The 144,179-nt window shown below is 41.2% G+C and overlaps 2 protein-coding genes across 7 annotated transcripts; one reads left to right on the top strand and one right to left on the bottom strand.

Annotated features, from left to right (window-relative positions):
* Positions 1-47,556: 47,556 nt before the first annotated feature.
* On the bottom strand, positions 47,557-60,047 carry ASB13 (ankyrin repeat and SOCS box containing 13). 3 transcript variants are annotated; one of them, XM_072147461.1, is made up of 6 exons: positions 59,834-60,047; positions 52,342-52,529; positions 51,293-51,443; positions 49,588-49,635; positions 48,723-48,914; positions 47,557-47,860 (listed from the first exon to the last, which is right to left on the bottom strand). In XM_072147461.1, exons 1-6 carry the CDS (start codon positions 59,898-59,900, stop codon positions 47,733-47,735), a joined length of 774 nt encoding a protein of 257 aa, XP_072003562.1. In that variant the 5' UTR covers positions 59,901-60,047; the 3' UTR covers positions 47,557-47,732. The 3 variants fall into 3 exon arrangements, with proteins under 3 accessions (XP_072003562.1, XP_072003560.1, XP_072003563.1); XM_072147459.1 differs by having other exon boundaries at positions 49,588-49,722; positions 59,834-60,033; XM_072147462.1 differs by lacking the exon at positions 49,588-49,635.
* A 15,420-nt stretch (positions 60,048-75,467) lies between these two features.
* TASOR2 (transcription activation suppressor family member 2) lies at positions 75,468-143,124 on the top strand. 4 transcript variants are annotated; one of them, XM_072147457.1, is made up of 23 exons: positions 75,468-75,619; positions 83,722-83,832; positions 89,013-89,103; positions 90,121-90,140; positions 90,231-90,330; positions 91,283-91,383; positions 94,456-94,559; positions 97,473-97,545; positions 97,615-97,689; positions 100,513-101,259; positions 102,575-102,772; positions 103,925-104,840; positions 110,160-110,511; positions 113,179-113,445; positions 115,117-115,800; positions 116,476-116,859; positions 124,501-124,770; positions 128,370-130,676; positions 134,092-134,217; positions 137,680-137,833; positions 137,948-138,053; positions 140,462-140,642; positions 141,250-143,124. In XM_072147457.1, the coding sequence occupies exons 3-22, from the start codon at positions 89,078-89,080 to the stop codon at positions 140,592-140,594; spliced, it is 7,143 nt and encodes a 2,380-aa protein (XP_072003558.1). In that variant the 5' UTR covers positions 75,468-75,619; positions 83,722-83,832; positions 89,013-89,077; the 3' UTR covers positions 140,595-140,642; positions 141,250-143,124. The 4 variants fall into 4 exon arrangements, with proteins under 4 accessions (XP_072003558.1, XP_072003556.1, XP_072003559.1 ...); XM_072147455.1 differs by having other exon boundaries at positions 124,501-124,779; XM_072147456.1 differs by having other exon boundaries at positions 75,496-75,623; positions 124,501-124,779.
* The last annotated feature ends 1,055 nt before the right edge of the window (positions 143,125-144,179 follow it).

Here is a 144,179-nt window from a genome sequence, read left to right as displayed (position 1 = left end):
GCGCTACCCTGGCCTCCCATCCTGGGGCGCCATCCCGGCCCCCTGTAGCGATAAGTGATATGTGTATCTTTAAGATACACATATCGCTGGTTGCTGGATGCAGCCATCGCCCTCTATGGCCCAGGCGCACATCTGCAGGGGGGGCTGGATATATACTACAGTGGGGCTGCCTATATACTAAAGGGGTGGCAGGCTGACTATATACTACAGGGGGGATGGCTATATACTACAGGGCAGCTGGCTTTATACTACAGGAGGGGCTGGCTGGCTGTATACGACAGGGGGCAGACTGGCTATATATAACACAGGGGGGCAGGTTAGCTAAATACTACAGGGGAGGCTGGCTATATAGTACAGGAGGGGCTGGCTATATACTACAGGGTAGGGCAGGCCGGCTATATACTGCTGGGGGCTGGCTACACACTATTGGGGGGCTGGCTGGATATATATTCGTTGGCTATATACTGAGGTTACCTACAGTGGAAGTGTGCTGTGGCTCCCGGATTAATGTGGGGGATATTTTATGGATGTATGTATTATAGTTTATTGATGGATCGCAGTATATTATCTGTATACACAGGGTATGGAGATGTTCTGCAGAGGCCACAGTCAAAGTGGCAAATTCTGCAGAGATAAGTCACGGCCTGGAGAAGTTGCCATGATGTTCTTTACCTGATGAGGAAGGATTGGCAACTATAAGGAGGAAACAAGGTAGAAGAGTGGGATGGACCTGGCCAACACAGATATAGATGGAGACAGCAGCAACAGTAAGTGATATCTGTGTCCGAGTGCAGAGCAGATGTGCAGTACACGTAATGCTGGTATATACAGGCGGTCCCCTACTTAAGAACACTCGACTTACATACGACCCCTAGTTACAAACGGACCTCTGGATATTGGTAATTTATTGTACTTTAGTCCTAGGCTACAATAAACAGCTGTAACAGTTATCAAATGTGTCTGTAATGAAGCTTTAGTGTTAATATTCATTCTTATGACAATCCAACATTTTTAAAATAAAATTGTCACAGAGACCAAAAAAGTTCTGGCTGGGATTACAATGATAAAATATACAGTTCCGACTTACATACAAATTCAACTTAAGAACAAACCTACAGACCCTATCTTGTATGTAACCCGGGGACTGCCTGTATTGACATGTACAGTAAATTAAATTTTTGGTATATTTTTATAAGTGCAGGATGTTTTTATCTGTGTTGTTTATTCATTGCTGGTAAAATGGAGAGGTGTGCGCTACCTGTGTACATGCTTAGCTCTTTTAGTGGCCTACATAGGCTACCAAAAAGAAATCTTTACACATTTAACCTCTTAACGACTAGGCCCTTTCTGGTTTTTGCATTTTCAATTTTCACCCACCTTCACTTCTTTTCTTGTGGGCTTGGACTTTATGGCATGTCTACTTTATTCTTTGGATCAGTATGATGAGTGGGATACCAAATTTATATAGATTTTTTAAGGTTTTCAAACATTTACAAAAATTAAAACCTCCTGTACAAAAAAAAATGTCGTGCATTGTTCTGGCGTTAATAACTTTTTCATACTTCAGTGTAAAGAGCTGTGGGTGGTGTCATTTTTTTGTAACTTTCGATGACTTTCAATGCTATTTTGTGGACTGTTTGGCCTTTTAATCACTTTTTATAGAATTTTTTATATTTTGTAAAATGGCAAAAAAAGTGTCATTTTCGACTTTGGCCACTTTTTTCCATTACAAGGTTAAATGCCAGGAATAACCGCTATTATATTTTGATTGATCGGACATTTATGGAAGCAGCGATATCTAACATGTTTATGATTTATACTGTTTGTTTAGATTTTTATCAGTTCTAGAGAAAGGGGGTGATTTGAATTTTTATGCTTTTTTTATTTAATTTTTTTTTTTACCCTGTGTGATTGATCCTATCATATACATCCATACTACAGTATGGCAGCATGTGGGGAATTTCCACATCAACTATTACAATTTGTAAATCGCACATTTTAATACATTTAGTGTAAAACGAGACAGCCTTGGATCTTTGTTTGACCCGAGGATGTTATAGCAACAGATCATTGCTCCCCTTTACATCTTGGGGAGTGACAATCAAAGTCAAACTGGTGGTGCACACGCACCGCTAGCCTCTTAATGCCCCCGGTGGCTTTGCTAGCACTGATTGTGGGTCTTACCGGTGGGTGTTTGCTGCAATATGCAGCAAACACTCACTGAATATGGAAAGGGCTTTGCCCATGAGCCCTCTTCAAACAGTATTACAGTACAGTATACAGTAGTAATGCATCACACGTCATTAAGGGGTTACATTTTAAGGAGAGAAACTGTTTTGTGGACTTCTTTTATGCTGATACATGAGGATGTAAGACTGATGTTTTCACCTGTAAATGGCATTATGCCATAAGCCATAATTGCAAAAGAACACAACCATGTAACCTAAACATATCTCTTAACCTCATAAAGGGGCCAAGTAATAATCTGCCTTTAAAGGAAGGTTAATTGTTAGGTTGACCTAAAGACCTCTTCAGATGATATGGCACACTAACAACTAATTACTAGGATGACTTTAGTGATAAGGACAAATCAATATGCACAGCGAATGCAAATGCTTATTATTTGTACAAAATAAGCAAAGTAGAACAAGAATAATATATTTTAATAATGTTTGGGGAATGACAGAATTGGCAAACTTGTTTTATAACTCCTAGAAATAATTAATACATATTTAGTAGATAGGCCATTGGCACTTCAAAATAATACCATCAACAAATACAATTGCTCCATTCAAAAGAGGTCTATCAACACCTTAAAGCATAAGTAAACCTTCAAAGTATATTTTGGTATTTTTCAGAAAAGAATAGTGAAGCTGATAACAGTAAGGCCCGTTCCACACTTGCGAATGTGATGCGATGAACTCGCATTACACTCGCAACGCATGCTAACCGGATCGCGCATCCCGAACGCTGCGAACCGGGACTGAACTGACATGCTGAGTTCAATCCTGGTTCGCAGCGTTCGGGCCGCGCGATCCGGGCAGCATGCGTTGCGAGTTCATTGCATCACACTCGCAAGTGTGGAACGGGCCTAAGCTTTGTAATATACTTTATTAAAGGAAACCTGTCAACACATTTACACCTATACAGCCAGAGCCCTATTAACTAACTGACACCCTTCTTTTAGCTAAAAATATGGCTTAGCTTAAATCCACATTAATCACTTTTTATCTTTCTTCTGTTTGTAGATAAATATATGTATGTCTAGTATTTTTTGTGTGATTATGGCCTGGGGCTGATTAAAATGAGATCTATATTCAGACCTTCATTGTTCTACCAAATGTATTCTTTACCTAGTTTCGTTGCTGATTTGTTACGTAAATTGATTAAAAAAAAAGACATTTCTAAATGTCAGTGTCTGCCTCCTGTGTTGTTACTTTAGCCTGCTAATCTCAACCCTATGTAAGTAATCCAAGGCCAAATTTAGCCTCTGTTGGTAAGTAAAAAAACAAGAACAATGGAGCAGTGCAAAATGTTTGTGGTACTCAGGATACTTGATATTGTCTGTATAGGATTCCAGTGGAGAATAAAATAGAAAAATATTTACTTTTGCCTCATGATTCATGCAGTAAAGGTTCACATTGCAGTTCTGCCATGGTTTTATTGCAAAATCATGGCAAAAATCCCCCTGTTTTGCTCCAATTTTGGGTAGATTAACACACCACCTTTCTATCTGCAACAAAAAAAAACAATACTCAGCTTTCTGTCATGTTTCTGCTGCAGTTTCTGTTGCACACATTTCATACAATAGTGAAGAAAACAGAGTAAAGAGGCCACCCATTTGGGACTTTTTACGCACAGATATTTTATACCACACCCCAAAGTTTTGCATAGCATCAGAAGGATGCAAATTGAAGCCATCCATACATTTTTACATTATTCTGATAACACACAGTGCCAACTCAGGGATCCTGGTTATATAATAATAATCTTTATTTATACAGTGTCATCATATTGTGTAGTGCTTTATAAATCATAGGGGACATAATACAGATAAAATACTGTATCATAATACTAGATCATAACCTTCTTGGACTATGTCAGTGCTTAGTTTGTGTAGGCATATACACCCAATTACCTTCTGAGTAAAAGAGCAATATATGGCGTGTAGATGTTTAAGCTCAGAATTATAGGACAAGAAAAGTTATTTGCAACCAGAAAACCATAGAAAACAGAAAATGGTAAAAACCAAATCATCTAGTTAACTTAATTTGACCTTGCAGTGAAATGTGTCTAATGCTGGTTTTGTCTGTAAAATGTTATGACTTCAAGTCACTACATTGTATCGAAGTGATGGAATAGAGAGATTTACACAATTAGCTGATAAGAACAGTGCATGCTAAGAATGAAGACTTGTCTAAAAATGCTGTACTGTCACCTAGGTGCTGATAGGATCTCAGTCTCATTTTGTACAAGTTTCAGTGAAATAATAACAGAAACAAGAGTGACAGAAAAGTCTTTTGTCTTGTCGAATGTAGTGAACTATGAGGAGGAAACATATAATATGGGTAGAAGACTAACCAGTAATAGACAGTGAAACTTTCTCAAGGTGAATTCAAAGTTTGAAAAATCCAAGTGAAAGGGTAAAAGACTCTCCAATGGAAATGTTCTCAGCAGGGATCTCCATTTTATCACATAAATGTGAGGTTTTACAATTATGGGGCTATATCGAGCCCACTTAACCTTAAAGGGAACCTATCAACGGGGACCTCATTTTCACTAAAGACAGATTGTAAAAGCCCATGACACCTGCAGTGCAAAAATGGTTCTCTGCCTTTTCTAAGCATTTGCATTACAGTTTAATTGTATGTTATAACTTACTCTTGCATCCTGGCTGGGCTTTGGTTTGGATGCATTTCAAAAAACAACATGTCACTTGTCTGAGCTGCAGGCTGTCTCCATTTTTGTGCTCCTGTACAGCTTGTTCCTCCCTCCACTGATGTCAGGCTGACCAGGCTGTGACCTCTGAGAAGGAGCAGGAGGTGGAGCTGCACAGAAGCATAACGGTGGGGGCTAAGATCTGAGGAGTGAGTAACACAGACAGGGCACATAATGGGGCACATTTACTTACCCGGTCCCTGTGCTATCCCCGATCCGGAATGTCCGACGACAATCAAGTGTGCGTGATTTGCGACACAATCCGATTGCGTGCGACACAATCCCCGGCGTGATCCTCGAAAAGTCGGGAAACCAGACGAAAATGTGGCCAGGTGACCATTAGTAAATAAACCCCATTGTTTTTTGAAATGCCAGCCCCTGTGACAACCCCAGGATTTTGTCCGGATGCAAGAGTAAGTTATAACACACAATTATATTGTAATGCAAATGCTTAGAAAAGGCAGAAAGGCAGATTTGCACTGCAGGTGTAATAAGCTTCTGAAACCTGTCTTTAGTGAAAATGAGGTCCCTGGTGACAGGTTCTCTTTAAAGTTACTTATAAATATTTCATTTCAATGGCTACAATGTTTAAAGTACAACAGCACAGTACAAAAACTTTTACCTAACTCTGCACTTAGCAAAAATAAGCATTTCTCTAATTTACTATAATTAGCTATCTGTGGCTGTTAAGCAGCTAGCAGACATTTTACCTTGCCCCCCAGGGTAATCTGCATTTGCCATGCTTTCTGGTCAGAGGCATCATTGGAATTGTTATCAAAGGCTCCTCCCAGCTGTGCTAAAACTATTCTTCATCAGCAACTTTACAGGTACGCTTTCAGCAGAGTTAGATACTCCATTTTGGCACCATTTGATCATCATTTTATATCTTGTGAATAGTTTTTTAAAGATCTTTTTGCTTTTTCTTACATTCACATGGTTTTTCATTTTCAACATCAATTTTTTCTATTCATCATATATATTCATTTTTAACATGTTACGTACTCTGCACTCATTCTTATATATTCATGTGAGAGTCAAGTTTTTTATATTAATTAACTAATTTTCACATACAGTTGGTAGAGAAAGTACTCAGACCCCTTTACATTTTTCACTCTTTGTTTCATTGCAACAAGTTTCTTTATTTTTTGCTCATTAAGGTACACTCTGCACCCCATCTTGACAAAAATAAAACAGAAATGTAAATATTTTTGCTAATTTATTAAACAAGAAAAACTAAAATATCATATGGTCATAAGTATTTAGACCCTTTGCTGTGATACTCATATTTAATTCTCATGCTGTTCATTTACTTCTGATCCTCCTTGAGATGGTTCTACTCCTTCATTGAGTCCAGCTGTATTTAATTAAACTGATGGACTAAGGCACACATATATCTTTATAGGACTACTCACAGTGTATCTCAGAGCACATGAAAATCATGAGGTTTAGGGAACTGCCCTTAAATGGAAGAAGTTTGCGACGACTACAACTCTTCCAGGATGAAAACCCTTGGTGCATTAATTTATAACCAGCCCTAGTATCTATTTCTATTTGCTCTGCACATTATAGTGATAATCAGGGCCGGATTAAGGTTGGTGGGGGCCCCTGGGCGCAAAATCTGGTGGAGGCCCCCACTGAATGTTCCATAGGTACACATACTCCTTCTCACAATCCCCCCAGTAACAGCCGCCAACCCACAGTAATACATCTATATTTACCTCAACCCCTACCAGCCATGCAGTTTCATGTAACATACCCCCCATTCCCCACCAGCCATGCTGTCCCTAATAAAACACATGTTTAGCTCCCCTGACATGACTTCAATCATCCTTTTTCCTTGTCAGGACCCTCACCTCCATACACCTGTATACAGACACCGCCAGCCCCGTCACCTCCATACACCTGTATACAGACACCGCCAGCCCCGTCACCTCCATACACCTGTATACAGACACCGCCAGCCCCGTCACCTCCATACACCTGTATACAGACACCGCCAGCCCCGTCACCTCCATACACCTGTATACAGACACCGCCAGCCCCCTCACCTCCATACACCTGTATACAGACACCGCCAGCCCCGTCACCTCCATACACCTGTATACAGACACCGCCAGCCCCGTCACCTCCATACACCTGTATACAGACACCGCCAGCCCCGTCACCTCCATACACCTGTATACAGACACCGCCAGCCCCGTCACCTCCATACACCTGTATACAGACACCGCCAGCCCCGTCACCTCCATACACCTGTATACAGGCACCGCCAGCCCCGTCACCTCCATACACCTGTATACAGACACCGCCAGCCCCCTCACCTCCATACACCTGTATACAGACACCGCCAGCACCTCACCTCCATACACCTGTATACAGACACCGCCAGCCCCGTCACCTCCATACACCAGTATACAGACACCGCCAGCCCCGTCACCTCCATACACCTGTATACAGACACCGCCAGCCCCGTCACCTCCATACACCTGTATACAGACACCGCCAGCCCCCTCACCTCCATACACCTGTATACAGACACCGCCAGCCCCGTCACCTCCATACACCTGTATACAGACACCGCCAGCCCCCTCACCTCCATACACCTGTATACAGACACCGCCAGCCCCCTCACCTCCATACACCTGTATACAGACACCGCCAGCCCCCTCACCTCCATACACCTGTATACAGACACCGCCAGCCCCGTCACCTCCATACACCTGTATACAGACACCGCCAGCCCCGTCACCTCCATACACCTGTATACAGACACCGCCAGCCCCGTCACCTCCATACACCTGTATACAGACACCGCCAGCCCCGTCACCTCCATACACCTGTATACAGACACCGCCAGCCCCGTCACCTCCATACACCTGTATACAGACACCGCCAGCCCCGTCACCTCCATACACCTGTATACAGACACCGCCAGCCCCGTCACCTCCATACACCTGTATACAGACACCGCCAGCCCCGTCACCTCCATACACCTGTATACAGACACCGCCAGCCCCGTCACCTCCATACATCTGTATACAGACACCGCCAGCCCCCTCACCTCCATACACCTGTATACAGACACCGCCAGCCCCCTCACCTCTATACACCTGTATACAGACACCGCCAGCCCCCTCACCTCCATACACCTGTATACAGACACCGCCAGCACCTCACCTCCATACACCTGTATACAGACACTGCCAGCCCCCTCACCTCCATACACCTGTATACAGACACCGCCAGCCCCGTCACCTCCATACACCTGTATACAGACACCGCCAGCCCCGTCACCTCCATACACCTGTATACAGACACCGCCAGCCGCGTCACCTCCATACACCTGTATACAGACACCGCCAGCCCCGTCACCTCCATACACCTGTATACAGACACCGCCAGCCCCCTCACCTCCATACACCTGTATACAGACACCGCCAGCCCCGTCACCTCCATACACCTGTATACAGACACCGCCAGCCCCGTCACCTCCATACACCTGTATACAGACACCGCCAGCCCCGTCACCTCCATACACCTGTATACAGACACCGCCAGCCCCCTCACCTCCATACACCTGTATACAGACACCGCCAGCCCCCTCACCTCCATACACCTGTATACAGACACCGCCAGCCCCGTCACCTCCATACACCTGTATACAGACACCGCCAGCCCCGTCACCTCCATACACCTGTATACAGACACCGCCAGCCCCCTCACCTCTATACACCTGTATACAGACACCGCCAGCCCCCTCACCTCTATACACCTGTATACAGACACCGCCAGCCCCCTCACCTCCATACACCTGTATACAGACACCGCCAGTACCTCACCTCCATACACCTGTATACAGACACCGCCAGCCCCCTCACCTCCAAACACCTGTATACAGACACCGCCAGCCCCGTCACCTCCATACACCTGTATACAGACACCGCCAGCCCCCTCACCTCTATACACCTGTATACAGACACCGCCAGCCCCCTCACCTCCATACACATGTATACAGACGCCGCCAGCCCCTCACCTCAATACACATGTATACAGACACTGCCAGCACCTCACCTCCATACACATGTATACAGACACTGCCAGCACCTCACCTCCATACACATGTATACAGTGTCTGTCACTTCTCTCCCATCCACGTGTAGTCAGAAGTTACAGCATCTTTGCTTCCTCCATTGAGAAGAGACTGTCCCGGGAAGCTCCGCCCCTTCCCGTGATATCACACCTTCCAGAAGACAGTGCGATGTAGAAGTATCTGCCTGCATTCTGGAGGTCTGTGCGCTGCCCTGTCCCTTTGAGCTGACTGTCGGTAGCTGGGAGCGATGTGCTGCAGCAGCTGCAGCACATCGCTCCAGCCAGAGACAGACAGCTCACAGCTGTCTTTCACTCGGGACTGGCTATCTGGGATGGGGGGGCACGGTGCACTGTGCAGCTTGCTGTGTTTGCTAGCTGCCTGTCTCTGCGTGACTGGGAGTGATGCTCTGCAGAACCACCGCTGCGCACCGCTCCCAGGGTCAGAGGGAGACCGCTCTCTGTGCAGGAGCATCAGCGGAGACTGCGGAGCACATACGGGCAGCGGGGGGAAATAAAATATGTCAGAGACCGTCACCCGGTGGGGGCCCCCTGGGGGGGCAAGATGGTGGGGGCCCCGGGGCTCGAGCCCCGGGAGCCCCGCCTATAATCCGGCCCTGGTGATAATAATCTATTGTATTTTAAGTGTTTTTTTTTTTTTTTACTATGCATGGACTTTATTTATTATGGTTCTTTGCATATAATAACATTATTGCTGATCTGTTTGCATACTGGGGCTTATTTACTAAGGGTCCCATGGGCGCTTTTTCGTTGGGTTTTCCAAGTTTTCGGGGATCGCGCCGCCTGGACAGGCATTTAGAAGGGGATCAAGACGCAAGCGATTGGATTTTGGTGCATCGGCGCCGGCTTTTAAGTCACAGAAATCAGGTGCCGGACCATCAGACGATTCAACTGATTCGGACAAACCTCGGGATTTAACTTTCAATTTGTGTTGCAAGATCAAGAACTTACATGCACCAGGAAGAAGAAGGTGAACTACGGCGGACCTGATCGGGGAAGCGACACATGCAGGAAATTGGGTGCACAATCTTTTTGAATAGCGGCAGGACAGGTAATTGTGAAGGACAGGTAAGTAAATGTGCTCCATTGTGTGGATTCCTCCCTTCATAAACTTTTATTTTGGATATTGTCTACTTGTAAATTTTTAATGTAATTAATAAAGAAATAAACATTTTTTATTAAATGGTATATGTTGTTTCTCACTATTCTATGTTTAGAGTGTCCCTGTGTGTCCCTTTTATACTACCATCATGACATAACCCTAAAGTGACACTATGAGGCTCATTTACTAAGGGTAGTGTGGTGCACTTTTGTCGGACCGCGCACTTTCCTCATGGCTCAAACGGCTTGCACAGGTATTTAACCCCTTAAGGACGCAGGGTTTTTCGGCTCATTTCTCGCTCTCCAACTTCAAAAATCCATAACTTTTTCATTTTTACGTGTATAGAGCTGTGTGAGGGCTTATTTTGTGAGTAACAAATTTTACTTTCCCGTAATGTTATTTATTTTAACATGCCGTGTACTGCGAAGCTGAAAAAAAATTCCAAATGTGGAAAAATTGAAAAAAAAACGCACGTGCATCACGTTCTTGTGGGCTCAGTTTTTACGACTTTCACTCTTCGCTCCAAATAACACACATACTTTATTCTTTGGTTCGGTGCGATCGCAGTGATACCAAATTTATACAGGTTTTATTGTGTTTTAATACATTTTCAAAAATTAAACGAATGTGTACAAAAAAGAAAAAAAATTTTTGCCATCTTCTGACGCTAATAACTTTTTCATACTTTGGCGCACGGAGATGAGTGAGGGGTCATTTTTTGCGAAATGAGCCGACGTTTTCATTGCTACCATTTTGAGGTCTGTGCAACATTTTGATCATTTTTTATTTCATTTTTTATGTTATGTAAAAAGGTGTAAAAGTCGCATTTCGGACATTTGGGCGCCATTTCCCGCCTCGGAGGTCACCGCTGCCCGTAAACGTTTTTATATTTTGATAGATCGGGCATTTTGGGACGCGGCGATACCTAATATGTTTGTGATTTTTACTGTTTATTATGTTTTATATCCGTTCTAGGGAAAGGGGGGTGATTTGAACTTTTAATATTTTATTAATTTTTTTTATTTTTTAAACTTTTTTTTTTATTTTTTTTTTCACTATTTTTTAGACCATCTAGGGTACATTAACCCTAGATAGTCAGATCTCTCCTACCATATACTGCAATACTTCTGTATTGCAATATATGGCATTTTTGCAGCACATTCATTACAATGAGCCACTGGCTCATTGTAGCGAATCTGCAGATGCCAGATAGTCTCGGGTCAAGCGAAGACCCGAGGCTACCATGACAACCGATCGCCGCCCCCCGATGACGTTCGGGGGCGCGGCGATCGTAATAAAGATGGCGGCGCCCACGCGCCGCCGTCTTTTAAACGCCGCCGGCGACTTTGCCGGCGGCGTTGAAAGGGTTAATAGCCGTGATCGGTGCAAGCACCGACCGCGGTTATTAGCAGTGGGGGTTTGCTGCAATATGCAACAACCCCCACCTCTGTATGAAGAGGACTCAGCCCGTGAGCCCTCTTCATAAATCCCTTATACCTCTGCGCCGTAGAGCTACGGCACAGAGCGTTAATGGGTTAAGAAGTGTCTATGCTGTGTGAGATAGTGACTGGTAAGGTGGAGGGAAATCGCTATATTTCCCCTAGATTTCTCTCATATGTCTTCTAGGGGACAGGGGGTGTACATCTCACCCAGGGAAAGCTGAGTGAGATGTAGAAGATCCAGGGAGACTTGATGTCCTTAGCAAGACATAGCTTGCTAAAGGATCTGGTAAATCCTATTTTCGGGCCTGGATTTTTGGAATGACTGGCAGGCTGGTAGTGGGGCTGGTCATTCCCTTCCTGTCCAGCACTGGTTTTCCTGGTTGTTTCAGGAAACCCAGGTGTTGAAGCTCAGCTCCAACTAGAGCTTTAAAAGGATTGCACTCTGTGCTTCACAGGGGGGGAACATGTGGAGAGGCAGAACCTGACTCTATTCTCCTGCACTGAGGCCTGCGAGCCTAATACGGACTGTGCGTGTCACGTGAGGCAAAACCCACGTTTTGTTTTGTTTCGGGTGGCTGGTAGTACGCCCCCTGAGTAGTCAGGGAAGACTCTGTGTTAGTTAGAGTTCAGCCGAGCAGGTGTTTATTTTAGCCTGAAGTTAAGGCTTTATGTTTTATTTTGTATTTGTTTTCTGCTATTAAAGCCAGGCAAAGCCCTGTTTGTAGCCAAAGCTCTTGTGTCACTGTCTCTGACTGCGATTCTGGACTAATTTTACCGCTTCTACCAAGCTAGTTCCCACATATGGTGGAGGATGCGGGCATAGTAACGCAGTCTTAAAGAGACATACACGTATTTTTTTTTTTTCTCCCTCCTGGATTAAAGCTGCGAGAGGGTCCGGTATGATGGAGGACTTTGTTAAGCAGTTTGGACAAGCCATCCTACAGCAGCAGCAAATGATTATGCAGCAACAGCGAGCTTTTGCCCAGGCTGAGGAAAGGCAGCAACAAGCCCAGGCCAAGCAATACGAGATGAATCGCCTCCTGGTGGAGAAAATGGCCTTGCTTGGTGAGACACTGTCGTCCAGCAGAACGAGCTCTGGTGTGCACGGGACCCAAGGAGTGTCTACTTCTCTAAGGGCCACAGTACATGCCTCTCTAAAAAAGATGACTGCCACAGACGACGTGGAAGCGTACCTTATGGTCTTTGAGAGAGTGGCAGAGCGTGAAAAGCTGCCAGCCGACCAGTGGGCAGATGTGGTAGCACCTTTGCTGACAGGTGAGCCACAAAAAGCTTACTATGACTTGAGTGAGCAGGACGCTAAGAACTACATAAAGCTTAAAGGTGAGATCCTTGCACGACTTGGAGTGAACATGCATGTGCGGGCAGGGCGTGTGCACAGTTGGTCTTTCTCTGAGACACTGCCACCACGGTCACAGATGCATGATCTCATACACCTTGTAAAGAAGTGGCTGCAGCCGGAGGAAGCCACACCAGGCCAGATAATAGAGAAGGTGGTCCTGGACAAATTCATCAGATCCCTTCCTTCTAGGATGCAGCGCTGGGTCGGACAAGGAGGACCTACGACGGCTGATGATCTCGTGAGTCTCGTGGAAAGATACAGTGCAACAGAGGAACTACTCCAAACATCTCCCGGACGTGCCAACCCCAGGGACAGCAAGTTATCCAGGTCAACTGGTAAGACAGTACCTACTGTTAAAGGGGTGAGAAGTGTCTACAGGGGAGGTGGCTCAGAGGGGGAACAAGCAGCTGGGTCAAGTAGGTCTAGTGAGCCCTTAAGAACCAGACAAGGGTCTCAAAGTGGTGACGGGGGCAGCATACGTTGTTGGCGCTGCCGAGAACCCGGACATGTGATGGCTACTTGTCCCCTCACGACCGAGCCCATGGACTGCAACACCGCAGGACCCGTGTCTCTGTTTGCAAGACCTGTTTACTCTGCAGAGACTGAGGCAGAGCCTCAAATGTGTGCTGTGAAAATAGGAGGCTGCTCTGTGAATGCACTGTTGGACTCTGGGAGCTTAGTGACCCTGGTACATGGCTCTCTGATAGACCCTGGATGGTGCAGCGGACAAACTGTTGGGGTACTCTGCATTCATGGAGAGACCAGATATTACCCTACAGCCGTGGTCATGTTTGAAACTCCCTGTGGTGCAGCTTCCCACAGTGTGGCTGTGGTCAAGTCACTAATGCACAGTGTGATATTGGGAAGAGACGTTCCCCTTTTCTGGGACTTGTGGCGACATAAAAATGTATCAGTTGACAATGTAAGTTCCGTGGTTAGCCCTGAACCCTTTGACCCTGACAGTGAGGTTCCAGCGGTAGGGGTGACCAATAATGAAACCGAGAATTTTCCCCTAGCGGTACTAGCTGGTGATACTGAGGAACAGGAGGAAGCTTCTGATATGCCTGAGTTGGAGGTGTCCCGGGATAATTTTGGGACCGCTCAGCTAAGAGATCCCACATTGATAAAAGCCAGGGAAAATGTGAAGGTAATAAATGGTGTACCACAATACCCAGGGGCTGAGAAGGTATTTCCCCACATGGCGATTGATCGGGAACTGCTATATCGGGTAGACAATGTACGTGGGGAAATTGTTGAACAGCTGGTAGTACCCCAACCGTTCCGCAGGGTGGTGCTGGATCTGGCTCACAAGCACGTGCTAGGCGGACATTTGGGATGTGAAAAAACCCGTGAACGTATTTTGCAGCGCTTCTTCTGGCCAGGGGTTGTTGTTGAAGTACAAAGGTATTGTGAGACCTGTCCAGAGTGTCAACTAACCACCCCGGTGTCACATTTCAGGAGTCCTTTGGTACCCTTACCCATTATAGAGGTACCATTTGAGAGAGTGGCAATGGATCTGGTTGGTCCCCTGGTAAAATCAGCTAGAGGACATCAGTATATCCTTGTTGTTGTAGACTATGCCACACGTTATCCCGAGGCTGTGCCACTAAGAAATACTTCCTCTAAGCTAATAGCCAAGGAACTATTTCACATGTTCTCCCGTACGGGTATCCCTAAAGAGATCCTTACAGACCAGGGAACCCCCTTCATGTCTAAGGTAACTAAAGAGTTGTGTAGGCTCTTGAAAATTAAACACTTGCGTACATCTGTATATCATCCGCAGACGGATGGCCTGGTTGAGAGATTCAACAAGACCCTGAAGGGCATGTTAAAAAGGGTGGTTTGTAAGGACGGTAAGGATTGGGATTGCCTGTTACCCTATCTAATGTTTGCAGTTCGTGAAGTACCGCAATCCTCCACTGGGTTTTCCCCATTTGAGCTGGTGTATGGTAGGCACCCCCGCGGTCTCCTTGACATTGCCAAGGAAACCTGGGAACAGGAACATACACCCTACAGAAGTGTAATAGAGCACATTAGACTTATGCAAGACAGGATCGGTGCAATAATGCCTATAGTTAAAGCTCACCTAGAGCAGGCTCAAGAGGCCCAAAGGCGGGTATATAACAGGTCGGCTAAGGTCAGAACTTTTAACCCTGGTGATCGCGTTTTAGTTTTGGTACCAACCATAGATAGTAAGTTCCTGGCTAAGTGGCAAGGGCCATATGAAGTTTTGGAGAAAGTAGGAGAGGTGAACTACAAAGTATATCAGCCAGGGAAGAGGAAGCCAGAACAGTTGTACCATGTAAATTTACTAAAACCCTGGAAGGACAGAGAAAATTTGTCAGCTGTAAGTTGGCCTTGTGAAGTTACTCCGCAGGTCCTTGCAGTAGAGGTAAACTCTCATGGTAACGGCATACCCGAGGTTCGTATATCCGAGTCCCTGTCCAAGGCTCAGACGCAGGAAACTAGAGAGTTCATCTTGCGAAACGCTGATGTGTTCTCAGAGACGCCAGGCCGTACCTCGCTGATAAAACATGACATTGTCACCGACCCACAGGTACGAGTTCACCTAAAACCGTACAGAGTACCTGAAGCTCGTAGACAGGCCATTTCGGAAGAAGTCAAAAAGATGTTGGACCTAGGGGTTGTTGAAGAATCAAATAGTGAGTGGTCAAGCCCCATTGTCCTGATTCCTAAACCAGATGGTACACTGCGTTTCTGTAATGACTTCAGAAAATTAAATGAGGTATCAAAGTTTGATGCCTATCCAATGCCAAGGGTGGACGAACTAATTGAGAGACTTGGTCATGCTAGATATTTTTCCACCCTTGACCTAACCAAAGGGTACTGGCAGGTACCGCTTACTGACAGGGCAAAGGAGAAGACTGCATTTGTCACCCCAGAGGGTCTTTTCCAGTATGTTTGTTTGCCTTTTGGGTTGCATGGGGCCCCAGCAACTTTTCAAAGGTTAATGGACGTTGTCCTTAAGCCACATCGTAGATATGCCTCGGCTTATCTTGACGATATTATCATTTTTAGTGAGGACTGGGAAAGTCACTTGGCAAAAGTCCAGGCGATACTGGATTCTCTTAGGGCTGCAGGGTTAACGGCAAACCCTAAAAAGTGTGCTCTGGGTCTTGAGGAGGCACGTTACTTGGGCTATGTCATTGGTAGAGGTGTGATAAAACCCCAAGTAAATAAAGTAGAGGCTATCCAAAACTGGCCCCGACCCTTAAACAAAAAACAGGTAAGAGCTTTTCTGGGAATTCTGGGTTATTACCGCAGATTCATACTAAACTTTGCAAGTATTGCAGCACCCTTAACCGACCTTACCAAGGGGAGTAGTTCGGTCATGGTCAAGTGGAACCCAGAGGCTGAAAGTTCATTTCAGGAATTAAAATCTGCCCTTTGTAGACAGCCAGTCCTAATAACTCCTGACTTTAAAAAAATGTTTGTCGTGCAAACGGACGCCTCTGATGTTGGGTTAGGTGCAGTCCTTTCACAGGAGGTTAGGGGAGAAGAGCACCCGGTAACGTATCTAAGCAGGAAGCTTACACCGGCAGAGAGAAGTTATAGCATTGTTGAACGTGAGTGTTTGGCAATTAAATGGGCCTTGGAATCCCTGCGGTATTACTTATTGGGTCGACACTTCAGGTTGGTGACAGATCATTCCCCTCTTACGTGGATGAGCCAGGCTAAAGAGAGGAATGCAAGGGTCACAAGATGGTTTCTCACTTTACAAAACTTTAAGTTTTCAGTTGAGCACAGGTCAGGCAAACTGCAGGGAAATGCAGATGCTCTGTCCAGAACACATTGCTTGGTGGCTAAGTGTGTCCGCCCCGACAGGTTCGAACAAAGGGGGAGGGTATGTGAGATAGTGACTGGTAAGGTGGAGGGAAATCGCTATATTTCCCCTAGATTTCTCTCATATGTCTTCTAGGGGACAGGGGGTGTACATCTCACCCAGGGAAAGCTGAGTGAGATGTAGAAGATCCAGGGAGACTTGATGTCCTTAGCAAGACATAGCTTGCTAAAGGATCTGGTAAATCCTATTTTCGGGCCTGGATTTTTGGAATGACTGGCAGGCTGGTAGTGGGGCTGGTCATTCCCTTCCTGTCCAGCACTGGTTTTCCTGGTTGTTTCAGGAAACCCAGGTGTTGAAGCTCAGCTCCAACTAGAGCTTTAAAAGGATTGCACTCTGTGCTTCACAGGGGGGGAACATGTGGAGAGGCAGAACCTGACTCTATTCTCCTGCACTGAGGCCTGCGAGCCTAATACGGACTGTGCGTGTCACGTGAGGCAAAACCCACGTTTTGTTTTGTTTCGGGTGGCTGGTAGTACGCCCCCCGAGTAGTCAGGGAAGACTCTGTGTTAGTTAGAGTTCAGCCGAGCAGGTGTTTATTTTAGCCTGAAGTTAAGGCTTTATGTTTTATTTTGTATTTGTTTTCTGCTATTAAAGCCAGGCAAAGCCCTGTTTGTAGCCAAAGCTCTTGTGTCACTGTCTCTGACTGCGATTCTGGACTAATTTTACCGCTTCTACCAAGCTAGTTCCCACAGCTGGGATTGTGTCGCATGTGACCCTTTTGTGGCGCAGCTGCGCTGGCTTCCATTCGACAAAAAAGATCAGCACTCACCATCCATAAAATGTCTTTATTTCATCTCTCTGGTAAAAGTGACATGCAAGCAACACAGTGAGGGATACAGCATGCGGGGGATAAGTGCTTAGCTGTGCTTAGAGATGAAATAAAGAAAAGACATTTTATGGATGGTGAGTGCCGACTTTTTCTATCTTTTTTGAATATACGAAGACTACATGTCTTGGCGCGGATCTTCGCTCCCCGATGACGTCACGGGGAGCGGTGATCCGTTGCCATGACAGCATCGGGCCTCACGAAGGCCCGAAGCTGTCTCGTTTTAACCTATTCATTACAATGTGCTATCAGCACATTGTAATGAATGAGGAATAAAATCCCCATATACTGCCATATTGCAGTATGGCAGTATATGGTAGGATCGATCAGACAACCTAGGGTTAAAGTACCCTAGGGAGTCTGAAAAATAGTTAAAGTAAAAGTAAAAAAAAGTTTAAAAAAAAAAATTATATTAAAAAAACCTAAAAATTCAAATCACCCCCCTTTCCCTAGAACTGATATTAATATTAATAAACAGTAAAAATCATAAACACATTAGGCATCACCGCGTCCGAAAATGTCCGATCTATCAAAATATAATAACGGTTTTTCACTGTGTTTAACCTTGTAACGGAAAATAGCGTCCAAAGTAAAAAATGACATTTTTTTGCCATTTTGGAAAATATTAAAAAAATTAATAAAAAGTGATCATAAGGTAGCACAGTCCTAACAATGATAGCAATGAAAACGCCATCAAAAGTCGCAAAAAATGACACCACCCACAGCTTCGTACACCAAAGTATGAAAAAGTTATTAGCGCCAGAAGATGACAAAATCAAAAAAAAAAATTTTGTACAGGAGGTTTTAATTTTTTTAAATGTATGAAAACATTATAAAACCTGTACAAATGTGGTATCCCTGTGATCGTAGCAACCCAAAGAATAAAGTAGACCTGTCATTTGGGGCACACAGTGAAAGCTGTAAAATCCAAGCCCACAAGAAAACGTCGCAAATGTGTTTTTTCACCATTTTCACTGCATTTGGAATTTTTTTCCCGCTTCCCAGTACGCGCCATGGAACATTAAATACCGTCACTACGAAGTGCAATTTGTTACGCAGAAAATAAGCCATAACAGAGCTCTTTATGTGGAAAAATAAAAAAGTTATAGATTTTTGAAGGTGGGGTGTGAAAAATGGAAGTGAAAAAACTAAAAAAGGCCAAGTCGTTAAGGGGTTAATCATGGTCTCAAACAGGGTTTTTTTCGCAGCTTTTCTTTTCTTCACAGAAAAAAAAACTTTCAAAAGGAAGGACCAAACGTCAAATCAACTCCAAGCCTTTGATCTGCTTAATTGAGAATGTCATAATTAAGGTATAGCCTACACCTGCCCATGAAACAGCCTTTGAGTAATTGGACAGAAAAAAATAAATATTAAAAAACATGTCAGGGTACTTGCCCTGAAATGCCAAAAAAGTCAAAAGGACTCAGCCAAACTACAGAAAAAAAACAATAAGCATACTGATACTAAATGCAATACCTTTTTAATGAATTATATATGAGGATTAGTTAAAAAAGTGAAGAAGGCAACTCAGCCGAAACAAATGAATAACAGATTCAGAAGAATGAAAAATAGCTTTATTGTTTGAATAGAGCCTTACTAAGATGGGGGATGGAGTTTGGGATGGGAGCTAATGGTGTCAGTTTATTTTCAGGTTTTGTAGCATACCATAGCATGTTTGACCACTGACCTTTACTGCAGGTAATGCAAGCAATTGTGGAACAACTGAGAAAAGAAGTGATGTTGTATCACAGTATCCAACAGTAGATGGATATGCTACCTCGTGTATGCTGCAAGGGAATTTAAAGGAAATCTATCATCAAAGTCAAGCATGATAAATCTGGGACACTTACTAATAGATCCAGGCAGGTAATCTTATATCTTCCTTCCAAAATCAACTTTTTAAATTATGCTAATGAGCCTGGAGTGCACGGAGCACTTCCCCTCCCACTCGGTGGTGAAACTTTATTGCAGCAGTGATATTACAGCAGGCAGACGAAGGGACAATCTAACGTCCTATGAAGCTGCAATACATAGGGGCTCTGGTAACACTCCCAGGATCTCTTTAGGCTCATATCATAAATTTAAAAGTTTATTTTAGAAGGAAGGAAAACAAATATAGTAAGATAACCACAGTCACGGTGCCTTAATCTATGAGTAAGCATTCCTGGTTTATTATGCTTGATTTTGTTAGTAGATTTCATTTACAGAATGCACAGGACTAAAACAGTTGGGGCATATAAATTATGTATATGCAGCCAATATAGCATTTTTCAAGATTCTTTTTACATTTTATCAAACTCGTTTTAGTTAGATAAATAATTTTTAAGTGATTATATCAACGTGATGTGCTTATATAAATGTATATTTAAGTGCTTTAAAATAAATGCATTGAGATATTTTATTGAACGGTCTGTAGTTTTTATTTGGATTAATGACTCACTCAAGCATCACAAATGTAACAGAAAAGCAAAGCCATCAGTTTACTTACAATAAAACTAGGTAACTATATACTGAGGCGTAGTGTACTTCCATTTAGGCAGACTGTATAATGGTTATGAGGCCTAGCTTGCTGATTTTCCAACAACCACCACTAGAGGGAACTAAGTTCAATGAGATTTTTACAGATTTTAGTTATTAATTTCTAGGTTCTGAGCTCCCCATATTGATGGTTGGAAGAAGGCATTTATATTACTTGACTGTTATACCTGTTCAGTTGTATGGAGGAATAATAGAGGAATGTTCCTACAAGTATTTACTCCAAAATACATGTCAGTGCAACGGACAAGTCCACGTAAAATATACATCAAATTGTCACATGCAAGGGATTTGCAGAACTGCATCTCACAAATTCTGAGGATTTTATATGTAATACAGCAGATAATTTATGTTTATGTATTTTACAATATACTGAATAATAAAAACAAAAAACTCTACAGAGAGGCTACTAAAAATACCAGCTTGAGCAAACATTGTATAAAAGTTAAGTAATGACTTTAGCAAAATCATAGTGAATCCAGTCACAGGTTTTATTAACCTTTAAGCAAATCCTGGAGCAAGCAATTAAATCCCCAGTCTATAGAGAAGCCAACAATTTGGCTCTCGCAGATAGAATTTCAGTCTGAAAAAGCCCTTGTTCCTCCCTAAGAAAACAGTCTGCACTAGTTAAAACACTGTACAAACTAGAAAATGAAGGCAAACAAGGAACATGTGCCTATAGAAAAGAAAACTCTGCTGGCTCTGGACAGTTATCAAGCTCTTGGAGGTGCTGGTGAGTATAAACATGTGCTGACTTGGTCTGCAAAGACAAACAGCTCAGATGAATGTGACATAAACTTGCTCTCAACTTGCAAGTGCTGCTCTGAGCTGTGCTTATCCCACTCAGTTGAGGATTAATTTCTTTAACAATTTACAATGTTTTATTTAATAGAAAGATTACCAATATCTTTCAATACTTTGTATTATAAAGCCTGTATAATTGGCAAATAAAATGTGCTGTTCATAGAAAAAGAGGATTTCTTAGTGCAAATATATCTCCGAACTATAGATTCACAGAAGGAATAGAGATTTTCACCTTGGACTTAAAACCTAGGAGAGCTAAGGGGTTCGCAAGGTCAGCTAGCTATTGTTTTCATGGTCCCCCTTGGACTCACAGGATCAGCATAGCCAGAAAGTGAAAGAGTGGCCCACACAACCTCTGACACCACACTCACCCACAACCCTGAAAAGCTGACAGACCTTTTTCATTCACCTCAGTGAAACAGAGCTCAGTCATGCAGAAGAACTGCCATCAGCCTCTCATTAGATATAGGCCCAATCCATAACAGGATTATACCGGGCCAGAAGCCAACCCGACACCCCAGATTAAATTTAGATATTTAATTTCCTCAAGGGCACCTTACAGAGTGGTCAGGATCACAATATACAAGTGATGGTACAAAATAAGTTTCCAGATGAACAAATAAAAAAATGTTTGGCATAAAATCTCCCTTCAGAAACAACCAGCACAAATGGCTTTAGCTGATTTCAGGGTTATGTTAGATACTCCCCACCTCCCTCCAGGGTGCAAGAGCCCCCCTAACAGGGTCTAGTGTCTGTAACTTCAGGATCCATGAAGAATCAGAACTTCTTAATGGAAGCAACGTTACAGATGCCACCGGATTTGATTGGGCCTCCAGTTCATTTAGAGACCAAATATGAGCTACTATGCTTCCTTTGAGAGTTCTGCATATCTCCTAATCCGTGACCCAGGCATGGATTTGTCCCACTCCCCAGATCCTGGAAATGTACCCAGTATCTAACTATGTCAGGCATTGCTCTGCTATTCCCATGTAGTTTGCCTTGCCCTTAAGTTTGCCCTCAGTTAAGATGGTGGATGCGGTCTCAACCAGATGCCATTTTACTTCCTGTTTAATATATATTTCCTGTCCTGCTCAGTAGACATTGCTTGAGTTTTGTGTTTTAGCTCCTGCTTGAACAGTCCTCTTGCTTGGAAGTCCTTCTCCGGATCGTTCCTCCATTTTGCGATTTACCCTGCTGATCTACTACTCCCAGATTGCTCACATGGCTCTTGCACATCTGCTTTCCTGCTTGTTGTAGAACTACTGTTCCCAGCCTGCACGCTGCACCTCCTGTGTCCACCCTTGGTGCTTCCAGTGTCCTGTCTAGTCCCTGCTATTGGATTCCAGTCACATATCACCAGTATCGTGATAGGCTAGGATGCACCAAAACCTCATAACTACTAAGTCATAACACACTAAGTGAAGGCATGTACCCAAGATTGTTTGTTCTTGATAAATGGCCTGGTAATCAGGCCACCTTAAGGTATCTGCACATGTAACGGAATAGTTGTGGTATTATCCCCAGCGGTAATTCCACAGCCATTGCAAATGACCTTGGTTTCTGATGTGTCTTATTCTTACATCACTGCATCTCTGACCCAGAAGGCCATTGTAGATGGTACTTTTTTTCCCTTTTTTATATAGAGTACACAGATTCCACAGTGATGTACAAAGATTGGCAAATCAGTTCCCATCTTCACTGGGGCTCACAATCTAATCAACCTAGCAGTATGCTTTGGTGTGTGGGAGGAAACTGGAGGACCAGGAGAAAACCCACGCAAACATGGAGAAAACATACAAACTCTTTGCAGATGTTGACCGGGATGGGACTGGAACCCAGGATCCCATTACTGCAAGACTGTAGTGTTAACCACTGAGCCACCGTAAATTGTCAAATATTTAGGTGGGAGTGTGTGGTGGTGTAGGGGACTACTGGAGAAGTTGACAGCACTGCCAGATATGCCCTTGATTATGATTGGTAATTTTAATATGGTGTTATATGAGAGTATAAATAGATTCGCTAAGAGCAGGAACCATGAGGGGGCTTATAATAATAATAATGATAATTTATATATTTATAAATAATTAATGATTTATTTATATAGCACACACAGATTGTGTAGAACTACACAAAGCTTGCCAAATCGGTCCCTGTCCCCAATGGGGCGCACTATCTAAGCGACCTACCAGTATGTTTTGGAGTGTGGGACCATACAGACATGATAATGGGGTCGGAAAGAAGGAGGAGGAGCTCTTTGGGACACAATACTTACAGAGGGTTTTGGCTAGAGGAATTAATAAGATTAAAAACTGGTCAAGGCATTGGGATGGGACCTGCAGGCTATAGTAATAGATGTAGAAGAATATTACATCAGTAATAGAATAAAGAAGTCAGAAAAGGTGTAGGTGGAGGAGCAGAAACAACTTACTGCACACTTAAAAGAACAGGCAGATAAACATATGTTCCTCAAGAAACAATATTATGCAGAGGGTTAGCAGACGGAAAGGATACTGGCCAGGATGGCACAATTTCGAAACAACAAGCCTTTGTTTATGGTTTGAAGGACTCAGTAGGTAGTCTGTTTAGGGACACTAAGGCTACATTCACACGGACGTATGATTTCTCCAGTCCCGTATTTACGGGCCGTATATACGTGACGTTTTTCATCCGTATGCAGCACGTATGTAACCCGTATTTTATACGTCCCCATAGACTTCTGGGGCATACAGAACTGATATACGGGAGAAAATAGGACATGCTCTATATTTTTATACGGCCAGTATACGGTACGGTACGGTACGGAACGGAGTTAACAACGGCAATATAAATGGTCAGATGTATTGTCCATTGAAATGAATGTGGCCGTATGTAATCCGTAAAAAAACGGTACGGTACGGATACGGCCGTTTTCATACGTCCGTGTGAATGTAGCCTAAGGGGCTTATTTACCAAGTTCCGTGCATGCACTTTCGTCTGACTTTCCAAAGTTTTCGAGGATTGTATGGCTTTGACAGGTATTTAACAGGTGTCTGCACTAGCATCGTGTCCCACTTTTTTTCTTCCAGACATTAAAATATTAGCTGGCAAATAGGTTGGGATCCATTGCGGGGTTGGTGGTACAAAGAGATCAATCTGGCTTTATGCCGTCTAAATGTATGGCAATAGATTTATGGAAAACCACCCCCCCTTACCGGGGGGGGGGGGGGGGGCTGATCCTCCACCAGTCTGCCAGTGCCCCGGGGCTGCGCGGCTTCTGCATGCTCAGTGTGTTACATAATACAGTGTAATACATCTGTATTACACTATATTAGTGAAGAAGAGCTTGAACAAGCGATCAGAGTATCGCTTGTTCAAGCCAACCTGTGAAAGTACAAAAAAAAAGTTAAAAACACCTAATAAAAACATTTATTAATAAAAAGAATTAAATAAAGTTAAAGTCCCCTAAACAGAAACATTCCGTATACATATCTAATAAAGTAAAAAAACACAAAATCTAAAAAAAAATAATAACCCCACATATTTGTTATCGCCGCGTTCATAACAATCTGTACGAGAAATCAGAAACATTATTGGACCCCCTTGGTGAGCGCCCTAAAAACGAAACCCGAAAAACTCGCCATAAATGTACATTTTTCATAAAATTACACCACAAAAATGTTGTACAAAATGATTTTAAAAATTTATGTGCGCCAAAATGGTATCACTGAAAAGGACAACTCAACACACACAAAATAAGCCCTAAACCAGCTCTGTCAACCAAAACAAGTTATGTCTCTGAAAAGATTGTGAGATTTTCTCTGTATTAGTTTTTCTTTTGTAAAATTGTAAAAAATATATTAAAAAAACTATATAAATGATTGTAGTGATCTATTAAACAAAGATAATAAATTTACAATTTTCTTTCCCTATATACATTTAAGAGGCAGGTTAGCACCACATATGGGGTATTGCTATACTCAGGAAAAATTGGGTATCAAACTTAGTGGAGCGTATTGATATTTTATCCACTGAGAATGTACATTTGTTTTAAAAAAAACACCTTAATTTAGCCAAAAAAATTTAAATTTCAAAATTCTATCCGATTTAGTTTTATCTCCTGTAAAACAATTAAAGGGTTAACAAACTTCATGAAAGTTGTTTTACATACATTAAGGGGTGTTGTTTCTATAATGGGGTAATCTATGGGGTTTTAGTTTTACATAGGCCTCTTAAAGTGACTTGAAATCTGTGAATTGCACCTAAAGTTCAAATCCCCATAACATCTTACAAAAATTAGAGAATGCATAAAAACCATGACATTTGGTTAATGTTAGTTATCAAGTTTTTTTTACCGCTATGACTAAATATGGAAATATCTACACTTTTTCCAAATTTTCACCAAATATCTGGTTTTTTTTATAAATAAACGCAACACATACGAACAAAATTTTTCAACTAACATGAAGTACAAAGTGTCCTGAGAAAACAATTTCAGAATCACTTGGATATGTTAAAGCGTTCTGAAGTTATAACCACTTATAGCGACACAGGGCAGATGAAAAAAATGGGCCGTGTCAGGAAAGTGAAAAGTGGCTTCAGAGTTAAGAAGTTGGGTCTGCATACTTAAGTATGGCTAGCGTAAGTGCAAACGGGGACAAATCTGAGCAGTTTCATCTACAGTGGGGCACATGGCTGTGCTCTATCACCCCTTCTGTTCGCATTGGTCATGGAGCCTCTCGCCCACTTGGTCAGGCAGCAAACTAGTCTGGTTGGCTTTAGGAATAATTGGGGGGAGAGAGAATCATGCTCATTAATTTTGCTCATTAATGTACACTCTACACCGCATCTTGACAGAAAAAAACTGAAATGTAGATATTTTTGCTAATTTATAAAGAAGAAAAACTGAAATATTACATGGCCATAAGTATTTGTTTAGTATTGAGAAGAAGAACCCTTTTGAGCTAGTACAGCCATGATTGAAAGCAAGTTTTTCACACCTGGATTTAGGGGTCCTCTGCCATTCTTCCTTGCAAATCGTTTATAGTTCCTGCAGGTTGGATGGTGAACATTGGCAAATAGCAATTTTCAAGTTTCTCAAGAGATGCTCAATTGGGCTTAGGTCAAGGCTCTGGGTGGGCCAGTCAAAATGGTCAATGAGTAGTTCTGAAGCCACTGCTTTGCTATTTTAGCTGTGTGCTTAGCGTTATCGTCTTGCTGGAAGGTGAATCTTTGGCCGAGAGCACTCTGGAAGAGGTTTTCATCCAGAAGATCTCTGTTAGCCGCATTCATCTTTCCTTCAATTGCAACCAGTTGTCCTGTCCCTGCATCTGAAAAACAACCCCATAGCATGAAGCTGCCACTTCACAGTTGAGATTGTATTTGGCAAGTGCCTGGTTTTATCCACACACCACATCCACACACCACTGGAGCTCAGCCACAGTGATATTGGGGTTCTTCTTTACCTCTCTCACCATGGTTCTGCCATGATTGCTTAGTTTGGATGGCCAGGTCGAGAAAGAGTTGCAATCGTCCCAAACTTCTTCCATTTAAGGATTATGGAGACCACTGCGCTCTTAGGAACCTGCTGCAAAAATTCTTTTGTAACCTTGGCCAGACCTAAACCTTGCCACAATCCTGTCACTCAGCTCCTTGGGCAGTTCCTTAGACCTCATGATTCTCATGTGCTCTGACATGCACTGTGAGGTCTTACATACAGTCATGGCCAAATGTTTTGAGAATGACACAAATATTATATTTTCACATGATCTGTTGCCCTCTGATTTTTATTTGTGTTTGTCAGATGTTTTTATCACATACAGAAATACAAGTGCAATTATGTTATGAGTAACAAAAGCTTTTACTGACATTTAGAATGAGTTAATGCAGCAAGGCGATATTTGCAGTGTTGACCCTTCTTCTTCAGGACCTCTGCAATTCTCCCTGGCAGCTCTCAACTTCTGGACCAAATCCTGACTGATAGCAGTCTGATAGCAGTCCATCCTTGCACAATCAATGCTTGAATTTTGTCACAATATGTTGGTTTTTGTTTGTCCACCCGTCTCTTGATGATTGACCACAAGTTCTGACCACAAGTTCTCAATGGGATCAAGATCTGGGGAGTTTCCAGGCTACGGACCCAAAATCTCTATGATTTGTTCCCTGAGCCATTTAGTTATCACCTTTGCTTTATGGCAAGGTGATCCATCATGCTGGAAAAAGCATTGTTGATCTCCAAACTGCCTTGGACAGTTGGGAGAAGTTGCTCATGGAGGACATTCTGGTACAATTCTTTATTCATGGATGTGTTTTTAGGCAAGACTGTGAGAGAGACGATTCCCTTGGCTGAGAAGCAACCCCACACATGAATGGTTGCAGGATGCTTTACAGTTGGCATGAGACAAGACTGGTGATATCGCTCACCTTGTCTTCTCTGAACAAGCTGTTTTCCAGATATTCCAAAAAATCGGAAAGGGGATTCATCAGAGAAAATGACTTTACCCCAGTCCTCAGCAGTCCACTCCCTGTACCTTTTGCAGAATATCAGTCTGTGCCTGATACTTTTTCTGGATAGAAGTGGCTTCTTTGCTGCCCTCCTTGACACCAGGCCTTGGTCCAAGAGTCTTCACCTCACAGTGCGTGCAGATGCAGATGCACTCACACCTGCCTGCTGCCATTCCTGAGCATGCTCTGCACTGCTGGTAGCCCGATCCTGAAGCTGAAACACTTTTAAGAGACAGTTCTGACGCTTGTTGGTCCTTCTTGGGCGCCCTGGAGCCTTTTTGGCAACAATGGGACCTCTCTCCTTGAATTTCTTGATGATGCAATAGATTGTTGACTGAGGTGCAGTCTTTCTAGCTGCTATACTCTTCCCTGTTAGGCTAGTTTTGTGCAGTGCAATGATGACTGCATGTGTTTCTTTAGAGATAACCATAGTTAACAGAAGAGAAACAATTATGCCAAACACCAGCCTCCTTTTGAAGTGTTCAGTGGTGTGATTCTTACTTAATCATGACAGATTGATCTCCAGCCCTGTCCTCCACCCACACCTGTATTAATGGAGCAATCACTGAAACGATGTTAGCTGCTCCTTTTAAGGCAGGCCTGCAATGAATTTGAAATGTGTTTTGGGGGGAAAGTTCATATTCTAGGCAAATATTGACTTTGCAATTAATTGCTGTTAAGCTGATCACTCTAACATTCTGGAGTATTATAAAACCTGATGCAGTAGACTTTGTAAAAATTAACATTTGTATCATTCTCAAAACTTTTGGCCATAAGTGTAGAAAAGTGTGGGCCTTTCCTAAACAAGTCTAATCAGTTTCATTAAACATAGCTGTATCCACTGGGTTTGTTTCAATAGGTGATGAGCATTTTGTCAGGCGCTGGGAAGACTTAGTATATGATTTTCCAGCAATTTTAATTAATAAAAATTAGCACAATACAAAAAAAAAATGTATAAAAATATGTATATAAAATGAATTGGCGAACAACGCATTTCGCACTCGAACCGAGCACTTCCTCTGGTTCATGGCTACACTTTCACAATGTAATACAGTTTAAAGAGATAGATAGCATCTGCGTGATTACAGGTAGATGACAGTTTCCGGCTGTCGATGTACTGTCCGGATGTGCATGGACAAGATTAGATAATGAACATTCCTAAATTTATAGCATTACAAAACATGAAATACTGTTGAGATGACATTGCAGAGAAAGGACATGGGTGAATACATTAAACACTAAAAATTAGTCGATTACATGGTGCATTCTTATATCGGTACCTTAGGATTACAGGAATGAGACTGGGAACTACAAGTACAGTGGCTGTATGGGGACATAAAAGTGAGTATTTTGATTTTTGGAAAATGGCGGGGTTTTGAAACTACAAGTACGGAAGCCGATTTGGGTCAAAAAGTGGGCTGTAGAACTACATGTACGGAGGGTGGTATTTTTGACTTCTACCGCCCTCCATACATGTAGTTCTACAGCCCCCTTTTTGACTCCTTGTGCCTCCTACACTAAATAATGTGCCCTAATTGTGGACCCCTTCATAATAATGCCCATGTAACGAGGCCCCCATCAAATAAAACTCACAAAAAAGTCTCCTCAATATACCCACCACACACTCCGTCCCTTGGATCTGTAGATTTGGGTAGAATTTTGGAATGGGGTGTATACAGGCTTTCCCAGGGTTACATCCAGTATAGTTTCTTTAGGTTTGTGCTTAAAGGAAATCAACCTATTATAAAACACAAAAAAACATAGAAATACTCACCTCTGCTCTGCCCCAATGCCGTCTGTCGCTAGTCTTGACACGCCAGGATAACCTAGAAAAGAAACTTATAATGAGCAGCAGAAACTTGGGGACAAGATGTTTGGCGTTCCGGGCTGCTAATTATGCAGAAATTTTGGTTCTGTGACAACTAGATTTTCAATTGAAGTAAAGCATCCATAGAGATTCACCAGAGGTCACAGTGGGCAGATAGGACCGTCTGTAACTAGGGGTCATCTGTAAGTTGGATGTCCTTAAGTTGGGGACCGCTTGTATAGATTTATCAAAGAGCTGTTCAGCTGAAATAATTAAATGCTGAACATTGTAAAAACTAACAATTGTTTATAATACTTGTAATGTATTTTCACAGAATAATTCTGTTGTGTTACTGTTTAAGGAAAATATCACAGTACACGTCCCAGTAGACATGACAGGAAATATAAGTGAGAGAACAATAGGAATCATGTGACTGATTTGGTGCTTCTTGCCTCCATTGATAGCAGAAGAATAAATATCTCTTTAACCTTCAGGATTTCCTACCCACCCAAAAACAGCATTTGAGTAATGTCTGCCGTATGCTGTCGCCGATCTAATGAAATCCAAAAGTTACCTGACCATACAGTCATTCCAGTGTGGAAATAAATATAAAATAAAGGGAACTCTGCAAAGTTTGATTATTTGTCTGAACTAAAGAGCATTTGGCTGATCTGAAATTTTAAATCCATATGACCTTTTATCCCAGCAAAACATTACTTCAACTTTCCCTCATTTTTAAATGTTAAAGCTGCAACCGTAAAATGTGTTGTATTTCTTATTGTGTTAAAAATCAACACAATAATTTATTGGACCTTTTGCTGCAATGACAAGTCTGTTTGCCTCTACCATCTTTGCACATCTAGAGGCTGGAATTTTTTTCCCATTCTTCCTGCAAATTGGACTTCGTTTAGTCGGATTGGTTACTCAAGCCACAGATTCTCCATGGGATTTGGGTTTTAGTTTTGCCTGAGCCATCAAGTGAACAAGATTACATTTAAACAATTCCATTGTATGTACGGCTGTATATTTAGAGATGGAAGGTGGACTGCTGGAAGGTGAACCTCTTCTTCAGTTTCAAGCAGCTTCAAAATACATATGCATGTGTCACTTTTTAGTTTTTTCATTTGAAAAAAATTTATTTTTGCGCTTCACTAATACTTCATATTTTATGTGAAAGGATCAATAAAATGTAAGTTTGTGGTTGTAACATTTAATGAAGAAATTTCATAGAAAAAAATGCCAGCTCACCCCACCTCGGAAATACCACCAGATGCTGTGGCTCTTGAGACTCCTTAGGTGCACGAAAAAAGATTCAACCACGGCCGTCACAATTTAGGACCGTGCACTCATGGAAGAGTCAAATGATGAATCTTGGCAGAAATACTTTGTTTATTCAGGTAAAATACACAATCGAACAAGAGGAGATTACAGGGTTAACGTGTTTCGATGCTAATCATCTTTTAACTACCTCACCTGTGTGAGCTGAGGGAAGACAGGAAACCCTCCCACACAGTCACATGATCTCAAGTGAGAGTCACATGATTACAGGTGAGGCTAAGGCTAAAGATTGTGAAATGTAATTTTGTAAGTATGTTCCCATTTTGTTACAGGATTCTACCTTGTCGAAGATTCTTAATGATGGTGGCAGATGTGTTGCTAGATGAACTCCCACTATTAGCAGTATTTTGTCTCCGAGTCTCTATAGTTAGAGTTCTAGTCGTAGATGGCTCAATGTCCTTATATTTTAGATGTGGACACACACAGTTTAGAGCATGTGCATTTATTGAAGTGGTGAGACTTTTACATCATGTGCCACAAATGTCAAATATCCCATTAAATCGTATTTAAATTGTAATACCAACAGTGCAATTTATATGATCAAAGGTGGGGAGCATAACAAACAGTACATAGGACATACAGCGGGACATCTCAAGGTCAGAATAAGACGCCATCTGTCCGATGTTACCAATGATGCGGTCAGTATTTCTGCAGCATCTAAACATTTCAGGGAGGTCCACAAAAAAATCAACCCGATACTTTTCATGGATGAGAATAGAAAAAGTTATATGCCAGGTATTTTTGATGGAAATCCCTGAGCCTATCAACTGTAGTTGTACTTGGTTTAGCATACTGATAGGTAGGGAGAGCATAGCAAGAGCCGATCTGCATGCTTTGCAACAAGCAGTAGAACAGGGTGATATAAGAAATATCCATAACATTTGCCATAAGTGCCTTATCTGAAATCAGAATTCCCAGTTATTTCTCTTACAAAAATAGTAGTTAATTTAGAGGAAAATTAGTCTTCCAGATCATGATGTTTATATTCAAGTAATGCAGCTTCTTGAAAAACGTCATTTAATTGGAATGGGAGTCGACTGACATTTGCTTTAAGTACAACCAGAAAGTTCATTGGAACATAAACATCCAAACAGTAATACACAAAGCTGTGTACCGTAAAAATTCATCAGAACAGATCTTGCACAGGAAGATCATCTGCATATCCCATTATAATTCTTCTACACCATCTATGCTGTGAATATTCGGAAATTAGTTTAAATACACAAAATATTTATTTCTCATACATTTTAAGGGTAAATAAAGTTGAAGAACTATTTTCTCTCTGAATTATTTCTACAGGCAGTCCCCGACATAAGAACACCTGATTTATAGACAACCCCAGTTCAGGTTATCTAATTAACTTTAATCCTTGCCTGCAATGATCTACTGTAAGGTGTCTGCGGTGAAGCTTTATTGTTAATCCTTGTTCAAATGTAAACCCAACATTTTGAAATGTTGTTTTCACATGGACGAAAAAATTATTTATGTGGAGTTATGCTTACAAAATATCACAGTTTAGTCTTACATCAAAATTCAACTTAAGAACAGACCTATAGAACCTATCTTGCACATAACTTAGGGACTGCCTGTATAAATAACCCCTTTCCGAGATTGGACATAGTACAACGTCACGGGCGGCAAGGACTTCGGCATCGTGACATAGTATTACGTCCAGCTTCTGGCACCGATTGTCAAACGGCACTGGTGCCAGAAGCTGCAGGTATCGGCTGTATATTATAGACGACACCCGCCGCTAAATCCCGCGATCGGAGATTCCTCCGATTGCGGAGGTTAAGCCCTTGTGACCGCAAAAATAAGAGCTTGAACAAGCAATCAGAGCATCGCTTGTTCAAGCCAACCTGTAAAAGTAAAAAACAAAGTTTAAAACCCCTTATAAACACCAACATTCCCTTTACATACCTAATAAAGTACAAAAACCACATAATCATGAAACACCCCAAACACACACACATATTTGGTATAGCCACGTCCGTAACAATCTGTATAATAAATCTGTAACATTATTGGACTCGCTTGGTGAACGCTGTAAAAACAAAACCCCAAAAACTTGCCAAAAATGTAAATTTTTCATAAAATCCGTACACAAAAATGTTCTAAAAAGTGATCAAAAAAATTTATCTGCGCCAAAATGGTACCACACGTAAAACACGTAAAAAATAATCCCCAAACCAGCTCTGTCAACCAAAAAATATAAAAGTTATGTCTCGTAACAATATGAAAATAACATCAATCTAGTTATACAGGTTGATGCAAAGTGACTGGATATAGCAATCTTTGCTTTTCCATTCAGCTGCAGAGCAACACTTGCCCTTTCACAAACATTGATGTGCTGCCAAAAAATGTTGCATCTCTTAAGCCTCCAATGGCACTCTACTTGCTATTTGACCGATCAGTGCCACTTTTAGACTGGGCAATACTAAATAAACATTTATATGTTTAAAATCAAGAAAACCTGCTGTAGGCAAAATTAGAGTTTATCCTACATCCACTAATGTTGTGTCAGCATCTGAAAAAAAAATTCTGTTTCTGTTTTGTAAACAGACATTTAGAGGATACAGAACACCAGGTCCAATAAATTCATCAAATTCATTATCACATCCATAAAAAAGCTACAGCACAACATTTTATCCCCATAATACATTAATCTTATCTTTTGCTAGACAAGGACTCCATGGGGAAAAAGTGTAAACCACTCTAAGAACCAAGGGAACTTCAGGTGTTGCATGGAGGCCATTAAATTATTATAGACTAGTTTAATTCAAACAGCCTTTTCTTCAGACATATCCCTATAGCGTAGCTGAACTCCTAAAACTCTGTAATAGAAATGGTAAAGTTATTATTTGCATGTAAAAAATAGATCGTCTTGTAGGCTACTCCTGGTATATAGTGGTGAGCCCTTCCAAAAAAGAACAGCTAGTAAACCATTGACATTGATAGGTTGGGGGAGAAGGTTAGCCTTCCTGGTGGGATCACAAGTGCTACTATAGCACAAACTACTGAAACTATCATTTTGGCTATGTAAAAAAATGATCAGAACACAATGCTGAATTTAGGGCTAAACAGCTGCAGACTGGCCACTGACAGTGTAAATGCTTGGTGGTAAATACAGAAGAGTTTACTGCCCGCATTTGTGAACAACCCTAATAACCTCTGCCTACAGCATTAGTGCCATCTAGTGTCAAATGTGGCAAAATGTTGTTGTTTTCTATTCTTTCATATGAATCTGCTGCCTTACTGTTTTCATACAATGAAAAATAGTATGTAAATTATGAAGAGAGTATGCCAATTTCTTATAAGGTATAAGAGTAATAAGGTATAAGCCACAACTCAGAATGGAGCCGCTTGCTTCCTGCTGATCAATAAGAACAGGAAATTTATATTAATGAATCATTATAAATAAATGCTACTCCATAAGTGATCAAAAAAGCTTATCTCACAAAAACATGTATCATCTATGATATATTCTGGTTCTCCTGTTGTAATATATTTAATTTGTGTCACTTTTTTTACATACGTTTAGAGATATACATCTGTAAATGTTTTATTTAGTTACAGTACAACGTAGTGCAAAGTAATGTAAAGCTTGGTGCCGGACAGTCATGGTAACACTCTGCCACAACACCAGAAAATTAGGTAAAATGTCCTTAGCCGCCCTATTTTAAAGCTTCATTTTAATAAGATCTGTGGGCATGAACATTTCCCAGCTGTTCTCACTCTATATTTATATTTTATTATGCTTCAAGATAAATGTTAATAACAAACTATATGAAAACCTTTGTGCGCAAACACTTAAGCTTAACCAGGCTTTTTTCAGTTTTTGTGTCTCCACTTTTCACCTACCACCATCCATAAGCCATATCGTTCTGAAATGTCATGGTAGCATCATTAAATATTCAGTGCAATGTACTGGGAAGCTTTAAAAAATCAAATTGTGAATATGAGGGGGAGTGTGTTTATTTTTGACAAGGTTCAGTGGGAAATGTGTGAATTGTAAGTCCATAAGGAGTGTTAAAATGCAATACATAGAGGGGGAGGTTTATCACAGCTTGTATAAAAACAGGCTTACAAGCGCCAGCCTCTACATACTAACAAAGACCAATAGTGCAGTGCCTCTGTGCCGGGAATGACAGCCTCAGTATACTAACAGAGAACAACAGTTCTCCGCCAGCCTTCATATCCTAACAGACAGCAGTAGTGCAGCGCCAGCTTCATATCCTAACAGAGACTTACAGTACACCTACAGCCTCAGTATACTAACAGAGACTAACAGTGCACCACCAGCCTCTGTATACTAACAGAGACTAACAGTGCACCACCAGCCTCTGTATACTAACAGAGACCGACAGTGCAGCACCAGCCTCTGTATACTAACATAGACCGACAGTGCAGCACCAGCCTCTGTATACTAACATAGACCGACAGTGCAGCACCCCAGCCTCTGTATACTAACATAGACCGACAGTGCAGTGCCTCTGCATGTACAATTTTGCAAAAATCACAGCTTGTATGCCTGTTTAGGTCCATACTACATTACATAGACATACTATATACATTTACTTGTATCACAACTGTTATGTGCATAGAACAACTTACTGTAGACATTTCCAGTGAAAAAAGATATGTGTGCAAATGATTAACATATACAGTGGCTATAAGTCATTTATTAATTACCTGCCTTTAGCTACGACTCTAGAAGCCAGCTTCTGCAATTGTGACAAATAATACAATGTATGCTTGGTTCTTTTCCCCTCCCTTCTGCTTTCTTCCCTTTGTATTTTCTTACAAATTGTGACAGACAACGGGACTCATTTACTAAAGGTCCGCGAAGCGCATTTTCGTTGGGTTTCCAGACGATTTCCGTTTTGCGCCGCATCGTACTGGGGATTGTGTTGCACGCGATCGGATTTTGGCGCATCAGCGCCGGCTTGCACGCAACAGAAATCGGAGGGGCGGGCCGTCAGACAACGCGCAAGATTTAACATGTACAATTGTGTCGCAAGACACGCACTTACAAGTACCGTGAAGAAGAAGGTGAACTCTGGCGGACCTCGGCGCGGAAGCGACGGATGCAGGAACTCGGGCGCAAGATCTTCATGAATCACGCCGGACTTCATCCTTGTTGGACCGTCCGAATCTGGGATCGCGGTTGGACCAGGTAAGTAAATTTGCCCCAATGTATCCAATACACATGCTGTGTGACACGGATATCAGCCTTACAGATTACTTGACCATGTTTGTTAGGCAGAAAGTAGATGCAGTATATCCAATATATGTACTCTCACACTGATCTCTGAAGATCTGAAGGTGTTAGGGTTGGGTGTCAGGTATCAAATTGTCCATTTTAGTCATAGATCATATAATGGCATATGTACAGCACAAAATTTTGAAAATCCAATTGTCACTGGGAGAAAAAACAAAGTCTGGAGTTCAGTTATAAAATATACCAATTGTGATTTACATACAATTTCAACTTAACCCCTTAACGACTTGGCTCTTTTTAGTTTTATCACTTCCATTTTTCATTCACCACCTTCAAAAATCTATAACTTTTTTATTTTTCCACATAAGGAGCTCTGTGATGGCTTATTTTTTACGTAACAAATTGTAATTCACAGTGACTGTATTTAATATTCCATGCCGTATACTGGGAAGCGGGAATAAAATTCCAAATGCAGTGAAAATGGTGAAAAAACGCATTTGCAACGTTTTCTTGTGGGCTTGGATTTTACAGTTTTCTCTGTGCACCACAAATGACATGTCTACTTTATTCTTTGGGACGGTATGATTACGGGGATACCAAATTTTCCCTTGCGCCGTACTAGGGAAATCTACCACTTCAGAAAAGTAAAAAAACACAAAATACTCACCTACGCTCCTCTACATTCCGATCCTGGTGCTGGTCTTCTTTAATGTTGACATGCCAGGATCGCCTAGAAAAAAAAGACTTATAGTAAGCTGCCAGGAATGTGGAGACAAGATGTCCAGAGCTCTGGGCTGCTAATTATGCACGCCCCCGAACCTCCCTCTCCCATGTTGAGAGCTTGGGGGAGGAAGGTGACATCATGAATTTTTTTTAGTTTTCAGAAGTGGTAGATTTCCTTTAACCCCTTAGCGCTCCGCGCCGTAGCTGTACTGCGCAGCTTCCCACTATTGGCGCTCAGCGCAGTACAGCTACTGCGCGAGCGCATACTATTTTAGAATTGTCACCACATCGCAAGACGTGGTGACATCGGGCTGAGATTTGGGTGACAGAGGCAGGAGGAGTTCCTGTCTCCGTCACCCGACCAATCAAATCGGTCCCGCCCGCCGATCGCCGTGATTGGCCAGTCAAACCTGACTGGCCAATTACAGCGATTTTAGGCTAAAAAACGTGCTTTTAGCACTTTCCTCTTCCTCCAGCGGCACCATTTTGGTTTGGTATCGCTGGAGAGAGGAAAGAGCGTTACTGTGTGCACCAAAATACACTTTTACACTATAAATAGTGTTCTGATCCTTATCTGATCCCTATTGTTCCCTACAAATTCCCATCCCTATCTGTTTTTTCCTGTGTCCTGTGTGTTCCCTGTGTGATCGCCTTGTGTGATCCCACGTGTCTTCCGTTTTTCCCTGTCTGTCCCTTCTGAACCCAAACGCACTTTTCAGTGCGCTGTGTTAGCGTTGTTCTGCACTGGACGCACTTTTCAGTGCGCCGTGTGAATAGCGCTGCACAGAATCTTTAGCAATCTTAGCGGTAGTTAGTTTGTCTTAGGGCAAGCTAGGTGCATTTGTAGCGCCTTTTTGCGCGGTGCACATAGGTTTTTTTTCGGTGCCTGGTAATATTTTTTTCCAGAACGCCGTAGGTGTACCCGTACTTAGCTATTTTTTGTGTTTGCCATCTGTGCGGCTGGTCCGTGTGGCTTGGTGTGCATTATCTTTTTTTTTTGTGTGCTATCTGTGCGGCTTGTCCGTGTAGTTTAGTGCGCATTATTTTTTTTGTGTGCTATCTGTGCGGCTTGTCCGTGTAGTTTAGTGCGCATTATTTTTTTTGTGTGCTATCTGTGCGGCTTGTCCGTGTAGTTTAGTGCGCATTATTTTTTGTGTGCCATCTGTGCGGCTGGTCCGTGTGGCTTGGTGTGCATTATCTTTTTTTTTTGTGTGCTATCTGTGCGGCTTGTCCGTGTAGTTTAGTGCACATTATTTTTTGTGTGTGCCATCTGTGCGGCTTGTCCGTGTAGTTTGGTGTGCATTATATTTTTTTTTTTGTGTGCCTGCTAGACGGTTTATCCGTGTAGTTTGGTGCACATTATCTAATTTTTCTTGTTCTCTATTTTTTTTTGTGTGCAATGTCTCAGAAGACGTACACCGTGTTGGAGGCATATAACATGCTTGCCTCTGACACCGAGTCAGCTAGTGGGGATGATGGTCCCTTTTACCTATCATCATCCTCCTGCTCATCTTCCAGTGACCTGGAAGGACCCCCAAGAAGGCGCCGTAGGGTTCCAGGGACTTCTGCAATTGAAGTGCCTGGGACTTCTGCAGGAGAAGTGCCTGGGACTTCTGCAGGAGAAGTGCCTGGGACTTCTGCAGGAGAAGTGCCTGGGACTTCTGCAGGAGAAGCGTCTGGGGCTTCCACTGACCCCACATGGGTAGCCCCAGATAATTATACCCCTCAGGTCCCTGACTTTTTGGGCCATCCTGGCATTAACTTTGACACGACAGGGCTCAGAGCTGTAGACTTTTTTAAGTTTTTTTTTGATGAGGAGCTGCTAAATATTATTATATTTCAGACAAATCTCTACGCTGCACAACATATTGCCCAAAACCCCACGTCCTTTTATGCACAACCCTACAGGTGGACCCCTGTCACTGCAGCAGAGATGCACAAGTATTGGGGCATAATACTCCTTATGGGGATAGTAAAGAAGCCTTCAATCAGGGACTACTGGAGCACAGATATACTGTACCACACCCCCATGTTCCGCATGGCAATGAGCAGGATGCGCTTTGAAGCCATCCATAAGTTTTTGCACTACACTGACAACACACAGTGCCCACCCAGAGGTGACCCCAGTTATGATCGGTTATTTAAGGTCAGGCCCATATTAGATCATTTTAGTGCCAAGTTTGCCCAGGCATATACTCCCGCCAAACATGTGAGCATAGACGAGTCCCTGGTACAATTCAAAGGGAGACTTCAATTCCGCCAGTACCTGCCCAATAAGAGGGCAAGATATGGTGTGAAAATGTATAAGCTGTGCGAAAGTTCATCAGGGTACACATACAAGTTCAGGGTATATGAAGGGAAGGACTCCACTATAGTGCCCCCAGAATGCCCCCCCTTCCTGGGTGTTACAGGGAAGATAGTGTGGGATTTAGTGCACCCACTGCTGGACCAGGGCTACCACCTCTACCTGGACAATTTCTACACCAGCACCACCCTGTTCAAGTGCCTCACTTCCAGAAATACTGCGGCATGCGGCACTGTACGCAGAAATCAGAGAGGTCTCCCTAAGTCGCTGCTTGGGCAAAAACTTAAAAGGCACGAAAGCAGGGCACTATGCAGCGACTCTGTATTGTGTGTTAAGTACAAGGACAAGAGAGAGGTCCTTGTATTAACCACAATACATGAGCACACCACCACCCCTGTCCCAGTACGAGGTGCCAGTACAGAAACCCCCAAGCCAGACTGTATTTTAGATTATAACAAATACATGGGAGGGGTGGACTTGTCTGACCAGGTGCTTCAGCCGTACAATGCCATGCGGAAGTCGAGGGTGTGGTACAAGAAGCTGGCCGTGCACATCATGCAGATGGCATTGTATAATGCTTATGTGCTGCATCGATATGCCGGCCAGAGGGGAACTTTCCTGGAATTTCAAGAGATGGTAATAAAGTACTTTCTTTTTGGAGACCAGGAAGGGGGGGGTGCTAGCACATCTGGAAGTGAGGCCCCATCACGTATTGTACCAGGGCAGCACTTTCCAGGAGTAGTTCCCCAAACAGCCAGCAAGGGAAGGTCACAAAAGAGGTGCAGGGTGTGCTCCAAAAATGGCATTCGGAAGGACACCATTCATCACTGTGAGACATGCCCAGAAAAACCAGGGTTATGTATGAAAGATTGCTTCCGAATTTATCATACATCCCTGGATTTTTAGAGTACCCTGTTGTTACCCTGACGCACAGCTTATACATCATGCCCTGCCATGTGCCCAGCCTGTAGATTACTGTCCCGTATGCTTTACCCGGGAAAACATGCATCATGATTTTTAGGGTGTTTGTCTCCCATGGCAGCAGCTGGGCACAAAATGACATAATAGATATTTTTTACTATGCACTATCCATTTTGCACTTTTTCAGGGGTCCACCTGTGGGGTTAAAATGCTAACTATACCCCTAGATTAATTCATGGAGGGGTGTAGTTTCCAAAATAGGGTCAGTTCTTAGGGGTTTCTACTGTACTGGCCCCTATTGGCATCTACAAATCTTTCATGATGCCAAAAAGAAAAAAAAAAAGTACAATGTCTGTGCTCCAACAAGTTATTCCCTTTTGAGCCCTGCCGTGTCACCATCCTACAGATTATTGCCTCCTATGGGGTATTGCCCTAACCGGGGTAACCCGCAGAATGATTTTTGATGTGTTTTTCCCCAGTGGCATGAGTTGGGCAAAATACTTTTGTCACTTCAATGGCATATTTGATAAATTGCAATACAACTGTTTCTCTGCACTACTCACTTTGTATTACATTTGAGCCAGCACCTTAGGGGTTAAAATACTCATACAAGCCTACATACATTCTTTGAGGGGTGCCCTTTCCAAAATGGATTCACTACTTGGGCTTTCTATTGTACTGGTACCTCGGGGGTACCCCCCATTACCAATCTAGTGAAAACGAAGCTTGAAAACCTAAATTGTGCTTCTTTCTTCCTGACCCCTGCCGTGTGCCCAGCCTGTAAATTATTGGCACATGTGTGGTATTGCCGTACTCAGGACAACCCCCAGAATGATTTTTGGGGTGTTTGTCTAAAGTGGCATGGGTTGGGCACAGTATATGAGGCACAAAAATGACTTTTTTGAGATAAAAACACAATTTTTACTCTGTACCATTTACTTTGCATTCAATTTTGACCAGCGTGTTGGGGGTTAAAATGATCATACACGCCTACATACATTCTTTGAGGGGTGCCCTTTCCAAAATGGGTTCAATACTTGGGAGTTTATATTGTACTGGTACCTCGGGGGTACCCCCCATTACCAATCTAGTGAAAACGAAGCTTGAAAACCTAAATTGTGCTTCTTTCTTCCTGACCCCTGCCGTGTGCCCAGCCTGTAAATTATTGGCACATGTGTGGTATTGCCGTACTCAGGACAACCCGCAGAATGATTTTTGTGGTGTTTGTCTGAAGTGGCATGGGTTGGGCACAGTATATGAGGCACTAAAATGAAATTTTTGAGATAAAAACGCAATTTTTACTCTGCACCATTTACTTTGCATTCAATTTTGACCAGCGTGTCGGGGGTTAAAATGCTCACCACAACCACCGATAAATTCTTTGAGGGGTCTAGTTTCCGTAATGGTATCATTTATTGGGGGTTTCTATTGCACTGGCACCTCACGGGCCCTGCCAACATGACATGGCACTCCAAATCCAAACGTGTGAAAACGGAGCTGGAAAATCAAAATTTCACTCCTTCCGTTCTCATCCCTTCTGTGTGCCCAGCCTGTAAATTATTGGCACATGTGTGGTATTGCCGTACTCGGGACAACCCGCAGAATGATTTTTGGGGTGTTTGTCTCAAGTGGCATGGGTTGGGCACAGTATATGAGGCACTAAAATGACATTTTTGAGATAAAAACGCAATTTTTACTCTGCACCATTTACTTTGCATTCAATTTTGACCAGCGTGTCGGGGGTTAAAATGCTCACCACAACCACCGATAAATTCTTTGAGGGGTCTAGTTTCCGTAATGGTATCATTTATTGGGGGTTTCTATTGCACTGGCACCTCACGGGCCCTGCCAACATGACATGGCACTCCAAATCCAAACGTGTGAAAACGGAGCTGGAAAATCAAAATTTCACTCCTTCCGTTCTCATCCCTTCTGTGTGCCCAGCCTGTAAATTATTGGCACATGTGTGGTATTGCCGTACTCGGGACAACCCGCAGAATGATTTTTGGGGTGTTTGTCTCAAGTGGCATGGGTTGGGCACAGTATATGAGGCACTAAAATGACATTTTTGAGATAAAAACGCAATTTTTACTCTGCACCATTTATTTGCATTCAATTTTGACCAGCGTGTCGGGGGTTAAAATGCTCACCACAACCACCGATAAATTCTTTGAGGGGTCTAGTTTCCGAAATGGTGACATTTTGGGGGGTTTTCTATTGTACTTTTACTTCAGGGGCTCTTCAATTACACTGTGGCACCACAAAATATTTGCAGCCAAATTGGCTTTCCAAATTCCCAGTATCGCTAATTCTGTTCTGGACATCGCTGTGCGGGGAAACAGCAGCTGACATCCACATGTCTGGTATCGCCGTACTCGGAAGAAGCAGGGCAAGAAATTAGGAATATATATTTACCTCAAATTCCTTCCGAATGTATCCATTTTAGGGCTAAATTGGAAAGATTGAAATCCAAAATTGAAATTTCAAAATTTCCACTCCATTTTCATATGCTTCCGGAAAAATAATTAAAGGGTTAACAGACTTCCTAAAATGCTGATTTGAATAGGTTGAGATGTTAGGTTCATAAAATGGTGTTACTTGTGGGGGTATATAGTACATAAGCCTTTATAGAGCACTTCCAAACTGAATTGATCACCAAAAAGTTCGCATTTTTCAAATTTCAAGAAAATCTGAGAAGTTGCTACTAAAACTTCAAACCTTCTCACATCCATAAAAAAAATGGAAACTTAAAACAAATAATGGATATAAAAATTAGACCAATGGCAAAAGGTTTCTATCAAAAAAAATTTGTGGTATCACTTTTTGTCTAAAAAGTATAACATTTGAAACTTTGAAAATAGTCATTTTTTTCAAATTTTTCCTAAATTTTTGAATTTTTACCCCCCAAAAAAGGAACGGATCACCTAAATGACACTACTAACATAAACTACAATGTCTCACGAGAAAAAAATCTCAAAATCACAGAGATATCTTAAAGCGTTGAAAAGTTATTACCACTGGAAGAGACACTGGTCAAATTTCAAAAAAAAGTTGCGAGCCTTAACCTGCAAACAGGCTGCGTCCTTAAGGGGTTAAACACAAACCTAGAGAACCTATCTTGTACTTTTATGTATTTCTACACAGTACATTTTGTACTGATGAGTCATGCACTTCTTGCTAGACCAGTAAAATATAATCATTTTGCAGGAGTCTATTGAGCCCTGTGTATGTATCTGTACATCAAGACAGTGTCCCACTTTTAAACAGTCTTATCTCCTTAACCATGGCACTTAGAAACACATTGCTGCAGTAATATTAGAGAAGAGAATCTCCCATTGTGTTCCTTTGTTCCTACTACTTTTCCGAAGTGGTAGATTTCCTTTAAACACGAACCTAAAGAACCTATCTTGTATGCAACCTGTACTTTTATGTATTTCTACACAGTACATTTTGTACTGATGAGTCATGAGGAGAATCTACCATTGTGTTCCTATGTGAGACAGAACTGGAGATATACACTGTTAAAGTTGCAGTTAAAATCAAGTTTCAATTAAAAATATCATGTTAAAGGGGAGGTTCTCCTCTTTAAGAGGAGTGTGTTTCTAGGTGCCTGGGTTCCGAACATATGACCATTTGAAGTGAGCCACCCTCCAGCCTGACAGCTAAAGGCAGAAAGCACCCTCTATCTCTGAACATAGAAATGGTGGTGGATGGACAATGTACATATTTCTGAAATATTTTGGTATGGGTTATACAATTTAACTGCTTATTAAAAAAAATGTATTGGAAAAAATTATCCCACATATCATGAAGAAAATAAAGTAAAAAATGTTATGATATGTAAAGCAGTTCTGAAGATATTTGGCCACATTTACTTACCCGGTCCAGTCGTGATCCCACGGCACGTTCTCCAACAAGGATTCGGGTCTGCCGGCATTCACTAAGATTGCGCGCTCGATATCCAGCAGGTGTCGCTGCTGCGCCGAGGTCCGCCGGAGTTCACCTTCTTCTTCCCGGTGCATGAGAGTGCTTGATCTTGCGACACAAATCGCTTTTTAAACTCTGTGGTTTTTCTGAATCCGTCGGGTTGTCAAACGGCCACGGCTCCAATTTCTGTCACGTGAAAACGGGCGCCGATGCGCCACAATCCGATCGCATGCGCCAAAATCCCAGGGCAATTCGGTGCAAATTGGAACTATTCGCTTTTCTAAATTCAAAAACTTGATAACTAACATTTACTGAATGTCTGCTGTATGTTAACATGGTTTTTTATGCATCCTCTCATTTCTGTAGGATGTTTCATGTAGGATGGGGCTTCAAACTTTAGCTAAGAAGTCACTTTTAGAGGCCTAAATAATAGTAAAACCCCATAATTTACCACATTGTAGAAACTACAGCTCTCAACGTATATAAAAACTTTTATGAAGTTTGTTCGCCCTTCGAACAAAAATTTCTAAAATCTGACGAAAGTGCGATCCGCGGACCCTTAGTAAATAAGACGGTCCCCAAGTACAAGAAGGCAGAGCAGTGATTTGAAGAGACACAGAGCTGTCAGAATAATGGAGCATGGTTTGCTGGTATCTCTGACTCTTCTCTCTCAAAAGCGAATTTGCATATCAGAAAAATGGCTGTAATTAAGGTCTCGGGCACGCTCGTTCCAGCGACTGTCCGCCTCGGGCACGCTCGTTCCAGCGACTGTCCGCCTCGGGCACGCTCGTTCCAGCGACTGTCCGCCTCGGGCATGCTCGTTCCAGCGACTGTCCGCCTCGGGCATGCTCGTTCCAGCGACTGTCTGTGTCTCTGACACTCTTATTCCAGTGACTGTCTGTGTCTCTGACTGTCACTGATTTATCAGAAGTGTCGGAGAGCAGAACTTCTCCAGTTGACCATTGCCACTTATCAGAGCTCAAGTTTCATTTTTGCACAGCTGTTTATAAAATTTACAACTGATCGCTGGTTGGTTTCCATGGGCAGTTGGAACAGCTTTACCTCAGACACTTCTGATAAATCTGCCCCTATCTCTGTATCTCTATCCATCTTACCTCACACATAAGCGGTCTTATACTCAGTGCCTATAGTAACCAATCAAAGCTCAGAGCTCATATTAATAACCTGTGTCAGAACAGAAACCAATCACGATTCAGCTTCCAACTACTACAGCAGCAGACAATGGCTCCTGTATATGATGGGTAATAAGTGGATTTTGGACAGCGCGGGGTGAAAAACAACTGTGCAAAATTTGCGACGGTGCAGACTCTTTAGCGGACATACATACACATGAGGACCACCCCAGGAAAGGAAGACCAAGAGTAACCTCCGCTGTGGAGGATAAATTAATCTGAGTCACCAGCCTCAGAAATCGCAGGTGAACAGCAGCTCAGATTAGAGACCAGGTCAATGACACACAGAGATCTAGCAGCAGACACATCTCTACAACAACTGTTAAGTGGAGACTGTGTGCAGCCTTCATGGTAAAATAGCTGCTAGGAAACCACTAAAGAACACAATGAATTGGGCTAAAGAACAAAAGGAATTAACATTAGATCAGTGGAAATCTGTGCTTTGGTGTGATGAGTCGAAATTTGAAATCTTTGGTTCCAACCACTGTGTCTTTGGGTAACACAGAAAAGGTGAACAAATGGACTCTACATGCCTGGTTACCACCGTGAAGCATGGAGGGGGGGGGGGGGGTGATGGTGCTTTGCTGGTGACACTGTGGTGGATTTATTCAAAATTAAAGGTATACTGAACCAGCATGGTTACCACAGCACCTTGCAGCGACATGCTATTCCATATGGTTTGCGTTTAGTTGGACCATCATTTATTTTTCAACAGGACAATGACCTCCAGGCCATGTAAGGGCTATTTGACCACTATCTGACCAAGGACAGTGATAAGGTGCTACTCAAGATGACCTGGTCTCTAAAGTGACCACACCTGAACTCGATCGAGATGGTTTGGGATGGGCTGGACTGCAGAGTGAAGGAAAAAGGGCCAACAAGTGCAAAGCATCTCTTGGAACTCCTTCAAGACTGTTGGAAGACCATTTCAGGTGATTACCTCTTGGTAATTAAGGTGATTAAGCTCATCAAGAGAATGCCAAAAGTGTGCAAAGCAGTAATCAAAGCACAAGGTGGCTACTTTGAGTTTCACACTTTTTTGTTAAGTAAATAATTCCATGTGTTAATTCATAGTTTGATGCCTTTAGTGTGAATCTACAATTTTTATAGTCATGCAAATACAGAAAACTCTTTGAATGAGAAGGTGTGTCTGTACTAGTTTTTTTAATGGCGTTAAATTAGTTGATTTTGACTATAAAACCGTAGTATTCACTGAACATAATGTGGTATACTAAAACATAGCTTTAATTGTCAAACTAACATTTCAGACGCAGAGCGTCAAGGGGATAAATTCACTTCTTGGTTCACCACATGTCATTGTAAAAAAAATGGCTACAAAATATTTCACCATTGGAGCAGTATTTCAGAGTTTACTTTATTTGCTCTGGTAAAAAGTCTATGTTGTTACAGACTCTCAGTGTGAATAGTATCAAGTATCAAACATGGATAAGGTGGATTTAAAGGGGCTGTGACCTATCTGCGGATTGGTTCACATAAGGATTCAGGCCAACTAGACTGCATGTATGTGAATCTCAGTCTCACATTTGGGCAGACTGCATTTAGTGAACTTGTACAAGGAAAGAAGATTCCATATCCAGCCACATCCAAGGTAACTCAGCCTTTATTAAGGCATGGTATTTAAAATCCAAGTGCGTTACTGGCCATTGCGTTTCAAACGGTAACCCCGTTCTTAGTCATGGTCATACCATGCCTTAATAAAGCTTGAGTTACCTTGGACACGGCTGGATATGGAATCTTCTTTCCTTGTACAAGTTTGCTGTTGCCCTCATAGAAGGGTGATCCGTGCCTTGTCAAGTTCTCCATAAGGGTTTGAGGTGAGCTGGACTTATCACTATTTACTAGTCTGCATATTGTGGCTAAGTTTCCAAGGGAATAATGCAAAAGGTCATAAATCATCTGACCATAAAATTTGGAAAATTGACGCCCCTACCTACTAGCCACAGTTGAGATTGGCCAGGGGTTTCCCCCGGGTAGGCAATATGTGAGGGACGCACTTGAAGTTCGGGTACGCTCATCTTTACTGGTGACCTATTCAATGACCCTGATTACAAACGACCCTACTCATTTCTGCAAGCTACTTTATCTTATCAGAGTGGTCACGATTCTGCTTAATGTTTAATTTTTATGTCAGTGTGCAACATGGCTGGATTACTGATGGTGTGATCCAGCAATTCTGTATAGCAGCATGCAGCCCCTATGGTCAGAGACATGGTGCCATGCCACCAAAACATACCCTTTATTTAGTCCAATCCTGGGCTGCCACATCAGAGAGCAAAGTTCTAGCTTGTTAGCAGCTGACCTAGTCATGTGAGACTTTGCCAAACCTGGTTTCATTCCCAAAATGTATCAGGCTGTGCTGGCCAGGAATACTTCTGGTCACGTGACACGGCTGTCATAGCATATCACAAGAGGTGACAACTTATCTTTTATTGCCCTGTAAGGAAGGACTCCAGTCTTAGTACTATGCAGCAAGCAGTATGGCACAGAAAAATTCCCTATTAAAAGGCATTATGTTGTGCTCATGTATGTTCAGCCTTAGACTACTAGGTTCCCAAATAAGTTATATATCTTACAAACATACACACGGTGAATTACAGCAAAAGTACTTACGCAAATAATATGGTCACGGTCGATCAAGAAAGGTTTTGAAGACACAAATGACATTTGTATTTTTTGTAGCACTTCAAGAATCTGTATTAACTCTGCAATGTGTTTATAGACTAAGAATCTGTATTAATTTACTGTAGAGTCATAGTAATTGTGTGCAGGACATGACTTCATACAAAGAATAGCAATTGTAGGGTCACTTGCATGCAGTCATTTATAGGCAAGATAGTCTATCAGTCTTTGTGGTATATCTAATTTATAAACCTTCTCCACTGCTCCTTGGCCAAGTGCTTTTCTGAGCCGGAGTCTGCAGAGCTGTGATAAAGTTCTAGGAGTCTCTAAAAATAAGAAATATAATTTAATTTGCAAGTTGATCAAAAATGCTTCAAAGTTTACAAAGCGTGGAATAATGAAGGATTCTATACAAATGTGATTTTAGAAACAGGAATAAGGTAACTTGATAATCAATGCATCTAAGGCTCCATATGCAAAAACGGCCAGTAGCTCATGGCCGCTATTAACAAATGCACAGTAATATGCACAATCACTAATCACTGTGCAGTAAGCACACCGTGTCACTGTGCAGTAAGCACACCGTGTCTCGGTTCACCATGATTGAGCTGTGTGCCAGCTACGCAAATCATAGAGCAGGTCCTATTACTGCACCAATTTTCAGTGTACCACTCACCCCACCCCATCTCCACTAGGCAGAAAAGACCCATTTTAAGTTCACAACCTTGAGTATGTAGCCTCAGAAATGAGTTGGGCTAGTTGTAAGCTTTCTAAAAACATATCTTTGTAGTTTCCTGTCATTTGCTTTTATGCAAATAAATGGTGTTCATGAATATTGGCGCATCCGTTTATCTTTTTAAGCTGCCCAGCACACCCCCTTACACAATGACTGACATCTCCCGTGGAAATAATGTGTAATCAGAAATCACAACCCTTGATAATCTGAGGAGCTCATTAGAACAAAAAGTTGCATAAATGACATATCACAGGGAAAGATGCCTGAAAAAGTTTATAAAGTGCTGTAAACAATGCTGTTTGATGAATAATTCAGGAACTGGCAGACTCCCTTTACATTGTAACCAGGAAATCTATATTCCAGTTATCCTTGTCGGGTTTTTACTTAAAATATTTACAGAAAGTTTTAAATGCCACAACATGTATCAATATCTGACAGCTGTCAGAACTTACTTTCATAATATTCAAAGCATTTTGAAGTGGGACTGTTTGGCCAGGAATAGTCTGAGGGTCTTTTTCCACGATTGTCCCTTGCATATACATTTCCTCCAAACTCAACCAGCATTTCAATGAGGTCTTTGTTCTTCACCTTGGCAGCGTGATGTAGGGCTGTTTCATGAAGTTTTGCTGCATTCACATTGGCTCCTTTAAAAAAATAACCCAACATTTAACGCTTAGGAGTCTAGTTTCTAAATCTCAGAATTAAAAGTTTGCATCTCAAATGTTGTTTACTTTTAAGAAGTTTCCTTTTGTACAGACCTTTTTAAGATAGTAAAATAAGTTTTAAAAAGCTAAACAAAAATAAAGGAAGTTTAACCACGGTATCACACTAGCGTAATACAAGGCAATTTTGGACACAAAATCTGATTCATGTGTTTTATCACTCAAATGATCACTATTATATTCGTGTGGAAGCAGTTTTCATAACATAGATAAATTGGGTGTTTATGGTCTTATTTGGTCTTATTTAGTGTAAAAATACATAAATTTAATCTGCGTTGTTTATCTCAGTTTTATATCTGTACTTTACCGGGAGTTGATAAGGCTCTGTTTAACTGAGGCAAGTGAAAACAGAAGGTACACTTCTTGTACCTCCCAGAACCTGTCTGTTCAAGGGGTGAATATAAAAATAATAACTAATTGACCTTGTGTACCCTTAAGGGGCGAGGAAAGTCACACCTATCATTTATTTTATATCAATAGCAAATAACTAAAAAAATACATGTATATATACCGTAGAAACATTTGTTAGGTATTGTCAGAATTGCACTAAACTGCAAAATAAACTTCAATGCAGTATACAGTATACACTACTTACCTGCACTCAGTAATACTTTAGCACACTCCAAGTGCTCCCTTGCACAAGCTACATGTAAAGGGGTACCAAAATGACAATCATGAGCTTCTAAATTTGCCCCCACACTGATCAAAAGTTTTACACAATCAGGGTTACCTATTACATAAATACACAAATCAAGAAAAAAATAAACTGATAAGAGTAAGGAAATATTGTAATAGATTGCAATTCATACAATACAATTTTATTGATAAACATTAATGGGATTCTGCAAACAGTTTTGATAGTACAAAGCTGCAGGCAGTGTTAGGTAGCAGCCCTGGAGATAAGTGTAAGCATACTTTTGTGTGTGTTGTTAGTAGCAGCAGCACTGTGGGAAATGGATTTCTATTCTAGGACTATAGTTGGTTTTGGTGCACTGCAGGGTGAGAACTGTCAACTGAACTCATGTACAGCCCATCCCCTCTGCTCCGTGTAAGAGCAGTAGCAAGCTTCTGGTTATATATTGCAGCATAGAAGAGGGGCTGTGGGTATTTTGATTGAAAGGATTTAAGAACACAGCAGTGTTCAAATAATTACCTAGTTCAGCTACAATACTGGAATACAAGTTAAATTTTCAAAGTTTTGCTGCAACTACATATATACTGGAGTATAAGCTGACCCGAGTATAAGTCGAGACCCCTAATTTTGCCACCAAAAACTGGGGAAACCTATTGACTCGAGTATAAGCCGAGGGTGGGAAATGTATTGATCACAGATGTATATAGTATATAGCCAGCCTGCCCCGTGTAGTATACAGCCAGACCAGCCTGCCCCGTGTAGTATACAGCCAGACCAGCCTGCCCCGTGTAGTATACAGCCAGACCAGCCTGCCCCGTGTAGTATACAGCCAGACCAGCCTGCCCCGTGTAGTATACAGCCAGACCAGCCTGCCCCGTGTAGTATACAGCCAGACCAGCCTGCCCCGTGTAGTATACAGCCAGACCAGCCTGCCCCGTGTAGTATACAGCCAGACCAGCCTGCCCCGTGTAGTATACAGCCAGACCAGCCTGCCCCGTGTAGTATACAGCCAGACCAGCCTTCCCCGTGTAGCATACAGCCAGACCAGCCTGCCCCGTGTAGCATACAGCCAGACCAGCCTGCCCTGTGCAGCATACAGCCAGACCAGCCTGCCCTGTGTAGCATACAGCGAGTCCAGCAATAAAAAAAATTAATAAACTTATATACTCACCCACCGGCGGCCCCGATGTGTAGCGCTGCTCCCCCGATGTCCGCGTGGCTCCTCTTCTGTCTTCCGGGCCCGTCTTCTGTCTTTGGTAACATCCTGCAGGGCGCGGCCTTGCTCTTCGCGGCCGGCAGGCGCATAGTATGACGCGGACAGAAGAGGACCCGCGCTGACATCGGGGGAGCAGCGCTACGCTGGAGGGTGCCGCTGGAGGGTGAGTATATAAGTTGTTTTTTTAAAGTGCTGGACTGGCTGCACTGATTCGTGTATAAGCCGAGTTGAGGATTTTCAGCACATTTTTTGTGCTGAAAAACTCGGCTTACACACGTGTATATACGGTATATCCACACAGGGATATAGTTGCACAACCTTCCAGGACCACTTCCTGACACTACCACCAGACTCCCCTAATACAGTTTGATCACACAAACTTTTAGCTTATAAAGCAGGAAATGGATACAATATGTGAGCATTGAGCAGTATTCACAGTGATCCCCTTACCACTCATGCATGCTTCATGAAGAGGAGATGCAGTATAAAGAGGAGGATTAACTTTTGCTCCATGGTCCAGGAGCACCTTCATACACTCCAGACTTCCTCCAGCAGAAGCATCACAGAGAGGTGTACTGCCATCAATATTTCTGGCATCCACCTATATTAAAAGGCAAAAGAGATCTATAAAGACAATTAAAACTTAAATAATTTATATATAGAGCACCACCCCACATAATTAATATAATACACTGCCCCCCCTTTTATTATTTACAATATATACATTACCTTCCCGAGTTACAGTGCCCACTTAAATCACATTAAAAAGGGGATTTGATTTAAAATTGCAAACATTCCAGCATAAGAATACAAAAGTTTAAACCTTCTCCACAGATCAGATTCCGGTCAGCATTTCCTCTGTTCCAACACAGGGACTTGTCAGCATTGGTGAAAAGCTGGCTTTAACAGTGACATACTACAGTGAGGTGCAGCAACAATGAGCCTGTGTTAAGACCTTGTCAATAGACTAAGCGCCACACAGCATTTGAAGCGGGCATTAATGAGTGAATTATGGACTGGTCCATTTAAAAAATATTTTTTTAAGGGGAAAGTTGTTTATAAGGGTGTCCCAAGATCAAATGTTAGGGCAAAAAGAAAAAGGGAGACATCTACTGTGCTGCCCATGAGTGAAGAAAATCCAGACTTGTATATTCAAGTTTAATTAATAGGAAGTTCCGGGCTATGCGTTTCAAGGGCGCACCATCCTCTTCATCAGGTCAAAATGGCAGCACTAGAACAGTAACAATAGTTGACGATCAGTATGGGAAGTTGCTCGGAGGATTTAAACATGTCCTTTAAACATGCTTATCAGTGAGGGTCCGACAACTTAGTAATTCCAGCGCAGCCATTGTGCAGTGGAATTCAATCTTCACCAGGTTCATTCAGTATATTCATCCCGTAGGGAATAAAAGGAAGGGTTGGAATTTTACCAACCATGTGGATTGGGGATTAAATCTAATCTTGAGACAAACACTAAAGCAATCCATAAGGTTACAAACCTGTGCTCCAGCAGCAAGAAGAAGCTTCACACACTGAATGTGGCCCTGTAGACAGGCTTCATGCAATGGAGTAATAGAGTCAACTGTAACTAGATTGACACAGACTCCACTTTCGATCAGTTGCCTGAGCTGTCCAGCCTGACCGTGTCTGGATGCATCATGGACTGGTGTTCTATCTACCCAGTGTCCTGGATTAAAACAATAGTAGATATAACAGTAAAAAACTTCAATAGTGTCACCAAATGTTAACACATTAAGCTACTAGTCCACGCAAGTAGGGTATGAAATGTCCTTTCTAGAATTTCATCTTTTATGTGAAATCTTGTCCTTTTACTTCTTCTAAAAAATCTCCTCCAAAATCATGTGAAAATAAGCAAAGAGTCAAATTTACCAGAGATAAGTCAAGTTAGAGGCAAGGGGAGTGTCTTTGGTTCTATAGTACAGAGAAACATGTTCTAGAACCTAGAAACATTTGAAGTCATGTTAAAGTTAAGAATCTCATATTTCAGATTACCATATATACTCAAGTATAAGCCTAGTTTTTCAGCACAAAAAAATGTGGTGAAAACCCAAACTCTGCTTTTACTCGAGTAAAAAAAATATAGGTTTTACCAGGTTTTTGTGGTAAAATTAGGAGCCTCGGCTTATACTCGAGTATATACGGTACATCAAGCTTGTGGTTTTGCGATATACTGATCTGGAGATACCACAAGTTAAAGACATAGCAAAAAATTTAAGATGCAGATAAAAATGCAATGTCTGGCTTCTTATCTTCAATATGACTGCAATATTTTGGTTCTTGCTAAAATAGAACTGAAGATTAGGGGGGTCTAAAGGGACACTCCCCCCTTCAGCCTCTAAACTTGACTCATCTGAGGCAAACTCTTCTCCACTCATTTTTACATAATTTGGAGGAAATTTTTTTGTTATAGAAAGGTTCCCTATAAAGGTCTGAACAAAAAAAAAATCAGTTGCAGTGATTATTCTTGTACTTATCCAAGAACACTCTGATCAATAAGAAAGTACTGAAGAGTACACTATATCCTACAATCCTATCCATCAACACTTAACCCTTTAACGCTGCAGCCCTTTTTCGATTTTGCGTTTTAATTTCTCACTCCCCACCCTCAAAAATCTATATTGGCAAAAATCTAAATTGACAGCTAAGCTGTTTAAGAAGTGGAGAGGGTTCATATTGAAATTTTATAATGCTGCTGAAAGAGAATACCTTATTCGTCCTCTCACTTTAACACGATGGTATCTACTGGAACAGCTGAAAGGGTCCTTAGGGAGATGGGGTATTGGTTAGTACAAAAGGGGAGGGCGATTTTTTCATTTAGTTTTGTTAAATATTGGCTGCAAGCAACATTTAGATAAACTCAGGAATGTGTAATATCTTGCTTTCAAGACAAAGAAATTGTATGACATGTCTTCAATGTTGTCTTATGGGCCTGCGAGCCCGGACTCTGTTGTATTGTAATGTTTTGAAAAATTCCAATAAAAAATATTTTTTAAAAAAATCTATAACTTTTTTTATTTTTCCATGTACAGAGCTGTGTGAGGGCTTATTTTCTGCGTAACAAATTACACTTCAAAATGGTGGTATTTAATATTCCATGCCGTGTACTGGGAAGCGGGAAAAAAATTCCAAATGCAATGAAATTGGTAAAAAAACGCATTTGTGCAGTAATCTTGTGGGCTTGGATTTTTTACGGATTTCACTGTGCACCCCAAATGATAAGTTTACTTTATTCTTTGGGTCGATAAGATTACGGGGATACCAAATTTTATTTATTTTATAATGTTTTCATACATTTAAAAAATTAAAACCTCCTGTAAAAAATTTTTTTAGGGGATTTTGCCATCTTCTGGTGCTAATAACTTTTTTATACTTTGATGTACGCAGCTGTGGGTGGTGAATTTTTTTGCGGATTTTGATGACGTTTACAATGTTATCATTTTTAGGATTGTGCAACCTTTTGATCACTTTTTATAGAATTTTTTTTATGACAAAAAAAGTGCGATTTTCGACTTTGGGCGCGATTTTGGATGTGTGGATTTTACTCCTCATACATTCCAATGTGCTGATACTACATTGTAATGCATAGGTTAAGTCGAAGTAGCCTCGGGTCTTCGGAAGACCCGAGGCTACCATGACGACGGATCGCTGCTCCCCGATGATGTCACATGGAGCGACGATCATCAGAAAGATGGCATCGACCGCGGGTGTTACTGGTAAGCCGTTGCTGCAATATGCAACAAAGACTTACCGGCTATGGAGAGGGCTCAGCCCGTGAGCCCTCTCCATGCACCCGCACCTGGCATGTGACGTAATACTACGTTACATGTCGGTAAGGGGTTAACACTGCCTGGACTATTATCAGAATAATTTCTATGGCATTATAGCTACAATCAGAGCAAAATCAGAATTTCCTAATTTCTTTCATAGCCAAATGGAGTCATCTTTACAAACAGATGATTTGGAAATCAATTTTAGAAACTTGGAACATCTGATGATAAAAGAATTGAATATATTGTGGGATGTGGCATCATTGGAAAATTTTCTAAAAGAACAAATTATTCCAGAAGGTTTACGGTGGCAGTTACCACTGAATACCGATAGTAATGATGCACATTAACACAGGGCTTTGGAGAAGGTATTGAACCAGTGCTCTTTTAATGTCATGAGGTTTATAATTGAAGTTAGAAGAAAAAAATTGGAAACTATTAGTAAAAATATGGAAGAGTACAAGAATAAATTAGAACCTTTTAAGGTACTAGAGGATTATAGAAAACTATCTAGTAAGTGTCAAAAAATGTCAAAAAAGCTGAACAAGAAGTGAGAGCGAGAAAATTTAAAAAGCTAAATAAAATAAAAAGGGATTACGCGGACAATATTGTTTACAGATGGAACAAGAAAAAGAATAGTATAAGCTTAGAGGAAAATATCCTGGTTTAAAACAGGAAGAGGTTCACTATGAAGAACAAAGAGATATTAGTAGAAGATGAAAACGATCAGATGATAACTACAAAGGTCAGGAGGATGGGAGATATAATCACCATAGAGATAGAAGACCTTCGAGGTATCCCAATGATCAATACAGGTTTAGGAATGATAGACAAAAAAAAAACCCATTTATACACGACCAAAGGAACAAACTCACTATTCCCTATATAGAGGAAAGAGATCACTAAATGATCAATATTATGGGAAATATGAACCTGGGGGGTACAATCAACAAGATGAGAGACATGAACCTAGGCATTACAACCACCATAGGACTATTACCCCAAATAAATAACAAAGAAGGGGTGGCTATATTGAATCCAGTTTTATCGATTATCACACCTCAAATAGGTTTGCCCCTTTGTCACAATATGTGGATAGTCCCCATATGAATAAACAAAATTTTCCCCATCAGAAAATTGGCAATGCCCATCTAGAAAACATAAGAATGGGGAAAAGAAAACTAGACAAGGAGGGAGAAGAAGAAAAAAGCAGGGTAGAGATCAAGAGGACAAAAGAAACAGACACAGCAGGTATTTTTAATCTTAGCAAAATGCAGTTGAACCAACATCATATTTCATTACTCAACAAAGGATTAAAATTCGCCCCCGAAACGAAGATGAACATTTTCCAATCTTATATTGACATTAACAAATATGTACGGAATATTAACTTGAAAAAATATTTTTTGAATAAAAAGTCTGTAGATCCAAGTACTAATAATTACACGACTTAACACGACTTTGGACGCTATTTTCCGTTACGGGGTTAAACGCAGTGAAAAACCGTTATTATATTTTCATAGATCGGACATTTTCAGACGCGGCGATACCTATTGTGTTTATAATTTTTACTGTTTATTTATATTTATATCAGTTCTAGGGAAAGGGGGGTGATTTGAATTTTTAGGGTTTTTTATTATAACTTTTTTAATTTTTACTTTTACTATTTTTCAGACTCCCTAGGGTACTCTAACCCTAGGTAGTCTGATTCATCCTATCATATACTGCCATACTACTGTATGGCAGTATATGTGGATTTTACTCCCCATACATTACAATGTGCAATTAGCACATTGTAATGCATGGGTTAAAACGAAGTAGCCTCGGGTATTCGGAACACCCGAGGCTACCATGCCCATGCGCCGCCATCTTTTTGAAGCAATCGAGGTGAAAACACCCACGATCGGTTCTAGCACTGATCGCAGGTGTTACCGGTAAGCCTTTGCTGCAATATGCAGCAAAGACTTACCGGCTATGGAGAGGGCTTGGCCCGCGAGCCCTCTCCATGCACCGGGACCCGGCGCGCGCCGTACTATTACGGTGCGCGTCGGGAAGGGGTTAAACCACAATTGTATAAAACCCGCAGGGACTAAGGCTGCATTCACAATGCCTATAACCGCTTTCTGGGTAGACCATATATTTTATAACGTAAACCAGATCAGAGCTTGTAACAGAAAAGATCTACTATCACATCATTTGATGAGATTCAATCTTTTAGGTGCAAAACAAATGGCTTTAACCCCTTCCTGACATTTGACGTAATAGTACTGCATAAATTGAGCCGACGCCATAAGCCACGTCGCCATGTCGGCTGTATATTATACAATCACGGGTGTTAACCCCTTAACGTCATGGTCATGAGGAGCTTGCCGGGGATTGTTCCGCTGTACCCCCTATGTTGTCGAAATGGTACCACTGAAAAGGACAACTCAACACGTAAAAAATAAGCCCCAAACCAGCTCTGTCAACTAAAAAAGTTATATCTCTGAAAAGATGGTGATACAAAAACAAAGATTTTCTTTATATAAGTTTTTTCCAGTTAAATTGTAAAAATATATTTAAAAACTATATAAATGAGGTATCATATCATAATCGTAGTGATCTATAGAACAAAGATAATATGTTATTTTTAAAAAGTTGTTTTACGTACGTTGAGGGGTGTAGTTTCTATAATGGGGTAATTTATGGGGTTTTACTTTTATTTAGGGCTCTTAAAGTGACTTTAAACCTGAGCAGGTCCCTCAATTGCAGGATTTTGTGTTTTTTATGAAAATGTGAAAAATCGCACCTAATGTTCAAAGCCCCATAATATCCTAAAAAATGAGAGAATGCATAAAAAACCATGTCCACATAAAGAAGACATTCGGTGAATGTTATTTATTAAGTTTTTTTTTTGCTTTTCAAAATTTTTACTAAATATCTGATTTTCTCAGAAATAAATGCAAAACATACCACCGAAATTTTTCAACTAACATGAAGTACAAAGTGTCTCTAGTAAACAATTTCAAAATCACTTGGATATGTTAAAGCGTTCCAAAGTTATAACCATTTATAGTGACACAGGGCAGATTTGAAAAAATGGGCCGTGTCAGGAAGGTGAAAAGTGGCTTCGGTGTTAAGGGGTTAAAAAAGATGTACAGAACCATAATGCAGCAACTGAGCCTTTGGCCCCCATTGTGGCTGCTTCCCCTAAACCCCCCAGTATTATATCCATTTATGTTTAACCCTTTAAAAGCCATTTTCTGCTTTTGTATTTCCGTTTTTTACTCCATAACTTTTTTTTATTTTTCTGTTTTCATTGCCATCTGTAATCTATCTGCAAGATAAATTGTACTTCCTAGTGTCAGTTTCTAATATTCTATACAATGTACTAGGATGCTGGAAATTCCAAAGGTGGTGAAATTTAGGTAAAGACCACATTTGCTGCAAGATATTTTTGTTGCACCTGAACCCGCTTGAAGGGGTTTTACCACAGGATAGGGTCTAACTTGCTGATCAGTGGGTGTCTCCGTGATAAGACCCCCACAGATCACAAGAACGAGGGGTCCCAGGTACCATACTCAAACCCCTTGTCGCTCCTGGTGTTTAATGGAGCAGACTGCAGTGCATGACCGTACTGCTACATTCGTCTCTATGGATCTGACGGACATCGCCAAGTGCAATCTCATAGAGATGAATGGAGCAGAGCGGTTATGCGCTGCAGTCTGCTCCATTAACCCCTTAACGCTCTGCGCCGTAGCTCTACGGCGCAGAGGTATAGGGAGTGTATAAAGAGGGCTCACGGGCTGAGTCCTCTTCATACAAGGGTGGGGGTTTTTGCATATTGCAGAAAACCCCCACCGCTAATAACCGCGGTCGGTGCTTGCACCGATCGCGGCTATTAACCCCTTCATTGTCGCCGACAAAGTAGCCGGCGGCGATCGGTTGCCATGGTAGCCTCGGGTCTTCGTTTGACACGAGGCTACCTGGCTTCTGCAGATTCGTTACAATGAGCCAGTGGCTCATTGTAATGAATGACCTGCAAAAATGCCATATATTGCAATACAGAAGTATTGCAGTATATGGTAGGAGCGATCTGACCATCTAGGGTTAATGTACCCTAGAAGTTCTAAGAAATAGTGGGAAGAAAAAGAAAAAAAAAAAAGTTTAAAAAATAAAAAAAATTTATAAAATATTAAAAATTCAAATCACCCCCTTTCCCTAGAACTCATATAAAACATAATAAACAGTAAAAATCACAAACATATTCGGTATCGCCGCGTCCCAAAATGCCCGATCAAAATATAAAAACGGTTACGGCCGGCGGTGACCTCAGAGGCGTGAAATGGCGCCCAAATGTCCGAAATGCGACTTTTACACCTTTTTACATCACATAAAAAATGAAATAAAAATATCAAAATATCGCACAGACCTCAGAATGGTATCAATGAAAACGTTGGCTCATTTCGCAAAAAAATTACACCTCACACAGCTCTGTGCGATAAAGTATGTAAAAGTTATTAGCGTTAAAAGATTGGATAAAAATGTTTTTCTTTTTTGTACACATTCGTTTAATTTTTGAAAATGTATTAAAACACAATAAAACCTATATAAATTTGGTATCACCGCGATCGCACCGAACCAAAGAATAAAGCTGAGGTGTTATTTTTAGTGCACAGTCAAATTCCTTTTTCAATTTTTCCACATTTGGAATTTTTTATCAGCTTCGCAGTACACGGCATGTTAAAATAAATAACATTACGGGAAAGTAAAATTTGTTACGCACAAAATAAGCCATCACACAGGTCTGTACACGTAAAAATGAAAAAGTTATGGATTTTTGAAGTTGGAGAACGAGAAATGAGCGGAAAAACCCTGTGTTAAACACCAGAAGCGACCAGGGGTCTGAGTGGGGTACCTGGGATCCCTTGGATCATGGGAAAACCCCTTTAATAAGGTTGTCTTTGACCCACAATAACGACAGATAGGAGCCCAAACATCTTGGTTTTCAGGGCAGTCACATTCAATATTAGGAGCTGGGATTGTAGCGCTGTGATCCCCAAGTGACTTGGACACTAGAAGCCGATGTCATTCAGATACGTCTAGTTATGGCTGTGCATAGGACACTGATGAACCAGTGCGGTGTGATCAGCTGCTAGCACTGCGCACACACAACACATAGCGCTCACTAGCATCATGTCTGCCCGCAGTAACAAGCGCCTACCGATGTCTCCGATTACAGGGCCCCTCAGAGCAGCCGGAGCCGTAAATGGAGCCGCTCCGGTTTCCATGACAACGTCGACCAAGAAATGCTTCCTGTATAGCCGGGAGGAGAGCAAAACAACATCGCAAAGGATTTTGGGAATTGTAGTTTTCCGCTGTGACGCGACGCCAGTGCCATGCCCTGGATGCGCTTACAGCACGCACCTGCCATTTACAGGCTCTCTATGTAACTGTTCTCTCTAGGCCGCACAGTAGTGTGTGCAATTCACTCTCCTACTTCCGGGATAGCGTCACCGTGTGCTGCTCTTTGCATCCGGGGACTTTCCTCACAGCCTGGGTCTTGCTGCCAGTGGCTTTGTGAAGGAAATGTATGTTACGTTTGGCGACCATTTTGTTAGTTGAAACTATTATAGTTTGGCAGAAAGGGGGAAAATACACAAAAAGTAACCATTAAGATGGGGCCACACCCGACTTTAGTTGTGAATTTAACTTGGGTTCCTGACACCTGAACCGCTGAGGCTGCGTTCACATCTGTTTTTTATGTTCTGGTTTGGAAGTACATTGCTGTATGCCCTTCAGGACGCTGCCTCTTTGTACGTTACGGCTGAGGACGCATTCACATGATGGGTTGCTTTGCGGTTTTTATGCGTTTTTCACACATTCCAAAGGCTTCAACCTTGATCACATGTTGAAGTAACATTGCATTTGCTAAAACACAATGTTGCTTCAACATGTGATTAAGGCTACATTCACACTGCTGTTGCCCGCAGTACCGTAGCACGGCGGGCAATGGCAGCCCACGGGTAGAGGAGGAGGTGAGTGCTGCTCATTCCCGGCCCTCTCCATAGGAGTATACAGCGCACGGCGCCGTACTACGGAGAAAGATAGGACATGTCCTATCTTTTTCCGCGGTACGGTGCAGCACCGTACCGCTCCTGTTGGTGGCCGTGCACCCATTGCCGTCTATGGGGGACGAATATCTGCCATATATACGGCTGAAGCCTTTTAATGCGTCAAAAATGCATTAAAAAAACGTATCTCTTCCTGTGGTAATAGCTTTTCAACTCTTTAACATATCCCTGTGATTTTGAGACTTTTTTTTCTCATTAGACATTGTAGTTTATATTAGTAGTATAATTTAGTTGATAGGTTACTTTTTTGGGGGGAGGGGATAATTAAAAATTCAATAATATTTAGAAAAAATGTGAAGAAAATTCCAATTTTCAAAGTTTCTAATGTTCTACTTTTTAGACAAAAAGGCATTCCCTAAATTTTTTTGTAGAACCCTTTTGCCATTTGTCTTCTGCCATGGGTCTGTGCCCCATGTAAACAAACAAGGGCAGGGAAGCCGTGCTGCGTTCAGCTTCTGGCAGGCTGAGGTGGCCAGCCATGCCCACCAGTCCCTATTCCCAGTGTTCTCGTTAATTCCTATACAGTGTCAGAACCCCCTTGTTAGTTCATATGCAGCTCAAATAACCCCATCATCAGTTTGCATGTTGTGCCAGCAGCCTGCTCATTTGTTTATATGCATTGCCAGCACTCCGTCATTAGTTCTTATGCAGTACCAAAATGCCCACATTAGTTCAAATGTAGCACCAGCACTCCCAGATTTATATGTAGCACTGCACCACCAGTAATTATTATGTTGAAAAGCAGCCCCCTCATATGTATTACAGCACCCCTCAAAATGTAATATGTAATGCAGCATCCCTTCACTTAGTAATATGAAGTACAACACGACTACATTAAATAATATGTACCACCACAACCCCACTAATATGTTGCACAGACTCCCTTCACCTCTACACTAAGTAATTTGTAGCTTTAGCCGTTTGAGGGCTTGTTATTTGCAGGACAAATTGTTTATGCTAGTGTCAGTATTTAATATTTCATGCAATGTTCAGTGAAGCTGAGAAAAGGTTCCAAACGCAGTACAGTTAAAAAGAAATTCAGTTGCCTTATATTCTTACAGGCTTCATATTTACAACAAAATCTTTCTGAAAAATAACTTTTCATTCTTTGGTGTAAGACTACAAAGTGGCTTAAGGATAAAGTCAATGGGGCTTATTTACTAAGGGTCGCGCTACTGACTTTTGTCGGACTGTTTGCCGTTTTCTGGATTTGCGCAGCTTTGACAGGTATTTAAAGGGCACCTCCCACCCCGATTCTACCTATAAAGGTAGAAGGGGTGGCAGGTGGATGGACGGGACGTGAGGATAGCCCTTTTTTTGGCTAATCCTCACGTCCCGGGTGCCTTTTAGAAAACTTTATTGCAGCTATATGCTAATTTTTTTTATGCGGCTACTGGGGCATGGAGTAGCCGGACATGAGGCTACTCCACGCCCCAGTAGCCACGTTGCTCCGCCTACCAGGTAATCTTCGGCACGCAGCTCCTGGTAGCTGCGCGCCCTCGTCCGAGTCCCCGGCTACTGCGCATGCGCAGTAGTTCCGGAGCCGCGGCCACGCAGCCGAAGGCCTGCGTTCTGCGCATGTGCAGAACGCAGGGGACCCGGACGAGGTAGCTGCGTGCCGAAGATTACCTGGTAGGCGGAATAACGTGGCTACTGGAGCGTGGAGTAGCCGTGACTAGTAGCCTCATGTCCGGCTACTCCACGCCCCAGTAGCCGCATAAAAAAATTAGCATATAGCTGCAATAAAGTTTTCTAAAAGACACCCGGGACGTGGGTATTAGCCCAAAAAAGGGCTCTCCTCACGTCCCATCCATCCACCTACCACCCCTTCTACATTTATAGGTAGAATCGGGGTGGTAGGTTCCCTTTAACAGGTTTTTGCGCTGGGATTATGTTGCACGTGATTGGATTGTGTCGCAGCTGCGCTGGCTTTCATGCAACAAAATTGGGTGATCCGACTGATTGGGACTGAGCGCAGGATTTAAGTTTAAAATGGTGCCACAAGACAATTATCAGGGCTCGGGGTCAGTGAACCCGAAGAAATCCTTGGAGGAGACTACGGTCCAGAATATTCTCCTTTGGCTCCCAGGATCTCTTCTTAGGCCATAACCACTTCCAGTCAACAAGAAAGAACCGCTCATGGTTTTTCCATGTCCAGTACCTCTTTAACCTTGTAGATGTCAGTGGAGTCTGAGATTGCTCAGAGAAGCGGTTCAAGATGACAGGCTTCAGGAGGGAGACATGGAAGGAGTTTAGGATGCACATTGTAGGAGGACAGCACCGGATTGATGCGTTTAATCACTTCAAAGGGACCAAGGAAGCGGGGACCAAGCTTGTAACTAGGTTTCTTCAACCGGACATATCTGGAAGACAACCACATCTTGTCACCCGGAGAGAAGACAGGAGGGGTTCTACGCTTCTTATCAGCCTTGGCTTGGTGCGGTCTGTGGTTCGGAGAAGAGACTGACGTGTCTGTCCCCAAATCGATTTGAGATCCTGTATCAGTTCCTGTACCGCAGGAACCTCCGAGGGAGTAGACAGAGGAAGAGGAGCACGAGGGATTCAACCACAAAGAAAGTAGCTGCTCCAGCATACCCAGAATCCAGGGAATTTTAGGAGAACTCAGCCCATGGTAGCAGACAGGACCAGTCATCTTGACGGGCCGAGACAAAGTGGCGGAGGTTACAGGCCAAAAACTGATTCACCTTTTCTACTTGACCATTCGACTGAGGGTGGTAGGCAGAAGAAAAGTCCAGATTTACTTGCAGATAGTTACAAAGGGAACACCAGAATATGGACACAAACTGGACACGATGTGTCCATGCAGCCAGAAGATATGCTGGAAGAACAAACTGGCAAGACATGGAGCAGTTGGAAGACCTGGAAGCAGAACAAAATGGGACATCTTGTAAAACCGGTCAGTCACCACCCACATGACGGCATTGCCAGAGGAAGATCTTTGACAAAGTCTATAGCCACGTGAGACCACGGGTGACTGGGTATCGGCAATGGAAGCAACAGTCCAGCCAGTTTGAGGCAAGAAGGCTTATTTCAGGCACAGGAGGTACAGGATCCCACGAAATCCGGGACATCTTTGACCAGGTAAGGCCAACTAATAGTAGCGGGAGATCAGGGCCACAGAGTGTTGCATCCCAGGGTGCCCAGCCAAACACAAAGAATGTCCCCAAGACAGAATTTTCAGGAGTGCAGGTCGGAAATATGTCTTGCCGGGAGGAAGCTGCCGAAGATCCACTGGAGCGGCAACAACCAGTTGTTTAGGAGAGACTGGCTCTTCTCCAATGACATCAGAGGCATGGGAAAGAGCATCCGCTTTGATATTCTTCTCCGTTGGACAGAAATGGATGAATAGGTTGAAGCATGAAAAGAAAAGTGACCAACGACTTGCCAGGGATAAAGGCGCTGGGCTGTCTGCTGATATAAAAGGTTCTTATGGTCTGTGTATACACAAATCGGATGGTGAGCTCCTTCCAGTAGATATTGCCATTCTTCCAGCCATTTATTTGGGGGTGGATGAAGGCTTGACGGCTGAAACGTACGTCAGGGTCGGCTTGTGGTCTTTTATCCATGGGTAAGGATTTATGTACCAACTTCTAATAACCTATTGTCCTCAGTCATATATGAGCATTATTACTGGATTATTTTCTTTCTCCTTCCCATATATAAACAGCATGTAAATGTTTGTTGTTTCACTTGATAATTACATAAGAATAAATTTTGACCTGTACCCTTGCCGTTTCTAGCCAGGGATATTATCCCCTGAGCATATGTCTAAGTGTAAAAATACTTTTTAAAATATGTGCACAATAAAATTGATTTTTAAACCTTTATTCATACATTATGCACATAAAATACTTGATTAGAGACACTCACCACCAGTACTCCTTTATTTAGTCCATAGGTACAGAGAGGTAAAACCGGGCATACTCCTATTTGGCAAGAGTCCATTTCACGCCCTTGCACTTTCTCAAGCAATGCATATGGAGGTTACGAAAATCATATATATTAAAATCAAAAGGCAAAAAAATTTCATCTTACACAAAAACGACTTGTGATGTATAAGTACATAACAATAACAACAAGATCATAAAAATGTCAGGTATTGCTGTTTCCAAAACCTCAAAAACATTTATTCCCGGTGGTGAACCTTGTAATGGTTTCTCAAGCAGTGCATATGGAGGTTACGAAAATCATATATATTAAAATCAAAAGGCAAAACAATTCCATCTTACACAAAAACGACTTGTGATGTATAAGTACATAACAATAACAACAAGATCATAAAAATGTCAGGTATTGCTGTTTCCAAAACCTCAAAAACATTTATTCCCGGTGGTGAACCTTGTAATGGTTTATAGCGGCCAAAATTGAATTTTGTTAAAAATTTTTATAAAAAGTGATCGAAAGGTCTTTCCAGTTCATCCCACGAACAAAATGACGTTTGATGCGAGGAGACTTCTACTAGACAGGGAGGCATTCTGGATTATGTCACTAAATACTAGGACACCAATGGGCGTGAATATCAGAAATGAACTCATGTTACATTATCACTAACAATTATTTAACTCTCGTTTTTTGTCTCTCCTTACCATTGCATTCTCATTTTCTGTCCTCCTCTCCTTTCTTACAACAGGCTTCCCCTCCCCTTTCTTGTCGGAAACTGTTCATCTGAATATTCAATGTTTGATATGTACGATGCCATTGCTTGTTTTTAACCATTTATTTCAATCAATGCTTATATTCATTGTTAAGCTACATGTCTGTTGCTCCGGTAACCGGGTTCTCCAACTAACTAATTTTTTTCATACACTAGTCTCATATACAAGACACGTACGTACCTTTCTATGTGACTTGGTCACCATGGTAACATCAAACAGCACGTCACTCTGACTACACACCCACTGGCTGGGGGCGTGTTTTAGTTGGTCATGTGCTTTTCACCTTGATATAAATTGTTTGTCACAATACCTTGTATTATCCATGACTAAGGACGCAGCAGCGTCCGAAACCCGTTGTCCATCTTTTAACTTTATCCAAATGAAATAAAAAAGTTTTAACAAACAAGCCAAGTCTCATTTGGATTGAAGCTGGACCACACCAGTTTGCATACCTGTTGAATCTCAGCTGGATTGAGTGTCTGTGCTCTCCTGGATTGGACTTGTGCACGTGGTGGAACCTGAACGCAACCCAGCAATCTTTCACAAACAAAATGACACCTTGCACAACTCTGTACACCAAAGTATAAAAAATTATCAGTGTCGGAACATGACAAAACAAAGAAAATTTTTTTACACAGAAGGTTTTATTATTCTAAAATGTATTAATTCCTTAAGACTTGGCCATGTACTTGGCATAATTTTTCAAACATACTTTCCTTTTTTTAAGATGTTAGGAGGTTTAGGTGCAATTTTTTCGATTTTCACAAAAATTGTCAAAACCTATTTTTGGAAGGACCAATTTAGTTAGAAGTGACTTCATAAGGCCTATATGATAAGCCCCCCACACCAAATGACACCAACTTAGAACCTGCACTCCTCAAAATATTTAAAAAAAAAAACTTTGACAAGCTTCTTAATCCTTTTATTATTTCATGAGGGTGAAAAATAAATAAAAGTTAAAAAAATGTAATTTTTTTTAACAAAATATTAATTGAACACTAAAATGTGTACCTTCACAAGGGGTTAAAAGGGAAATGCATCTCACAATATTTGGGACAATTCCTCCTGAGTATGCCAATACCCAAGCCGGCCCCTCCCAGCATTCCTCGACAGATATTTGTGCCTAGTGCCTCCGAGAAAGCTATTTCATGTGATTTGCTGTGTTTCCGAATTCCCGTTGTGACCCTGCTTCTGTTATTGACTCTGATCTCGTGCTGCCCGCCTGACCTACCGCTTCGTCCCCGACTCCGATCCTGTGCTGCCTGTCTCGACCTTAGGCCCAAAAAAGGAAAAAGGTGAACATTTTCCCAATAAAGTAACTTTTACCCCTGATTTTTGAAAGCCACAAGGAAAATGTGTAAAACGTTTTCTCCAGAGTGTACAATTGCCCCACATGTGCATATAAAATTTTGTAGGGCTCAGAAGGGAAAGAGGAATGTTGGCCTTTTAGTAACCAAATTCAACAGAAATCTTTTACATGTGTAAGGATGCATTTGGAAAGCCCTAGTGGTACAAAGCAGAGGAGAACCGGAAAAGTGACCCCAATTTTTGAAAGCACACCCCTTGCAGAATTTAGCAAGGTGTAATGTGTATTATTATGTGGTATAATGAGCATTTTCAATATACCAAATATGATATGCAATGGATGTCTAAGATGGAAATTGAAATTATTTCTGGATAGTTTGGTGCCCTATGTGATCCCCAGGAAGAGGTTTAAAGGCTATACAATCTTAATTTTTTGACAAACAAGGGCTTATTTTTTGTGAGACTATATGCACTTCAAAAATACTTCATTTTAGTGTGTCTATAGATTATTGATGAGATTTTATTTTTTTTATGGAGAAAAGAAAATCATCAATTCTTGTTTTGGATTTTTAGCATTTTTTTTTGGGGGGGGGGCTCTGTATTATCTTTATTCTATGGATCACTATGATTACGGTGATACCTCCTACTAAAATAGAAAAAATTGCATTTCTTTTATTATCACTATATTATCAGAGGCATAACTTAAGTATTTTTTAGTTGACTGAGCTGTTTGTGGGCTTAGTTTTTGCATGACAAGTTGTTCTTTTCAGTGGTACTAGTTTGGTGCTTGTCTCTTTTTTTGGATTACTTTTTAGAACAGTTTTTTGTAAAGGAATTTGATATTGATAAAGGGATATTGTACAGATTGTTACAGGTGTGCTAATACCAAATATGTGAGGTTTTTTTTGTGATTTAGTGTTTGGTTTTTCTTGTACTTTATTAGATGTGTATAGGGTGGTGTTATGAGGGCTCTCACTTTATTTAATGATTTAAATTTTTGATTGACAGATTGGCTTAAACTAGAGATCTTCTGATTGATACGACTCAGCACCTCGAAGGGACCCAGGAAACGAGAACCAAGCTTGTAGCCAGGGATCTTTAGCCGGACATACCTGGAGGACAACCAGACTTTGTCACCTGGAGGAAAGACAGGAGGAGGTCTGCATTTTTTTAACGGCCTGGAGCTTGGTTCGGGCAGAAGCCTGTAACAAGGAAAGGGAGCCTGCTCCCAGATGGTCCTGTACCAATTCCTCAATAGTAGGAACATCCGATGACACAGGCAGAGGAAGAGGAGGGGTGGATGCGGTCCATTATTGATAAAAAAAAATGGAGTGGAGCCTGTAGATGCAGAGTCCAAGGAGTTGTAAGAAAACTCTGCCCATGGCAACAGAGTGGACCAATTGTCCTGATGGGCGGAAACAAAATGGCGTAGATAGCAGCCCAGGGTCTGATTAACTCTTTCCACCTGCCCATTAGGCTGGGGATCATAGGCATTATAAAAGTCCAATTTCACTTTTAGTTGGTTGCAGAGGGAACTACAGAATTTAGAGACGAACTGAAGATGTGACGGAAGAACTGGATGGCTAAACATGGAGCAGATGACAGACCTGGCAGAGGAATAAAATGGGACATTTTTGAAAAACTCCCAGATGATGGTACTGCCTGATGAAGGCTGCAGGTCTGTGATGAAGTCCATAGCCACATGAGTCCACGGGCAGCTGGGTATTGGCAATGGCAGAAGAAAACCAGCAGGCTTGAGGCGTGACGGCTTATTCCGGGCACAGGAAGCACAGGAACCCACAAAGTCCCAAACACCCTTGGCCAGATCTGGCCACCAATATAATCGGGAAATGAGGGCGACAGAACGCTGCACCACAGGGTGCCCAGCCACCTCCGGAGAGCAGGTCGTACATTGGTTTTGCCAGTAGGTAGTTGTCAAAGATCCACAGGTGCGGGCAGTACCAGTCGTTCAGGAGGGATGACATGCTGAGGAACCGGTTCTTCCCCAATGACACCCTAGGCACGAGAGAGGGTGTCAGCCTTGATGTTCTTCTCAGCCAGATGGTAATGGATAAAATTAAAACAGGAAAAGTAAAGTGACCAACAGGCTTGACGTGGATTGAGTCGCTGTGCAGTCTGGAGATAGAGGAGGTTCTTATGATTTGTGAAGATGAAGACTGGAAAATGAGCTCCATCCAGAAGGTAATGCCACTCTCTTAAGGCAAGTTTTATCGCTAATAGTTCCCGATCTCCTCTGGAGTAATTCCTTTCTGCAGAGGAGAAGGTCTTAGAAAAGAAACCACATGTGAGAGTGCGGCCTTTAGGGCCTTTCTTGGTAAGCACCGCTCCTGCTCCTACTGAGGAGGCCTCAACCTCTAGATGGGAGGGTTTCTCTGTATCTGGCCGAGTAAGTACTGGCGCCGAGACAAAGGTGGTCTTTAATTTAAAGAAGGCCTCTTCAGCCCTTCTTGGTGAGTGCCACAATGGGAGATACCAGGGAGGATAAATGCGGAATAAACTGGCAGAGCCCAGAAACCTCTGTATTGCATGAGGCCATTGAAGAACAGCAGACAATTTAGCAGGATCCATCTGGAGACCTCTGTCAGAGATGATATAGCCGAAAAATGGAAGACTCCGCTGGTGAAAGTTTGGCGTAAAGGCTATTGGCCCTTAAATGACTGAGGGCTTACCGTACCTGGAACTGGTGGGACTCGAGGTCCATAGAGAATACCAGAATGTCGTCCAGGTAGACCACGACACAGGCATAATCAAGTCTCTAAACATCTCATTAACGAATTCCTGGAAGACGGCTGGTGCGTTACAGTGCATTACCAGATTCCACTCATCTCCCTTCCGTATACGAATGAGGTTGTAGACCCCTCGAGGGTCCAGTTTGGGGAAGATTTTTACTCCACGAAGACCACCGTGACCAACGGCGACCAACTGTGACCTTGTTGAGATAGCGGTAGTCAATGTATGGACGGAGTGACCCGTTCTTTTTGGTCACAAAGAAAAAGCCTCATGGTGAGGCAGCAAACAGAAGAAACCAAGAATGGCACTGGATGAGGGATCCTCCATACAGCGAGACCCCAATGAAGGATCTCCCCCGTCTTCCAGTTAAGAACAGGTGCGTTGAGCTGCAACCATGGAAGACCCAACAGGATGGATGATGTAGACCGTGGTAGAACATAAAAAGACAGTCTCTCTTTGTGCAGCACACCGACCTGCAAGGACAGAGGCTTGGTTCTGTACTGGACAGGGTCAGAGAGGATCTGGCCACTGACACAGGAGATGACCAAAGGCTTCTCGAGGCGAACCACGGGGAGGTGATCCTCGGAGACCAGAGCGGCATCCACAAAGTTCCCTGCAGAGCCTGAGTCCAAGAAGGCTGGATTCCGGAACTGGGCACCTGTTCCAGAGCTGAGCAAGATGGGAATATTTAGGCGTGGAGAGGCTTTGTTGTCAATTAGGGACGCTTCTCGCAAAAATCCTAGGTGCTGGCGTATCCTGGACGTTGGGGACAAGCCCCAGTGAAGTGTTCTGGACTGGGACAATACTGGCAGAGGTCTTTCTGACGTAGCCTGGAACATTCCTGGAGGGAAAGTCGGGTTTCGCCCTCCTGCATAGGTGCATCTGCAGACGGTATGGCCGGAGGCCTTTGTAAGGCAGGTGCCAAGCAAGGTAAACGGTGAACCTGGGCTTGAAGATGCTCCAGACTTAACTCCTCAGCGCGCTCCTTAAACCGCACATCAATCCGAGTGGCCGGAGTGATGAGGCCAGGTCACGTGCAGCCAATGCGCCTATGACTTAGGCCGACAGGCCTTATTTAAAGTTTGCAGTCAGGGCCGCATCATTACAGGAGAGTTCAGAGGCCAGGGTACAGAACTGAACTGCATAGTCTCCCACAGATGAGTTCCCCTGGCGCAGGTTCAGCAGTGCTGTCTCAGCTGAAGATGCCCATGCAGGTTCCTTGAAGATGGACCGGAACTCAGAGAAGAAAGAGGTGATGTCCACTGTAACCAGGTATTTCCTGTCCCAGAGGGGAGTAGCCCATGCCAGGACCTTCCTGGAGAAGAGGCTGATGATAAATGCCACCTTAGATCGTTCCATGATGAACTGCATATTGTAAGGGATTATGTCCAGTATCGTTGTCTCCTGGGGTAGATGGGCACAATTCACACAAGTAAGTTCACTGCCCACACTGTGCGACTTGGGTACAACTGACCGCAGCCAGTTTTATTCAGCAGTAAAACAAAATAAACAAAACAGCAAAAGCCTAAGCCTCAACGGCACTAACTAAACATTGAGGTTCCCTACCTCACCAGGTGCTGGCCTACTGCCAGGCACCCCAAAAACTCACTGTATCAGTTCACTGCCACAGCTCCACAGGCCTTTGACGTAGCCTGTCTCTCCCCCAGGGTAGAGCCAATCTGGGAAGTCTGCAAAAGGTAGTTATGCCGGACTTCCAGCTGGATGCAAATCAATCCTCATTAGTGGCAAAACACCCAGCTTTCCATCCATCCAGCAACATGTTCATTCCATACCCAAAATCTGCTTTAGTGGCAGCTACCCTGCCACAGTAGGCATAAGCTCAGAGTGCATGGAGCACTGGGTGATAAAGCCCCTGCACAATTTGGGGTCCCCATCATGCTTTGAGGGCATGGAAAGTCTCAACCTGGGTTCCATGGCAGGCCAACCGCATTAGCAGAGGAAGTCGTAGAGACCTGGCATTGATGCTGAATAGCCATCATCTGCTGTAGCATGGCGGTGACCTGACCTAGTTGTTCACCTTGCGTGGCAATCTGCTGGGATTGCTGGACCACAATGGTGGTAAGATCATCCCATTGAGGAAGCGTGACCTTAGCGAGATCCATGGTCGGTTCTTACCGTCAGGATCAGTGGTAGTGGACCTCTGGACCACCATGGATGATGACGTAAGCAGACACCTGGGACCAGAGTCTAAGAGGAGGTCGAGACAGGCAGCACAGAATCAGAGTCAGGGGCATAGCGGAAGGTCACCAAATTTATATAGTTTAATTATGACTTCATACCTTTAAAAAATGTAAAAACCTTGCATTACAAAAAATGCCTTGTGTTGCCATACCCTGACAACCGTAACTTTTAAGTGCTTTTAGTACAAACCTTTGTAAGGTGGGATGGGATGAAGTTTTCATTTATACCAATTTTGAAAGCTGTATAACCTTTTGATCACTTTTTATTCAAATTTTGATTTGAGGCAAAATGGCAAAAAAGTGGCAATTCAAACATTTTAAAACTGATTAGACTTGATTAGGAAAGGCACACACCTTTCTTCATAAGACAGCTCACAGTGCATGTCAGGGCACATGAGAATCATAAAGTCTGAGGAACAGCCCAAGGAGCTCAGAGACAGAATTGTGGCAACGCACATACCTTGCCAAGGTAACAAAAGAATTTCTGCTGCATTCAAGGTTCCTAAGAGCACATTGGCCTCCAGAATCCTTTGAGAAGAAGTTTGGGACGATTACAACTCTCAAGCCACTCCTCAGTGCAAGACATATGAAAGCCTGCATACAGTTTGGAAAAAAAAACCACATGAAGGACTCCCAGACTATGAGAAATATCATTCTCTGGTCGATGAAGATTTTACTTTTTGTGTTAATTTTAAATAACAATTATACATAAAAAGGTGTCCATTTAGTTGCCATTGAAGTGTGTCTCATGTATTTATTGTGTCTTCTTTGGTTTTATTAATTTTGCTTAAGAATTAGAGTCTATACAGGGCCTGTTCATATCACACAGTCATAAGGAAAACATCAGATATAGTCCAATAACTGATAATAAAGTTATGGATTTTTGAAGGTGGGCAGTGAAAAATAGAAACACAAACAGGTCTGTTAAGGGGTTAAAGAGTTGGGGGTAGTGTTGTGATATATACTTCTAATAGTTCTAATATACTTCATTCATACATCAATATACTTCTGCCCAAATATAGGACATGTCTAATTCACTTCCTACATAAGGTACTAGAATCAAGCTTCATGGGCACCACCCAAAATGAATGTATTGTCAAAAAATATGACAATTTGTAGACCGCACCTCCATTTTGTTTTAACCACTATTAAACACCTAAAGGGTTAACAAACTTCTTAAAAGTGCTTTATCATATGTTTAGGGGTGTAGTTTCCATAATGGGGTAATTTATAAGTCTAGCTATTATTTAGGCCTCTCACAGTCAATTAGAAGTTGAGTAGGTCTATCTAAATACAGGTTTTGGTTTTGAAAAATGGCACCTAAATTCTGAGCCTCATAACATCCTAGTAAAATATGTGGAATCTTAAAAAAACATCCAACAAAGCAGAATATTTGGGAAATTTAAGTTATTTATTTGGGTCATTTTCTATGCGTTTTCTTCACATCTATTCTTTATAACAGATCCATGGTCTGCTGGAAACATTTAAAATTAAAGCCAGCTATATTTTTTTCACATATGAGGATCAAGGATGACGATAGAAGTCTATGGGTCTGCAATAGAAATAAACTGATGTACGGTCTGTTTTTTTCACAGGTGATGCTGTTGAACCAAATATTTGCCTAACATTATCCCCTTAAGGATGCAGCCATTTTGTAGCTTAAAAAGGTATTCTCATCTGGGCATTCACATTCAGTTTCATTAATCTGCCATATATAAACATTTCTTCAATTAGATGTTATTAAAAAAAATGTTCCTGTGTGAAGATAATTTCTCATAAATATAGTCATATGGTCACTTAGAAACGAGACTGACTCCTAGGATACGGCCACCTCTGATGGAGGGATCGCACAAAGAAACAAAAGGTTTTTGTATATGAAATGTCTGGGAGTTACTGCTTGGACCATAGCTGTCCTGTAGCAATGATTGCTGAAGCCAGGAGGTCAGGCAGGACTCAATAGCACGTCTGGCCACCGCTGCCAAAATGTTAGGTGGTCGTATCCGAGGAGTTAGTTTCGTTTCTTAGGGACAACATGGCAACATTTATGAGAAATTATCTTCACACAGGAACATTTTTTTTTATATCATCCAATTGAAGAAATGTTTATGCCAGATTAATGAAACTGAATGTAAATGCCCAGACGAGAATACCCCTTTAAGGCTCAGCCCGATTTTTTTGGATTCTGACATGCTTCGCTTTATATGGTTATAACTTTTGAACACTGTTACTTATCTAAACGATTCTGAGATAGTTTTTTTCCCCCACGTGTTGTACTTCATTTTAGTGGTAAATTTTGGCTGATAAGTTTATTTACAAAAAAAATAATTTTTTGAAAAATTTGCCATTTTCAAAATTCAAAATCATTGGGTTCTCAGGCAGATAGATTTACTACCTAAATAAGTTGCTGAATACCATTTCCTATATGTCTACTTTACATTTTCATTAATTTTTAAATGTCTGGATAATTTCTTTTGATGTCTCGCGGCTTACAAATCGAATATCACTTTTCCTGATTGACTATTTTGGGGATAAATACAGTTTTGAATGAAATTTTACATATTTAGAATCAAAACCCCCTATATAACCAACCCATTTTCAAATCTGCACCCCTCAAGCTATCTGACACAGCTTTTACGAAGATTTTCTTGTGAAAAAACAGATAAAAATGGATACAATTTTTAATTGGTTTCTCAATGGACACACCTGTCTGAGTAAGCCCTTTCATACAGACACTGTTTGTTCAGTATTTTGGATAAGTATTTGTTAGCCAGAAGTGGGTGCAAAACATGGAAGAGGTGCAGATCTTTCCATTATACATTTCTTTTGTGTGTTTCACTGGCTATTCATGCGGCTGCCAACTCCCCCTTGGTGGCCTCCACACAGTTAAAGAAGCCCTTAAAAAATAAAATACAGCCTCTTCTAACCTGTTGTCTTGCAATGTAACTATATGCAACTGCATTAATATCTTAAAATACCATGGATATAGCTGTGTTTTTCTTATTTTTCAGTACTGTCTTAAATGAGTCTGGAATGGAGTAATGTGGACTGGGTGGTATTACAGTCTGGTGCTGCTCTTCCACATTTGAAGGGACTCCAATCCCATCCTCTGCACCGTGGTTGGTCTTTGAAATCCAGCCCTGGCACAATCAGCTTTTGATGGACCATCAGTCATGTTGGAAGCTTTTTTTTACAGGGACAACACTTTTTTTATTTTGAACATTTGAATTACTTTATTACATTATTTTCAAAATAAAATACACAAGAAAAATAAAACAACATGCCATTTAGTAGTAGTATCAGCAAGAACATAACACAGGATAAGTTCACACCTCTGCTAAGTTAAATCTCCATTCTTTACTTTTATTTTATCAGGTAAAAATCCCATTGACATCAATGTCATCCCTTCTGTTCACTTTAGGAAGGTATCTGTAACGCCTGCATTTTGGACAGAAAACATGACCGTGGCTGCAGTACTTTCTATTAAGAAAAAACCCAATGCATAATGGATGCTTGCCCAAATACCAAAATGGTATGGACATAACGTTTACATTCATGTCAATGGGATTGTTAACCATTCTTTACTTTTTGGAACAGCGGTGTGATCTTAGAGAGGTCAGACATTGGACAGTAAAGCTGCCCTATGAAGTACCAAAACTTGCTTATGAATCGGTGGGATCTGTAAACAAATGTTCAGACTGCAAGTAATGTGAGAAACTAGAGACATGGAGATGTCTCCTGCACTGTGTACAGGAAGGACGGGCAGGAATCTTCTATCTCTCTACTTCCGGGTTAGCTTTCACTTTCTCTTCTTTTTTTTTCACTATATTGCAGGGATCTCTTCCTGAGTCAGTGCTCCCCCCGTAGGAGGACGGTGTGCTGGAGAAGCGTCAGACATTTTCCGAGTACTGGAGGTTGTTGTGTACTGGAGCTGGAGAAGTGCCCGGTGGGTAAGCGCTGCGTGTCTGCCCTTCTCTGCGTACGTGTCCTTGTCTAGGTCTGGCCGTGGCAGCAGTGCCAGGTCGTGACGCCGAGTTTCCTCCTGTCACTATATGACTTTCCTCCCCCGGTGCTCCGGTACCGGATCCTGGCGGTGCGGCCCGGTGTTGTCGTACACCCGGGGAGCGGACAGCGGGCGTTGTGCCCGTGTAGGGCCCTTCATGTTGTGTTGTGTAATACGCCACAGTGATAGTAGTGATCGCTGCGCTCATTGCTGGAAGGACTTTTCTTGGCACAGTGCCAAAACAAGTTTAGGGAGCTCCAGAGTATTACTGATGGACAGAACAGACGCAAAAGACCGCAACAGTGTGTATTACACCATATATGTACAAACTTGTAGCCATGTCACACTGGTAGAGTGATATATAGAGACCCTGCTATTTATAACTCAATATGCAAAAAAAAAAAAAATATATATATATACACACACAAAAGGCTTCTTTCACATTTAACATACCATCCAATGTGTGTTCTTACCATTCATCCTACCATAGTCTTGCAAGTATAAGTTAACACACTTGTATTCTTGTTCATGTTTAAAAAAAAAACAAAAAACAAAGCCATTTACAAACTTCAGGACTGATAAAAAGTCAAATATAAAGATTTTGATTGTAAAGCGCTATTGAATTTGATGTTATGTAAATAAAGATGATTATTATGAAACAAGGATAAACAGGGAAAAAATGGCATAAGTCTCCCCATATAGAGGATTAGGGTTAATGTATAACCAGGTTTGCTATGAACATTCCTTACTGTGTTAACTGTATATCCCTTGTATGGCTTCAAATTAGGCCCATGTGTAGATCAGATGTTCTCCATTTTTTCAGATGTGCAAAAAAGCCCCAGAAGACTGGCAAATCATGCCAGTAGCTTGTCCCAACCCTTTGGGGTGTCATATGATTGTGTTACCAAGCTACTGATCCGCAAATACAGGTGACACAGGTATGACTAAATGTGTGTCAGCCATATTTTTCACAGTTTCATAGACTTCTATGGTAGGACTAAGCCACAAACATGGCCAAAAATAAGACAGATTTTAAGTATTTTCTCACTAGTTTCAAACATAGGGCTGTGTAAATGAGCCCATAGAAATGCATGGAGCTGTGAGAAAGCCATAAAAAATGGGGCTAAATGGTCATTTTGTCAGAACTAATGTTAAACCTCTGTAAGAAAATTGGATGAGGAAGCTGTCCTTGTTTCCTGTACTTATACCTCAAAATATGCAAAAGTGCAAAAAAGTTGATTTTGTTTTTTGTCTTGTTACATTGTAGTCTTATTACTTATTGACCGTAAAAACTTTGATCTGCAATATCACATAGCTTAGATTATTTCAGCTTGAAACCTGTTTTACTGTACTCCCACACACATTGTGCCCTAAGGCTGATGGCATTTTAGACTACTCCCAGGAAGTGACTAGAATAGGGAAATAATAAAAAAGGAAGTAAGAGAAGGTATTATCACTTTACTGTAGCATGTTATGAATAAACATGAAAAATGTAATCCTAGGCAAAGTTCTCTTCTTAACAGAAGTCACATGCCCCATAACTTTTTTGGCTATGGTTTATTCATGTTCTGCATAATGTTCCCCACATTAGTCTAGTCTGTAATACCTTTATTCATACCAAATTGACACCATTAAAAGAATTCTTGTAAAGCAAGAGAATTTCTTTATTTGTAAATGCTTATGCCCACTTTTATAATATTCAAATCATGTCCATTTCGAGATGAATAAATGCAAGTGGCAAATGAATGCCCCAATTGGCAATTAAAGTATCAATGAGATATATATATTAGACGCTGATAAGATTTCCCTGAAGGTCAAAGGGGGGGGGGGGGTCATCTGCGTTTCTGCCCAGAAAAATACCATCTCTACCTGGAGGGAAATCTGGATTATCTGTAATGGGGACAAGAGGACCATCAGAAGAGGAGTGAAAGGTGGTGGTGGAAGTGTGGAAAGAGTTTGGGACGTAAAAAATGGTAACTGCAGGCAGTGGAGGTGAGCCAAGGAAGAGTTTTAAGCGGCAGTGGTGATAAAGCCGCTTTTTAAGCACACCGGTAGTTTAGATTTAGAATGATGGAAGCAATCAAGGATCCTTGTTGCAGCAGAAGATATAAAGTACATAGTATGGAAACACCAATCCACCCAGGGACTAAAATGGTTCTCACTACCCTAGAGGGGGTAGGGGACCCACACAAATTTTCAGAAGGCGAAGTAATTTCACAAAAGAAGCAGACTGAAAAAGCTGAAAAAGTTCATCTTGATGCTGGTAATGTGTCTTAGCCAGGATATCTGCATATTACTCTTTGACAGGTCGAGTTTGAAGAATGACTGATCCCCCATCACAACGGTCTTTGAGACATTGATTTTGTAATTACTAAAATAACTAAAGGCAGTCCACGGGTTACAAACGAGATTCTTAAGTTGAATTTGTAGGCAAGTCTGAACTGGTATATTCTATAATTGAAACTCCAGACAAAAACTATTTTTAATACAGACACCTTACATCTGGCCATTGTAGTAGACTGGGACTAAAGTGAAGCAAACAGATAGCTTAGCTAAAGGTCACATCGGGCAGAGAGGTCCATCTGTAAGTCAGGTGTCCTTTAAGCAGGGGGCGTAGGTATCAAAAATTCTCATAAGAGTAGGCAAGTATGCGAGAGGATCGGTGATGTATAAAACTATTCTTCTATATGTGTTGTGTGTGTGTGGGGGGGGGAGTATCAATGTAAGTTGATATGAGCATATACAACATATGGGTTGCCTAATAAAGAGTCAAGTGTGGGATTCATAGAGAAGTTAAAATCTCTGCAGAGCATCAGACCGCCAGCCATGTAAAGGGGAAGTAAAAGCTCTAGACTTTTGTTTTACCTTCAGAATTAGAGGTGAAGGATGTACCTATTTTTAAAGCCAACAAAATTGGATTTATGAAAAAGGATCTCCTGAATAGGAGGTGCCTTCTGTTTGTGCAAATAATTTAAGATTTTACAACGCTTAGAGGGAGGGTTGAGAACTTTGGCATTAAGAGACTCCACTGTCAGTTCTGACAGGGCAGAAACTAGAAAAAAAGAGGGGAAGAAGAGCACATAGCTCAGAAAACTGTGAGGACCAAAATCTGCAGAAAGTCCTATTTGGCAAGGTCTAGGAATATATTGAGTCGGTCAATGAGTAAATATGCAGATTGCCTAATCTTTGATTACCAGTTTGCATTACCAATCATATCGAAGGGAGAGGGCTCTCTGTATAGAACCGGATGATACTATGAACCTGAAAACATATTAAACATGGGTAGAAACTTAAAAGTGAACTGCAAATAGACATGAGAACCTACAGCGATCATCAGTTAAGCGACAATTGGATATTGTTAGCGATAATATGCGGCTACTGAGACACAAATATGAAGAAGCTGGAGAACAGGTCTGCTGCAGGTCGGTTAAATCATTTTGTGCCTCTTTAAAATCTAAAGCAGACAAAAAGGGTCACACAGATATGCAAACAACATTAACAACAAAACATTTAGTGCAAGACCCTCATGATTCTGAAAGTCGTTAAGATCAAAGATCGCAAGAAGAATCTGCATCGGTGAATGCTGTTTGAGGGTGTAGCATGGATGTCCAAGCAGATAGTTGAATTGCCAGCAAGTCAAAAGTCAGGTTGCGACAATGATGCTTGCTTGGTTCTCAGTTTAGCATTCGTGGGAGAATGGAAATCCCCATCTGGAGGCAATATTGTGTGACTTAAGTTCAGCTAGAAGGAGCCATAGAGTACGCCTTGATATGTCTAAAAAGATGGACTGTTTGGCACCATCCAAGTCAATATCACCTATTTGCCGCACCCGCTCATAATGTCCTCTCTAACAGTATAGTAGTGAATGTGACAGATCACATTGTGAGGTCTTTTTGGATCAGATGAGTGTACTCTCAACACTCTATGCACCTAGTTTATTACTACATTGCTCAAAAAAAAATAAAAGGGAGTACTCGAATAACACATCCTAGATCTGAATAAATGAAATATTCTTATTGAGTACTTTGTTATGTACAAAGTTGAATGTGCTGACATCAAAATCACAAAATTATCAATGGAAATCAAATTTACTAACCAATGGAGGCCTGGATTTGGAGACTTCCACAGAATTAAAGTGGAAAAACACACTACAGGCTGTTCTAACTTTGATGAAATGTCCTTAAAACAAACCAAAATGAGTCCCTGTATTGTGTGTGCTCTGCATGCCTGTATGACCTACCTACAACGCCTCGGCATGCTCCTGATGAAGTTGTGGATGGTTTCCTGGGGGATCTCCTCCCAGACCTGGACTAAAGCATTCACCATCTTCTGGACAGTCTGGTGCAACGTGGATGTTTGTGGAGGGAGCGAGGCATGATGTCCCAACTGTGCGCAGTTCAATTCAGGTCTGAGGAGTGAGCGGGCCAGTCCATAGCTTCAATGCCTTTATCTTGCAGTAACTGCTGACGCACACTACAGCCACATGAGGTCTGGCATTGTCCAACATGTGGTCTCACAAGGGGTCTGAGGATCTCCTCTCAGTACCTGGCTACCTCTGGCGGGCTGTGTGGCCCTCCAAAGAAATGTCACCCCACACAATTACTGACCCACTGCTGAACGGGTGATGCTGAAGGATGTTGCAGGCAGCAGATCGCTCTCCCTGACGTCTCCAGATTCTGTTGCGTCTCTCACATGTGCTCAGTGTTACCCTGCTTTCATCTGTGAAGAGCACAGGGCGCCACTCCTGATGTTCTCAACAACGTTGTTGGGCGATGAGCACAATCTGTGGATGTTGGGTCCTAATACATTCCTCATGGAGTTGGTTTCTAACTGTTTCTGCAGACACATGTACATTTTTGAAGGTCATTTTGCAGTGCTCCTCCTGTTCCTAAGTTGGAGAACAGGTCTGCTGCAGGTTGGTTAAATCATTTTGTGCCTCTTTAAAATCTTGGCTCTCTTTAAATCTGCACCAACGTGTCCATATCCTGCTTAGCTGGGAGAAGAAGGCTCTCGGCTCAGGCTGATCTTGTAAAGTCCACACCATTTCCTCAGGAGGTGATAGATCAGCAGGAGGGGTTATCTTGCGCCCTTGAGTGATTAGGGAGGTGGTCGGACTTATAATATGGCTGCATAGAGGGGCGGTATAGAGTTCTCTTCAGAGGAGCAGTAGTACTCGCCTTGGCCTGGGTCAGGGTCTGGGTCTTGACTGTGATGGAAAGACCCTGTGAGAGACTTAGGCTTGCAGGCATACCTGTGCCAGAGGCATCTGCCCTTTGAGCCATGACTGCAGGGGAGAAGGCAGAAGCCTAAGACAGTTATAGAAGGGCTCCCGTGCACTCCTCTCCTTGCTTGTCTGAGGGGGCGTGGACAGGGTGAAAGCCTGCTCTGCCCCGAAACCTGAAGATGTGGCCTTCAATAGCTGCAGTCAGGACTGACGCATTCGGTTGCATGGGAGCAGCTGATGGAATGGAAGTTGGCGGCAGTGTCACAGATAGTGGGTCAGTTTTCTTGTCCAAAGACTGAGGTAGCTCCTGGAGCGGGAGAGAAATTCGAGAGGAGAATCTCAGGTGGCAGGTTCCTTTTTTGTGCTCCTTGTTACTCTTTGGGCATTTTATTTATTTATTTTGTGGGCAAATGAAACCCCCCTCAACTTCAATGTAAAATTTTAATTGGTTGTATTAAGTCAAGGAGGCCGGGAGTTTAGCAGTGAAATCAAGCTCTCTCTGCCTCTACACTCCTCCTCCTGTGACTTACATCATATAACAGAATTCAGGAGTTCTGGTTAGCGATGTCTCTGGGTGTAGGACCATCAATTACAGTGAAGGGGGCATTCAGAGACAGGGAATGGGCCATGAAAGAAATATGACCTGGAAGGTGTTCAGCTGCTTGACAACATGGTAGTGGTTTAATATGTGTATTTCTGCTGACAGGTTCCCCTTAAAGGGAGTCTACCAGAAGCTTTAACCATGTGGAACTGTAGACAGTGTTGTGTAGATGTCTTGGCATCTATATAAAGAGGATCCTTCACTATTTGCTCCACCTCTTTGCATCCTTCAATAAGCATTGTCCACTGGATTAATTGGATTTTTCTCTAGCCCCATGGGGACAGGGACGGTTTTGACCAGCTCTGTGTGCGCTATATAAATAAAAGAATTATTATTATGACTGTTTGATCGGTGGTCCCAGGTTTATGGTTTTAGCCCAGAACTACCTATCTGACAGTAGGCAGTCCTATTAGTATATTGGATACTAAAACAACTTGGATACTGTTGGTTAGGCCCTCTTTTGGCAGGTGAGTGGTCCTAGGCTGGAGCAGACATCCTAGCACCTCCCATCTGACAGTAGTGACAGAGTTGAAAATGGTGGAGGTGAAAAGGTTTTCTATTCAACCATAACATTATTTAATAATAAAGCATAAATGATATAAACTGAAAGTACAATTGTTGGAGCCATGGCCATGCACAGCCACCCCTCTATTCAGTTTTTCCTTGGATTTCGGCACTCTGCAGTGGAATTGAACCCATATGCTGGTCAGATTCTATGTACCAAGCACAAGGGCAGAGGTTGAGTGTCCTTGCATCATAGTGTTATATATATATACAAGGGGTTTCTTACTGCTGGACGAAAGGCCGCATTGGTACTGTAAAAGCCTTTATATTGATGCTGCTTGCATCATATTTTGCTCTGAACTGTGCTTGGTCCATAGTATCTGACCAGCACATGGACCCGATTCAATGGATATAACAAGTTCATGTGCAGTGGGCCTTAGACTTATTTTTTAAAATAAACCATTAGTTCAAGAACACCTGAATATGTGGCTTGGATTAAGCCCCTTTAATAGCTATCTGCTTTGGGCTGGGGTTACATGTCTTGTATAAGGAAGCTTTCTCTTTGTTCATAGAAATAAGAAAGCAAGGAAGAAAAACCTTTCTGTGTGCATGTTCACCTCATAGGAAGTCCAGTGAGTCTTGTTTTGTGCATTGTAGAGGCGGAGCACCTGCCTGCCGAAGACTTAGCAAACATCTGCATAGTGATTGCCCTCTGGGGAGAGGCAGACTCCCTTGGTTATTACAAATCGAGTCTCGGCAGGACTTTAATAATGGGTCCTTTACTAAGTAATGCAAGCAAACCATCCCTTCCTTTCATAATATTGCTGAGACCTGTTGCAATGACCTTGGCTGTAAACCCTGCTATACTAGTGTTGTAAAATGGCTTTCAGTGACGAGGTGCACTAATTACATGGGATGTCCCATAATTTATTAAGTTTCTCTGTTAGATTACTATACAAATAAGTGTTTATTTTAGAATCATGTAAAAATATTAAAAATGTGCATGTGTTTAGATATTATTTATTATAGGGCCCTGCAATTATCTGGTGGATGCCCTTAAAGGGAGTCGAAAGGCACCTAAACAATTCCATAACGGCAGAAGCATTTTCAATCAAGTCATTTAAAGTATAGATTATTATTTTATCGTGAGACAACAGACTTTAGCTAGTCACTAACTTTTCAAGAAACTTTGCAAAAATCAATCGTAGTGAATAGTAATGAACTCTGACCTTTCTTATCAGTTCTTCACCAACATTCACTAAAGACAGTCTGCTTATGGTTACAAATTCTCCATAAGGAGAACTCTTACTTTCTGACTATAGTTGCCACATTCTGTTTTCACTTAGACCTCACTTTTAGTCATGTGTGACTTTGTTGCTCCTGTGAGGCCGCGGTCACACTTTGCGTTTTCATTGCATTTTGAAACTCTTTCTGTCAAAATGGCCTTATGGGGTTGTTGTCTCATTACTTGTACTACTTTTTTAGTCCCTTTGTATCAAAATAATTTTTTTTTTTTTGTCTCAACCTTGGAGTCACTGGAAGATGGAATTCATCCAGCAGCTTAGGGAATACAGACAATAACATGTAGAAGCTGTCTATTGAAGCTGCTAGAAAGTTAAGAATTCAACTTATATACTGGCCAGAATTTGTGCTATTTCTTATTTGCACTCACTGGACTATGCTCCTTCTTCTAACCAAAGTTGTCTTGTATTTCAGGTGCACCTTACAGGTTGAAACAATCTGACAATTCTGCAGGCACTGTAATTCTTTTGGCATAATCATATTTTCTACAAACTCATATTCCACAAAGTGCTTGAATGAATACAGGTAAAGTACAGATTGTACACATCTAGCTATGTATTTACAAAAACTACAGTATGAAGAGGTTTTAATCATTTCTTTGATGTTTTAGTTATGTGTCGTGTCTTCCCAGAACAATGCCTAAGAAGATCCAATGTATTTAAGCATCACTATTTAATTTGTTTAATTTTGTGTCCTGCTGGCTTCCGATGGATGAGAGACCATGCAGATATTTTCTGCACGCCTGCTTGGTCATCGCCATGCGGATATCTTTGGAAAACCCTTCTCTATTCTTACCCCTGGACTCTTATGAACAGAGGTCATAGAGCAAAAACCCTTTGTTAAAAGGAACTTGTCATCGGCTTGTGGTCTCTTAACCTGATAACAAGTTCTTTTAACTTACAACAGGAAGAGACCACACCTTTAAAAATAAAAAAAATCTTCTGCTCTCTTGATTGTGTTCCCCTACCTAAGGACACCCGACTTGCAGATGACCCCTAGTTACAGACGGACCCCTCTGCCCACAGTGACCTCTGGTGAAGCTCTCTGGATGCTCTACGTTAGTCCTAGGTTGCACAGATCAGCTGTAAGGTGTCTGTAGTGAAGCTTTATTGATAATCCTTGGTCCCAACAAAAAGTTTTGAAAATGCAATTATCACTGGGACAAAAAAAATTTTTTGTCTGGATCTACAATTATAAAATATACAGTTCCGACTTGGATACAAATTGAACTTAAATACAAACCCAAGGAACCTATCTTGTACATAACCTAGGGACTGCCTGTAGTGACTTTTGCACCTGCACATAGACAGTGAGGCCCATATGTAGACTGCACTTCTCAGTGTGCATGCCGGTGCCAGATTTGAACAGCGCTTGCTTACCATGTCATTTGAAGCCCCCCAGCCGTCCCAAAAAGGAAGTCCCCACGCAACTGTAGTTGTAATAAAAAAATGATAGCTTGTAGAAGGTATTGGAGAAAAAAACCTGAAAAATGGTTTGTGCACTAAAGTGGAAAACAGATGCGGAGATAAGAGGTTAAAGTAAATCTACAACCAGGATCAAGGATTGTAAAGCAAGCACACTTACATGCTGGTGTGTTCCCCTCTGGCAGGATCCACACTTCCTTTAGCTTGTAATACCCATGTCTTTATAAGAAATTAAAAAATGCTTATTTACAACGCTATATAAATATGAAAATAAAATAAGATATTACAGTATATAGTCATGTAAAACAATAGGACTGATGAGTCTGCTTGCAGGAGCCTACAATCTATGTGTTTGAAGTTAAAAGCAGGAGTGATTTGGCAAGAAAAAATGGAACATCAGTCGGTTGTATGTTTGGTCCCATTATGGTCCACATCTGGTTATGAGTTTAAAAGCTACATCTAAAAATCAGCATGTGTAAATGCACCCTTAGAGATAATGCGCTGTTTTAGTGGCCTCTGCATGTCCCAGAAGCTTGTCTTCCATCTCCAATGACAATACACCGGTGCCATAAATGGTGCTAGGTAGTGCAGCCATGGGAATTCTCTGCAGCTGCTCTCCACTATTGTACCTGCATGTCATGGGGCTATTGTGCACTCAGAATGAAATGTGCTTATTAGACTAAAACTATAAATCAAATGTTCAATGACCTGAATCAATGTTTTGTGAATATGCATACCCCCAAATTGAATGGACTGACTGTGCCGAAAGGATAACCGCTCATAGTTTGACCCACCTACAGGTGTTACTGCTTATTTGCAGGTTCGCATCATGCATTTGCATTGGGTTTTGAAACCCATATAAAAATTATGGGAGGCTGACCCCTTGAGCAACATGCGTGATGGAAGGGCACCAGGCTGTTTCCGTATTCAGATTTAGTATGCAGTTTTATGTGCATCTTTCCTTTTGTGAATATGCTCCTCAATTGGCTTCGAAAACTGCTTCTAAGAACCTTTTCAACAAATAAAGAAAAAAGATGGCTTACTGTTTCACTGTAATGCACCAATTTCATATTTTGATGCTCACTAGAACTAATTAACCCCTTAAGGACGGAGGGCTTATTCGCTCATTTCTCGCTCTCCACCTTCAAAAATCCATAACATTTTCATTTTTCCATGTACTGAGCTGTGTGAGGGCTTATTTCCTGTGTAACAAATTTTTACTTCTCAGTGACGTTATTTATTGTTCCATGCCATGTACTGGGAAGCTGGAAAAATAACACATCTGCGTCACTTTCTTGTGGGCTTAGTTTTTATGACTTTCACTGTGCGCTCCAAATAACATTTGTGAGTTTTTTTTGTTTTTTTTTTTGAAACTTTTTTTTTACTTCTAGAACCTATAGGGCACATTAACCCTAGTGGCTTGCTGGCCACTGCTTCATTGTAACGAATCTGAAGAAACCAGACAGCCTCGGGTCATAGCAACCGATCACTACCCCCTGATGTTGTAGGGGGGAGAGACGATCGGAACCAATATGGCGACATCGGCAGGGTTAATACTAGCACCGACCGCAGGTATTAGTGGTAGGTGTTTGCTGCAATGTGCAGCAAACCCCACCTCTGTATGAAGAGTGCTCAGCATGTGCATCCATTAAGGCAATTCTGCAGTGGAACTGCCATCTGTGTCCCTATAGAGCAAGATGTAAAATTTCACTTAGGTTTCTTTATATGTATTGCAAAGGGTGAATTAATTTTGGAAAAATTGCTCAAATCTAATTCCAGATCTTCTTATTACAGAACATTCCACTATTTATGGTTGTGTGTGTTTTCCCATTTCAGTACCTCAGTGATTTTCACTTAACCCCTTAATGACCGCCCTATCGGGAATCTACGTCGGTCATTAAGGGTACTTTTTCTGATGCAACGCCTTTCTACGGCGCCGCATCAGAAGAAGATTTCGGGACATCGGGTTATTATAGTGCCGGTGTCGGGCTGTGATATCACAGCCCAGACCCGGCACTAACACCCGGGATCGGAAAAACTCCGATCCCGGGTGTTTAACCCCTTACACGCCGCGGTCAAGCATGACCGCGGCGTGCAAGTGTGTCCCCCGTGGATCGGACCCCCCCGTTGTGCTTACCGGGGGATCCGATCCCTCCTGCCGCTGCCCCGGGTCCCGACGAGTGACCCGGGGCTGTCGGCTCCTCTTCTCGCCGGGTTCTGCCTTCCTGGCAGGACCCGGCTGTAAGTAACTGAGCATGTGCGGCATGCTCAGTTACTTACACTATACACTGCAATACAAGTGTATTGCAGTGTAGAGGCTTGAATAAGTGATCGGATGATCGCTTATTCAAGCCAAAAGGTTGAAAATAAGTGAAAGTAAAAAAAAAAAAGATTAAATTGTTTTATAATAATAATTAAATAAATAAATAAAATAAAGTCCCATAATCTCCCCAGTTACACATATAATGCAAATACAGTATATAAAACACAAAAACACACAAAAAATGTACATATTTGGTATCACCGCGTCCGTATTAATCTGTACAATAAATCTAAATCAATATTGAACCCGCTCGGGGAACGATGAAAAAAATAACCACGAAAAACTTCCCGTAATATACAATTTTTCATCAAACACTATCACAAAAAATGTTCTAAAAAATGATCAAAAAAAGCTACATTCCCTAATATGATACGACTGAAAAGAACAACTCTTTTCGCAAAAAATAAGCCCTCAACCAGATCTGACAACAGAAAAATACAGAAGTTATGGCCCTAAAAAGTTCTCAATAGTAAAAACAATGCGATATTCTCCAATATTGGTTTTGCTCAGGAAAATTATATAACTGAGGTATCGCCGCAATCGTAGTGAACCAGAGAATAAAGATAAAATATTATTTTTACATCACGGTGAACGGGGGGAAAAAAATGCTAAAAATCCAAAATAAAAATTGATGATTTTGTTTGTGTCCCCCTTGAAATAGTTAATAAAATCCCATGAATAAGCTTTAGACTCCCAAAATAAATTATCTATACATTGTATCTCATCCCGTAAAAAATAAGCCCTCATATGTTTGCATTACCAAAAAAAAATAAAAATGTATAGGTTGTACAATGTGACAATACAAATCTGCTGTGAATGGCGCCTCCATTCATTCTATACTCGGCCGTGCGCCCATACAGAAGTTTACCACCACATATGGGGTATCAGTACACTCGGGAGGAATTGGGCATCAAACGTTGCAGTGCGTTTCATCATTTAATTTATTCTGAAAATGTCAGTTTGGCCTAAATGAAAGTATGTTCCAAAAAAATTCCATAGTTTCTAAATTGCAGGTCCATATTGTTTTAACCCATGTGAAACACTTAAAGGGTTAATGGACTTAATAGAAGTTGTTTTACATACGTTGAGGGGTGAAGTTTCTATAGTGGGGTAATTTATGGGGTTTTACTATTACTTAGGCCTTACAAAGTCACTTGAAAGCTGAGTTTTCCCTCAAAATGTGAGTTTTGGCAATTTTCATGAAAATGAGAAAAATCGCACCTAAAGTTCTGCGCCTCATAACATCCTAGAAAAGTGAGAGGATGCATAAAATATCATCCCAACATAAAGCAGACATTCCGTAAATGTAATTTATCAAGCTTTTTGGGTAGTTTTACTTCCTGTCTGGGAACCAGAACATTTCAAACTAGGAAAATGAAGAATTTTTACAAACTTTTGCCAAATTTTCACTTTTTTTCAGAACAAATCGCAAAACGTATCACTTAAATTTTATAACTAACATGAAGTACAATGTATCACGAGAAAACATTCTCAAAATCACCAGGATATGTTAAAGCGTTCCGAAGTTATAACCAATTATCGTGAGACATGTCAGATTTGAAAAATCGAGTCTGGTCATTGAGCTGAAAACTAGTGTTGGTGATAAGGGGTTAAAACAAATCTGTACATGTCCACAAGCCAAAACAAAGGTTTGTCTTCCTGGCTTCTGTGATTTTTCACTGATGCCGGACTGAACCATTCTTTTAATGTGCTTTTTCACGCTTCAGTTTTTAAAATTTTATTTCTACTGTAGTATTTGTATCAGTAGTCCGTCCAAAAAATAACGCCGGTGCTGTTCGCTGATTCTATCGGTGGAAAAAAACCCGGAATTGTGAAAAAGCACAATGAAAAGAATGGTTCAGTAAGCAATCATTGAAAATGACTGAAGCCCTGATGGGGAGAGAAAACAAAAGTATGAAAGAGCCCTTAATTAAAATGTTTTTTGCCTCTTCTTTCAGGATTCCACAATGGCTGGCGACTTCATAAGTCCCCAATAATTGTATCTATCGATTGAAAAAAAAGCATGTTGATATCGGAGGGCACTGATATGTAAGTTATTTTTTAACATTTTCATTATATTGCTATAAAGTGCAACACAAATATTCAAATATGCAATGCCACCAAATGGTGAACGTGAGTTGTATACACAATGCAGGGCTAAATAACTTGTTTGCATTGGGGCCACACAATACCATTTTGCATTTTCTAGCTATGCCACTTTGCCGAAAACAATAATTCTATACATTAGTGGACTAAAATAGAATACAATGCTCATTTTATATTGGCATTCATTTATAAGCTGTGATATACCGTATATACTTGAGTATAAGCCGAGTTTTTCAGCACAAAAAATGTGCTGAAAACCCCCAACTCGGCTTATACCCGAGTCCGGCTCCCTCTTTCTGTGCACTGCTAAGAGGACCTCCCGGGGTGACGTCGGAAGGTGAGTACATTTTTTTTTTTTTTTTTTTTTTTTCCTTATAGGCTGGGCAGGGGCTGGCTGGCCCTATACTGGGGGCAGGCTAGGACCAATGCATTTTCTACCCATGGATTTTTCCTTTTTTTTTTTTTTTTGTTAAAATTAGGTACCTCTGCTTATACTCGGGTCAGCTTATACTCGAGTATATATGGTACATGACATTCGTCATACTCCACAGAACTAACTTTCCTTCTGCTTAAGTTGAGCATTTTACCTGTTTGTTATACAGTATATAATGGAGTACCATATTCACTCTTAGCTTTGCATATACTGTATGTGCTTTTATTCATGGGAATGAATTATTAAGCCATACAAGAGGGTACTTGACTAAAAAAAGCTAAATTGTAGCTAAGCCCCCAGAATACATTGATCGTAGATGATGATTGAAGTTGAATGGACTACTAATTTGACCCAGCTATGTTGTTCCAACTCCGTAAATTGTGTTGTAGTGTCTTCCATTATCATTTGGCCCTTGTATATCTCATATTACTTACCTATGCTAAGGGTGTTTTAAAAGCTGTTTTAAATGTAAAACATTTTGATATATAGTTTATGAATATTAATTGCTTTGTTTTTTTATTTTCCAGGAACCAGTTGAACAATACAGGTATGTTCATTACTTAAACTAGGTGTTGAAAGTATATTTTTTAATACTACCACTTTTGTAAATAATGATTTTTTTTTTTTTTAATTTAAGCACAGTACAATGTATGGAAAGGACAACTGTACATCCATGAGCAGTTGGTGTGTGATATTGCATTACAGGCACCAAGCATTTGCAGCATTCCAGCTCAACTGTAAGTGTGAACTTGTAAATTTCTTTTGTGTCCATTGTATTAGAACACTTGCAAAAAATGGGTTGCACAGGTTGTAGATTGGATTCTGCCATGGCTGCGTTTATTCTGGCACGTGTCACCCTAGCCACAAACTGTAACTGTCCTCTGAGATTATTCCTAATATTGTGGGAGTGTTTTAAACATTTTCCTATATACTTTATTATATTTATTTATAGCTTTTATCGTTCTATAAAGATCCATAGTATCTAATTATATGTCTTTGTTTTATATATAAATGTATATGTACCTTTTTTATATACCTATCTATCTGAGCAATAAGAATTAACACTTTCGGTCTGACTACAGTCCTTTATGAGTTCTATTTTCTATTTGACTTAGCTTACCTTTTCTTATGAAGCTGAAAGTGAAAGTAAGAAACAGTGAGAGAATGAAATCTGTTACAAAATACTGTTCATATAATACTGTAGCCAGGGAGTGAACAGAAAGGGTTGTAACCTACGGGTTTGTTCACAGGGAAATAAATTGGTAGTATAGCTGGATTCTTCCTTATCAATAGGGAGTTAATTTAGGGGCACTTTCCAAACTGTTTCAACATTTTCTACAAATCCCATCCATATATTGCATGAAAAAAAACATGCAGTGGAAAACAGTTGCCACTGAGGATTGTAAAGATTCTAGAATTTTAAAGGTCCACTCATTTTAAACTATGTAGTACAAGCTACTTTTTGTATTCTTGTACTTTACTAATACTTTGCATTTTCCTCATCCAAGACAAAGAAAAAAAAAAGATCTTTAATGTCATCTCTAATCTAGGTAGTGTTTTCTCACATGAAGGTGAAACTCGGAGACTGTCATGATTGTTTTCATTGTTATTTGACATTCTGTGTTTTAAATAAATGTAATTGCGAGTCTGATTTTATTATTTATTTTTGTGCTATATTGCATGAACCAGTTCAGAAAAACTAGAACTGAAAGAAGTAATCCGAGTGTCCGAATTAAGGAAAAGGTTACCTGAAAACTTGTTTCAGAAGCCACAGTTCACAGGTCGAGAAGGTAAAACTTGATATCATGTAACATGGCAGTGGGTAATATGTCCCACATCTGCTAATGTTGTCTATTATAGAAGTTGGCAACTTAACCTAGTGTTTGTTGTAAAGTGTTTGTAAGTGTGAGAAGCAGGATATTGGTTAATTTACCAATATACAGCTTTTCTGTCTTTTTGCCTCATCCGCCAGACATTCCTGTTCATAAAATGGAGGGGATGGGATGAGATGGAACGGAGAGCCATGTGATCTCTTACTACTACCCTGTTTCCCCGAAAATAAGACAGTGTCTTATATTAAATTTTGCTCCTATAGAGGCACTAGGTCTTATTTTCAGGGGATGTCTTATCTTTCCATGAACAAGAATTTACATTTATCGTTGAACAAAAAATCTACTTCTCTTATGACTCTCCAAACTCTGAATTTCATGCTGTATTTCTTGTGACTCCTTTTCTAATAGAATCATTGGCCCCAATCTCTCATGTTTAGTAAAAGCGCTTTCCATAAATTACCCCTTCTTATCCTGGAAGCTGCTGGTATTACATGTGCAGCACAACAGCCGGTGATTTACTTCCATGATTTCTTCCCCATGTCACAACCTTCTTCAGCATCTAAAAGATTTCCTAATACTAATGTATGGCGCGGGGGGAGCTGCAGCAATGGCGACAGCTAGGTCTTATTTTCAGGGGAGGCCTTAAATTTCTAAGCCGGAGCAAAATTGTACTAGGTCTTACTTTTGGGGGAAACAGGGTACTAATAATAATGTAATAATTCTTTATTTATAAAGCGCACACACATTCCGCAGCACTGCACAGAGCTTGCCAGATCAGTCCCTGTCCCCAGTGGGGCTCAGAATCTAATCAACCTACCTGTATGTTTTGGAGTGTGGGAGGAAACCGGAGGAAACCCAAACAAACATGGAGAGAACATACAAACTGTCCATTAGCAATTACCCCAAAACATATAAAGAGACATATAACCCCAAAAAAAGTCTAAATCATAAAACAAACCCCAAATATATAGTATCACCGCGTCCGTGGCAACCCGTAGAATAACAGTAAATAATTATTGAACCTGTACGATAAACGCCGTAAAAAGAAAGTTATAAACCCTCCAAAAATTATGATTTTTACCTATTCAATCCCACAAAAATTCTATAAAAAGGGATCAAAAAAACACATGTACTCCGTCATGATACTGCAAAGTACAACATCTCCCGCAAAAAAAATAACAATGTTATGCCTCTTGGAAGTCTGCAATACAAAAATGATAGATTTTTCCCAACATTAGGGTTTTATTTGACAAATTTAGTAAAACGTAAGAAAAAATATTCATGTCTGGTATCAACCCACAGAATAAAGATAACAGGATTATTAGGATATACGGTGAACACCAAAAAAAAGGAAAAAATCCAGTACAGAATTGATGCTTTTCTACTCCTGCCCTCAAAAAAAAAAGTTCCTAAATTTTCAACAATAGGTGATGCCAACCCCAAAATGGGAATACTGGAAAAAGCATCTCATCCCGCAAAAAAAAAAACCGTCACATGGCCCCAATAACGGAAAAGCGAAAATTTTATAGTCTGCAAATGAGCCGATGAAGAAAATTAAAATCCTGGCAGAGGCAGGGAGCTCCTTTACTTCTGCACCTCACTGTGTACCCATAAAACAAGTCACAGTCTCTGTACTCAGGAGAAATTGTAAAACAAATTGTATGGTGGGCTTTCTCTTTTTATCTTTTGGAAATGTGTAAATTTTGGGGCTAAATGAACGTATAAGGGCACAATTTGACCATTCTAAATTTCACCTCCGTTTTGATTCAATTACTTTGAAGATCTCAAGGGGTTATCAATCTTCCTAAAATCTGTTTCTGATAGCTTGAGGGGTGCAGATTTGAAAATGGGTTCGTTATATAGGGGGGTTTTGATGCTAATTATGTAAAATTTCATTCAAAACTGTATTTATCCCCAAAATAGTGAATTATGAAAATCCAGAAAAGCGATATTCAATTTGTAAGCCGCGTGACATCAAAATAAATTATCCAGACATTTCAAAAATTATGAAAATGTAAAGTAGACAAATGGGAAATGTTATTCAGTAACTTATTTAGGTGGTAAATCTATCTGCCTGAAAACGCAATGATTTCGAAAATGGCAAATTTTTCAAAAAATTCATATTTTCTTTTGTAAATAAACACAAAACTTATCAGCCAAAATTTACCACTAAAATGTAGTACATCATGTGGGGAAAAAACAATCTCCGAAACGTTTAGATAAGTAACAGTGTTCAAAAGTTATAACCATATAAAGCGACACATGTCAGAATCCAAAAAATCAGGCTGAGCCTAAAGCTACAAAATGGCTGCGTCCTTAAGGGGTTAATCTTATAATCATGAATACTATCACAAGGTCCTGGCTCGACTATTGCCCTCTGTCTGCACCCATTTTATGGACAGGAATGTCTGCTTTGTTTTGGTGTGGACCACACCCCCCACTTTAATTGTATATATATGCGTGTGTGTATATATATTATATTATATTTTGTAATATACACACGTTTAATATGTAATATATAATTTGCTATATTATTATTCCCCCACGAGGACCTAGGGTGTTTTGGAAGACCATTTATAGTTTATAATATTTGACAGTTTCTGCAACAAGGACATCTATGTGAGTCACAACTACTGTGAAAACCCACTATGGGCGGGCAAGAGCTGTACTGGCTTTGGAAAGGCAACAGTGCCGCTAAGCCTAAAATCAAAAGAATCGGGCCCAAAAAAGAAGGACTAATGTGGTTTATTATCACATACCTGAGTACTTTACTATAATCTACACATAAAAACAGTTAATTATCCATTAAGGAAGCATGGGAAAGACATCAACTTCTGCTTTTAGTTTTATAAATTTGTTTCTATGTTGTTTTTGTATGTTTGTTTGTTGCTTTTCTTCATTCTTTTTAGTATGTCAGCTGCACTTTAAGTAACTTATGCAAAAAACTATTAAAATTATTTTATAAAAGGCTATGAAACCTGTTGTTTTTACTATTTGTTGTCTTCTAATTAGGTTTTACTTTCTTTTCAGTATCTTGTGGAAATATCTACTACAGTCTTTATTCTGTGACCACGTCAAACATTGTTGGGTCTGAGTTTGACAACTTACTGCTGAGCTTAAAAGATCAAGATTTGGTGAGAATAAGAATTCAGAAAGAAAAATAAGTGATTTTTTTTTTTTCACTCTAGGTAGATTTTTTTAGTTCTTACACCTGCTCTTTAAGTTTGATCTGGTAAAGGGAATCAATTAGCTTGAAAATGCAGAGCCATCTGCAGGCAATAAGTTCTAGAGCAGGATGATCGAGGCACATAATGTTTTACGGGGAAAGACTTGATGTAATGTTTCACTGACTCTTTAAAATTTAATGCTTTTTCTGTGCTTAGGAGTACAATCTCTTCACTATTGAATTAGGCTTTTTATTAAGGATTTATGTCGCATTCTAGAAAAATCTCGAACTGATAGTTTGTCCTGTTGTTTTGCTGTTTTCATCAAAGACTGTGCATAACTACATATAGATAACTAGTTCACATACCCATCAGAATGCAGTCAGCACTAAATATCTGTGTTGTGCAAGTGTTTTCTTACCTTGACCTCCGGATGGTACTTTTCATGTAACATCTACAGCATTCAATGGATGATTCTTACTTAGTCTTTGTGTAGAACAAAACTGACAGCTTTTTCACTCCAGCAAATATAAGCGCAGGTTTTTACTTTTACTTTCTGTTATGTCTGTGAACTGAAAATGAGAGTTTTTATCTTTTCAATTCTTTTATTTATTTATTTTTCCTTTCCTGAAGCATTTACACATCGATGCATTAGCCAATGCCTATGACCAACAGTGAAAAGGTTAACCTGCTTAAGGCTAATGTTCTACAGCATAATAGTGCAGTGTGTCTTTCTATGATCCAAAGCGGTTTATAATCACTCATGAAATCTTTTAATACGTGCTTGGAGATGGGATTTGCTTAACAATAGCATCACATAAATATTTTTGACACCTATCCCATCATATGTCAAAATTGAGCACTGTCAGATCAAGTGACAAGGCAATAAAAGTACGTTGGAGGAGATGTATTAATGTTTGGGTCTGTAGACAAGTGCAGAGTAGAGCTAGATGCTACTCTGCTGCGCCAGATTAATTGCTGTGTATGATGCTGGATGATTAATCTGGTGTTGTATAACAGTGGTCCCCAACCTTTTTGTTTCTGGGGACCAGCTTCACCCAAACTTTTTTTTAAATGTGCCTTTTCCGGTAACCCCGGTCTAAAATGCCACTTTTCTGTAGCCTCGTCCTGAAAGTGTTTTTATTTCCATTGTCTGTATTTATAAGAAGGGAGCTGCAGAAAAGGGGACACCATAATATCCCTTTTTCTACAGCCTCCCATACACCTACAATGTTTCCTGGCCTTTTTATTATGAGGGAAAATAATATATACATGCTATACATACTCGAGTATAAGTAAAGGCACCTAATTCCCCCCCCCCCCCCCCCCAAAAAAAAAAAAAAAAAGATACGATCTGACCATCTAGGGTTAATGTACCCTAGAGGGTCTAAAAAATGGTGAATAAAAGAAAAAATATAAAAACTGTAAAAAAAATTAAACTATTAAAAATTCAAATCACCCCCTTTCCCTAGAACTAGTATAAAATCATAATAAACAGCCTAGGTCTAGAATCTTCAATAAATTACTGAAAACCTCTACACACACCATACACTCACCGGCCACTTTATTAGGTACACCATGCTAGTAACAGGTTGGACCCCCTTTTGCCTTCAGAACTGCCTCAATTCTTCGTGGCATAGATTCAACAAGGTGCTGGAAGCATTCCTCTGAGATTTTGGTCCATATTGACATGATGGCATCACACAGTTGCCGCAGATTTGTCGGCTGCACATCCATGATGCGAATCTCCCGTTACACCACATCCCAAAGATACTCTATTGGATTGAGATCTGGTGACTGTGGAGGCCATTTGAGTACAGTGAACTCATTGTCATGTTCAAGAAACCAGTCTGAGATGATTCCAGCTTTGACATGGCGCATTATCCTGCTGAAAGTAGCCATCAGATGTTGGGTACATTGTGGTCATAAAGGGATGGACATGGTCAGCAACAATACTCAGGTAGGCTGTGGCGTTGCAACGATGCTCAATTGGTACCAAGGGGCCCAAAGAGTGCCAAGAAAATATTCCCCACACCATGACACCACCACCACCAGCCTGAACCAGTGATACAAGGCAGGATGGATCCACGCTTTCATGTTGTTGACGCCAAATTCTGACCCTACCATCTGAATCTCGCTGCAGAAATCGAGACTCATCAGACCAGGCAACGTTTTTCCAATCTTCTACTGTCCAATTTCGATGAGCTTGTGCAAATTGTAACCTCAGTTTCCTGTTCTTAGCTGAAAGGAGTGGCACCCGGTGTGGTCTTCTGCTGCTGTAGCCCATCTGCCTCAAAGTTCGACGTACTGTGCCTTCAGAGATGCTCTTCTGCCTACCTTAGTTGTAACAGGTGGCGGTTTGAGTCACTGTTGCCTTTCTATCAGCTCGAACCAGTCTGCCCATTCTCCTCTGACCTCTGGTATCAACAAAGCATTTCCGTCCACAGAACTGCCGCTCACTGGATGTTTTTTCTTTTTCGGACCATTCTCTGTAAACCCTAGAGATGGTTGTGCGTGAAAATCCCAGTAGATCAGCAGTTTCTGAAATACTCAGACCAGCCCTTCTGGCACCAACAACCATGCCACGCTCAAATCACCTTTCTTCCCCATACTGATGCTCGGTTTGACCATGTCTACATGCCTAAATGCACTGAGTTGCCGCCATGTGATTGGCTGATTAGAAATTAAGTTTTAACGAGCAGTTGGACAGGTGTACCTAATAAAGTGGCCGGTGAGTGTATATGGATACTTACAAATTACAGGACTGGTTTTCATACAAGAAAAAAATTTCGGATATTAGTGGTAGGAAATGCAAATCTTTGTGGAACATTCAGCAGTAGCTTCTACTCTCAGACACAATATTTGCCATCTTTCTTGTTATAGGCCCTCATCAAAGGATTGAATGATCAAGGCTTTTTTATTGTGGTGAAATCTGATGAACTTCAGAGCAGCACAGGTAACATTTGTCTGAAGATTTCTATAGTTTTTTTGTTTTTAGAATCTAAAAATATGTTTTATTTTGCAGGTATCGGTGACGGTATCTCCGATCAACTCAATGCCTTGTTTTTATTTCCTCACCAAAAGCTTTTTGATGAAAGAGGTAAAACTATGAAATAAGTCAAGTTTATATATGTTTTAATTAGTTTAAAATGTGACGGTAACCTTAGGGTTTTAATATATAAACCTGCTTGGTCAGTGAGTCCCAGACCATGCAGTGGCCAGATTTCATGGAACAAACCCTATGCCAGTGATGGCAAACCTTTTAGACACCGAGTGCCCAAACTAAAACCAAAACCCACATATTTTTTGAAAAGTGCCAATGCAACAATTTAAGCAGTAACTTATTACTCCCTACTCTGTCACAGGTTTAAATCGTATAGGCACCACAGGACACCAATACAGTGAAAAGGAGAAGTTCATATTATTATTGTGGCTTCCTTCCAGGGTCCTGGGCTACCTGGGATTACAAGAGGCTTTGTGTCCTGTTTGGCGAACTCTGCGATGGGGTGAAGGCGCGGGTGCCCAGAGAGAAGGCTCTGAGTGCCACCTCTGGCACCCGTGCCATAGGTTCGCCACCACTGCCCTATGCCATGGTTAGGCTCCTAGAGGGTCATTTATCTTATTTCCCCTTCTCTGCGCTCTTTTTGCACCTGTTGTGAGTCTATTTTTTGCACCTCATTTGTTTTTGGCTCTTTGTTAAATGCAGGTTTTTTTGCCCCTAATAATGCGCAAATCATACCATTGCCTTTTCTAAGCAGGTCAGGACTGATGTGTTATTGCGCAATTATTTGAGCCCATAGGAGCAAACATCTGTAAAGAGGCGCAATGTAATGACAAATAGGGCGTAACAACACGCGGCGAATTGAGCCGTAACATTCCAAAAGCCGCAAAATGGCCATTATGCAGCAAAAGGGGGCAAAAACACCAACAACATGGGGGAAAAAATGACCTCCACTAAACAGCTCTACATTGCTATCATGATTAAAGTCTGGTGGTGGTATTCTGTGGGGAACTAGGGACTCCTTTCAATATATATTACTATGTTTCTTGGATTCCCGGGCACTGTGTTTGGTAAGTGAAAGGCAGCCACCACGTGGTCCAAGATTCCCCGGGCCTATGTCTGTGAAACGTAGATAAATTACAAAAAATATCTACATCAATTATGCTTAGAAGTTAGAAAGCATACAATCACGGGTAAAAGAATAAATGGGAAGTGTGCCCGCCGCTTGTCCATCCTGGTCCAGGATCCAGTAAATAATCCAATAGTAGAAAGAATGCAGCAATACACAGGATCAGTTTAAATCACACAAAGTATTTTAATCTAACAAGGTGCAATGTTTTATATGTCTGTTAAAGACTATGTACACCTTTGGGTGAGGAAAATAAATATACATAAATATATACCGTATTTTCCGGACTATAAGGCGCACTTAAAAGCCTTGGATTTCCTTGGAAATCCAAAGTGCACCTTATAGTCCGGTGCAGGGCAGCGGACCATACTTACAAAGGTCCCCGCTACCAGAGACAGCAGATCTCCAGCGGGAACTGCAGACCACGCGGCACAAACAACTTCTGCCGCGTCGGTCTGCAGTTCCCGCTGGAGATCTGCTGTCTCCGGTAGCGTGGGACCTTTGTAAGTATGGTCCGCTGCCCTCCTCCACCTCCCCCTCACCTTCCCCACTCACCTTCCCCGCGTCTCGTCGGGTCTCCTCTTCGGGTCGCGTCGCGTCTCTTCTCGTCGGGTCTCCGCTCCGCCCCCGGACCTCCGCCACGCCCCCGGACCCTGCGCCTTATAGTCCGATGCGCCTTACATATGGAATTATTCCATATATAAGGCGCATCGGACTGATGCGCCTTATATTCCGGTGCGCCTAATGGCCCGGAAAATACGGTAGTTCTAAAAAAAATGCTAAAATGTTTTCAGCACTTTTCTTCCTACTCTTCTTCCTTCACACTACATCCCTACTATGTCTATAAATCAAGGAGGTTCCACCTCTACCCTTTGCCAAACTTCTATACAGAGACTGGGAGAGATATGTATTTTTTTTTTTTTTTTACAAACACTGGTACATGGTTAATTAATTGCACACATAGAGGTGCAGTGGGCATTACTGAAGGAAAGGTTGAGCTCTGTCAGACTGAGCTGTAAGATGAGAGGCGGCTGTAGCTGAGGCTCATACATGAATAGAGCATAGGTGTTGACTGTCTGAATCTTACTTGGATGTATTTAGTGAGAGCGCTGTTTTATGTATAGCTATCTATGCAAACGGTCTGGCATAAAGGTTAGAAAATGTTTAATATGTCCATTTGGTAAAATATTTATTCTGTTTAAGTGCAATCGGCAATGAATAAGGTGTACCTAGCTGTAAAAGGAACCTGTCATCAGAAGCCCTTTTTCTGGCTCTTTCATGTCCTACTAGAGAATATTGTACACATTGCCAAAGAGTTATTATAGTAAAACTTTTCTGAAAAAAGATAAGATGATAAGATGAAAGTTTACCTTTCTGTATGCAGAGCTGTTAACATCCCCCCCCCCCACCGTGTCACTGCTCAGTCATGCATAGATTTCAAATTTAAAAAAAAAGACTCAAATGTCCCCCATGCCTGTGTCTCCCCCACCATCGTTCCCCCTCTCAGGACCTCCTACATGTCTGTCCCAGCCCTTACTGGCCACTCCCAGTGGGCAAGGGACACAGCTCTTCATACAGAAAGGCAAACTTCGATCTAGCTAATCTTTTTTTCCGAAAAAGCCAAACGTTGGCAATGTATACACTATTCTCTATAGGGACATGAGGGAGAGAGGAAAAGTGCTCCGGATGACAGGTTAAGACTAAAGGGAGAAAATAAAGAAAATAAAGAAAAACTGAAATAACTGAAATGAAATTAATATTGATTATGTTGATTTTAAATGTTTTCTGATTAGAGCGAGAAGAGTGGCAGAGCAAGTTCATAAAGAAGGTGCTCCCATCTACAATAGCAAGTCTTCTACCTGGCCTTCACTATGCTATTTTAGAGTCCAGCAAGTTGCAGAAGGACAGAGCCCTTTACCCTGGTCCATTGGTGGAACAGTATTTTAGGAAATATGCAGTTCTGCAGACAAAGAAAGGCAATACATCCGAGAGGGAGCTTGAGAAAAGTAAACAATCAGCAATATTTAATAGTCGTAGTGATGGTCACTTTAAAAAGTGTAGTCCGGTGGCCTTTTCTTGTCTCCAGTTGTACATTTCATCACCTGTAAATTTCAGTGTCCCGGTAGTAAAAATGTCTAACATCTTGGCTGAAAACGCCATTTCATCTAGTAATACTGACCAGCCTGGCAAAACTTTAGGAACCTTAATTAAGCTGGACAGTCCAGCTTCAGTGCCTAAGCTGTCTGTAAGAGCAGAATCGAAAGCTGGCGGCAGCAAGCTGCAAGGAAAACGTGCCGTTCATGAGGAAAAAGAGCTGCGCTCTAAAAGAAGTACCAAAAGAAAAAGTGTTAAGAAAAAAGAAAAAAAAAGCAAGAGTAAATCTGTCCCACGAGCTGCTCTGACCATCACGGAGACTGTAGAGAATCAGGCTTCAAACAAAAGAAGACGGCTTGTTTCTGAGGACACAAAACAGATTAGATCTTCAAGAGAAGCTACTGTAAAACTTGCGAGTGCTCCATATTCACAAAGAAGAAAAAGAGGTATATAATCCAGATAGTGTGTGAAAAATAGCTATGACCAGTGTTCATAAATTAGTTTTACACTTGAAGGGGCAGATTTATCAAATTGGTTACAAAAGAATTCTGTTGTAAGAGGGACATGCCTTTGGTATAAGCAGCATTGTCTTGATTAAAACGGACATGACCTTAGTTGTGCCAAAAAATAGCATATTTTTCTGCACCAACTAATCAATGCAAAGTACATCTAGACAGTCTTTCAACTACACCAGATTTATAATCCAGCAGCAGACCTTTTGATAAATCTGGTACAGACTTGTAGACACTCTTGATAAATCTACCCAAATATTTGCGGTGGTTTATTAGAAATGTCTGAGAACAAAACTATTCTAGTTGCAACCAATTGGAGCTTACCTATCAGTTTTCAAACAGCAGTTTTTAGAATGAAAACTGAACTCTGATTGGTTGCCATGAGCAACTAGAACAGTTTTCTGTCAGACACTTCTGATTTCCCCCAATGCACCTCCCTGGTTAAACCATGTGTCATTTTTCTATTTACACCTACTGCAGTGTTTCCCAACCAGAATGGCTTAGTGGCTATAGTGTGTCATAGTGCCATGCTACTAAATCCAGGGACCAGATCCAGGCTGTTACATAGTGCGGAGCACTGTGTACCACCCATGGTTTATCATGCTTGATTTTGAAGGTAGATTTCCTTTAACCACGAATGATATAAAAAAAATTACTGAAATCTCCATGAAAGTCCAAAGAATTGCTTTTTTGATTTGTAAGCCATATACATTTTAAAAATGAAGAAAGCATAAAGCAGCCATATGGGAAATGTTAGTTAGTAACTAATTGGGTGGTACAACTATCTGTCTGAAATGGAGATAATTTAGAATTTTGAAAAAGATTTTCGCCAAATTTAAATTTTTTTTTGCTTACAAAAATCCAAACCATATCAACCATCATTTACCACTAACCTGAAGTACAATATGCCCCGAACAGACACTATAAAAATAATTTTGATAAATTATAGAGCGATCGGTCAGATTACAAAAAAATGGGACTGAGCCTTGATGTTCAAACTGCCTGCTTCTTGAAGGGGTTAAAGTGTATATAAGACAACCTAATCTCTCACTTTTACAATTTGGGAAGCAAACTTATTGCAATATGCTGGAGAGAGAAATGGCATTAGGGTTTTGTGAGTTGTAATAGGTTTGGAATCTTTATGAATAATAGCAACATTTTTGTGTACTAAACAAAAAGCAGTTTTTTGGCTTTACAGTGTCAATGTGTATTTTTTAATAAAGCGCATTTTTTTTTTTTTTTTTTTTAGGAGCTGAAGTTTTGACTGCTGCTCTTGTACAAGATGAAAAACGCCAAGTAACTGAAAAGATGGCTTCAACCAAAACAAATGAAGAGCGCAAGAATCTGACAAAAAAACCAAAAGCCATTAAGAGAAAACCAAGAAAAGTTTTACCACCTGAAGAGCAGGTTCCTGACAGGCCTCGAAAACGTAAAGAGCCTGATCAAGGTAAAAATATACAATTATTATTTATTTATTTATAGAGCCCCTTGAGTTCTATGATTCTCTACATGTGGTAAAGATCTCACATCCATGAGAACAAATGGATGTGCAAGAGAAATTTTAAGAAATACAGCCTACAATGTAGAAAATCGGTCCCTATGTATCCATTTTAACCATTATGTTCCAGGATTGCATCTGGATTTGGAGCATTGGCTAGTCCTTTGAAACTGCTGTGCTGTGAGATCTCTCTGCTCACAATTTTTTTTTTCTGGCATACGGACCATGGGCCTCCAAAGAAGTCAATGAACCCGCAAAAGAAACGGGTGGCTCATTCATATGCAGTCTGTTTTATGCTCAATTGTTGCCAGGCAATTAACTGGGCAGGAAAAAAGATTAGAAACCCATCTTTTTTGCCACTGTGAAAAAAAAAGATGCTATATAGTCGTAAAAAAAAAACGGATCTGCATATTTTGTAGATGTGCAGTGCACTTGCTGGTCTGAATGATCTGTTATACGGTTTCACAGACCCTCCCCATTGGCTAACTGGAAACGCCTGCACAGGCCCAGGAAATCTAAAATAAACACCAAAGGCATACACAACTTCCAGCGGCATGGCCCCCATTTCCTCTCCGCTTTAACCAGAGGTGGTGAGGCTCTTATGTCTGCTGTTAAGTATCTCTGGCCTCAATGGTCAATAACAGTGATATTGTGATTGTACCTTTTTTCAATCTAAAATTGTCCTGGAATGTTGTCAACAGAAAGATGTTTCGCAGCACCCTCATCAATTATAGGAACTTGTCCATGGGTGAGTTATGTAGACATAATGGGGCAGATTTATCAAGCTGTCTGAAAGCCAGAAAATTTCCAGTTGCCCATGGCAACCAATCACAGGTCCCTTTTAAAATATTCATGAGCACTGGTAAGATGAAAGCTGAGCTGTGATTGGTTGCCATGGGCAACTGGAAATATTCTGACTTTCAGACACTTGATAAATCTGCCCCATTATGTGACCTGAACATAGTACATGAGCTTTTTATTAAAGTATTATAGTTTAAGATAACATGTTGCTTTTTAAGAATATTTTAAGTTGAGACATCTCCTTTTAGTTTGCCATTAATATTACAAAGTGTTCTTTACATATGTACTTTGTGTGTACAGGCAAAAAGGTGGTATCCGTGGCGGTTACAGAAAAGTCTGAAAACTTGAGAAAGGCAAATGAGAGAAATGGTGAACGAATAGGAAAAGCCGTTAAAAATAGTCCAGAGACAATAAAGACAGTAACAGTTGAGCAGATGAGTACATTCAGCAAACCAAGTGAAAACGCTGTTCCGATTTCTGAGGACAGTATGATGGAGAAACGAATAAGCATGTATGAATCTCATGCTCTTAACCTGCTGGCTGACTTGGCCCTAAACTCATTTGGGACTACAAGCATTCCTTATATAAAAACAGGGAATATGACATCTGCAAATGAGTCAATGATTGGGGAAGCAGCAAGTACAGGTGACCATGTAAGTACCGTGGACCTTCCACCTATGGACAGTAGCCTCCCAGCTCCGTCTACTACAGAGCCTGATCATATAGTGGAAAGTGAAGGTGATAAGCCCAAAATAGGCTCAAATGTCTCTGCTCGAAATATTGTATCACACAAACGTATAGAAAACATCGAAAAACAGTTATCACCGAAAGCCCACTTTGCTGCTGCCAAGGCTAAAGCACGGTATAATGCCTTAAGTAAGATTTGCTTGGAGCATTCTTATTCTCAGCTTCCATTAGAAGATATTTCTGGCAAATCTGCAAAACAAGCGATTGAGCAACCCATCCCGAGCGTTCCCGATTCTACTACATCATTTGACGTAGTGCCAGAATCCTCAACAAATGGTATTCCGGGAGAGGTTTTGCTATTGACTAGTGAAAACAAGTGCCCAGACGCCAATCATAAGCCGCGAGCAGTGTCAAAGTTACAGGACAATTTGGTAATTACTCTTAACTGGCAACCAAAGTATGATTTTGATCTTGACAGCAAATTTACCAAGGATCCGTTAGAGAAAACAATAAATCGAGCTCTTCATGGGTAAGTTGGTCATTTTTATTTAATAAATGCATAATATGTTTTATCCCTCCAACCTACCATGAGGAATCTACCATCAGACGTCTGTCTAATGGTAGATTCCTCCTGCCTGCCTCTGCCCTAATCTGTAGTTTAATAATACTAGGACACAAGCCAAGTTATTAAAAACTTTATTTTAGTAATGTGTAAATTACTCCAGAGGCTACAAGGGCATGGAGTAGCCTTGGCTCCCACTGGCCAACCAGGCTAGTATATGCCCCAGTAGCCTCTGCAGTTCATTTACATATTACTAAAATAAAGTTTTTAACAAGTTCGGTTAGGTTACAGGATTACTAAATTACAGATTAGAGCAGAGGCTGTCAAAAGGAATCTACCATCAGATAGACTTCTGATGGTAGATCCTCATGGTAAGTTTCCTTTAAGGACCAAGTCATTTTTTTTTAAATTATCACATACAAAGAGCCATAACCTCTTTTATTTTCTTGTCACAATTGATTTCTAAAACAAATACTTTGAGAGCGTGTTTTAGAAAGAGATTATCAGGGAATCCACTCCTTGGCAAACAAATGAATACATCAAGGAGTCTGGCGTTCTAGTAAAATATGTAAGTGAACAATTTATACATTTGGTTGGTTAAGTGCATGCAACTGCAAAAACGGGCCACAAACTGGGTGAATGTTTGCAGACCATTTCAGACCGGTAAAAATGGGAGGGTTGAGCGCTGTTCACTTTTCCGATCTCTGGAGTAGCTGTGTGGCCGTCGCTGTAAATCCAGGCAGGTAAAGGACTTGCTCCAATAATTTACAGTGTGGTGTGACATGGGGGGGAGATGTATCAATCTGTCTACGCCAGGATATTGGAGTAATTTGCACCTGAAATGCTGTTTTCCACATTTATTGAAGGTTTTAGACTATTTTAACCCCTTAACAACCTTGCCTTTTTTTGTTATATTTTTACACGTAATGGGCTTATTTTCTATTATTTAATATTCCATGGCGTGTACTGGGAAAAAAATTCCAAATGCAGTGAAAATAATGAAAAAACGCATTTGCGCTGTTTTCTTGTGGGCTTGGATCTTACAGCTTTCACTGTGCGCCACAAATGATATGTCTCCTTTATTCTTTGGGTCGGCACGATTACGGGGAATACCAAATTTGTATAGGTTTTATAATGTTGTGTTTTTTTTGTTTTTTTTTTACTTTGCCATCTTCTGGCGCCAATAACTTTTTCATACTTCGTTTACGGAGCTGTGGGTGGTGTCATTTTTTGTGACTTTTGATGACTTTTTCATTGCTAAAATTTTTAGGACTTTATGACCTTATGATCACTTTTTTTTGGGGGGGAAATGTTGCCATGTGCTAGAAAATTCATTATTGTGGCACAAAAAAGTAGGCCATCTAATAGGAGGGGCAAAGTACAACTCGCCAGTCTTATAGTGCACCAGATCCAGCATCAGACACCATGATTAATCTGGTGTAGCAGAGAACTATCTAGTTCTACTCTGCACTGGTCTAAAGAATGACACATTAATACATCTCCCCCACTGTGTGCTCAGTAGAGCCTGTGCACAATAGACCTCTATCCACAATTTGAGCAGCTAGTTCACAGTCCCAGACACGATAGTGTGCACTTAACCATGGATTCAACCATTAAACAACCTTTTTCGTGTTAGTATTTTTATTCTTTACTCCCCTCATTCCAAAAGCGATAACAAGCCTTTATAAGAAAAAATAAAAAAGTTATCTGTGGGACAAATTGTACTTTATAGTGCCACCACTTAATATTCCATGCAATGTATTGGAAGGCTGGGAAAAAAAATTCCAAGTGCGCATTTGTGGCATTTTCGTGTGGGCTCTGTTTATACAGCTTCCATTCTCTTCTCCAAATTACATTTCCCCTTTTATTTTTTGGGTTGGTTCGATCAGAGTTACCAAATTTATACAGACTTTATTAGATTTTAGTAGATCTTTTTTTTTTTTTTTTAAAATTTATTTTGCCATTTTGCTAAATTCCGAGACCAATTCACACTTTGGTGTGCGGGTCTATGTAAGTTGTCCGTTTTTTTTTTTTTTTTTTTTTTCAATTTGGGACCTACACTCACCGGCCACTTTATTAGGTACACCATGCTAGTAACGGGTTGGACCCCCTTTTGCCTTCAGAACTGCCTCAATTCTTCGTGGCATAGATTCAACAAAGTGCTGGAAGCATTCCTCAGAGATTTTGGTCCATATTGACATGATGGCATCACACAGTTGCCGCAGATTTGTCGGCTGCACATCCATGATGCGAATCTCCCGTTCCACCACATCCCAAAGATGCTCTATTGGATTGAGATCTGGTGACTGTGGAGGCCATTTGAGTACAGTGAACTCATTGTCATGTTCAAGAAACCAGTCTGAGATGATTCCAGCTTTATGACATGGCGCATTATCCTGCTGAAAGTAGCCATCAGATGTTGGGTACATTGTGGTCATAAAGGGATGGACATGGTCAGCAACCATACTCAAGTAGGCTGTGGCGTTGCAACGATGCTCAATTGGTACCAAGGGGCCCAAAGAGTGCCAAGAAAATATTGCCCACACCATGACACCACCACCACCACCAGCCTGAACCGTTGATACAAGGCAGGATGGATCCATGCTTTCATGTTGTTGATGCCAAATTCTGACCCTACCATCTGAATGTCGCAGCAGAAACAGAGACTCATCAGACCAGGCAACGTTTTTCCAATCTTCTACTGTCCAATTTCGATGAGTTTGTGCAAATTGTAGCCTCAGTTTGCTGTTCTTAGCTGAAAAGAGTGGCACCCGGTGTGGTCTTCTGCTGCTGTAGCCCATCTGCCTCAAAGATCGACGTACTGTGAGATCAGAGATGCTCTTCTGCCTACCTTGGTTCTAACGGGTGGCGATTTGAGTCACTGTTGCCTTACTATCAGCTCGAACCAGTCTGCCCATTCTCCTCTGACCTCTGGCATCAACAAGGCATTTCCGCCGACAGAACTGTCGCTCACTGGATGTTTTTTCTTTTTCGGACCACTCTCTGTAAACTCTAGAGATGGTTGTGCATGAAAATCCCAGTAGATCAGCAATTTCTGAAATACTCAGACCAGCCCTTCTGGCACCAAGAACCATGCCACGTTCAAAGGCACTCAAATCACCTTTCTTCCCCATACTGATGCTCGGTTTGAACTGCAGGAGATTGTCCTGACCATGTCTACATGCCTAAATGCACTGAGTTGCCGGCATGTTATTGGCTGATTAGAAATTAAGTGTTAACGAGCAGTTGGACAGGTGTACCTAATAAAGTGGCCGGTGAGTATATAATGTCCCGGAGGTTAGCATTAGATGATTTTGGCCTAAGAGCTCTATGGCCCTATCAAACTTTGATCTAGAGTCGTCTGTTGTATGTCCCTTGTGCAACCATACTATGCATTCTTTCTTGCTCTGGGGGACCGCCCATGGGAGGACTCCACTTGCTCTATAGTTTTTCTTTGCCCCTGCATTTTCTGTGGCAGCCTATTACGGTCTATTGGCGCAGTTGACTCCCGGTCCTGGGTTGTGAAGCTGGGGGTTTAATCTCCTTGTCTGAGCGTTTTCTAAGCTTAGGTGCAAGGGTGCACCACTGAAATTGGGCCTAGGCACCAGGGGCCTGAGGCTAAGCTCTCAAGAAGCCATCTTAGACAGTGGTTAGCCGTGCACCCCCATTTATATATGTATTCTAAAGTAAAGGGGGGTGATTTAAACTTTTGTAAATTTTCTTTATTTAAGAAAAAAAATATTTATCTGTGAGGTGCAACAGTTGGGTTCAACAACGGGACTTAATAGGGTAACTGCCGCAAGCGGTGCCAGCACCAACTGCGGCAATTACAGGTGGTTAGCACCTGTTATACAGCCAACACTAGCTGTGTATGGAGAGAGCTTAGCCTGTGAGCTCCCTCCATACACTCCCTGCAGTACCAGGAAGTATTAGTACATTCTGTTACATTTATTGGGGCAAACAGTACACTTGAAAAGAGGCTGTAATACCGGAGCCATGCGGTTTTTTTTTAAGGTATCCTGCGGAACATTTGCCTACAGTTGCAGCTGGGCTTCTAGTCCTTCAGACTTCTAAAACAAATGCAAAGATGCTTATTTTAAGATTAAATTTATCTGATGGAAACTGTAAGTGTTCCTTTCATCCCTACTCATTCCTCAGAACATTACACCAGCAGGTAACTAGAAGAAACCAAACCTTTTGCCCAGGTTCTCAGGTCTTAATCCCCCAGTGATTTTTATGCAATAAATATTATTTTTAACCCCTACTTTACTATTCTTCTCGGATCTATTGCTGTTTTATCGCCAATCACTCATTGATGGTCTGTGTACTGGACTGTGGGCAGACTTTTTCATGATTCTTCCGTGCTATGAAATGGTGGGTGCTGACAATGTTCTTAGATTATTAGGGTACAGGGTTTATCTTAACTTTTATTTAGCTTATGAACATTCTACTTAGTATCTGACACATAGAAAAGAGATATGAGGTCAGAGATGATGAGATGGATATAAAACACATTCGCAGCCCTGCTAACTCACCTATAGCAAACAGTCAGCTCTGCTGTATGCCCCCCTCAGATAACGACCTTATCTGCCTGCAGCTTGTTGAGTAAGTCTCTGCACACTGTTGCTTTCTGGCAGGAAGTGCCTGCGGCTGATATGGTTTTGAAATGATGAGGGAGGAGGGGCAGGAGGAAGAGAGCACTGCAGTATACAGATAAGAGAAGCTATTCATGAGAAGAATCTGTGGTCATATTACAAAGATTGTAAACGGCAGGACTGATAGAGACAGGTTACAATTATACCTGGGAAATGGTGTATTTTTGTTAACAACAGTGAATTGGAGAATGTTATTTTTGTTATCCTGAGTACATTTTAATAATCTTGTCTTTTTGGGAATACCCCTTCAATTATTGGTAAAGAATAAAAGTAAAAGTGACTGTCAACGACAGCCTACAGTTTCCCTAAACATAGTCAGTGGGGAACCATAACCTGACCACAACACACATGGACCTTACACATTAGATCAGGCTGCATTTACTTTTAAAAGCAAAACAAAAAACTTCTGTTACTTAGAGGGCATCTACCACCAGGATAAAAGATTGTATACAAATGACCCTGAAGGGCTCCAGGCTCCATAGGTGTTAATAGGTGTTCATCTTGGTGGCAGATGTCCTATAAAAGATGTCTAAACCTTCATTATTGGTAAACACAGCAGGATTTTGAATACTTCCACATGGGAATCCTTTAATTTTGTTCTTCTCTGTATTTGTTCTGTGATTATTTTTAGGCCCTGGAACTATCATTTAAAAGAGAAAGTCGAAGATGTAAAAATCATTCTGCACATGTGGATAGCATTGTTCTACAGTAGATCTAACCAACAAATAAATTGCAGTTCACGGAAAGTGGTGGAGCACAGCAATCCTGCAAAATATGTGTCAATCAACACTGTCCTTGACCCTTTTGAACTTGAAATCACAGACACAGATGATATAACTTCAGCCGAGAATAACAATATCATTCTGCCTGTGGGAAAAAAATCTAAACTTTCCTGCCAAGTAAATCCACTTACATCGGTCTTATCTTGTAAATCACGGAAAAGTAAGAGTAAGGATACTCTGGACTTAACTGTTCCAACAAAGGTAAGTCCCCTTTACAGTCTTACACTGTCATTACATTTTGTGCAGGTGGCATACAATAGATTAAATATTGTGAATAATATTGAAAAAGTTGATGATACATTGTTCATATTTGTGTCCTGTAATGCTTGATGGGCAAATAACAGAGTGGATGTTATCAGTTTGCCACACAAAATGATTCCTTTGGGCGCATTAGGACCCAGAAGCACATGCTTTGTTATAGAAATGAGTAACTATTGCAGCATGTTGGAAGGATGTTCTTTTTACTTTCTGCAGTGGTTTACACGCAGATAACGGGCAAGTTATATAATGGCTAGTATCAGTGGGGTTTCTCACCATATTCACTGTAGGAGACTACAGAGTTTACTTGAGCATCTAGGGAGGATGGAAAGTTGGATCACATAGTTATTGGCCTTCTGGAGTAGAAATCTTGTGCTGATGCACAGGAGTCACTTAAAGAGAAATTAAAAGATCAGGTGATAATAGTAAACTTTGTACTATACTTGGTTGAGGAAGACAGATTCTCTGTGGATTCTTCTATGCTTCACTGCAGTAAGCCATGTATCCCAAAGCCTTCTGAGGTTCCTTCACCTCGGACAGATTAAAAAAAGGCTAAATATTAACTAATTCCATGCCTAGAGACTACTTGCGTTCATGATTCAGCTCGCTTAGGGTGACTAGACTATATCATTGGACTGTCTGTAAAGAGTTAAAACATTAGATAATATCATATTCCTTACCATCAGCTTTCAGTGGGGTACAGGACAGAAAGCTAATTTACACAAACTGCTTAAAGGAAACCTACCATTTGATTTGATGCATTATGAAGCAAACATACCTTGAGAATACTGTAGCTACTCTGATACAGGGTCATTTATTGGTTAATCCCTGTGCTGAGTGGTTTTGCTGATAAAACAGATATAACATTATGATAATTAAGCTGTCTCACTCTCGTGAGTTTTTCTCTGCAGGAGAATATGATGCAATCACTGTTCTCCTTGCCAGACAAAATGCTCAATTGCTGCACCATCCCCCAGCTGCTGTGTAATTGCTCCAGCTCAGGTTGATTAATCATGTCTGAACTAACCTCCATTTGTAATAACAAGCTCCGTGATCTCTTCAGCCATGCTGACCCAGCTTTCCCAAGGTCCTGCATGTTATAGTTGTTTTTTCAGCAAAACCACCCAACTCCGGAATTAACCAAGATATGATCCTGCGTCAGTGTAGCTACAGCATTCTCAAAGTATGTTTGCTTCATAATGGTAGGTTTCCTTTGCATGAAAATGGTTGTATACTATCCGTGGCATACGGCCATCCAATTAAATGACAATATTGTCCACTGTTCTGTGAGCAAGACTTAAGAAATTATAAAGAATGTCCTATTTTCTCCTGTATTTCTGTTCCGTATACCTTAAAGAAGACTTATGGGAATATTTAAAATATGTGTTTCATATATGCTGCATGCAGTTGGGCAGCGTATTCTGCCGTATATTTACGTGCAGTATCCAGGGTGACCAGAAGCAATGGTAGGTGCATTCTGTCTGCCAGTCATTATTTGCCAGCCCACCGTATTTTATGTGAATATGGTACAGATACAGTGACATGCGTGCATTTACTGATAAAAAAATGTTGCATATTTAGGGCTTCATATGGTACAGAGGTTCAGGCCCGGAGAAATCATATGTTTATGTAAAGGGGCTTAAGGGAAGAAAGCTGATTGCAGTATAATATGTAATATTTATAATCTAATAAATTGGTCAATATTTGCAAATGTTCAGTGAGTTATAAAGTTGATTATTGTGAAACGTTGCTGAAAGTTTATTTAGGATAACTTATATTAAATATCATATTAGTTTAACTCCGTTAAACAGGCGTGCTCCACATTTCTGAAGGACTATAGAAATAAATGTGCCGCAGAGTCCGAATTGTCACTGGACCACCGCTTTATGTGCAGAGTTTTGTGTCACAGCGGACACACTGCAGCTGTGATACAAAACTGCCGTGAACACATCATAAACACACATGCAAACTCTTTGCGCATGTATTTATGCCCAAGGATAGACAAAAAACTGGCACATTCTGGGCATTCTGAAGAACTGTGCCAATATATAGTGCAAGTAAAATATGAGGCTAAATCCATCTCTGCTATCAGCGCCGGCGCAAGCACTGGGCATACCTGGGCAAGTGTTGGGGCCTAGAGCTGCTGCGGGGGGCTGTACGTGAGGAATCCATGGGGGTGAGAGGGGGGGGGGGGTTACATAAAATTACCTTGGGGAATAAACTAGGGTATATTTTAAAGAACAGGAGACTGTTTTAGTTTCTGAATGTTTAATGCTGCCACATGCGTTCGCCAAGGGGCTACTGAAACGTGGAACCGACCCTGACTGTTACCACTAATAATTTCTTGAATGCAGGAACATGTTGGTTAAAAATATGTTCCTTCGTTTTTCTGTAAGCCTCATTTCATCACTATAGAAGTTAAAAATAGTCTTCCGAAACATGTTGAAGTGAGGTATTGGTTCACATAAAAGAAAAAAAGATGGGGAAATTTGTTTATGTATTTGTTACATAGTAGATTATTAAACTCTGTTAAGTAATAGAATAATCCACATAACGTAAATAAGATCTCTGAGAACTGCACAAAAAAATCTGCATAATGTGTCATTACAGGATTATAATATAAAATTGTCCAGTGAGATCTACCAAATGTGTAAGGACAGTGAGAGTGCATTTTACAATGATAGTCTTCAAACAAGTATGACGTGCAAAATGGCACCAACAAGCAAAGGTGCGCAGACACCTGCAAATGTAATGAAAGCAGTCGTAAATACCAATGTCCCAACTGTGTGTTATATCGGTGACACCAACCTGTTTATCACTGAACTAACAGATAAATCTGAGAATTACATGGACATTGGTGGTTTTTCTTCTGAAAAGGTAAATGATCCATGTGTGTCTCATAAATCAGGGCATTACAAGCTGTTTAGATGTTAAGTGTGCACAACACATATTCATTGGAAGGGGCTTTTTAATAATTCAAGGGGTCAGAGCAGTGCTGGATAGATCAGGGGTGAAGTGGTAACCTAGGTAAAATGTTGGTCACCATACATGAGGAGGACCAGTTGCAAGCATTTTCTGTATGACCCTTCCTGAGCCCTTGAGTGATTTTGGTTCGAAGTGGCAAACCAGGAAGCCCTTAGAACCAGCACCCAGAACTGAACACAGGGGCAGAGGAGCGTTCTCTGCAGACAACCTGGAAAACTGCACAGGAAGGGCCACTCCTGTATTGTAACATTCTAGAATGGGATAGACATAGACTCCCTGCACTCTTACATCGTTTTTGTCTGTGTGCTATTTGTTGGTACACCAACAAATGTTTTTCTATTGGCTGGCTGAAGTACACAGCTGTGGATTCCATGGCCATATGTTTAAGCCCACTGGCTGAACCAAAAAATTCGGGTCCTACAACAGTCTGCATTTGCAGCTTGGCCTGTCTTTTCTTCAGTCATCGGTGTGTGAGTTGACCTCGCTTGACACACACACCTCAAACGTGTGTCATTTGTTAGTGGCCTGATAAAGAATATGTTCCTGTGCTGGCAGGGATAAGTATAACATGACCATCTAGCACAGTAATGTATAAACTATACACAAGACTCCCTTAGCATCATATTATGATAAAGGCATGAATGAGCTAGTGTACTGCTCAAACCGTGCAGAAACATTTTAATAGTCTGGGGCTGCATTTTGTGGTTACTTGTGTCTTTAGGCTGCTATATGGTGGTGTAATGTACATTTGTTACTACTTTTCACAACTCCCCATAGTTTACAACAGGAACCATTTCACCTTTTCTATAAAAAAAACAACAAAAACAAATTCTTCTCGTGTCTGGGTTGTGAGGACTGGTTTGACAGTTGGGGTTCCACAGCCTTCTGAAAAGTTTTCCTTAAATGTCTGTTCTAAGAATTGGACTACTATCTTCAGAAAAATCTTATTTTAAGGTTGCTTCTGCATATGCTGGAACTTGTCTAGAATTTGTTATTTGGGGCTTGCATTCCTTCAAATGCTGTGATCTAAGTTATCCTAAGTCTAACATGCACTTGTACCCCTTTCACACTGCATGTATTGGGATGTTTATGTCCCCATAGACGGCTGTAGCCGTCTATACCGTGCATGGGATACATGGGAGGGGTTAGCAGTGCTCCTCCCTTCTCCTCTTCAGAGTGCTGCCGTGTGCTCCCTGGGCTATTGCAGGGCGAGCACATATTAGTGTGAATGTAGCCTTAAGGTGTAAGGCGAAATTGAAATATGCAAGTAGTTTCCCATAACTGCCCATTACATCACAAAACCTGATTGAATGGGTGGTCAACACGTCTGCTTTCTTCAAAATGTTGCTAGTTACATCCATTGGCTGTATTTGGTATTGCAGCTCATCCCCATCTACTTCACCTCAATACCAAACAAAGACCAAAGGGCTGCTAATTTTGAATGTAAGCAACTGTAGAGAACACATTTGCGCTATATATGGGGCATTACATTAGAATATTTTTATATGAATCATTTTTGTCACTAGTTCATGTTTTTTTTTTGTTTTGTTTTTTCAATCCTAGGCAAAGTTTAAAGAAATTGAACATAAATATTCCAGAAATTTCTCCAGAAAATATGAAACTCTGAAGTCAGCTGGCCAAATAGACTGCAGTGATGTCACTGAAAGGGGAAGGGAAGAAAATGTTAGTTCTGCTGAACCTTCAAGTGAGACACACAGTGACAGTATAAATCTAAATATTGTAAAAACAGCCATCGGAGGTAGTCATGAAACTACTTCTAACTTAGAGCGGCATTCTTCTTCTGAAACTAACAATGTCCACGATCCAGAGAATGTTATTGTAAGTGACTTAAATAAGGACGTTACAAATGGGAATATGGTGTCAGGAATACTCCCTATTAAAAATAAAGAGACTTTAGAGGATTTGGTGGAAGATGAGGCCCTTTATTCTCAAAGTACTTCGGATGTCCGGATGCCTACTGCTGTTGACAATCCCCAAACGGCCACAGAACCTACAGAAAGCCAGGATTTGCTCAAAGCCTCTATCCCTACATCCAAGGAATGTAATGATAACCATGATGCTAGATCTCCTGATGTGACTTTACACCATCCAGAAGACTATGATAATCAGCTGGCCATAGCAAAAAGCTTCAGTGCGATGACTATTGAAAGTCCATCAGACCATGATGCAAACACTGGGGCTTGCCTGGAGAAGAGCTCGAACTTAGTGGATCCTTTAAATGAAGAGGTAACTTTTTTTTGGCAATTAAAAAGAATTTGTCAGCAGATATGACAATGTTGGGTATTGGCCCGGGAGATCTGTGTAACCATACCGTTTGTGTATGTGGTTAGTAGTGACAGGACTGTAAAAAGCAAAGTTAAAATCCACATCTGCAACATCTGCAAGGTTTCAGGGAGTGTCTTATCAACCTAAAGAGCTTTCTGTTCTTTGCTCTCTGCTGCTCCACGGCCACTCCACCCTTGCTACTTCTAGGAACTGTATCAGGATTTTGGTTGGATACATCCCATTGCTCAGAGCAGAGGGGATGAGCTGTTTAACAGTTCATTGCAAATAGCAGAAAGCTCTTTGGTCTGAAAGACCTACCTTGCAGGTGTCCTGCTACTAAAGCATATTTCTTGCAGTTTATTATGGTCAAAACTCATGAGATTCGCTTCAAGTGGCTATGCATACTTTTATTTCTTTTTTTAAAATTAAAATTCTGGTATAACTTTAAAAGTAGATAAATGCACACAAATAGAGACATTAACCACTTGCCGCTAATGGCAATTGATTCTCACAGTAGGCACTGACGTCACGGATCACCGGCCATGTGGCATAACATAAGAATGAGAATGCAACTTTCAGAATTCTTCTACTCAAGTGCTCTTCCTTTGTCTTAACGCTTTTCATGTCTTACTGTAGGAGCTGAAGGATAATGAACATGTTGACAAAGGCAACCTTCCATTTGCTGAAAATCTTGATGTCCAGTCTAAGTCAATAAAAAGTAAAGATGTCATCCAGGTTGATGGAAACACTGACAACATTACAAGTCACCTAAAATCGTCAAAATTGCAGTTGGTAGGACTGGAGTTTTGTAACAGTCCTGATGTTTTGAAGAGAATTCAGTCTGACTTGACAGTTGATAATAGTAGCTGTACTAAGGAGGGTGAATTGGACTGGACTGGCAAGGATAGTTTTATAACTGAACATGGACAAGAAAAATTTTCGGAAAACATCCATGTTGAATCAGGGAATCTGGTGGAGCCAACCAATATACAGAAGTTAAATGATAGCGTCTTAAATGAGGTATGTACCACAGACTGTAGTTGAACCAGAACATGTTTTGTGTGTTTATCATGTTTGTGACCTCCACAAAGAAATCGTACCCCTAATAATAATAAAAATAATCATCTTTTATTTAAGGAAACCTACCACTTCGGATAGGGCTTCTAAGCAGCACGTGCCGTGGACCAGCTCAGGGTGAGCTGGTGCCGGCACTTATCTTCATTGTGTTTTTAAACTGTTAAAGCATTTTAACACTTTATTAATGTTTATATCCGAACTAGCTTCCCAGCACCGTGGTCTGTGCTCGGCGCACCATGCGCGCGACCACTTCCTATTCAGGTGCACACACGGTCGCGCGCATGGTGCGCGGACCACAGTGCGGGGAAGCTACTTCGGATATAAACATTAATAAAGTGTTAAAATGCTTTAAAACAGTTTAAAAACATAACGAAGATAAGCGCCGGCACCAGATCACCCTGAGCTGGTGCACGGCATGTGCTGCTTAGAAGCCTTCTCCGAAGTGGTAGGTTTCTTTTAAATAGCGCCATCATATTCCATAGCACTTTACAAGTCACAAGGGACATGTAAAAATAAAATACTACATCACATTGTACATAGTCTTATGGAGCAATAGGGGTGATGGCCCTGCTCACAAGAACTTAGTCTATGAGGATAAGGGGGGGACACAAGTGCTATAAGAGCCTGTATAATGGTCCAGCCGTTCTTTATAAGGAATAATTTAATAAAAATACTGCTGCTTGAACCATCCATCAGCGGCCATCTCATATACAAAGGCAATGGGACTGCATAGAAGCCTTTAGATTGGTATCTGGTTTTTGCTGGATAGCGGGCAAGATGTGGATACAGGATGGGTTAGTAAAGAAAGAGTTGAAATTTCATGCAGTTAGGGAATGATAGACCTGCCTAAAGAGTTGGTTTTTAAGAGCACTTTTGGAGGTTGTGTCTGATAGTCCGGGGTAGGGCATTCCAGAGAATTCGTGCAGCTCTGGAGAAATCCTGGAGATGTGAGTGAGAGGTTTAAATTAAGGTAGAAAATAACCTAAGATCACTGGCAAATTGAAGAGCATTGGTTGGAGCGATAGACTGAGATAAGAGAAAAGAGGTATGTGCGAAATTTGTTCAGTTCCCCTGTAAAATTATTGTTTAGCCTCATTCCATTATAAACAATATCCAGAATATTGGGGAAGAAGTGTAGTGATTCTCTGTGGGTGATTCTTGTAATTAGTAACACCACAGTGTTACAACCCTGCCAGTGCTGGCAGGGTTCTTGAGAAATTAATTTACGCCAGAAGTCTATAAGAGCAGTCATTTATGCCCATATTCTAACACAAAAAAGTAACTTTTATTCTAAAATGTATTAAAAATTAATACTTAAATAGTGAATTGGTAGAGAATTTTAAAAACACATGGAACATGCGTAACAGTGATCACCCCAAAGTGGATTTAGTGTAGGAAATTATCCCGGGAATAAACCTACATTAATCACACGAATGGACAAAGAAAGGACTCTGGCTCCCACACTAGGTAAAAATACTAATCTTCCAGCTTTATTCTTGGATTAAAAAGCATACATAGTATAGGCAGAAACAAAGAAAAAATGGGGAAACAAATGCTCAAGACCACTGCTAGCTTGATGGCTTGCTATTCAAGCCATTGGAGAATAGGAAGCCATCAAGCATCTTTATATACAGACTTGAGGAAGCACCAAAAGAAGGTGCAAAACGCGTTGTCTTATTTTTTCCTGTCTATGTTTTTGAAGTAAACGGATCCCTCTTTGATTAAACAAAACATGCCAGCGCCGTCTATAAAAGTCCATTTTTTAAAAATAGTGGTACGTCATTCGGCGCGGCTCTATATACTGTTTATTGGTGCAACACACTCCGGAGGCCAAAGGCTACTCCAGGGGTACGACTAGGCTGTGGCGAAACATTTATAATGAGCACTTATCAGAGTTGTGCCTAAAGTCCAGCACAACCACCTGTGGCGCCATACATCGGGAAAAGATAGAGCCTGCTCTATCTTTTTTCATATGTGCGTCAATTTGCCGCTGTTTTCTATGGAGGGGGAGGGGTTACCTCCTCTCCAGCGCACGGCAGTATGCCCGCCCGGCGGACATACCACTGTGTGAATGTACCCTTGGGCTACATTCACACACATGTATGGGGGAGGTATATACAGCCGACGTATGTATGGCCGATATACGTCCCCCATACACTTCTATGGGCTCACGGCCCTGTACGGGAGCGGTACGGTGCAGCACACGTGCGGCACTGTACCACTCTGTAGCCCAGGAAAAGATAGGACATGTCCTATCTTTTCCCGTGATATGGCGCCGTGCGCTGTATCTTCCTAGGGAGAGGGGCAGGGGTGAGCAGCGCTCATCTCCCGCTCCTCTCCACAGCGCCGATATATGCCCGCCGTACTACGGAACATACATCGTGTGAATGTAGCCTTAGTCTGTAACTGGATTGTACTTGTAAGTCCAGAAGGCTTTCAAATTGCACAGCCTAAATCGTTGTAAATTGGCAGTTTGTCTGCCTGTTATCAATTTTGGTGTAAAGTCCACAGAATGTCAATGAGATAATGGCTGTCTAGAGCAACCAACTGGCTTCCTCCAGAGCAGAAAATTTCACACTGGCCAACTACAAAATTAATTACACTGGCTCACTAACTAAGGGCAAATTCACAGCTGTCTGGCTGTCTCAATAGCAGTCTAGGTTGTTACCCACACATCCTATATCGAAGAGAAACTATCTGCAGTACCTCTAGCCGTGTGAGTGAGTTTATACATAGGAAGTTCCATGTTAATCAGCGGGATCCATTTGGCTAACGTGGGGAGCTAAGGAGGCTTCCAATTCAGCAAAATAACCTTCCTACCATAGAACATTAGCAGTCTAAACAAAGCCCTCTATTGCCTGAAGAATGTCCCCCAGCAGACCCCGAAGACGCACCCTAAGGGAACAGACACCCGGAAGACCCAGATGCTCGTTGATGTAGGAATGAATGTCCATCCAATAGTCCTGAATGGATGGGCATTCCCAAATCAAGTGGAAGAAGCTACCCATACCCTATCAGCATCTAGAACACAAGTCTGAGTCTACGCATCTAACACAAGCGCAAAGCGGTCAGGTACACTGGGTGTAGCCACTTTACTTACTGTTGAGCACCAGTTGTGTTTAATATCCTTAAGATGATGGTCCTAAATCGGGGGGGTATCTCTTTGCCATACGTGGAAACATCCCGGAGCGGGAGAGGGCTGGGAATCCATCAATTGCTTATAAAAAGTGGATGTAGGTTTCCTAAGGTTTTTGGTTCTGGCGATTGGCTTCCATGGGATTTTGCTCAATCTTTAACTTCTCCCTCCCAAACTGAATGCACAGTGAATGGCGCAATTGTAGGTGTCTACAGAAGGTAGTAGGAGCTAGATTAAACTCTTGACTAGGGGATGCAAAGGTCTTGAGAATCTCATTGTGTTACAACTGAACCAGGTATTAAATCCCCCTACGCGACAATATTTCAAAGTCTGGCAGGGATTCAGGTGGGAGGGGGTTACACCACAAGGGGGTAACAGGAGACTAGGCCCCAGATTCATCCCCCGATAGTCTACTACTCTGTTCCATACTGTTACGGTCGCTACCATGTTAGAAGTGTAATAAGGCCCATGTACCTTCCCTCCCCTGTAAACAAAGTTGGTCAATGCTTCATATGATCTCATAAGTGCTGCCTCTAGGACCACAGCTGGATTGTTGGGGTCCGCCTTTATCCACCACATTGCGTATGTCAACTCTACTGCCTGGAAGTAGTTCTGCATATGGGCTAAAGCTAACCCTGCACTGTCCGTCAGGGCCTACAGGGTTTCTCTTGCAATTCTCGGTGGACCTTTCCCCCATAGGAATGGGGTCAGGAGTTTGTCAATGTCTAGAAAATGGGACCTGGCCAGTAATGACGGAGCAGCAATGTACAGATAGAGGAGTTTGGGCAAAAGGGCCATCTTAAAAATATTAACTCTACCTACTAGAGACAGAGGGCGATTCTCCCATGCTTTAAGCTTTGCGATCACATACTGCATGACAGGAGTCAAATTAAGGGATGCAAATTTGGAGACCTCTTTATGAATGCCTATCCCCAGGTAAACAAATTGGTCAACCACCATCAGACCCTAAGACTGTGAAATCGGAGCAGATTTAAATTCATCCACCAAAAAGAGGGCAAATTTATGCCAGTTGACCTTTAGCCCTGAAAAGCACCCAAACTCTTTCATCACTGTCAGTAAACAGTCAAGCGAGGGGCTCGGGTCAGCTAGGTAGACCAGCAATCGAGACAATTTTTCAGCGATACCGCCAATATTCCTCCGTTCAATTGCTCTGCTAATATTAATTGGGGCAGCCAGAGGCTCCATTTACAACTTTATTCAGTTTTATTGCTGTTTTTTTCTCCCAGCACTGTCTAGTCTGGTCAGTGTAAGATTCAGCAGTGTAAGGGAGTAGACACTTCATGATTTCACTGTGCTATGAGATGCTGACAATGTGCTTAGATTGTAATGGTACAGGGTATGTAAAGCTACTCTTTTTATTTGGCTTCTGAACATTTAACTGGTATCTGACACCTGGATATAAGACACAATGACACACTGACAAACATCAATCTCCACCCAGGGGGGGAGAGGAAAATAACTTGACCCTTGAGAATATAAGCTCTGAGTGGATAAGGGTGAGGAGCCAACCATATATTTACAAAAAGTCGCCCGGCTTGCGACCCTTTTCTATCCACCAGGGTTATAGTAAGAGTTAAAATATAACTTTTATAAAATTTTTGTTAAAGAACTGTGCAGTGAAGAGTTAAAAGTACAAACACAGTGACCTAACTTGATAGTATTCAGGGGGTATACTGTCCTTTGTGCAACAATATGTATTGAGATACAGGAGGGTTTGATCACTTCCCCTCAATGTACCAATCAGGACATAGATGATGGACAGTACTACCCCTATTTTCCCTGTATTGAGGGTAGACTAAGAGGAATGAAAGTACTCCCTCACCCTAGAGCAACACCTACACAAACCCCTGCCTGCTGCATTGTTAAAATTCACATCAGCTAAGCCCACCCGACATGTTTCACCTGAACTGGCGTCATCGGGGGTTTGGGGCTGACTGTGGCGTGTCGATGCTAAACTTGTATAACCTACTACTCCCTGATCATCATCCTGCGTCATGAAGAAAATGGAAAAGATACCAATGGGGTGTAATTTAAGATCAACTCTGGGCTCTGCTTCCTCACCTAATCAATAAAACACACACTCAGCACTGCTTTACCCTCTTCCCCTTAGGTCAAGACCTTATCTTGTCTGTAGAGTTTGTAGAGCAGACTGTATGCTGCAGGAAGAACCTATGTCTGTAGTGCTCTCTACCTCTGCCATGCAATACAAGAGAAGCTATTCATGCCATAGGTATCTTCCTGACCATAGTCAGGAGTTTATGGTCATATCCTGGGACAACCAAAATATAAACGCCAGGACTGATGGAGATTGGAATTATATCTGTGAAATGCTAAATTTTTCATAACATTGAATTAGAGAATGTGTGTTATTTTGTTTTCCTGCATATATTTCATAATTTTGTCTTCGTGGGAATACCCTTTTAAAGAAAATAACTTCTCTCCAAATGTTATTATGGTTCACTACCATTCATCCAGCTCCTTTCTCCTCATTTCACAATTTTCACAATATGTCAGTATATGTCCTCCATAAATAAGAAAAGATTACAAAGGGACAGGATATGTGGAAGTCAAGCTCTAATTATGGGTTAAGAAAAGCACAATGCGTAACATTTTTGTCAAATTTTGTTTCCTTTCTTAAATCCGGTCTCTGTTAAATCCAAACATTTTGGAGTGTGGTGACAAATCTTCATTCCCTGAAAAAAACAGGTTTGGATATTGTGTACTAGTTGTCAAAACTGTCATTGATAGGAAGCACTTAAGGGATAGGAAGAACTTAAAGGGACCATATTGAAACATCCTGTGAAAGGAACTTCAATAGACATAAAGGGTTTCTTTACTTTTGAATGTCAGAGTGTAATGTTTATATTAAAATGTCCCTGTGGGGTGTCATTTGTCAGTCAGACAACGAGAAAGATTAAAGTAAGAACAAAATGACCTCAAGTCACTCATTAGTTCTTCTATCCAAATTTTATTTCTGCCCATCTTAAGGAATTGTCTTAATAACTGACGTACATTGTCTTGCTTTAATCCTTCTCGTTGTCTGACTGAGAAAATGCCATCCCACAGGCATTTTTTGGAAAAAGAACATAAAGTAAGTGGTTTACTATGGATGGTTCTTGAACAGATAAATGGAGGAGATGCTTAACACGTTAAGAATAGGTTGTTACAAAGAGAGGTCTTTTGGATCACTCTAGCAGTCTGAGACCTTTTTGGGCTGAAAGAACAATGTAATTTTAATGTTTTTCTATAAAGTCACTGAGTAGTAATGGAAATGTAACAATATGTTTGCAGAATAATTTGTGCTTAAAGGGCAATTCCAAGAATCGGCATAATTCATATATGAGGGGCTCCTTAAAATATAAACTAATATGGAAATGAGTTAATAAAATTTTGCTCCCCTAAGCAGAAAAATGCTGTTGACATAGACTGTAATGGAGAATTAAAATGCTGCTGTCCATTTAATCAGTTCATTGTTGTTCTCTGCGTGGAGCAGACACTGGACTGAAGATGGCCGCCGGTCACATGTCAACATCACATGTCCTGCACCTGCCTGGGCAGGTCATGTGATCACCACTGTTTGGCTGTAGTCAGTTGGTTGCAGTGCATCCAGAATGGCCAGTGTCTTGGTGATGTGCAGGGATGGCAGTTACACATCATTACTATGGTAATAGAGCAGAACGGTCTGTTACATCATCACTGGGAGCAGAGCAGTTACTAAGAACTGAAGGATCTTGGGACTTGTAGTTTTAAGTGGCAGCCATCTTGGTGATTACTCTGCATACTTTAAAAAAATTTGTGTATCATAAAATCTAACTATTTGAGCTCCATTTGGTAACTAATGACATTTTGTTTTGGTATATTCATTTATTCATAGCATCATGGGTTTTTGTATCTGACCATTTATGTCAGAATGGGACTTGTGTCGTTTTTTAAACGTTTAAACTATGATACTAAACTATGATACATGTCCATTAAGTTCAACCAAGGAAGGGATTTATGATGGTATTTAAGAGTTGCACATAAAGCAGCAACTTAGGGGAGGGTATGTATGCTCACCCTCCCAGTGCCTGTGGAAGGAGCCAGGTCTCTGAAACATCGCAGCCATTGCACTCTGCTCAGCTGGGTGCCAGTATTCATGGGAGATCTCTATTCCATCTATGAACTTTTACTTTATATGGACTTTATGTAATTTGGTGAATACAAAATGGATATATTGTACGTAAACTTGTTGATGCTTGTATAGAAAGATAAAGAATTTGCTAATATTGTGTGCATATGTTCACATGATCTAACAACTTGTCAGAACTGTGCACAGAAGGATGAAAAGCAGATTACCACTTCTTTTCTTTTTTTTTTTTTTTTCATTTCTATGAAATATGTTGGTATTTTGTTTCCTTTGACCTCCATTTATGCTTTGTTCATTACAGAGCCCTGTCCTGGACACCAAATTAAGTAATTGCTCTGGTGAGGTTTTTGAAGCAGATTGTGCCGTTGAGAGTTCTACTACAGATACTATACACACTGGTAAACCAGAGAGTATTAATAAGTCATTAATTGAATCATCTGAGAGAACAGAAGGAAAAGAAGAACCTAGCACTGGAGAGGCCTTGGTGGAACACACCATTCCAATAATCTATATGGACAAGGATCATAATGCACAGGAAACTGATGTATATGAGGCAGGTCATATCTCGGAAGTAAGCATGGTATGCACTTAAAGACAATATGTCTCTCCTTTAAATCCATTGCGAAGAAAATTCTTTATTATAGGCTATCCTAACCAGGAACCTCTAAACTTTCTCCATTTTAGCACCTGTATGTTGTAAAATACACATACCCTAGATTGAGAAAGCCTTTTGAATGGATGGCTCCTCCTTTAGGATGTTTACTGACTATATGATTAGTAACTGTGTAATATCCTTTACAGTATGGTAAATATGCTAGAGGAGACCTGAAGCAAATGGGCACTTGGATACCTTTTGAAAAATTTAGGATTTTGTAAATCCTTAGCCCCAACCTGTTGCCATGAAAATACAGAAGCTGTTTATAGTGCTAGGCACTTGGCGATCGCAGTAGGTGGGACTGGGGCTGGTAAAAAAAAAAAAAAACAATGAACACACCTTTCCGACGCTCCCCTGAAGTTCCACTGATGCAGTCCAGCCGGATGTGACGGCTCCGTTCGCTCCGGCGGACGCACAGGCTATGACGTCGACAAGTAATAGTTTGTGAGCCGCCATCATGCATGAAGCTGTCACTGCCAGCCAGACTCGCTGCATCAAGTAGCGGAGCTGAGGGGGGAGAGTCGAAAAGGTGAGTTCATTGTTTATTATTTAAATATGCTGGCTCGCCTGCTGTATACTGGGCTGGGGGCAGGCTGGCTGGCTGTATACTGGGAGGGGGCAGGCTGGCTGTATACTGGGAGGTGGCAGGCTGGCTGGCTCTATACTGGGAGGGGGCAGGCTGGCTGGCTCTATACTGGGAGGGGGCAGGCAGGCAGGCTGGCTGGCTCTATACTGGGAGGGGGCAGGCAGGGTGGCTGGCTCTATACTGGGAGGGGGCAGGCAGGGTGGCTGGCTCTATACTGGGAGGGGGCAGGCAGGGTGGCTGGCTCTATACTGGGAGGGGGCAGGCAGGGTGGCTGGCTCTATACTGGGAGGGGGCAGGCAGGGTGGCTGGCTCTATACTGGGAGGGGGCAGGCAGGCTGGCTGGCTCTATACTGGGAGGGGGCAGGCAGGCTGGCTCTATACTGGGAGGGGGCAGGCTGGCTGGCTCTATACTGGGAGGGGGCAGGCAGGCAGGCTGGCTGGCTCTATACTGGGAGGGGGCAGGCAGGCAGGCTGGCTGGCTCTATACTGGGAGGGAGCAGGCTGGCTGTATACTGGGAGGGGGCAGGCTGGCTGGCTCTATACTGGGAGGGGGCAGGCAGGCTGGCTGGCTCTATACTGGGAGGGGGCAGGCAGGCTGGCTGGCTCTATACTGGGAGGGGGCAGGCAGGCTGGCTGGCTGGCTCTATACTGGGAGGGGGCAGGCAGGCAGGCTGGCTGGCTCTATACTGGGAGGGGGCAGGCAGGCAGGCTGGCTGGCTCTATACTGGGAGGGGGCAGGCAGGCTGGCTGGCTCTATACTGGGAGGGGGCAGGCAGGCTGGCTGGCTCTATACTGGGAGGGGGCAGGCAGGCTGGCTGGCTGGCTCTATACTGGGAGGGGGCAGGCAGGCTGGCTGGCTGGCTCTATACTGGGAGGGGGCAGGCAGGCAGGCTGGCTGGCTCTATACTGGGAGGGGGCAGGCAGGCTGGCTGGCTCTATACTGGGAGGGGGCAGGCAGGCTGGCTGGCTGTATACTGGGAGGGGGCAGGCAGGCTGGCTGGCTGTATACTGGGAGGGGGCAGGCAGGCTGGCTGGCTGTATACTGGGAGGGGGCAGGCTGGCTGTATATTGGGAGGGGGCAGGCTGGCTGGCTGGCTCTATAGTGGGAGGGGGCAGGCAGGCAGGCTGGCTCTATACTGGGAGGGGGCAGTCAGGCAGGCTGGCTGGCTCTATACTGGGAGGGGGCAGTCAGGCAGGCTGGCTGGCTCTATACTGGGAGGGGGCAGTCAGGCAGGCTGGCTGGCTCTATACTGGGAGGGGGCAGTCAGGCAGGCTGGCTGGCTCTATACTGGGAGGGGGCAGTCAGGCAGGCTGGCTGGCTCTATACTGGGAGGGGGCAGGCAGGCTGGCTGGCTCTATACTGGGAGGGGGCAGGCAGGCAGGCTGGCTGGCTCTATACTGGGAGGGGGCAGGCAGGCTGGCTGGCTCTATACTGGGAGGGGGCAGGCAGGCTCTATACTGGGAGTGGGCAGGCTTGCTGCCTCTATACTGGGAGGGGGCGGGCTGGCTGTATACTTGTAGGGGGCAGGCTGGGTGTCTATTGGGGAGGCTGGCTGGCTGTATACTGGGGGGATATCTGGCTATATACAGTGGGGGCTTGCTTGCTGTATACAGGGGGGGGGGTCTGGCTGGTGGTTTTATATGGAATAGTAGTTACTTTCTTGTTTATCGGAGAAGGTATTGTAGTAGTTTTTTTTCCAGGGCCTCTTTAAATTCCCAGTTCGCCCCTGGGTGTATTTGTATGTGTAGAGTTTATATGGTGCAATATATATATATGTGTTATGCATATGGGATGTATGTGTGCTTATGTCTGTGCAAATTGTATATTTGTATTCTGAAGAATAACATGCCGTATGGGTTTAGGTATATGGGGGAGCCCCGGTTCTAAGTTCGCACTGTGGCCCACTGGGGTCTTGTTACACAACTGGCTCCTAGTACTACAACAGATGTAGCAGTGTTACACTGCTAGCGTTGTTAGCATTATTTTTTTGGTTTCTGCAGCTCCAGTTGTAGATTGGGTTCAGCCTTTTTGTTTGCAAATGTTGAATTCTTCAACCTGAGTCTGCGGCAGTACTTCAACTGCTGCAGATTCTAAACTCACAGCAGAAATGAGTTCCTCTCCCGTTTTTTAGCAGCACGTGGATATGATTTCTATAAATCTAATTCACTATGCTCCTAATTTAAATTACTATGGGTTAGATGCAGGTGGCTAACCCACTTTGAAATCACCCCTTTTATTCTTTAACCATACATATGTATTATAGCACGATATTTGTTTTCTTCTTCTTTAAATTACTTTTTCAATAATGTATTCACTTTGTGTTGGTTGCACACACTGACAAAATGATAGCATTTTACCGGCTGATGATAGTAGACAACAAAAATAATGACAGCATCTCGTATTTTGCAGGATGCACACAAGTGGCATCCAACGAACCCCCAATACCTATGTTGGAAGGGCTTGTGTTTTGTTTTTTGTTTTTTTAATTGGTTTCATAAAGATTAAATTGGTTAAATAATGGTTTAATTAATAATAATCTCCCAAACACATACATTGAAGAAACCACGTGAGACAAAAAAAGACAAAAAGCGGGAGGCAAACCTTTCCGTTCTGATGGGAAAGGCAGGATATAGAACATTGGGGCAGATTTATCAAGTGTCTGAAAGTCAGAATATTTTCAGTTGCCCATGGCAACCAATCACAGCTCCGCTTTAAAATATTCATGAGCACTGGTAAAATGAAAGCTGAGCTGTGATTGGTTGCAATGGGCAACTAGAAATATTCTGACTTTCAGACACTTGATAAATCTGCCCCAATGTATTTACTTTTAAATGTTATTGAAATTCTACAACTCTTTAGAAACTATACGTTTTGTTGTGCTTGTTTAAACATTGTCTTATAATGTGTTTTTTTTCCCCTTCTTAAAAGGTGGATAAAGCTGACAAAGTAGTGCCAGAGAATCCATTTTTAACCTCAATCATTTCCCAGTATCGCCCAAGTAATGATGATGTGGTATTTCTCGATGCCGACGCCACAGATAAGGGAAGAAAAGAATGTTCAGACCACAATGTGAACCTTAGTTCTGATAGTAAAGAGGGAAGTCTACCTGAAGCGTCTGAAAAAGAAATTCCTTCTACTCTAGAGAAACCAGCTACAAATGAAGCAGTGGAATGTCAGGATGGAGCCTCTTTAATTCACAAACACTCTTCAGCTGGTGCAAACTCCTCTGAATTGGATGGGGTTGCAATCACTTCTGTGTGTAAAGAGATTGATATAGAAGGCATCAGTAAAAGAGATACCATGGAGATCACAGACCAGTGTGAAAATAATGAAATCTGTGTTCATGAGGAACAAGTAGCTGAAAGTCAAAATCGACAGCCAACATCTCCGACACCATTCAAAGGAGAAGAGGGAAAAAATAAAACCGGCTCGGTGGAAACTGCAAATGAGGAGGTTCAAACTAATGTAAATAATCCCGCAAGTTCAGAATTAAACAGTGCTACACAGGAGGGCATTTCTGTTCTTAATGACTCAAGTGAAAAAACATTGCAGTCAGATATAACAAGTTCTTTTTGTGATCAGTTAATGAGCAAATATCAAGAAATGGATTCTGAACAAGAACGTATAGAAAAACTGCAGAAGGATTGCACCAAAGATGTGTATTTGTGCCCGACTATCACACCAGCCAAAACGGGCACCAAGGAGCTGCCACAGAGTAGCAAGAGTTCAAGCAGCCAAAAAAGAGAATTTTTATCAAAATTAAAGCGTATATGCTTGGGCTCCACAACTGGCCATCAAGTTGCCTCCAGCTGCGAAAATGTGCCCTCTCCAGATAATAATGGTAGCTGCACAAAAGTTACTGATGTGGACATAATTGCACTTACGCATGATGAAGAGCAAAGCACTTTGGAAAAATGCAATGTTGTTGAGAAGCCAGCAAAAGACAAAACACCACCAGAAGAATCTGTAATTATTATTGTAAATCCTGATGAACCTGAGAACCTTGAAGAAGTTATGTCTCCTCAAGATAATGGCTTGATAACACCATGGCTTGAAGATGTATCTGATGGCATTGAGCAGGATCCATCTCCAGCACCTCCTGATCTTTGTTTCATTGTGAATACAGGGAGTATAAGTAAAGAACAGTATGATCGCTGGTCTGAGACATCTGATGAAGACATTGAATATATACCCCCACATAAAGAACCTTTGCCACTTCCAGAACAGTTCTCAAAAGAAATTCAAAAGCCTCAAAGTTTGTCCCTAGATAAGCCAAAATGTTCTCAGGAACAAACTACCGAACATAGGACAAAAAACTGTCAAAGCAGACAGTCTGGTCCAAAAAGTGGTTTATCTGTGGCTGATGAAAACGTCTCAAGGTCTCTTCCAGATCTGGAGAACAACAGTGTTAAGTCTCACAGTAATGTTTTTATAACTAGAAATTTTAAAGGCACTGGTAGGGTTATGCGGACAATCAACAAAGAGAGTTCTTCTAAGTCTGACTTAGCCCACCTTTTCTCTGATAGAAGAATGGTGTCCGATGACCTTACTCAGAACACTCTTGACATGGAAAATGTACGTTTTATGTGTAAGTTGAAGGAAATTTTACAAAAATCATCCACGGAGAAGCACATTTATGATACTCCTTTTCAGCCAATGTTTGAGGCCAGAAGGATCCCCAGCTGTTCTCATTCTACAACAAAGTGTAGAAGTCCACTTCTTATAACTATGCATTGCCCACCCCACACAACGGACTTAAGATGGCAAAACAGCTGGCACCCAAGCACTTACAGTAGTTCACAGTTCTACGAGGATGAAATTTGGGATAGGCCTGTTACCCATTCCAGGGCTATGAGAAAATGTAGATCTCTTCGATATTCTCCTTTTCACTTCAGTCGTTTAAGGTATGAAAATACATTGGACAAATCAAGTAATGACATTTCAGTCATTCTTAATGAGTATGTTCAGTCCAATCACTTGAAATTAAGTAGTGTTGGCTTGGGTAGCAGTTCAGTAGATAGAACTTCAGCCAGTCAACTGCAAGAGGACAGTGGCTGGCAGACAAGAAGAACATATGTACCAGTATCCTGCAAGTCGCACTCTGTTAAAAACATTATATCAGACGTGTGTGTGAATCTCCATTCAAAGTTACAGAATGTTGCAAGAGCGTCTGAGCAGAAGGTTTATTTTTACATACATAACATGGATGATGGCAACTTCATCTCATCAACCAAGGTAATTAAATTGCTATCTTATATGACGTTATTTAGTAATCTAATACAGGCAGTCCCCTACTTAAGGACACCCGACTTACAGACAACCCATTGTTACAGACAGACCCCTCTGACCTCTGGTGAAGCTCTCTGGATACATTACTATAGTCACAGATTGCAATAATCAGCTGTAAGGTGTCTGTTATGAAGCTTTATTGATAATTCTTGGCCCAATTACAGCAAAAAATGTTTAAACTCCAATTGTCACTGGGGCCAAAAATTTTTTTGTCTGGATCTACAATTATAAAATATACAGTTTCGACTTCCATACAAATTCAACTTAAGAACAAACCTCCAGACCCTATCTTGTACGTAACCCGGGGACTGCCTGTACAAACTAATGCACAGATAACATTAAAAAGATGTTTACAATGTTTATGTGAAGTAATGTCGTCAACGAATCAGAGTTTGGACTCCTCAAGTTATCCTGTGGTATCTGCCATGAAGACGTTAACAGCAGATTCTTTTTTTAATTCTTTGAGGCAGGGTCTCCATGGGTTGAACATTTCACAAACCTTCAAGTTTGTAAAGATTTAGGGAATAAGGAGGCCAAGTCAGAACCTCTTACTCGGTCAGGTTCCTTAACCCCTTAAGGACGGAGGGTTTTTCGGCTAATTTCTCGCTCTCCAACTTCAAAAATCCATAACTTTTTCATTTTTACGTGTACAGACCTGTGTGAGGGCTTATTTTGTGCGTAACAAATTTTACTTTCCCGTAATGTTATTTATTTTAACATGCCGTGTACTGCGAAGCTGAAAAAAAATTCCAAATGTGGAAAAATTGAAAAAAAACCGCACGTGCGTCACGTTCTTGTGGGCTCAGTTTTTACGACTTTCACTCTTCGCTCCAAATAACACGCCTACTTTATTCTTTGGTTCGGTGCGATCGCGGTGATACCAAATTTATATAGGTTTTATTGTGTTTTAATACATTTTCAAAAATTAAACGGATGTGTACAAAAAAGAAAAAAATTTTTTTGCCATCTTCTGACGCTAATAACTTTTTCATACTTTGGCGCACGGAAATGTGTGAGGGGTCATTTTTTGCGAAATGAGGCGACGTTTTCATTGCTACCATTTTGAGGTCTGTGCGACATTTTGATCATTTTTTATTTCATTTTTTATGTTATGTAAAAAGGTGTAAAAGTCGCATTTCGGACATTTGGGCGCCATTTCCCGCCTCGGAGGTCACCGCCGGCCGTAACCGTTTTTATATTTTGATAGATTGGGCATTTTGGGACGCGGCGATACCTAATATGTCTGTGATTTTTACTGTTTGTTATGTTTTATATCCGTTCTAGGGAAAGGGGGGTGATTTGAACTTTTAATATTTTATTAATTTTTTTTATTTTTTAAACTTTTTTTTTTTTCTTTTTTTTTTCACTATTTTTTAGACCATCTAGGGTACATTAACCCTAGATGATCAGATCGCTCCTACCATATACTGCAATACTACAGTATTGCAATATATGGCGTTTTTGCAGGTCTTACATTACAATGAGCCACTGGCTCATTGTAACGGACCTGCATAAACCATGTAGCCTCGTGTCAAGAGAAGACCCGAGGCTACCATGGTAACCGATCGCCGCCCCCCGATGACGTTCGGGGGCGTGGCGATCGAAAAAAAGATGGCGGCGCCCGCGCGCCGCCGTCTTTTAAACGCCGCCCGCGACTTTGCGGGCGGCGTTTAGAGGGTTAATAGCCGCGATCGGTGCAAGCACCGACCGCGGTTATTAGCGGTGGGGGTTTTGTGCAAAATGCAAAAACCCCCACCTCTGTATGAAGAGGACTCAGCCCGTGAGCCCTCTTCATACATCCCTTATACCTCTGCGCCGTAGAGCTACGGCGCAGAGCGTTAAGGGGTTAAAGAATTTTGAACAATTTATGCAGTGTCACAGGGTACTTTTTCTCTTGCCGCTATTAGTCTTTGACGCCCAGGCCTTGTTGTCCATTAGCCAATTATCCTTCCATGGACCCCTTTGAGTAGATAGTAACCATTGCATACTGGATACTGGATGCCCTGGCCCAGCAGTCAAGTCAAAATTTGAATGCTATATCCTACCCACCAGAAGTATGATGGAGATTTCCCACATAATAGACTAGATGAAAACCACAGTTCCATGCTGGTTTATTGTAATCAGCATGGTTTTCTTCAAAGCCTGTGGCTTTACAGATAATATTACAGTTTTTTTTTACCTAAAGATTCAGTTTTTTTTTTTTTAATAAACTGAAATACCCAGAATTTGTTGAAATAATGGGTGTCAATGGAAACCCCTCCTTGTTCTGCTGTCTTTTATTCTATTCACTCCTCCAACATGAGGCTAGCCACCTTGTCCCAACCCTACTCCTAGCACAGAGCCAATGACATCACCCTGCTCTCTGCAAATTCTGCGGTAAAAGATACTACTGTGCATGTGCAGGATTTGCAGAAAGCTGGGTGACCTCATTTACATATTTTGTAAAACTTTTTTTACTCCAAATTTTGCGCATTCCAGTTATAAAAAATTGCACTATAGGACTGCACTGGATGAGGTGAACATTTCTGCATTATTGGTTTACTTTCAGTAATTCTGATGATAGATTTTCAGTCAGGAAAATTAACCCCCAAAACTAAATATATTTTCATAAACTGCCTTTAGAATGCATTGTTGCTTTCAATGCCAGTATACTCAAACCATGAGGTACTAAAGCTGTATGCAAATGACCTGAGATATGTCCAATGAGTCATTATCATATACCCCCTGCAGCCTGTGTGTTATACAACTGCTCCAGGATGCAGCCATGTGTATAGCAAAACATGTCAGGCACTTGTCAGCTGAACACAGCATATCAGCAGATAAAGCACAGACCCTAGCAATGCTTTGCTATACATCAGTGGTGTAACTAGGAAAGGTAGGGCCCCGTTGCAGACTTCAAAATGCCCCCCCCCCCTTCCTTCTTAAAAATATACATTATACTATTACACTGATATATAAACACATTTATATACATAAACATACAGTTCTTCACTCATACACACACATTTCTTGGTGTCGGGTTGGATTATAGGGCCTCCTGACAATGCGGGCCCCATAGAGGCTGCTATGGCTGCTACGAGTAGAGTTACACCCCTGCTATACATTACACACAGACATGAGCAGGGGGAGGAGAGGGGAGGTGTAACCACGGTGACATCACTTTCTCTCTCTCCATGTGACCAGCCTCCTTTACATAATAAAGAAAAGATGATTTTACAATGATTATGATTTTGATGTATGAAATAAATAAAGGAATGGAATCCTTGTAAGCTGCAGAGGTAGTGATGACAGGACCAGTGACAGAGACCTGATGACAAGTATCCTTTAAGTGCACAATATAACATGATGATTTGTTTTACAGAGCTTGCTAGTAAAGAATGGTCATATCCCCACTGATCCACAGGACTTTTTGAAAAGTGACCTTTCTGATTCACATCAGCTTTTAATTATCATCAAAAATGAAGATGTGTTTTCCTGCATAAACAAGGTAAGAGGAGGTTGGCTCAAATATTTAGGTGTCAAAAGTTATTTCAGGACAACTCCATGCCAATGGCCCATCTTACTCTGTTACTGTACCTACAGCCGCACCTCTATTAGATATTGGTGCCACTTACCCTTCTAGTCTTATCTGTTGATGACAAAAGACAGACCTCTCAATGCCTGGCAATAAAATCCTATATGGCAGTGGTCCCCAACTTTTTTGTATCTGAGGATGGGCTGCACCCAATTTTTTTTCCCCCAGTGACCGAGCCGAGTAACCCCCTTACCATAGTCCCTGGGAAAAAAATTGATCACCTTGCAAATACTCCATAGCTAATATGCTAATAGCTGATATGCCATTTCCTGCAGCCACGGTCTAAAATGCCCCCTTTTCTCTACACCGATCCTGTCTACAAAATAGGGGGACATTATAATAGCTCTCCATACACTCGCACATTATGTCCCTTATTTTTGGCCTTTTCCCTATGATGGAAAAAAAATAGCATACAAGAAAACATACATAACGAGTATAAGCTGAAGCACCAAATTTTACCACATAAAACTGGGAAAATGTATGGGCTCAAGTATAAACCTAGTGTGGGAAATGCAGCTGCTATTCTTTAAAGTCTTAGCGCTCCACACTGTACATGTATGACTCAGAGCTGCTAAACTGTAGAAAGTGGGCTCATGGGGTGAGCCCTCATCATTGCTAATACCCTTGATCAGTGCTAGTATTGCAGTTATTAACTCCTTGATTGCCGCTGGTGGCATCTAAAAAAACGGGAGCGTATCTTACCCCTTATGTCGCCTTGTGTCCTTATGTTGTCTGTACAATGTTAATTGAGTTATTGTTCATGATCTCTCTTGTTCCGGACTGTGACAGTTTTTCTCTTTTCTTTTTTTTTTATTTTACTGTTCCAATACATTCAATTTCATTATGCACTCAAGCCTGCCATACTAATCATTCAACATAATGATACCACTACTCTTGAAATGCTTGTCACAATTTATTATACGTGTCAATGTGCATATTGCATAAAACCGTTATTGAACCATAAAAAACAGGAGATTGTGGGCACCGCCATCTTTGTTGAGATCGTCATTCCCCGTGACGTCATCTGGAAGCGGCGATTGGTTGCCATGCCAGCCTCAGGTCTTTTGTAATCACCAAGGCTGTATGGCTCCTGCAGATTCGATAAAATGTGCCAGTGGCACATTTGTAATAAATCCTGTGCATAAATGCCATATACTGCTATACAGTAGTGTTGCAGTATATAATATGAGCTATCAGACCTTCTAGGGTTAGAGTACCCTAGAGGGTCTAAAAAATGGTAAAAGTAAATAAAGTGAAATTAAAAAATCAAATAAAAAAATAAAAATGATTATTATTGGCGGTGAACCACATAATAGAAAATAGCTCTCAAATGTCCAAAACGGCAATTTTACACAATTTTACATCGCATATAAATTTCATAAAAAGTGATCAAAGGGTCGCACAGTCCTCAAAATAGCAATAGAAATAAAAGTAGCAATGAAACCGTCATTTCTCGCAAATATATGTCTTGCATAGCTCTGTACACCAAAGTATGAAAAAGTTATTAGCGTCTGAAGATGTACATTCCACCCAGCTTCTTCTGCCCTGTGGCTCCGCCCTCTCTTGGCCACAAAGAGGAGAAGACTGAGCCGCAGGGGAAAATAAGCTGAAGGTAAGTGTAGAGTGTTTTTTTTTTTTTTTTTTTTTTTTCTACAGTTAAAGTTCTTTGGCCACGGTCCAGTGGGCTTGCTGCTTTAGAGCAGGTTTCCTTTACTCTTCTGGACCCTGTATGGATTCTGACAAATCCACTCCTCACCTTTCTAGATCAGATCCCCTTCTCTACATGCCCAAGCCTAACTTTTATCTCTGATATTTTAATAATCCATAAGTTTTTGCCCTTTTTCTATAATTTAGTAATAATCTGAGGCAAAAACAGACTGGTAAAACATGAGCCATAGAATGACAAGAGTATCAGGTTTGCAGTTGTTTTTCTGGAAAGTTTGGGAATTTGATATCTTTAGAAATAATTGACGCCTTGGTGTGGAAACAGCAGAACAGTTTTTAAAATAGATGTTAAGAAATGTACAACTGACTCCACTAGATTCGGAGAGGTCTATACTGCAATGAACAGTGGTTTAAAGAGTTAAAGCGTAACTGTAAAGCTATAGTGATTTTACCAAATTATTATATGTGATTCCCCCTTTAAAAGCAAACAGAACAATGCACATATTGTGCTGCTCATCCTTTTCTTTCCAAAGTTATGGCCTTTTCTGTTCTGAAAGTGTTTGACAAAAATCTTTCTCACCAGCGGTGAAGTGGGCGGAGACTAATGTCTGTCAGTCTATGCCCTCAGGCTGAAGCCAGCTAGCTTGCCCAGAGATCCCATGATGCCTTGTGTTCGCTCTCAAAGTAATTTAGCATTACATTTATTTAGTGTACATGAAGTCTATGCCTGTGCTGTGTGAGCACTAAGGGTTAATAGCTTATCTGGACAGAGCTGATACTGCAGATGACAAGGTGGGGGAAGTGAGCAGCAAGAAGAGCAGAGCAAGACAGAGAAACTTCTGTAGAATCACAGACTGGGATAGAGGGACTGATACGGAACAGGGGAGATCTTGTCTCCTGCACAGAATAGTGAGGTACATCTGCATTCACTGTTCTGCACTCTTCCAGCTCTGCTACATTCACTGACACGTGACCTCCCCTCCTCCCCTCCCATGAAACTGTCTGAGAAACATAGGGTAAACAACATACGGCCTATCAGCACATGGAGAGGAGGCAGCTTTTGCAGCGTTGAGGTAATGTGAGGGCTATAGCAAGGAAACTACTGACTATAGGCAATAAAGATAATAGACAAAGTTTTTACATCCCAAGAGCTACTGATTTGTGAAAAAAAATACCTTTACAGTTACTCTTTAACAGAATGTAGTCCAATAAGGGACATCAGACCCTATCTTTTACATGTAACCTCAATCCTAAGAACTGAAATAAGACCAGTTTACCCCCCCCCCCCCCTAAAATAGAATATTATTATTGTCATGTTACTATGCAGTTTGCAGTAATACAATTCAACCAAATGCAAAAGGTAATGTGAGAGGCAACATATTATCAAACAGATTAAAATTTAACAATGTTCTTCACCACAACCACTTGATTATTACAATAACATCTTAAATCACCATGGTCAATTGCATCCCTTTTGACCAAGAACAAAAACATAATATATAATTATTTTTTATTTAATAATTTATTTTTTAACCCCCTCCCAAGGCAACTGGTGACATGTTACCTAACACTCCAATAACAACTTCGACCTTTTCTAATACATTTCACTTTCTTGGTCTGTTGAACCATGATGCAACATATTATAGAGCAATTGGTATTTTGGTGAATTGTCATAGGGAATTATGATAACATTTCCTTTTATCATTGTAGATTCCATATTTGTTGCAATTAAAGCTCCTGCCTAATGTAACCTTTGCTGGTGTCGACACCCCTGAGGATATGACTGAGTCAACCTACGAGGAGATCTTTCAAGCCGGAGGTTTTGTGGCTTCAGATAAAGGTCTATTGGAAAGCATGACTCTGGGTTAGTGTTAAATTGTGTGTTTATTATCAAAACAATTGAATTCCCTCCCTGAAAATTTTTTTTTTTCTGTAAATGAATCCCATTGCATTAATTTGTTATATGAACATCTTTTAGGGAAGCTAAAGGAAGTTCTCACTATTTTGGAGAAGATGAACAGAACCTCTCGTTGGAAGTGGTTAATTCATTACAGAGAAAATCGGAAAATTAAAGAAGATAAAAGGTTTTTATTTCCATCATCAACCATATTGTTTTTCTGCCCTGTCCTTTAAACTGATTGTTGTGTGTCACATTTCCAGCACTACATATTTAATGTTTAGCGGTACAGTCCTAAACTGGTAATAATTATAATGATTAAAAGGGGTTTGGATAGTACTTGATTGTTATAAAGGTCTGTTAAAAATAAGCAGATCTCTGCTACGACCTCTAGGAGTTAGCTGTAATCTGTTGCAATAACTTGGCAGGGTCCAGTTGGCAGTGTCCCCACTAGGAAACTAATGATTTACTTTCATTTAACTTATAAAATATCAAAACCACTGTGTGAGAATCAGTAGCTCAGTCTGTGTACATGAGAAGTTCCATTTTGAAATTCTGTTTAGTTTAGCGGTCACATCTGCAATGTGAGAGTTTTGCTGTGCACTTTGTGCTGTGCTGCTCCCCTCCCTTGTCCATAGAATGTCCATGTAATCTAAATCATGCAGGTGCAGACAACAAACTGTCATATATTTAATTATAGAAAAGTTGTGCACAGACAGATTTGTTTACAATCAAGTCTATGGAAAAGAAATGGATAGGAGAGGTCAGAGACTCGCTACTCTTTCTATAGCATTTATTGGGTTAAATCTAAATATTTCAGTAAATAAACCAGCTCTGTTGTAAAATAAAAAATGTTGCTTTATAGTTCATAGGTTCTCATATTTCTCTGCCATCTTTCGTTGTGCCCCCTACCCTGCCCTCTGTATATTGCCTGTAGCTTAAACCTTTTATATGGCTATATATATGGCCTATTCCCACATACCCTGTGCAGATATAATCATTTGAAGTTGTCCACTGTTTTGACGTCTATAAATGTTCTATCTCTTGAACTGTAGCATTGAGAAGCACACTATACAACTTTCACTTCCCTACTGCATATTCAATAGGGGATATCTACGGTTTGGTATGCCTAGAAACAAAATCCTATTATATTAATATATTAAAACAGAGATTATCCTCTTCGATAGGACACCTGAATTGTCATACTAGGTGGCCGTTCTGGAGATATAACTGTTTGAACGGAGCCCCCTTCCAGCCTGTCAGCTGAAGCAGAATGCAGACTGCAGCATTTAATTGGCTTTCTGGAGGTTTCTCCCCCAAGATACATCAGTATTGCAGGGTATTAACATAAAAAGCAATCAGATGATTGCTTGTTAATTTCCCATGGTAAAACTAATAAAGTTAAAAAAAAAAAAAAAGAAAAGTTAATACATTTTTAACAATAGGGCATAGCCATCCCACAATGGTATTACTGGAAAACAAAAAGGATGTCACCACTAACAGAAAAACAAAGATGTTACAGCCTACAAAAGGTTGCAACTGAAGAAACTAAAAAACACTACATTCTATTGGACAAAAATTGCTGCTTGATGCTCCTTCTCATCTGTGCCTCGCTGCGCACAATACAACATGTAACATCCACATGTGGGGTGTCTCTGTACTCAGGAGAAATTGCATAATACATTTTAAGATGTGTTTTATATTTCACACTGAAAAATTTCAATTTAACGTTGTATTAGAATAAATGGACATTTTTTTAAAAATGATAAAGTTAAGATATGGAAAATACTAGTAACTAATTTAGGTCTCGAAAGCAGATAATTTTTCATTTTCAAAATGGCGAATTTCTTCAAAAAGTTTTTTTTTAAATAAACTCGAAGCATAACAACCAAAATGTACTACTAACATGATGTACAAAGTGTCATGAAGAAAATTCTCAAGCATTAGTAAATTAAAGTGTTCAAAAGTTATAACCATATTAAGCGATATGTGCCAGATTGCAAAAATAGAGGCCAAGCCTTACCCTACAAACTGGCTTCTTCCTGATGTCTTACATGAGATGGGGGGGGGGGGGACAAATTAATAATTGTTAATATGCAATGTGGTTTCAAAAATAATTTAAAGAGGCAACAAACTGAACTACAAAAATGGACCTGGACATTCGGGCACCAAAGACCATCCATGAAGGGGTTAAAGCGGAACTGACTTTTGAGTACAATTTTGATCTCGAGCAGAAAATCTAAAGGGGGGGGGGCAACATAAGAGCGTCCTCTTAATAAAAAATGAGAGTTTAACATTCGCTAATACATTATTGGCTCACAATATCGGATACAGATTCTGTTTTTCTCAGATGGATTTTTAGCTGCCTGTACCCTATAATCCTGTGTATTATTGTAATATTGATTTTGTTGTATTATTGCCCTGCTCTCACTTCTAAAACAATTTACATTACATTAGCCATAAACGTAAGCCTACCCTGGTTCTGATGTCGGCATCCTCCTCGTGTATGATTGAGCATGAAACAACTGTTATACATTGTTGATTATTGTGTTGTCAGTTATTTGGTTGGTTGATGTGGGTTTTTACATTTTATAGGGCGGAGGCTCTGTCTGGGACAAAGATGTCTCTGCTTAAGTCTCCCAACAGTCAAATCTTGTTGAAATTCTGCCTTATCATCAATGTGACTCCAGATCTAAGGAACCATCAGATGACCTTTCATGTCTCTTGAACCTCCAGTACCAACATATCCATTCAAGACTTGCTGTTTATTTGACAGGTACTACCACAATCCAACAATGGTGCTAGTATTGTATCTGCATTGAAGTGGTTTCCCCATAAGGGGTATTCTTAAAGGGGTATTCTCCTGTTTAAAGTGTATGACACTTCTACTGGATATGTCATAAATACATGATGGATGTGGGTTTATATGCTTGGTTATTTTTGCTTTTTGATCTGCGTATATTAATGACCTTTCCTATGAGTATGGCATAAATATTAAACATGCGGATTGGCCTTTAAGCAATTTAGGCCTTAATATAAATCATCAAGGACAGTATGCATTAAAGCTTACTAGTAAAGGCTGGACTAGTTCTTCAATGGTTTGCACTAGGATATTGGGTTTGACTCTGGCAATCCACTTTTCATGTGAATTCCTCAAATAAACTGAGCACTGAATGCCAAGAACATACTGGTAGGTAAATTGTGTCCCTATAAATTAAGGGGTGTGTGTGACATCGTGTATGCTGCAATAGGGAAATGTACTAGTGACCACTGATTACAGCACAGAGTTATTAGATGGAGCTATATGATCAACTTGTAGAAGCATGTTTATATATTTTTTTTTCTATATATATGTATCAATCTAAATTGTGTTTTCTATATAGGCGCAACCTCCTTGGTTACTGAGAAGTATGAGCAAAATGGTTTCTTAGTGTATGATGTGGACACTTTCGTGAGAAAAATTCAGAAAGTGGATTCACAATTTCAGACTTCTTGGTAAGGAAATTTTGTTGATCACATTTTAAAGAGTAACAATCATTTAAAAAATACTTTTGATTTGTTGTAGGGCAGCTAATTTTAAGTCCTTTTGCAATTGGATTAGTTAACCCGAATCTTTCTCCTTCCTCTTGTATTCAGCAGACTTCCCCCTGTTATCAGTGACTCCTTGGCTGTTGCTAAGGTTTTCCCGTCCTCAATGAGCCGAATAAAGAGGGGGATTGTACATGTGAAGCCCGCGCTCTCCATGCTCTCAGCTGTTTACCTCATGGCTCAGTACTCCAGCACTCGTGCTGACAGAAGCCCTAACTAAACTAGTAACAATCTCTCCCTATACACCCTTCAGCCTTCCCATCACTTGCATATAAACACATAATACACATTATTAGCAGGAAATGACAGGCATGAGAGAGCAGTGATATCTGCACTGTGCCTCTGCAAGTCTTCAATATGCCCTGTGTGCTGTGCTGCTGTTTTATGCAATAGATACAGACAGAAATGTTCACATATGTACATTATTCAGCCTCTAGTGGTGCTGTCACACAATGCATTCTTGGACTGTTTTGGTGCGTTTTTGAACGCATGCGTTATTGCGTTATCAAACAACATGCATTTTTGTATGTTTACCATGTATTTGGCTGGCATGAACCTGTTTTTCTTCATTTCTGTAAGTGTAGGTAACTGTGAAATGGATTCAAATCAGCCAAACGTATGGTAATCATACAAAAACGCGTTTAAAAATGGTCAAGAACGCACCGCGTGACAGCACCCTTAGTTACAAGATGCGCAAGCTGTGGTCTCATTGGTCAGCAGCACACGCTTTGTGATGGTGTCACAGGGGGCAGGTCCCCGCCTCTCCATCTTGTAGTTTTTTTTCAGTGCTGGAAAACATGGTTGCTATGGGCCAAAAAAGGTACTAATTGGGGACTGAGAGGCAAAATACTTTGAAGAATGATTCCCAGGGACACCTGAAGAAGAATTATGTTTTTAATGGTTTTTTTTGTACATTTTGCTCAGAATAACGGTTACATTTTAAACTTTGTTGAAAATCCACCCATATTATCATACCCATACCAAGGGAAATATGTATGTTAGACACCCATTAAGAATGCAGCATACTGCCAGCTTTCGTGATGTAATAATATGTAATGGATAATAGGCGGATACTTATTGTGGATATGTTGGGCAAACTGTTAGCTAGCAATGTGCAGTACATGTAATCATGTGACCAACATGTTCTACTAGGAATACTAAGCATCCATTGTCCTCCTGGTTGGAGGGCAGCCATGCTCCCCAGCGCATACAGTGGAGCTCATAACCAACTCCTCTGTCTGCTGTATAGTAACTGTACAGATGTTCAGATGTTCTCTGACGGGTAAACACCTACTTTTGCCGCTCCATTACTTCTGTTTTCAGTCCAAGTGGAAATCCTAGGTGGTGGGGGTTTATATTCTCCTTTAACCACAGCTATCGGGTTCCAGTGGGTCCTGTAATCCTCCCTCCCGCCAGAACCAGAAGTACTGGTTCGGCACAGGAGCTATTTTTGGTATCCTCAGACCCTTTTAATGGGTGTAGTCTGCACAGCTGCCCCGCAACATCTGTGTCAGAAAGGACTTGAAGTGAGAAGGCTCTTGCTGCAGTCTGATACAGATGTCCAGGTGAAGAGTATGACTTCTCTAGAATTAATTCAGAAGTATTCTTTATATTTTAGTTTAATTACCATATGAGGTAAATTGCCTTTAAGGAGAAGGAGGTTTTTTGTGATTTATTTTGTGCAAATTTTGTAGTTTTACTGTTCCCTTTGAAAAAAAAGTGAAGTAAAATAAAAATAATTTATTACATTTTTTTTTCCCTTTTGTGTATATTTGTAAAATCATCAGACATACTAAGTACAGTCTAGGAGTATTTTAGATGCTTGCACTTTTTTGCAGCTAAAATCCTTTTTTACTTTGCATTTTTTGTTTCTTTTATTTCCTTTTCTTCAATTTCTTGTGTTTACTGAAGCTAAAGAGATCTGCAAGGATGACTGTATAATATCTTATAAAAGGTTTGTATATCCTATGTAACTAAACACTACTAATGGAAAGACACATTCGTTTTAATCCCCCCCCCCCCCCCCCCCCCCCCCGAGTTTGATTTTTTTTTTTTTTTTTTTTTATTAAAATAAATTATTTGCTTTCTGGCCTATTCTAATATCAGAATCAGTATGTTTGGCTAAATATTATTTATAAACCAAAATATTAATGTATATCTGAGTTTATATATCTATTTTTGACCTTTTAAGTTCTGTATATTAATGTATGCACACATTAGCTTTACTGTAAGCTATCAGAAATAGCTTAATGTAATATAATGTATATGTTACAAATCCATACTTGTACATTGATCTGTATTAATGGAATATTTAGTTTTATTTTTCCTATTTTTTAAAGGTGTCACTTGCAAGTAGATTTTGTAAATAGAAGGGTACATGGGGTGCAGGGGATGAATCTTTCTTCATGCTGTCTTTTTTTTCCCGATAGAAATGTACAGTGAATGTAAGATTGATTTATTGAACTATTCAAAAAGAGTCTTTGTAACAATTTTATAAATAAAGTGTGCTTCATTTATCATTGGTGTTCAGGGCATTTTTTTTTTTACATCTAACCCATGTATGTACAAAGTAAAGTAGTCACTGTACAGCTTGTGTAACAGTGTCAGTTTAACAACACCAAATATCATTTTCCAGGCACTGCCTTCTCTTATTGGCATGGAGTTCCCTACATCTTCACAGGTTGGCCCCTGGTGAATGTTCTTATGTTGCACTTTTCCACCTTTC

Source organism: Engystomops pustulosus, chromosome 4 (assembly GCF_040894005.1).
Source record: "Engystomops pustulosus chromosome 4, aEngPut4.maternal, whole genome shotgun sequence".
Classification (NCBI taxonomy): domain Eukaryota; kingdom Metazoa; phylum Chordata; class Amphibia; order Anura; family Leptodactylidae; genus Engystomops; species Engystomops pustulosus.
This window is presented reverse-complemented; position numbering and strand designations above follow the sequence as displayed.

Bases quoted from the DNA above. Each gene is read 5' to 3' on its own strand.
- ASB13 (XM_072147459.1), bottom strand. From the start codon at position 59,900: ATGGAAACCGGAGCGGCTCCATTTACGGCTCCGGCTGCTCTGAGGGGC. The intron at 49,723-51,292 runs GTAAGGGGATCA...TTTATGTAATAG, and splicing joins TCATGAAGCATGCATGAGTG to GTAACCCTGATTGTGTAAAA. The intron at 47,861-48,722 runs GTAAGTTCTGAC...TCTTATTTTTAG, and splicing joins ATGCTTTGAATATTATGAAA to AGACTCCTAGAACTTTATCA.
- TASOR2 (XM_072147455.1), top strand. From the start codon at position 89,078: ATGTTGATATCGGAGGGCACTGATAT. The intron at 90,141-90,230 runs GTATGTTCATTA...TTTTAATTTAAG, and splicing joins GAACCAGTTGAACAATACAG to CACAGTACAATGTATGGAAA. The intron at 101,260-102,574 runs GTATATAATCCA...TTTTTTTTTTAG, and splicing joins TTCACAAAGAAGAAAAAGAG to GAGCTGAAGTTTTGACTGCT.